The following is a 144179-nucleotide window of genomic DNA, read 5'->3' as shown; positions in this document are numbered from 1 at the left end:
TGTTTAAATATGGTGAATGTTATATTGAAGCAGATCTTTGAAAGCTGTAGTCCTCAGAGCATATTGTTCATTAAAGTTATTTATTTGATTGATTTTCAATTTTTTTCATTAATACGCATTATTAATACGCACCAGTAACTGCTTAAGTGTGTGTGTGTGTGTGTGTGTGTGTGTGTGTGTGTGTGTGTGTGTGTGTGTGTGTGTGTGTGTGAGAATGCGTGTTTGTGAGTAAGTGTGTGTGATGTGACACTTTATTATTAATATTTATGGTTGTTAAGTGATATGTGTTTAAGAAGTGTCAAGGTTATTACTCACTTTATTAGGGCTAAGGGTCAACTCAACACTACAAAAAAAAACACAATTGACAATGACAATACTTAATGATCACAATTAAACATTAGTGTACCTGATATGTATGACGGGTGTGACAGTGTCACACTAATACCTTATAATTAGTAGTCCAAAAAGGGCTGCTGCTTGATGTCGTGTTGGTAGTAAAAAATATTGTGGAGGTAGTAAAAAAGGTAGTAAAAGGTAGTAAATTCATCTCTATGAATCCTGCAGATACCCTGTTAATAAAAAAACTCTTGATGTGTGTGTGTCTCTGTATTCCTGATGATACACTGAGAGAATGAGCTCATAGTGCTGCTGATCACCATAAGCTAAACAGTCTGTATATTGCATTACATTTGTATAATGTAAGCTTCGTTGATACTTTGCCTGCAGGAATACGAAAATAATAGTTAGATATACTGAATTTTATTTGATCTATTTCACCACTTAATCCCAAATAATGTAGAGGTGTGTTGTAGGTGCCTTAAATAACCCCTTATTTTCTAGTGAGATGTATTTTTATGTTCATATAATAGTGATTTCAATGCCACCCCAAAATGATCACTGGTTCTACCCTGGCCACCCCACTGAAAATGTCCTAGCTCCGCCCCTGGTGTTGTCAGGAGACACACCGCGCCTAACGTAAAAACTCTGATTAATGCATTTTACCGTCTGGGTGAAGATTGCGTTATGGCGGAGCTTTTTTTCCCATGAGAGCGCACCGCTGTGCGTTCAAGGACCTCAGTAGAAAATCGGCCCTTTCTGTGTCAGCCCCCCATAGGCCGAACTTCCTTTCATGGGGAGTTTGGCGGCGGAGTGGACCACCAGGGAGTACCAAAGTTTCCTAGCTGTGGCTCCATGGCTGATTGCTTGTCCCCTAACACTATGTTATGCGGAATGGAAGCTCAGCTGTGTATTAACAAAGTGGATGGACAGGACACTGAAACGGGGTTACTCACTCCAGTTTTGCAGCGTCCCTCCTCCATTCAACGGCATAAGAGAGACAAATCTATCATCCCAGGAGGTGATAGGTTTCCTTTCGGCAGAGATTCAGGCTCTGTTGCAAAAACAGGCGGTATTTGTTGTGCACCCTCAGCACAGAGAGAAGGGGCTTTACTCCTTGTACTTCCTGGTTCCAAGAAGACAGAAGAATTCAGGCCCATTCTAGATCTCCAAAGCCTGAATCAGCACATTGCCTGCAAAAAATTCCAAATGTTAACAATCAAACAGTTATTGGGACTAGTGCAGCCGGGGGATTGGTTCACAACCATCGACCTGAAGGACACTTACTTTCATGTCAAAATTGCTCAAGAGCACAGAAAGTATTTGCGTTTCAACAGACTACTGTTTGGCTACTCCCTATCCCCACGCACGTTGAGCAAATGTGTGGCCACCATGCTTCAGCCGCTTCGCAATCATGGCATGAGGGTTTTCTTTTATCTGGGCGACCTCATAGTCATGGCCAGGTCTAGGGAATGATGATGGTGGGCAATGTTTCACACAGCCCGATTGATCCATCATCTAACCAAATTGGGTTTTGCGGTCAATTGGGAGAAGAGCAGTCCCATGCCTCACCAACAGGTGCAGTATCTGGGGATGTTGCTCGATGCAGGCAGGCTACGCGCCACCATGTCAGAGAGCAGACAGGTTTCCCTGCTTCAGGCAGTTTGCAGACTGCGACAGGGGGCAACGGTGACAGCTTTGACCATCATGCAGACTCTGAGTCTCATTGCGGCTGCTCACTTCGTGGTGCCGCTGGGGTTGCTGCATATACGCCGCCTGCAGAGGTGGTTTGCCGGCTTTCGTTTAGATCCCAAGAGGCACAAACAACGTCAGTGGTGGGCAACCTCCGATACTCGGGGTCCCCAGAGCATTTCCGGAGGGGAACTCCACTGGGGCGAATGACCTCCTACATCATGGTGTTCACAGACGCATCCGTGACTGGATGGAGGGACCTGCCTGGAGAGAGCTATAGGTAGTCGCTGGTCTCTGACAGAGACTCGGCACAGCAACCTTCTAGAGTTGCGGGCAGTAGTGTTGGTCCTCCAGCATTTCAAACCCTTAATACAGGGCAAACATGTGCTGGTCAGGAGCGACAACCGCACCACAGTGGCGTACATCAACAGGCAGGGCGGAGTCCGCTACGCGGCCTTGTCGACCATAGCGGAGAACCTGTGGTTATGGGCTTCAGATATTGTGTTGTCTCTGAGAGCCCTCCACACCCCGGGTCTGGAGAATAGGGGGGCCGACCTCATGTCAAGAGACGGGCCCCAGCCAGGCGAGTGGGGGCTCGGTTCGGGAGAGCGGAGACCTGTTCGACAACCTGTTCGACAACCTGTTCGACAACTGGCGCAGCAGCCACTGTGCCCTGTGGTTTTCCATGGCTCGGCGAGACAATCCGCCCTTGGGGGTGGCCAAGAAAGCTGCTCTACGCCTTTCCACCGCTGCGCCTCATTCTCCCCCTCCTGGAGAGGGTGAGACGAGAACGTCTATCAGTCATCCTAGTGGCCCTAGATCTTCATGGGGCGCCGTGGTTCGCAGAGGTGACACAGATGATGGTGGGCCAGCCCTGGGCGATTCCTCATTTGGCGGCAGGCCAGCCTTCAGTCAGCCGCTTATGACGCGGTTTTTGCAGGGGGTCAGGAAACAGCGCCCAGTGGTGCATGCCTCCTCCCCGCAATGGGATCTGCCGTTGCTGCTTGAGGCTCTGGTCACAGAACCATTTGAGCCTCTGGAGCTCTCCTCCCTGAAGCCACTGTCATTGAAAACAGCTTTGCTGCTGGCCCTGACTTTGGCCAAAAGAGCGTCTGCACTGACCACTCTGTCGGTGCACCCAAGTTATCTTTTGATCCGGTGTGACCATAGCGGGGCGACACTCAGACCGAACCCCTCCTTTGTTCCCAAGAGCCTAAGTAGTTTGTTCAGGTCAAGGGCTATACGGCTGGGCGGCTTTCGTCTTCCACCCCATATTGGGGACAGGGAGGCTAAACTGCACCTCCTCTGCCCGGTGCATGCGCTAGCATGTTATGTAGAGCGCACGGCTGCCATTAGGCGCACTGAAGTCTTTACACTGGCTTCCTGTGTGTCAAAGAATATATTTCACAATACTGCTGCTGGTTTATAAAGCACTGAATGGTTTAGGCCCAAAATACATTTCTGATCTACTGCTAAATTATGAACCATCCAGATCTCTCAGGTCTTCTGGGACTGGTCAGCTTTCTGTCCCCAGAGTTAGAACTAAACATGGTAAAGCAGCGTACAGTTATTATGCTCCAAATATCTGGAAGAAACTCCCAGAAACCTGCAGGTCCACTGCAACTCTTACTACTTTTAAATCCAGGCTGAAGACTTATCTTTTTGCCGCTGCTTTTAATTGAAACTGAGTGGTTGTGTTTCGTTTTTGGTTAATGAACATTTGGGGCTAGTCACCCCAGGGAATCAGTGTCTGGGTACTTTGTCCTGGCTGATTTTCTCTGTGTATGCTGCTCGGGACGTATGTGCCTTCAACCCAGTCTCATGGCATTTCGTGTTATAGTCACAACATTTAATCTATTGATTCGTGTTCACCAACACGATTTCCCCCTTTTTTTTTCGTGTCACACAGAACAATTTTAAAAGCAATGTATTTCTATTGGTAGTATGTTTCGTGCCTGCAGCACGTCTTTTTGTCCATTCGGCTCTTGGAAGACCGGAAGCTGTGGGGTTCATAAAAACATGTTTTTACTCAATTTCAAGCCACAATTATTGTTTTTATTTTAAATCGTATAATGTCGGACTTTTTTTGTTGTCTGTGAGGAAAATAAATGGGGCTCAGAGCCTCAGAATAATGAAAACTGTATTTTTTGGAATATCTTTTTCCTTCTAATTTGTTATTCTTTTCTAAATAACACACAATTATTTACTCACCAATAACACAGAATTATCCTTGTTTTTATTTATTTGTTTGATTCCATAATCTCTGGCTTTTTTGGCGTCCGTCAGGAACTGAATTTCAAAATAAAAATAACCGGAAAAAGACGTAGGCATTTCGAGCGATTACCCAAGATCCTCAGCTATGGTTTAAGCTCGCTGATTGGATGTTTTAGCCGCAATGCATGTTGGGATTTGGTGTTTATATGATATGAAATCGGAAAAACATTAAAAAAATAAATAATAATACTTAATTCCGAGTGTTCTTGCTTTTTTCTTGGAAAGTCATCACATAACGGCATAATAATACACGGTTCGGCTGCATTACATATTACAGATCTGCCGTAGTTCTTTATTTATAGAGCCCTGAAAAACTGGAAGAAATGCCACTGAAACTGAATACTTGACGTGGATCATAAATATATCAACAATTAAACAACATCTTCAATTTCTCTTCACACAATACGTCTCCTCGCAGTATCAACACTAATTCGGCTGACTTTTACATTTGATCTAATTCGTAGATAGTTTATATTTACACCATAACGGTGCACAGCTGATATAAAAGGACTTGTAGTTTTTAAAGATATTACTGATTTTCTTTGAATATAAGAATGTAAATAGAGAGTCTGAAATAATATAGCAATATGCTGTAAAATTATGTGAAAGCATGAATAAAACTACACATCTTCAGATGTTGTACATACATAAGTGTCCTACACTAATAATACAAAGTTATTAAGGCTGTGTGTACCTAGTGGTTAAAGCACATTATTGAATTATTGTTTGTATGTGTTATATTTGATGAAAACAATATTAAGAGTACATACTTTCATAGAGGGAAAGTAGAAGGTCAATGATAGAAATATAGAGTATAAAAAATCAAGAAGATACTATAAGTGATCTCTACAATAAAACAGTTTAGTGCTGGATGTACAAAGATATTAATATGAGGATGTGCAAAACAGAAAAACGAATGAACCTTTATTAACACATTAAATAATACTTTAGATTAAGGTCTTCTTTTAAATAAGAAAAAAGCTTTGGGGGTATCAAAAGATAAATATTAAACCTGACAAAGTACGTCTAATATATTGCTTTCCTGCAATGTTAACTATGTTGAAGCACTTATTTTAACTGATATTATAGATATGAATTATACTCTTATGTATGTATATACTATAAGAAATGTTCAGAATGAAAGTTTAATGGTGGAGGTATACACACATATTGATAGATGTCTTGTAATGCATTGTTGAGGAACCTCAGCTGCGACCCAAGTTTTTCATTCATTGCATAACTACACCATAGTTGTCAATGAACCTTAGAACATCTTGAAATCTTGAAAGGGATGTGCAAAATAGCCATTATACAGTCGTTACAGTCTGTGCTAATTACTACCGAATATCCGGTGAAAAATGGTATTCGGGACAGCCCTACTGTATGTGAACCAAAATCATAAACAAACACCTTCAGTTTAGTAGCAATTGTGGGATTAAAGTCACTTCCACTTCTCTGAATTAGTAAAAAGATTATATTTACTAAAAATCAAGTGAGCGGATATTTGAAATATTGGAGTTTAATACTATCCTTAACCCTGAAGAACGTAAATATTTATGTATATCTATGCCCCTCATATTGTCCACAATCTGGAGCTGTCTTCTGGATACAATCACGGTGAAATATCTTGTAGAGAAGTTATTACCCAACTAAGTTTAAACAGATAATGAAAAAAATATATCCCTGAGCATAGTGTTAATATCCTGCTTTTTCTTAACTATAGCTGCAAGGTGTATTGGGTTAGTTGTAAAGCCCACTTTAGAAGTCGTTGTCAAGGCCCAGTGGGGATAGCCAACTTTTGAATAAGTGTAATCCTTTGGAAACCCATTCGTCCTGTGCCAGCATTGCTTGAATGGTTGCAGTTGGTCTTTGCTCCACATGAGAATCCCCCTCCCCCTACTATGGAAAAGCCTAGTCATGTGTTTTTGTGTGATTTTTTACAACAAAAATAGCCAGCAGTTCTACAATAGAGAAACACGTTTCTAATATACAGTTAAGACAAGTGTATGAGATGATCAGTGCTGTTATTCTGTATCAATAAAACATTTGTTTTTGTGAAATTTTGGCAGCACAGTGTTAGAGTGGATCTTTGAGACAACAATTATAATATTGTGGCCTTTTCTAAACCTACACATTTTTACATCCACTGTTTAAAATGTCTTGAAGCCTATACAATAAAGTAAGTGTTACATTTTTACTTGAGCTTAAGGAAACTGATATCATGCCTACAGATATCCATTAGCATGTTATAAAATGGATTGATAAGTCCTCAAAATGCTTTCTTGAAAGCATTCGGTATCCCATGATGCTGTTCACCACTTAGCCAGCTGATGGTAGTACATGTCTGGAAATGGAGCTGATCCTGTGTCTGTGCTGCAGCGCAGTGACTCCAGCAGATGGCACACTGGCCTTACATTTAGACAACTCGGAACATAACAAAATAGCTTTTATTAAACATAACCAAACAAGTATGCCTAATGTATGGAAAATATTGGATTTAGAGTCACTTCTTTACTTTCCCTTCCCACTCAGCAGGCTAACATATACTTTGCTAACAGTAGCACAAACACAAAGTGTCGGCTGAGGCTGCACATCCACAAAATCACGTCAAACCGCCGAGGTCTCGTCTCGAGCTATTTCGCAAATGTATTCTGGCTTCTCATTTACCTCATTAGCTTTAATAGATCAGTAATTGAAATTCATCAGAAATTCTTGTCAGTGCACTCCCCCCTGATGTCAATGGGCTTTCAGCACCTGCTCAGGCTCCATTACCGGGGGTCCTTGCTGGGCCCTCTCATACCACAGAGTGACAGAGCATTAGTCACTGAGATAATCAACCTCAAGACACTGCTTGCCGCTAATGCTCTTCAAGAACTATTTACTTCACATGCCAGTTGGTGTCTTATCACACATGAAGTTTTCTGCTAGATAAACGTGATGGAATTTTCACAGATCACCTTATTTGAGAGTTGATTAATTATACTGGGAAGCACTGAACAGCTGGATATGTTTTAATTGTGCCGCATATTGTTTTTATTTACTGCTACTTGCTTATTAGCTGATGGCTAATGACTACTCATGTCTCTACATAGTGTGGTTTTAAATGTACCTTCCTTTTTGAACGTCATCGGCTTTTATATTGTGCAGGTGATGCTGTGAAATCAGTGGTCGGAGCATAAACTACGGAATCCGTAAATGCTTATTTGCCACTATGAGTAGGTCAGACCTGGCAGCTGTGCCAAAATGTTGACATGGTTTAGAAGCATCGTGAAAAAAACAACGTTCTTCAGAAAAGAAAACAGCTTTCTTCAGTCCATCTGGCCAGCTACCAGAGCTGAACCTCCAGCCTCGGGCTAAAAGTGCTCATCCAAGCACCTTCACACTTAGTTTAATGAGGAAACAGGCCATGTGTTCACATTTTTGAATGTTTTAATTTTGTCTTGACCTAAGTACACCTTGTTTTTTTTTTGTAAAGACACGCAATGTATTTGCAATGTACTGTTCGAATCATAACCCTAAATAGCAGGATTTACAAAAATATTTTCCTGAGGGCCGCCGTCTTCAAATGTGGCCTGACGCTTAGTGCAGAGAAGATACTTGACTTCAGGTGAGAAAAAGTCAACTTATTTCTTCTAGAATAAATGAAATACATGTTTGTGAATGGTATCAAAAGGAAACAACAATTTCCATAAAAAAAACGACGACACAATTTCTACACAAGACTTAAACAAGATATTGATAAACGTGCACAAAACAAATATTTAACCCCAAAAAACGAGTTAACTCCAGCTGACTTAACATCTTCTGCATCTCTCAAAATCATTAATGATATCAAACTAGGGTAAAATGGGGTTAGGATTAAAATATTTTGGTATTTTTTTAAGGTAACTTCACTGCTAATATTTTGAATTGAACAGCTTGCAGGATGTACCTTATACTGTAGAAGGACAAATGTGAATATTGATATTATGTCACTAGTACCAGCCACCTCCTTCATTTGTGAAATTCCTTTTTAATTTCGCAATATTTTGAAAAGAAATAACCACACATAAAGTCTAATTGTAAAAATATATAAGGATTGAACCTAATATTTGCGTTCTTCTGCACAGTTATGATATCACTGCATTTTTATAAAGATAAAACAATGATGGAGTTTTCGTATTTTTCTAATCTCGATTTTTGTACAGATTGACCCTTCAGATGCTTCTGTAGCACGGCTCCTCTGTACATGGAGAGCCGGTATCAGGCAGAAGGCATCATGTCAGTGAGCAGACCTCTCTGAGACCAGAGCGGGACACACACTGGCCCTTAAATACATCACACACTTTAATGGGCAGAGGCTTCGCCAGGCCCTTGAAATATAGCCGTGATACAGTCCTGTAAATGGCTGGCCTCTACGGCATATTTCATTCTGGAGAATTAGTCCTGTTTAGCAGCTGCTGTTATATATAGCAGCTGTCCTCCACGGGAGTCCAGCAAAATATGTGATTGACGATTCCAAGCATTACATTTTCTTCTTCTTTTTAAATTCTGTTTTACATCAGCTAAATCACTATGAGGTGGTACAAATGTTCTCTCTATGTGGTTGAATTGTGCTGCATAGAAGTGATCTTACAGCTTTGCATGTTTATATCAATCCAAGGAGATTCACCACAAATCAGACAGAGAGGAATGGGTTTACCTTTGTCTGTCTCATTAATCTAGTGATTCAGGGCTTTATAGTCAGGACTGTTCCTGTGGGTGTGAATATGGAGAACTGCTGCAGATAAGCACTAGCACCATATTTATTTTGCACGCCACATATTGCACAATTAGTGTGAGAGATAAACCAGGCCACAAATACCACTAATTGACCCCTTCTGTTCATGTTGAGATCAATTACAGATAACACAACACATTTGGTGAATTCGTAAACCAAACGATTTGAGCCTTTAGTTTTTTCGCATTGCAACTGTAAAACTTCTCCTGTCTAGAGGAAAAGTTCAAGTGAAAAATAGGCTAATTCAGAAGTATTTTGTACGCGCCTGACAGACGGTGATAACAATTTTGAGGTAACAACTTGATATTCACTCTAAGCCATGCTCTTTCAAGCCCATATTTGCTAATTTGATAAAAGTGACTCTCACTGTCACTCTGTTAACAAAGAGGGTGAGATCCTCCTTAATTAAACTCAGTGACGTTTACCCTCGCTGAATAGCCAATTTTCCCTCACATGATGCATTGTTTGGGGCTGTGCATGTTATTTACTGTGGCTGGATGTGGAAGAAAAAAACAATCAAACTGTTGGATGTAGCTCTGCTTACATGCTTTCTGCTTGAGTTTCTGAGGTTTGATTGAAGTATTGGCAAAGGAACAGTCCTTATTACATAATGGATCTCAGTGTCCATGACGGCAGCCATATTGGTTTTGGAAAGAAAATGTTTTAATTCTTGTTTTGCATATTTTATTTGTTTATATAATTGTATGACAAAGGGTTTGACATTTTCCATTTGTGAATACTAGAATTAATCACTGCCTCTGTGAAGTGGGTCAGTTTGCTTTAAAGAGCTGTTCCCATAAGAACTGAATTAGTCTGGATTTCAAGGGAAAATAGAGACATTTGTATTTAGAGGTTGATTTCAGAGAATAAGCATGGACATATGTAGTAAACAATCTTATGTGGATTTACAAATACCAAATTAAAGATGTTGAATATTGCCAAACAATCAGAGACTTATCAGTTGAACCCTACAGATTATATCTGCTGTGTTTTATTACTGTTAATGCTCTGGATGATGTCTGCCTCTCCTGCAGCTATGTCAGTGAACGCAGGACTTAAAAACTGATCATGACACAGAGCAATCCTACCAGAAGTTAATACCGGTAGCAGGGATATTTGTACTTAATCCCTGTCATGAGAAAAGGAAAATAAGACCTTACATTTCCCTGCAGATTTGCTACAGTACGGCTTTATTGTTCTTCAGTGCATTAATCAACCAGTATCTCGTCTTTTGCTATTATTAAACACAGTTTTTCGGCCCACATTCATTCATTGGATCTTAAATATCCTCCCTCTCATGGGTGCAAGCTTGATTGTGCATAGAAAATTAAGTTGAAAACTGTGGAGCTCTATTTAAAGTGCGGGTCCCTGGAGCAACCCCTCTGTCTTAATAACTTGCATTAAGGATCCTCGGGCCCTTTCCATTTTATTTCCCCTCACCGGTGTTTCCCGCTAAACCCGTTCCAATGAAATGTTCTTCTAAATTGGCAAACGGTTCTGTTCCCATCCATAAAAATGTGTTTACAGTACTGATTTGAAACCAAACAAAGTAAAGACAGTTGTTCAACTTGATAAATCACAGTGCAGCGGAATGGGGTATTTTATATCAGTCCCTATTAAGATTGGTCACTTTAAATAGAGAATAGAGAGGGAAGGTTAAGGAATCTATCTGTAACACTGAATGAGAATCAATGCAATGACCAGTATTTCTAATGCAGATTTTCAATCGAAAAATGGTGGCATTTCATCACGCACTTTTATTTCTTTTGACTTGAATTACATTCCTGCATAGAAAACAGGGGGATGGTTAGGGATAGGGGAACATAGGGTGGCCGACACAGGCCAACGCGCTACAACTGCGATTCAGATCAAAAAGACACACAAATGTGCCAAAACAGATGCAAATAAAGAGACATCTTCCCCAACTTGACTCACAGCATTTACTCAAAGCGGTGCGTAACCAAATTGCAGAAAGAAGCTCAAAACATAACGGAAACAGGGACACTTAAAAGTGATGCACATAGCCGGGCCAGTGTTTTGTTTATGCAGGGCTATTAGTTAACCCTGCGTATGTTTAGTCAAGTTGGTGAACATTTGTGTTTTTTTATTTAAAACCTTTTTTTGCAAGATTTGTGTTTTGGGCCAGTGTAACGTGTTTGCCCATGTCGGCCATCATAGGAATAGCACATAAAAGCAGGTTAAGAACATTTGAATGATCCTGGTGTTATTATAAAAACATGATAAGATTTAGGTTTTAAAAGTTCCAAAGCTTTGGTATAAACATTCAGAACACTTACACTTGGTTGCCCTGAAAAGAAAATCAGGATGGATTAACATATGTCATTCCTTGCCTTACTACAGGAGGTGTTCCTCAGATATTTGTGTGTGTTGCATTTTATCCCTCTTAGTTCTCACAAGGTTCGATTCTACTTGCAAATCAATACAGGTATTGATGGGCCTCAGATAAAAACCATTATGGCAACCAGCTCTAAATCTTCAGCTGAATTGATTTCATTTTAAATGATCCATGCACATCCAGCGGAGCACGCCACCACTGTGAGTGTGTTTTACCTTGACTTCATGCGAGAGAGACGTTATTCATCATCACCGAGAGAATGTCCCTTCTTCACACCCCAATAAAAAGCAGAGTAATGAAGCTTCTGTGGGTGCTGTCACCCCAACACTGCTTTATAAAGAATGACACAATTATATTTTACCAGCTCACCAAAAATGCTGACAAGCCCTGGTTCAATAAAACGCAATCTGTACCGAGAAAATCATGCTGGTTTCTTTGCTCTGGAGTCATAGCTCATGAACTGCAGGGTGTCTTGTTGCCTTGGGATGCTCCTCAGAGAAAATGTTCTTCTTTACATTACATTTAGCTGACGCTTTTATCCAAAGCGACTTACAGTAAGTACATTCGACCAGGAAGATACAACCTTGAAGAAAACAGAATCATATAAGTACATCAGGTTTCATAGAGCCAAACATTTCAAGTGCTACTCAACTGGCTTTAGATAAGCCAGACCTTTATTAGTATATAAGTGCTCTGTTAGAAGTTCTTTGTTAGTAATTCTATCGCTCGAAGTGGAGTCGAAAGAGATGAGTTTTATCTATCTGCTGTCCTGATTTCAATGGGGAGCTCATTCCACCATTTTGGAGACAGGATAGCAAACCCACGTGTTTTTGCTGATGGGAACTTGGGTCCCCCTCGCAGCGATGGTGCAGCGAGCCGTTTCTTCTCACAATTAAGTGAGAAAAAAAGCTCTGTTGATATAAGGAGCAAAGAATGATACATCAGTTTTGTTTAAGAGAGGCTGAGGCTTGTCACGCTTCTCCTGTGCAACATTCTTTCTTGCAGGGGAAATGGCCTCATATGTCTCTATACTGGCTAATTTGAACTTTACTTTCAGAAATGTATAAACAAGCATGACATTTGCCTTCTGAGCAATCAGAGGCTAATGCTGCATTACTGTCAATCATTCAACTTAGTGAACGTTTGTCTAAGTATGATGGATGATGTGTCTAAAAACATGAGAAGGCGTCCGCTTCCTAAACCGGAAATCTTGAATATTCAGAGACAGCCGAAGTGAGGCTCCAGACAGCCGACGCCCTGCTGCGAGATGCTTACCAGCCGCACTACACTGTATGGCTGCTTCTTAGCGGACGGCATGAATGATTTTTTTTCTTTGGAGAGAGACACATCTGGCCTTGGATAATCTCTCCTTAGTCTTCTACTGTGTAATACATGCAAAGCTCTGCTCCATGTAATTCCCCAACTGCTCTTTTTCCCCGACAAGGGTAAAAGTCCAGTAGAATAAAGTGCATGTTTTCTAATCTCCTCCTACTGTTTATAGTGTGGGTATTTTTTCCATACAAAAGTGACTTAAACATAAATGGAAAACAGAAGAATTGTGTAAATTGTAAATACAATATTTTTTGACTGCATTTCCAAATCTTTAAAAGCCAAATCAAAAAGATACATATTTCCCACGGTGAGAAAAATACAAAAGTCAATGGAAATTATATTATTCATTGGCATTTTGTTAACATGCAAGTAATCTTTCAAAATGTCATAATTATGCTTAGTGAAAATAAATCAGGCCTTGCATCATAAAATGTTAATGGTAAGGAATTGTATGTTGCGTAGCCAGATGCCTCGGGCCTCAGGAATATTATATGTACTACTAGTGTCTCACTTGTTTATTTATTAACTGAGGAATTGTCTGCTTCACTTGCTATCACTGAGGCTTGACAGCTGCAGAGTCCAGGTGATGCATGAGCCAATATGTGGAGTGGAGAGAGCTCAACGTCGCACATCAATATGAAAATCAGTTTCTGGCAGAAATACCCCAAGGCAGTACATCCAGCTCAAAAAAGTGACTAATCTTAGGGTCATAAACCCTGCACAAGGCGCCTACGGTCTTTTAGAGAGACAGAATTCAGAAATGCCATCATTTTCCATTCCACAAGCCAAGGACCTCGCTTCTTGCATTAGCAGATTTCCTTTAATAGTGTGTGAAATAGCGGGGTTGCCAGAACTAAGCAAGAGCAAATAAAAGAGGGAGAGAGGGGGATAGTGAAAGGTGACCTTAGTCTCTGGAGCGCCAGATTAAAAACTTCAAATGCACAGCCAGAGGCTCTCCTAAAGAAACAAAAAGACCACAGGCACAATGTTACAGTAGATGGAGGTTGCTTCCAAATATCTTCTTCTCACAGAGAGGGATTATGAATTTCACAAGGCAATGGTGGTCCCATTGGTGGGAATATTAGTTCACATATTGTTCTCAGTTCTGCATATATTTCTGTATATCTCTGTTCTTTTCCTGACTTTCAGCACTCCTTAGCAGCGGTAGGGTAATGACACAAATCAGACTATTTTAAATGTGCTCTTTTAATATAAAACCTTTATGTTTTATGTTTAATACGACTTACATGAGAAACCAGGAAATATTATGGCCATGGTTTGTATGGCAGAGTGGAAATTGGCTCTGATATAAGAATGCCTGTACATCACTTTCTATGCATCTTTTATGATGCAATAACAGAAAAATGTAACAGGACTATTCATTGTGCTTTGGACACCATCCGCAATCTGCATCCGCAATCTGTTAAACACCTAAACAGTTGAAACAACATCCCTAATATTCATCTGGCTGCTACTTAAAAAATATTTTAAAATTATTTATCTATTTGCCTATATATCCTATAGAGTGGTGAAGTCACGCCCATCTACTTCCGCCCCATGGGACCTTATTTCTGAAAAATGATGTATTGAAGTCAATGGAGAGAGAAAACTTATCATTTGATCCCGTTTGAATTGTGCCATGAATTACACATATGATGTTTGTCAATCTTAAAAAACCATTTCCATGTCAAAAAAGTCACAGTTTGTCTTAAAACTGTTGAAATATAAGACTATGAAAAATATGCAACTAGAAAGACTACAAATCCCAGAGTCGAGTACATTAATGTTACACATTACACTCGTGTTACTCACCGAAACCTTGTAAAGCCGGTCCCGAATGCGAGCTCTTACGGAACCGACTAACTCCCCTTTTGTGTATGTACAGTTCTCAACATGCCCAGACTTGTAGTGATTTTCACCTATTTTAATACTTTTCACTTCATTCTGAAAGAAATGTGAAATGTGCCAACGTGACGGCCATCTTGGTGTTGCTGACGTATGCAAGACCAGAGTTATTGTTCATTGAGCGCTTCACACAAAAATAAGTGTTGCTTCACAGTTTTACAACACATTTTTATTTTTTTGACTTCCAAAATTATCTTTTCAATCGACAAACATCATATGTGTAACTCGTTGCACAATTCAAACGGGATCAAAAGATAATCTTTCTCTCTCCATTGACTTCAATACATGATTGTTCCAAAATAAGGTCCCATGGAGGTCCACCGGAAAGGGAGGGACTTTGCCACTCTATTCATCCTGTCCTCCTACAAAAAACGACCAAATAGGTCGATTGTTCAGCAGCTTATTACGACCCATAGTCACGTTTTAAAGTGTAGCACCTCTAGTGGTCGTGTAAGAAACAACATGCTCCTGTTGATTACAAACGCTCCGGAGGGTCGTTTATTCACAAATAACCCTCTCTTGAAAATCCTACATTTGTGGGATAGTTTGGCCGTTAAAATGCTTTTTGATTAGATTTCTAGCGAGAAGTGTATATTGCACCTTTAGAATCTACGTCCAGTGGATGTGTAGGATCTATAGTTTGATAGATATTACGAAGATGATTTGAGGTCTCGTCAGGAGAACGTTAATATACTACGTATTTCCGCAGTGTCCATGTAAAGTTGGTTTCAACCCTCACGGGGTGAAAATAGTATTTCCTGTCTCAAAGTTTTCATAATAAAACCGGAAGTATTCCCCTCACTGTCAAATGATTACACAGTGATATCTGCCGTTCTCATTCACTAAAAAACATCAGTTTATCCTTGCTAATTACACAATATTTATTGGTTTACATTTTGTACAATGCTTTTGTGTTTGTAACCTTCGATTCGGAGAAACAAATAGTTTTTTCGGAGTTTATACACTACAGAGTTTCCGAAGACACTACACTACCCAGAATCCTCAGCTATCGTTTGGGACTACAACATCCGCATTGCTTTACAAACCCCGTGATTAGTCCTCAAGCTCTGTGATTGGATGTTGGAGTGGCAGTGCGACAAGGTTACGCGGAGCGTCAAACAGCTCTTTGAAATGGAATGAAACTACGGCAGACTATCCAAAACTGGACTTGAACGGGTTTAAAAACATGTTAGAAGGCCTCACGAAATACTTTAATGTAAATTACAATTTAAATGTGAAGGAATGTGTGTATAAAAAAATACACCCGTCATAAACGAAACCGGAAACAGACGTAGGCAAGGTCCTCAGCTCGATGATTGGATGGTTTAGCCGCAATGCACGCTGGGATTTGGTGTTTATGCAATGTGAAAACCCGAAAACATTTTTTTTAAATAAAATAATACTTTATTCCGAGTGTGCTTGCTTTTCTCTTTGAAAATCATCACATAACGGCATTGTAATACAAGGTTCGGCTGCATTAAATATTACACATCTGCCGTAGTTCTCTATTTTATAGAGCCCTGCTGAGAAGACTTCTAGACAAACAGGAAGAACTGCGGCCAAAACTGAAAACGTAACATGGCAGTGTGCGAAAAAGCACACGTCCCACCGTCCGGGACGTGTTATTTACAATAACGGACAAGTAGATCTTGTAATTGACTTGTCCGGTGGACAAGTGACGTTTTTCGCCCTCATTTATTGACAAATTATTGACAAATTAAGTTTACAAAAGGCAGAACTCATTCGCAAATTGTCCGTGTCCGACATTGTTCGTTTAGAAATGTTAGTTTCGGTTCTGCTTGTCAATTCCTAAGGAAATGCATCTCGCCGCTTTCTGTACTGAGACAGGGGCATGGCGTGGCGGGACGTGTAGCACAGTGGCAGGGTTGGGAAGCAAAACTCGGTTCCGAGTAGGAACAAATAACAATTGTCAGGTCCCGGGATTAATAAGAGTTGTGAGGACAGGACGCGAGGCCGAACCCCGCGGACCGCAGCTCTCTCTCTCTCTCTATGCTCCGGATCAGCTGATCGCTGCAGCTCAGCGTCTCTCTCTCTCTCTCTCTCTCTTTCTACACACAGCGGATCCGCTGCCCGTTTAACAGCCTCATCTTTGTCAAACTTTCTTATGTTCTTTCTTTAACACGTAATGAAGATTATTAAGCGTTTTAGCTCCTGTGTTGTTAATATTGACCGCCATTTCCTTTATGAAGTGAAACAGCCTCCCTGTCTGTGTCCTCGCGTTTTCCTCACATCCCCGGACCCCCAGACTCGGAGGAGCACAGGGATGTCAGTATTGTTTATGAAGCAGGGTATAGAAAGTACATTATTGAAATGAACATACTATTTATTTACTTTTACAAACAGTGTACAAACATGTGTATTGCAGGACATGTGTAAGCGTGCAAGCTTCTTTAAGTTGTAGAAAAGCGTACGCCTATAGGCTATGAAAATAATGTATTATTATTATTAGGCCTATAGTGTTGGACATGTGTGGTTGGACTCTGTCTCACAGGCAGGTTGCAGCATGTGTGTTGCCATATTTGACATTCTGGACAAGTGAAAAATGTATTCGGACAAGTAAATTGCCAAACTCACTTGTCCATGGACAAGTACTCTCTAAAAACTTTTTCTCACACTGCATGGATCATAAATATATCAGCAATTAAACAATATCTTACATTTCTTTTCACACAATACGTCTCTTTGCAGGATCAACACTAATTCGGCTGACTTTTATATTTGATCCAATTGGTAGATAGGCTTTATTTACACCATAACGGTGCACAGCTGATAGAAAGGGACACCTGGTGGTTAAAGCACGTTATTTAATTGTATTATTTGTATTATTAGATATTAATAGGAGGATGTGCAAAACAGACAAACTATTAATAATGTACGACCCTCCGTAGCGTTTGCATTCAACGGGAGCACTAGAGTTAGAAAACTTGAAAACGTGATTATATTATTATTGCACTCTTGGAGAAACCTGTGACACAAGATTTTCATCGGCATAACTACACTGTAGCTATGTTCATATGACTAAATAAAGAACCTTGAACCTTGAAGTCAGAATGCTTACTATCACAGAACGACTGTTTTATAATAGCTTAGGAACCAAATCTGTACAGCAGGCCTCATATCCTTTATTCTGGATAAAATAGCAACCGGGTCACCACAATGTCACATCCTCATTTGAATGAGTGGACATTGTACAATATAGGTGAACATGCAGCACTTCCCAATTCCCTCCAGTGACTTGATAAAAACTCAGCTCGCTTAATTACAGACTTGTCTTCCAGAGAGAGAAAAAACTAGCAAGAAAATGATTTGACTCATGAGGAAAGTAAAACAATGGCTCTCCAAATCCTTGAATGGATTTCTATCTCAAAGCTCATGGTGGAGACGGTTTGAACTGAAGCATCGGCAAGTGCTTTAATTACTGTTCAATGACTTTACTCTGAGTCCTTGACCCAGTTTAGATTCCTTATCAAAAAAACATCCATGCTTGGAGAACAGATTACTTTTTAAACTTATGGACAAGGGGAGGGCGGACAGAAAACAAGCTAATGGTATTGCAGAAATGCATGGAAGAGGACACAGCCCAGAGCCATTTGGAAAGCAATAGCCCATTCCAAGATGTGGCATCGGGCTGGCATCCTCACAGCTCTTAAATTCCTTTTCTCGAGTCAGATGGCTATGGACTTACATATTTTTTAATCTAAAGCATGGACCTCTCTAGGCTTGGGGAAATCTTCTTGGGATAGCCATTTCGGATTTATGTGCTCAGGAGACAGTCTCTTGCCCTGGGGGCGACATTTGATGGTAAATATGAAGTTTGACAATGAATGTCCTGAGTCCACTTGAGTAGACTCAGAGATAAGACTTACAAACCTCCAGAACATTCTGTGAATGGGAGAGTGATGATTAAAAAAAATATATTAGTTAGTTTGAGATCAACCTAATAGTCCATTTAGAGTATTAATAAAAACTACACTTTTGCCAGAGTGTTGGATAAGAAAGTTGATCACTTTCATATTTGCTCGTCAAATATAACGCTAAAGACATCAAGTGGTTAGCTTAGCTTAGCATAAAGACAAAAAAAACAGGAAACAGCTGATCAAGTATACCTCATTGGTTTTATATGTAAAGATACAGAAGTCTAAAAACGACGATTCACAGTTTTATGGTTTTTGTTATTTAGTATTTATTTGGCCTGGAATAGTTGCCCGGCAACTGAAGGAGAGCCAGGCGGCTTTTCCCGCCTGTTTCCAGTCATTGTGCTAAGCTAAATGACTGCCGGCTGTAGTTTTAACGGTCAGCCATACAAGTGGCATTCTTCTAAACTCACTCTCCAACATCCAGCAAACAGGTGTATTACCCATTTATTCCTTGAAGCTTGTTTTAAAAGCTTTGTACTACTGTTTGTTTTATGTCTTGCAGATTTTATTACATTCTATTGCTAATATCTTGTTGAGATGAGCCTTGTTTGGTCTCTCAGTACTTTGAAGCAGCTGTTCGAAATTAATGACCAGTAGAAACACTGCTGTATAGGTTGGATTTATACACTCTTCGGTTAAATAACCAGCTAGATTTGTGATATCTTTGTCCCTTACTATATATACTGGATCAATACTACATTGTGTCCTTTTGTGGCCAAACCAAGATGACATTTTGCAGTTGGCAAATGTTCATATAAAGAGGCTTGACCCTCAGTGGCCTACACATATAGTTTGAGAACTAGTCTTCTAAGACATTTCCAATTTCGTAAACACCCAGGACTGAAAGAAAAGTCTGTCAGGTGCTTCTGTTTTTCACTCAGTGGATGCAACGTCAAGCAATGCATTTAAAGGTTAATTAGAAAAATTATCTGTTGAGCTGAAAACAAATGGTACCGTGCAGTCCCCCTGCTGGCAGACGAGTTAATCTATGGCAGGTCTTCTCGCTGGTCCACCTGCGATCTGTCTCCGTCACTCTGCTGACAGTCCCCGCGGGCCGCAGAGAGGATACGCTCCATCGCACCGCTGTGACTCGCCTGCTAATGAATACAGAGGAGCCCAGGACATCCAGACGCCCACAAAACGGCTGGGGAAACTGCTCAGATCATTCTCCGGCCGGATGTCGGCTCAAATGAAGCGGAACATGGCTGCTAGACGGAGAGCGCAGAGAAGAATGCCACTCAGCATGGGCAGTGATTGCTTTGATGTTTGAGATTCATTCAATGAACCCCAATAGATCCCTAAGGATGTGAGAATAGATTGCAGTTGGTGGTGGATCTGATAGACAGGGTTTAATACGTATAAAGATTAAGAAAGGTAATACCTAAAAACAGAGAAGAAAAACGACTTTCAATGGATGGTAGCATGGCCAAGTCCATGAAATTGAACACATTTTGTATGGTACATTAGAAGTTAATTACGTGTTTAGAAACTGAAAAGTTATTCTACAAAGTATTGCAGGTAGCATTAGTCGGCCATATTGGATGCGCTTAGCCAAGACTGCATGCACACAGAAACATTAGTCACTGCTGAGACTTTATTGTGAAACAGCTCTATGCGATGTGGGTGTTTCTCAAGAATACGTATTGATGAGTTTAGCCACATGACAAGTCCCAGCAATGATTTTGAGAGCTGAATATACCAAACATCAAAGAGTTAATGTGTACAAATAGCAGTGATCATTTTAGATGACTTCCACTCGATTGGAAAGCATGCCTGTCTGGGTCAGAGTGCTATGTCACAGCTTAATTTATTATCCCTGCTGACATTCACAGCAAGCCATTAGAGAACGTGCTGCTCTCATCCTTTCATTAGCAAACTAAGTAACACCAACATTCAGATATTAACTGAAACACTGACACAGGAAGAGGAGGGAAAGGGTAAGGAGCAGGAAGCTTACAATTTACCACAACACCATTTAATAAGCTTGAACTTTACGGCCTTGGTCTTAAAACATTAATGTAATTATATATTCTAATCGCACAATATTAGATCATATCAAAAACTGCTTTAGAAATGTTTTTTGGCTAGCTAGAGTTAGTCCCTTTTCCTCAGGACCTATGCTCTTAATGTGGTTGTTGTTGTTGGAAACCTCTATTTTTCATTTAACTAATGCCTGTTCTCACACTGACTCTAGATCTTAACTGCTGCAGTTAGTCAGGATTTATCAGCAAATCTCATTACCAATCCAAGTGAGATGTGATTCCCCGGGGATGAGGCCATATGTTGGCAGAGACATTCAGTGAAGTGACTGAGAGCTGACCACAGGGAGCCTCTTCCTGAAGGCTCTACAGGTACACTGCAGTGCAGGCTTTCACAGCACACACATTACACATAAAGGCACACACACTCATGGCTGATATTTGCTTTTTTATTAAATATAACACAGCAGGCGGTCCGTGTCATCTGCCTCTGATATGATGGATGTGGCATAGATTTGCTTGATTACAAACATTGTAAAATTGTTCAATGCATCACCAGCTGTATACAAGAAACCCTTCATCTGGTTAAATGGATTCGGTTTAGCATTACATATAAACTGTCGGATTTTTTTTCTTCTCGTATGAATCATCTTGCGTTACATTTGTTGTGTTTACGTTTTTCATGAAAGACTACTTGAAATGGCTAATCATAGATATTTTGTTTGCCAACTGTGGTTAGTTAAAGGGTGTCAACTTCGCCAGAAAGCATGCATAAATTAAACAATGCAATTCATGCAATTTATGCTACAATAAGGATTTCCTCCAACTATTCAAGGCCTTATCAGTTGTCAATTTAGTACATTAATTATATTTCAATTTTAACCATAACTCCAAATATAATTTGTCAGATATTCTCATTCTGAAACTAAGAGTTTTAGTCCCAACCCTAAACCTAACACTACTTCATTCTCATAGAAACACTGAATACAACATTTAAAATGAATAGTACAAATATTGAAAAATATAATACAAAATACTATTTTTGTATACCAGTGGTTAAGATTAAATACATTGACAGCTTGAATTAATAATAACTGCTTTAACAGTTTGAGTTTGAGTCAAGGGTGCCGTGCAAATATGGGTTAGAAATAAAATGCATTCATTAGAATATTTTGGATATTTATCATTATGGCATTTACTTATTGTAATACTTTTATATATAACACTTTACTTCAAATACTACCATATTAAGCGTATTTCTCTTTGTCACCGTGGTCTTGGAGAGCATTGCAATATGTGTCTACAGTCATTCTCGATGAGAACTGATAGATGTGAAGACACTACAACCTGTATCAAAGTGAAAATCAGTGAGATACCGTGTGTAATAGCTCTAAGCTACAGTAACAATTTACCATCAGCTCCATCTAAAACAATTGAACAGCGCACAGTTAAACAGTAAGTACATGTGTAATATCATCAGGGTCGGAGTCCCAAACTGCTCCCGAAAGACTATAATCGTTGTCCTATGAGTGATAACAGCCACTTCATTTAGTTCTACATTGACTATGATAGGGCTCATTCACTGTGATCCTCAAACGACATTATATTATGAGCAGCACGGGCATGTCTTGGGTGTGACAGCACGGGGGTGTGAAATCATGTCCCCTTTCATCAAAAGAGTTATGATCAGTCAAGTTGGGCCCATAACAAATAGCAGGCTTTGCGCTTTTATCAGCAATGCCGTGACCCTCAACGCTGTGACCTCATCATTAATATGGGAAGGCCGGATAATAGATCAAACTATGGTTCAGTGGAGCATCCCTGGGCCAGAGCTGGCCTTGAATCGTTCATCACATCATCCCTGTGGGGACTTTACGAGGGTCCGGGGAGAAAGGACGCTCTCGAGGCTGTCACATTTGTTTCACAGCTTTTGATAATGGCTGCCTTTCAAAAGATGATACACGCAGGAATTTCTCATTAACACGTGGCTGTGATTTCAGCTGAGATTACATCCACTAATGTTAATACTAACTGAACTGTCGCAGAGTGGTACGGACAATCTCTTTCATCTTTTGTTGGTTAAGTTTGGCTCAGGTTTGAGTTTTCTATCAAATAATTTCAAAAAACAGACTCATATCAAAAGTACTGTCCAAAATTAGCTTATACAGCTTAAGACAACATTTCTCGGGTCTGTTTTTTTTCCCTGTATTTCGACATTCTAACGGTTTGATATGCCGATTTGAATTATTTTTTGTTTAATTTTGGTTACATCAAAATAATAGTAGGACAACCACATAAACAATTGGGCAATGCTGTCTATTCACGGGCAAAATATGTTTAAATTCAAAGTAATGTTAGTCTGAGATGCCAGCAGCCCGTGTGTCCAGAGACTCCAGACACTCCTGTTATGCACATTTTAGACAAATGTGTTGTATTCCTTATCTACTAATTGTGGACACAAGTGTGATTGTGTGTGTTTCATTATTCCTCACTTACAGTAGAAGTAAGCACAGGCAGAGTGAGAAGGCGATACAATTAAAAAGCAGTTGTGTTAACCAAGACGATTTAACCTGGAGAAATATGAATGCATTGGTGCTTGAAGATTTGCTGTATATTATGGTGTGTGACAAGCTATTGTTGGCACACTGTAGCCTAAATGCTGCCTTTTTATTAATCTGCATTACTCCTATGTGATACGATTTCTGATCACATTTAACCAGGTGTAATTTAAAGGTGACCTATCATGCAAAATGCACTTTTGTACGTCTTTTATACATGAATATGTGTCCCCGGTATCCCAGGGAACTCACCAAGTGTCAGAAAACACAATCCTCTCTATTTTCCTCCAAATCTCTTAAAAAGGGGCTGCAACGGATCTGATACAGACTGATCCAGATTTGAACACTTCTATGACGTCACAGAAGTGGCGCTACGGCTATTGGGCCAACTCCACCAATCAGGAGGAGACAGCCACGGACATTGCCGTTTGAAAGTGCTGGAGACGCTGTAGTACATATGCCAGGCCTGTAGATGGTGCTGTTCTCACAGAATCAGCCCATGCAAAGACAGTGCTGTTAAGCCCCGGCGGCGGGGACCCTGTTTTTCTTTTTCAAGACACTGTGTCTCAGGGTATCTTAATATTTAAGAACCTATTAATGTGTTATACCAGATTAACGGAAATAATCTCAGCTAACTGACGATATAAACCATTTTTGCCAAAACAAAACACAAGTCTCATAAGAAGCATCTAAATGACCCCTTAGCGAAAAATGCTAATGGCCATTGGCACAGAACTCAAGATAAAAGTACCCTTATTACTTATCGTAGCTGCACATACAAGATATCCGATTAAAGCTGAGGTTCCACAGATTATTTAGGTATATAGTATCTTCACTGAGTGATCCGAATTTGCGACAGGGGAAGCAGAGACAGACATCACAACACGTACCTTTACGTAGCTTCTAGGGAGATCATCTCACCGTAGCTGTTCATCTGATCAAAAGACGTGTTCAATGACATTAAAACGAGAAAAAACGCGGCTGAATCGGTTAATCCATAGGTTGATAAAGTTTCTGGGCAATAATTGGAATTATTTATAATCCATAATTCCATTTTTATGTAAAAATCGCAGAGCAAAAGTTAGCTGCTAATGGTAGCCAAAAGAGTGGCTGCTGCTTCCGGTCTTGGCTATGCGGCAGTATAATACACACACATGACCAAATAAGGACTATGTGGGAGTTCCCCTCGATTCCATTGGCTCTGATGGTTAGAAAGAGATGTCACATGTCAAAATCCAGCGGGGGGAGCCAGAGATATGAAAAATCCACCCAAATGGCCCCAGAAGAGTTTTTTTTTGGTGCTAAATCTGTCTAAAAATGTCAAATATCACTTGTTTTGCATCAATCTTGATACAGGGTACTTATTATATGTTGTACTTTGGATTCCTAAAGTCTTAGTCTACTAACCCATCATCCAAGGTTGGTTTTCACTATAAGTACAAAATATCTTTTGGACGGACACTATAATTTACAGTTTTTTACCATGTTCAATCTGAATTTTCTTTAAAATAAAAAACATCTATATTGAATCTGACTTTTCTACATCCATTACTTTGAGAAAAAAGATTATTAATTTAACCCTTTTAGAAGGGAAGATATGGTCATTTGTTCTGGGAATGTCATTTTCGAGCCTGAAACCTGAAAAACAGGCTCGGGGTTTAACAGGTTGAATGTAGTGAAATGAGGAATGGCTAAAATGCATGATCTGTTTGGTATTTTGAAAAATAAAAAGTATAAATAGGCCTATGCCTTATATAGGTATGGTCCTACACTATATTATTCAAATATAGCATGATAGGTCCACTTTAACTAAACACATTTACTCAAGTACTGTACTTAAGTACAATTTAGAGATACTTGTACTTTCCCTGAGTACTTTTGTACTTTGTACTTCTACTCCACTACAATACAAAGGTTAATGGTGTACTTTTACTCCACTACATTTATTTCATGCCTTTGGTTACTTTGCAGAATTTGGATTAATGATGTGAAATATAATCAACTCTTAAATAAGACTTTAGTTACAGCTGGAGTAAATTCACAAGCTACCCTGCAATATACAACATAATTTAAACTACAGTAGCTACACCTATACCAGCTTTGATAAACACTTTTATGCATCGATAATTATAATCAAGACATATAATATATATTATTCTGAAATGGACCAATCTGCATGATTAGCACTTTTACCTTTAGTACTTTAAGTAGATGTTAATGCTAATACCTTTGTACTTTTACTTGAGTAACATTTGGAATGCAGGACTTTTAATTGTAAAAGGGTATTCCTACACTCTGGTGCTTTAACTCATGTACCTGATCTGAGTACTTCTTCCTCCTCTGCATGTAACAGTGGTTGAGCTAAAATGAACTGTGAATGTTTTTGCCAGCTTTAATTAACTGATTTACTTTTTTTTTTAGACCAACACCTCTCACTTTAACACTGTTGAATACTAGTGTAGTCTGCTCTTCATCAGCCACATTAAGACAGTTACAAAGTCAGCCTACTATCATTTTAAGAATATATCAAGGATTAAAGGATTGATGTCTTAGATGGATTTAGGAAAACAGTTTGCTGCTTCTTTCAATGTAATCAAATAACTATTTAGTTCTTACCACGCATTGTAACTTTTGGTTCTATATGTTATACTCGTCTTATTCTCGTTTAAGCTTTTGTTCGTTTTCTATGTTGTAGGTTCTTGAAGACTGTCTTTAATTGTGTTTCAATGTTTGTTTCGCTTGCGCTTCGTCTCGATGTAATTGATGTTTAATGTTTGTGACTTTAAATTACTTTACTACTGAATTGTGCTAGATTAACGTGTTTTGACTGCATCTCAAGACTTGTACTAATATATTAGCACACTCTGATGGATTGACAATTCTTCCATTCATTTGTTAGTTGTGTTGCACCTGTTAGGGAGGGAAAGTTACACCTTTATTATGTTTATTCAAACATGGTGTCCAGTGACCTGATGCAATCCTGAGCACAGCCACACCTACCTATAATCAGCCATCACTGACAACACCTGTGTGGGTGTGCAAGGGATCATTATGTTTTTTTTCAAAATTAGGTGATATGTCATAGATTTCTCTGTCATTCATATTAATATCATGGTACTGTTAGTACTGTAGTTGAATTGCTGAGATTACCGAGACAACATTGCAAACCTAAAGTCAGGCAGGGCTAGAACAAGATCATATTGATTTATATATATATGTATGATTGAAATTACATTGAAGATTGATCATTAGTTTGCATAATGTCATGTTTCCAGCTGATACCGTGTGTGTTTCTGTATGGTGATACAGTGCACATAAAATAATCAGCAATGTAACTTTATTAGTACTTTAATTAACATGTTTGTTGGGTAACACTTTATATTAAGGTACACACATTCACCATCACCTAGTTGTTAATTAACATGCAAATTAGCAGTATATTGGCGCTTTATTAGTCATTATAAAACATTTATTAATGCCTTATTCTACATGACAATATTCTACAAGTAATAAGCCATTAGTTGAGAGTTTTTCCTCAATAAACCTCTAATTAGTGCTTATTTATTGCAAGTAAGAGAGGTTGTTGTTCATGAGTTTTGGTCTTAATATGCTCTGCTCAATATGGGCCTAATAAGGCAGTAGTAGCACAAGAATAGTAATTCCCCCATAATAACACTTAACAAATATGATCTATTCTTATGTAACAAGACATGAAACTACAAGTGTTAATTAAGTTTAAAGAACTCAAAATTAGCTATTTATATCTAAGAACATGTTCCTTATTTTAAAGTGAAGTCTTGTTCATGACCAATAAGCTAGTAGTTTGACTCCAATTGACCTGAACAGGTTCCCTATTCTAAAGTTAATAATATAAATGTGCAAATATGAAACATACAGGTCAATATCACCTTGCTATTGGTTGCTGAACTGTCAATACCCCAAAACATATTCTTGGATAGAAATACCTAATTTTGAGTTATTTAGACTTAATTAACACTTATAGTTTCATGTCTTGTTACATAACAATAGATCATATTTGTTAAGTGTTATTATGTCAGAATTACTATTTGTGTAGTACCACTGCCTTATTAGACCCATATTGAGCAACTTCCTTACTTGCAATGAATAAGCACTAATTAAAGGGTTATTTAGGAAAAACTCTCAACTAATGGCTTATTGTTTGTAGATTATGCTCATGTAGAATAAGGCATTAATAAGTGTTTTATAATGACTAATAACGAGCAAATATACTGCTAATATGCATGTTAATTAACCACTAGTCGATGGTTAATTTGTGTGCCTTAATATAAAGTGTTACCGTTTGTTGATATCCATTGAACAGAAAATTAGCTTTATCAATCTTAATAATCAAAATGACTTAAAACACAATTAATTAAAACTCCATGTTTTCCTTGCATACTATTTAACAGAGCCTTGGTCTTTCATTGCATGTCTTTAGTATTTGCTGGATAACATTATACAGAAACAGAATAAGGAACATAAGCAGCAGTACACTAATAGGGTTTATCCCTGAAAATGTCCCACCAACAGGAATAGGTCCTTACCACAAATGTTTAATTGAGAGTGCAACAATAACAACTTACTCAAAGGATGTATCACTTTTTAACTCTGTTTCCTCAGCTGCTGCCTGAGTTGTCAAATGTTACTTTTAGCCTTGGATGGTTGCAAATGACACTTTGACTTCACACAATGAAGTGTTTTTAATTAATAGATCTGTTGATAAATTGAACCTGGAACAATCTGCATTTATAATACACAATCACTTAATGAAATTACTCTGTAAAGCAAAAGGAATTAGTGGAAACAGAATTAAGTAGAATTCTAAACTGCAGTTCTATTTTAGCCAGTTAAGCATTTTGTTTTGGTTTTACAACATTCTCACTCAAAATCTCTCATTGACTTCCCATCGGCTTCATTTGACAAACACACTCCGATAAACCCACTGGACACTACCTGCTATGCCAAATGACAGACAAACACACACTAGCAGATCATTGTGCAACCTGTAGCATCTATAAACCAGATAAAGGAGTTGAGTCATATTAAGTAAACAACAGAGATAAAGTAAAATTCTAATTTGGATTTACATTCAGCATCCAGATATAAATCCAATAGAATTTTGAATATTGAAGTAACTGTAAAGTACTGTATATGCTGTGGTAGTTGCGTACCTGTTTGTCAACTAAATTACACCCTTTATCAACATACACAATATTTTACACTATTTGACAACATTTTATATGTTGTATTACGTTCTTTTAACACTCCACTTAATCTGTATGACGCTTACATAAACTGAAACATTGAATTCCAAGATGCCTTCTTTGCTAAACCTGCATAATCACATAACATTGTACCTTTATTTTGCATTATGTTATGTCATTTCCATAATACTGAACATGACATATTGGTATTAAAAGAAAGCAAGCTCTAGATTCAATAATTGTAATAAACTACAGCACACACATTTTAACCAATCATGCCCCATGTAACAACGCATTCCCTTAAACTCTTCAAAGTCTTAAAACACATTAAAAAAAGTCACCCAACATTTCCTCTCATTGGCCATCACGGCTTTATGTGTTGTTAAAGTCCAGGTAGCCGTATCCCTCAGGCTGCTGTTCACCTAAAATCAGAGGGACAGTTTCTTTCAGCACAGACAGACATAGCTCAACTCCTACAGGTAGCAGCTGACATGACTATTAGTCTTTCTTCTGGTACTTGCAGGTGTCAGACTCGCCGGTGCTCACTTGTCAGAGCTGCTCTGTGTGCTGTCTGAGGTGATTCATCTTCTTGCCAGCATCATTAACTTCCCTGTGAAAGGACTGGTAGAAGGAGACTGCAAGCAGAGCTCCAAAGAGTTTATGTGCCTTGTCAGTAGCTACTTTCCCTCCTCTGTAATCTGATCGAAAGTTCTCCGTCTGCAATCCACTTTTTTTGCTTATAATTGTTGTTCTCAGTCTTGCCTATCTTAGGTTGGAAGACACTGTCCTGAAATCACTTTTCTGGAAGCTGAAAAAAATGCAATTTTGAGGTAACTGTTTAAATTTTTTTTAGTTAATCTCCACCAGACACTATTCAAATATAGAACAAAAGTTGTAATTATGATTACAGAGTTAAGGAATTGCAGAAATACAAAGAGGACATTTGTCATATTATTAATGTAGCCACATTTATCATCAGAAAAAACAAACAAACAAACGGACAATGGCATCAAAAACACCCTAGGCACTACTCTATTTCGTAATTTCCCCATTAAACTAATGAGTTTCTGTCTTTCACCATTAATTGCTTCATTTCAGTTCTGCTGCAGATGTTTATTTCTGCGATAGCATGTTTTCAATGATTGTATGCTTTATTTAGTCCCCTAAATGAAGCCACTTAATTACTGAACGAAATGTAAAGACCTGTCAAATTAACCCCTTTTCCACTACATTACATTTCTGCATTAAACCAAAAATGAATTCTAAAATTGGAACAAGATATCAGTATAGGTCACACTTGAAAACAAATGATAAATCTGGGCTTGATGAAGTTCTCAAAAAGAGTACAATGTTCAAAGATGTCATCATGTTGTTGACATCATTGTTTTTTATTAATGTAAAGCCATTTTAGGTAAGCTTCCACTGTACATACAAAAACCTTCTACTCACATATAAAGCTCTCCATAACCTTGCCCCCGTCCACATCACCGGCCTCCTTCAGGAGTAAACCCCCTCCCGCACCCTCCGCTCTTCGTCCGTAGGACTTCTCACCGTCCCAAGCTCTCGCCTCAAAACCATGGGTGCTCGAGCTTTCAACTGCTCGAATCCCAGACTCTGGAACTCCCCGCCACGACACATCCGACAGTCTGATTCAATAACAACATTCAAATCCCAACTCAAAACCCACCTCTTCAAACTGGCATTTTCTTTATAAACTGTACCCTGTGTCCTTTTGTGTCCTTTTGTAGTCAATTTCCTGTTGATTGTTTTGTCTTACCCCGGCTGATACTTCACTAAATCCACTGTTTTAATTGTTCCCTATATTGCCCCTATGCCCTGTAAGGTGTCCTTGGGTGTTATGAAAGGCTCCCCCCAAAATAAATGTATTATTATTATTATTATTATTACATATGTGCCAGATTTGCTCCAGTTTGTGACTTTTACAACCTCAGATCCAGTGCCTGGATAAGGTTCCAGGTTCCTGCTGTGCGGACTGAGGCTGGAAAAAGGAGTTTATTATGGTCCTTGGTCTTGGAATGACCTTCAATCAAGCCTAAAACTGAGGGCACTTGTCTCAATAGCATGTTTTAAATTGAAGTTGTCTGAAGTCCTTACCACCAGCTGCTCTTGCAGTAATAAGTAGTGTACCTTTCTTAATGTCCTAATGTGCACAATGTAGTGACAGCTTTTTCGTCTTTTGTTTTCTTATTTATTTTCTCTGTATTTTATATGTTTGTGTTATGTGTAAAGTTGCTGCCTTCTTGGCCAGGTCAGCATTGAAAATGAGATTTTATCTCAATGCTTTTTTATCTGGTTAAATAAAGGTTAAATACAAAATAATAAAAAATGTGCCCCTGTCTACGAAAGCAATGGCCTGCAGCAATGGTGATACACAAAGTGTGTATCCTGCTTTATTAACTGCAGCATAACAACGTGGGAATAACTGAACCTGAATCTACTTTTATAATACATGTATTGCTGCAAATGGTTGTATATGTCTTTGTTTTTTCAGAAAGTCTCTTATAACCTCCATTAGACATTTTTTAAATGAACAGCAAAATAATGTGTTATACCTCTGAGATTGTTTTCTTCAGGGAGAAAATAAAAGGGAGCTCACCCCCTGACCTTTCCTTCCAAAACCTACCTTTCTTTCAGCTGCTTGATAACAAGTTATTATCCAATATGGCAGCCTTTTGAGAGCTAGTGAAAAGTGGCAGAGGGTCTGTCCCGGGGTGTTATTAAGCTGGAGTATGGACTCTTAAGGGCCGCTATACACTGTCCTTCAACCTCAAAGTGTTTTATTATGAAACCACACAGCTTCAAACTCAGTTTGGGGCTTGTCTTTTTACAGTATAGGTTACATAGGAAATCTTTCACAACGCTACTTCTTATAAGCTTGCTGTCTGCGAGTAGATACAGATCAGAATTCCATGAATATATTACTGTCAGATTTATTCATTTCATTCTGCCCGTTATTGCCGATGGCTTTATTTGTGTCATTAGAATTTAATAATTCTGGAGAGTACAGGCGTTCTTTTGATCTGATGCAACAGGGGATGTAACTACCGGTTGTTGCAGAACTAAACACATCCTGTTTTAATGGAGCTTTCACCAATAATAGCTATAAGTACATTCCATGTTATACAGGTACTACACAGCACTGTACTGCAGAGGATGATGGTGAAATTGTTTTTCCCTGTCGTTAAGCACTGCAGGGGTAGAACACTCCCAAGATGATTCTCGCTCCTTGTTCAATAGTGCAGCTCATAGCGAATACACGCCCATTTGTTTAGGATCATTGTTTGTTCTATATATGTTGCAGACAATTGAGCAAGCAAACCTCCTACTTGAATTTACAGTGTTCGTTAATAGGGTTATAGGAAGGGAGCGAGAGGCAGAGAGGGGGAAGGAGAGTGCTAATAGGAAAAACACTGAATACAGGGGGAGTTTCATCTCTTGTGTCTCCACTTGATTAGTTTAACAGCTCCTTTGATCTTTTGCTGTGATTGAAGTGTTTAAGTGGAACATGAGGGGCAGTGGCACAGCCACAGAGCAGGCGCCGAGTAATGTGCCACCAAATGCCTATGAGGCACAACACCTTAATGTCAGGGGGAAATTAAAACACTTTTCCATTACAGAGGCCCTTGAATCCTAATTCATTTGCCCACACCCAATACAAAGTAGGTGACAAGGTCAGTAAATACTCATTGAATAAGACTTGAATGTTGACCTTTGAGAACAGGTAGAAATGAGAATAATTTCAAAATACATATATGAGAAGGAGCTCACATTTTCCCGTGAATTAAGCCTTTGCACTCTGGGGCAGTCTCCATCTTATAAAAGATGCAATCGACAATTTCGTAAATTCACACCTACAAATGGCAGAGAGGAACGACTTTCAAAATGTATCACCTTGTATTTCAGCAATCCTGGTGATGACAGTCAACTGCAGACAGCACACCCATGTGTACCAATCCTCTTTTAAAATTCTAGATTCCAGCACTCAAAGAATGGCTACCTCCCCTCAAATGATACACCTGTCAAGTTTTCTTCAACAGGTGTATATTGAGGATAAATTTAATCTGCTAAAAAAACAACTATCACTGCCAGATTTCATCAGCTTTAGTTAACTAGCTTATTAAGCTAATGCTATCTTAATCTGTTGGTTAAAACAACATAGCTCGTCCTGGTATTAGAGTATGACGAGGAAAAATATACATAAGATCAGACTGATTAAAATCGTAATCGTATCTACAAGAGAGAAGGCTTTAACGACTACCAAAAAGTGTGTTTTAATGCCATTTCATTAAACTTTGGCTTGTTATGCGGATGTTTACGCTTTCCAAAATCTGTGTTAGCTTTTACTCCAGTAAAACATCCAGCTTCCTTCAGACGGGAAATACTACACAGGCGATGTGCTCGTTGTTGACAGGGCTTCTTTAACAATGTGTGTAACCCCTTAAAATAATGTATAACAACCCACCAACCTTGGCCTTTGACACAATGCTAGGTTAGATACAACTTTAGTAAAATAGCAGCATTTGTAGCTTAAATTAGAGCAGATAAACCAACAGTTTCTTACTCTCTATTCACTTTCGCATTTTTCAGTTGAACAAACTGCCAATGTCTTGTTACACTTAAGATTTATTTGACAACCCTTCGGGGGTCTCGACTTACACGTTGTAAATCACTTGGTATTAGGTAAGATGATATTATAACAGCAGAATTCCATTTCTTTTAACAATTTGTAATATGTTTATTTACTTGGGAGGGGAGACTCTTATGCAGGTTTAATTTACATACAATTATGTCAATGCCATTATTAAGTCAGCCAGCACCTAAAGCTATGCCTACACACACTCGCCCGCATACAAAAATAAAAACAAAGGCGCTTTTGTTTCCACTGTCAAATCTAGTTACACCAATACATATCTGTCTGCCAGTCAACCATCAGCCATCAACTCTTGGAAGCCCTGACACAGTCTGGAGCTTTAGGAGTCATAAGCTTGAGGTATCTCCGAGACACACTTCACAACACAAACAATTTGGTACCTGTAATGTTATGTCAATACCGCTGAACACAAGACAGATGTTGTTATTATTTTGTCATTCCAACATTTCGCAGCAGTTGGAGAACCTCAGAGATCCCGTTGCCCTGCACCTGAATGTCAACTAATGACCGGACAGTCGGAAAGAGCAGCAAATTTGTTACCACTGACAGGAAGCTGTGATGGATTCAAGAGCTAGTGAACATCCACAAAAAGCAGGCTGCGGACAGTCTTAAAGGTCTAGTGACACAGTCGATGCACAAGGTGTTACTGCACATATAAATACAGGCCAGGTTCATTGAAATTATACTCTACTATCCTCTTTCAAATAATCAACAGGAATAAACCCACTAGATGGGTCCTGACGTTGTCAAATCTAGTGTCCCCTTGACTTTATCCAGTATGATCTGAAGCAAGGGGTGTCATATTCTGACTTTTGTGAATTTCTACAATAGTTCATGCTGTGCTGCGTCTCATTGAGCTTGTTGTCTGCGTTCGCACAAGCTTAAATCAGGAGAGATTATCCACAGATTCTTGTTAGAACTCCGATCACTCCAATTACATTTGCTCCAAAGTGACTTTTCACAGTCATCCGACCAGGGATTTCTTTAGCCATCAATTAGAGACGTCGCTTCTAATCTGAGCTGGCTTCCCAGACACTGGTCATTTCCCATTAGAGTCATTTTCCCCAGGATCCCGTGGAGCGATAGACATCTCCGCGGCTCAATAGAGGAGACGTGGAGGAGACCGTAATTAAAGAGGTGGCATTTACTCTCAGTCAGGCCCTCTTAGAGATCTGAATCTGCAATTACCTTCCAGAAAATAGCATTGTCAGGACAGGACCCACGTTAATAATGGCCCCCATCTCTGGGGCAGGGTACAGAATGCAATCATTTCCACTAAAGGCGCACTTTGATTGTTTATCGCTTTACCCAGGGTTATCAGCCACTCTACTGTAGCGAATGTACACAGAAGGAAATAATCCTATGGGCCACTAGCTGGGCTATTCAAGTATTTTGCTGAGTGGTGACTGCTCTCATAAAGGGTAGCTTTAACACCATACTCCTAATGGTTGTAATATCATAGATAGGATTCACGGACTGGCCACCACTAAGTCTCACTATCTATTTACTCGTATCGCTCTCTCTCTCCCTGTCTCTCACACACTTTCTATCTCGTTCACGCATACTGCGAGTGCACAGACTCCCCTACGCCTCGACCAAACGGTGCCTGACTTTCCAGATACTTTATCAAGTGCATAAGGACCATTTGCACAGAAGGCAATTAAAAGCTTTAGTGGTTCCTGCAGGCTGAGGGGTAGTTTGGGGGCCCCAGTCGACACATGAGCCAGCACCTTATTGGAGAGGGCTGGCTTTGTGCAGCAAAATGGCTCCGGTAATTTATACCAAATAGACTGCAGGTAGGGTATGAGAGCCAAGAGGAAAGCATCTGCATTAATCAATATGAAATTATCCAGGACGTAATTTGTGGAGGGCAGCCATGCACCTGCCTAGAAATGTGATTGGGGGAAGCCTGCAGATAAATAAGTGACTAAACACGGCTGAATATCTGGTAGCAAGAATAGGAAAAGAGGTCCAAAACCAGATCCAATTTTTTGTCGAATCAAAAAGAGATGAGAAGACGGAGGACTGAATTCAATATCATTTTGAAAATACTGATTTCTAAAACACACTGATTGCCACTGACAAAAAGTTGTAAATACTAGAATACCAAAAAGCTTGGGAGCTGACTTGTATCCCAAACAAATGCAAATAGGGAAGTTTTAGTCAAGGGTTGTTAGGAAACAAATCTATTTGCATGGTAAATTCTGCTGGGAGAGATAAGCGTGTCCTTAAAATGACCATATGCAAAGGTATAGCGATAGGGAGGATGTCCAGCGGATTATCGCGTTTGCATATCTTCTAATCAATCCACTTCCAGCGTCCATGTGTTCAAGGCCAAGATCACTGTGTCGTGGTTTTGAATCGTTCTTTTGTTTCAGTAGATTCTCTACTTTTCTTTGTCCTAAACATCCTGATATGCTCTTCCGCTGCAAGTTTCCAACGTTGTCAGTGTCAGTGAATAGAGGAGAGGCGGAGGGCATTCTGGAGATGGTCTGGCCCTTCTTTGGCAGCTGGTGACCTTCCTGGTCTATATGCTCCATGGCTCTCTCCAGTCTCTTTTTTCAGCTTCCAGACAGCCCGGCTCTCTTTATCACTCCCCAAGATCAGCAATTGCTCACCGACAGTCTCTCAGTAATGCATCCATGCTGGGTATCTCTTCTGTGCAAGGCTATGTGCTTTGCAAATGCAATACAAGGAGTGAATACAAGAGAGAAAGAGTGGGCTGGAGGAAGAATCAGTTCAAGTACCATCCAAAATAGAAATATTTGAAGATTAAAAATGTTACTTAAAGGTCCCATGTCATGGCCATTTCTACTGGTCATAATTCCATTGTTGAGGTATACTAAAATAGATTTATATTGTGTAATTTTCCAAAATCACATTGGTTCCTCATACAGCATCCTGCACCCCCTCCGTATGAGCCCAGATGCCATCTGTGAGACAGCGAGACACAGCGAAACCCAGCCCGAAACCAGCCCGAACACACACACACACACACCCGCAGCCTGGCTGGGAGTTTGTGTGTGTGCACACACACCGACTCACAGCCTCCCCGCGCCCCGCCATCTCAGGGAAGAGAAATTGGCGGAGCTGCAGCTGAGAAAAAGATTGAGTGTGTATGTGTGTGTGAGGAAATGCGCGAATTGGTCCATTTGGACCAATCCACAGACTTAACCTAACGGCTCTGCGGACGCAACGTAGCGGCTCCACGGATTGGTCCATTTGGACCAATGGGTCCATTTGGGTATGGGCACATCACTGTACCCAGGAAGAAAACAATGGAAAAAGAGAAATCTCCAACGAGGCGTTTTGGGGCAGCATAGACAGGTCTTTTCTGTGTTAGAGTTTTACTCGCTACAGGGTGTACTTTTAGGGTTTGTGACTTTGCAGACCGTTTACATGCATAAAAAACCTTCATAACACACAAGGGGACGGGTAATAACCGGAAATAATCTCAATTGCAAAACTTGCTTGATTTTCTTTAGTTTTTGCACATCTGCTGCTTTATTAAAATGTAGATCTCAAAACACGTATGTACCTTCTAGACTTCAGGGCCACCATGATGGCACTATCAGCAATATTTGTATGTTATGGCATACAGTATGTACTATTCATCCACACTGCACATTTAGCCTATTTTTCAATTGCTGGTGTTTAAATGTAATTGTAACAGGGAGTAAACAAAAAACAATAAATATTATTATAAGAGAGCTTTCCTATTAGACATAATAATACAGACTATAACCATGAAATATGCATAACATAAGATTCACATTCATTTGAACAACAGGTTGTGTAACATTTGACTATTGAGGTTTTTCACGAGTCAAAAGAGCCAATTATGCAGCGAATTATCAACGAAATATTGAAAAACATTTAAAAAGCTTCCTGTGATTCATGGTTCATAAGCATAGTACCACAGGCTTAATTGGTTGAATTCCTCTCTTGGCAGACAAGGAACTGTACCCCCAGGCACAGATAAAAAGACTTCTAAACTCCCTTTTGTGTAGTGAGGAGATGAAAGGGTAGAGAAGACATGAGCTTGTCATGAAGAAGCTGGTCCTGGCAGCCAGTTAGTGTCTGAGTGTAGCAGACCAGAAGAATGACAGGTTATCATCAGCTCCCTGCTTGAGAGAAGAGACGCTCGTCATCAAGTCATGATGTTTTATTTCTAACTCAACTGGCGCAGCCAATCATCCTCAATTCTGTCATGGCAGACGGCACGTTGTTTACAAATATGAGACGCTGAATTTACAGCGGTGCATAATTTAATATCTTCATTTGCCTTGGTAACTGTGGCTGCAATATTACAAAATTAAAAAAACATTCACTTTAAAATGTTACAGTTGATTCAATCAATGCTTTTTAAGCCAGTGATGCTATTGAGTAAAATGTTCTTCATTGGCCATCTTTTACCTTACTTAACCCTGTAGACAAGACTGAGGGTAAAAGCCTTTAAAACAAAAAAAACAACAGATAAAGAGCGCTGCAATGCTAACTGTCAGCAGAATAGTCTGTTAACTCAATATCAGCAAATGATTTGCAACACAACTTTACTAGTTTTTTGTTATTTGTACATTTCAGTCATTTAAAATTACTACACTGTTCGTGTTCAGTTGTAAATAAAACTCTAATCAAGTTGTTATCATCAATGTTATTGTTATTGTTTGATTCAGAAACTGTGTGCTGGAATACACAGTCAACAAAACCAATCATGTGCCATTGTGCTTACACTGTATGAACTGCACATCCATATTACACAATCCATTATCAATGTGGAATCAGTGTATATTGACAGAATGTCTCTTTCACAATTTTGTTTTAATGTTTTGTTATACAATGTAAAGTCTTGATTGAGTTGACCACATGTTGATTTCAAACTTAAACATTGCCAATATGCATTCAGCATGCATATTACATTCAATAATCTTTTGCAACGAAAATAATAGAAAGTAAACAAATGTTACTGCTCATCCCAAAAGTTGCTTTAATAGTCACACCTTTCCCCCCAGGTTTTCGGGCTACTCGGGGGCATAGCTAATTCAAAGACCGATAACAGGTGTAATGTTATGTTGAAGCTACATTGACACACAAACAAACAAACAAGCTTGAAACTTGTACAACAAGATTATCTTGTTAAATGAACAAAGAATAATGGAAACATTATCACACTAGATTAGTTCTGTTTAATCAACTGACATATGGAAGAATGTGGTTGAAATGTGTTCATCTTAAAACTAATAATTACTTTAAGTAATTAATAGTGCAAAAATGTAATACTTCATTTGATAATCAAACTAGAATAAAAAGCCCTTTTTGTTAAATGAGTGTCTCATTTCCATACCAAGCGGTACTATTAATAACATAGAGCAAGTGTGCAATTTCTCTCCCTGCTCCATGGGAAATGAGCTATGAAGAATAGCAATAATTGTCATTGGACATCTTTGCAACAGAGCATCTGCTCGATGCCACATAATCAGGGCTGTCAAAATCCTGAAAAGACTCAAAGATTGTTGGGAAGGAAAACATGGAAAGCACTTAATTGAGCAGAATGAAAATGGAAAAAGAAGTCTGGTTTAATCTCATTACTCCTCCTGCACTCCCCTCGCAAGTTCCCTCTGCCAACTCTGGTGTTATAACCCTCGAGATGTCACAAATCACCTTTTGAATTGTCACATTTAAAAACAACTCTCAAATCACATGCAGGTTATAATTGGACATGCATATGGATAGTAACTTTATAATGTAGTTTTATATGCTTAAAGATAATTTGTTAGGCATTTTACTAATACAAATATTATACATAGCAGCATAGGAAGTCCTACTTCTGTCCACTGAAAAGCAGTTTTAGCAGAACTCCTTAAAAGGGGCAAAATCTCTCTTTTTATAGGGTCATAAGAGGGAAAAAGAGGATTTCAAAGCTTACTCAGTGATTACATCTTGGGAGTCCCGGTCGAACGCACAGGTTTAATGGAGCTGCACATTTCACATATGGGCACTGAGAGCGGTATTGTGGAATTCAGATTTTCAATGATCTGAATAAAATTCAAACGCAGACCTTTACCTTTACACACGCCACAAGAATAAATTCATTTCTTATGTCTACTGAATGTTTACTTTCCGCCTGCCACTGGAAACCTGCATTTATTAAGAAACGTTACATTTTGCAAAGGGATTATCTTTAAATAGGTGAACCCTCATTGCCTTACTATCAGTGTCACATTATATCTACTCGTTTAACAGAGTTTGAGTAAAAAAGCTATACGCATGATAGTAGGGAAAATAAGGGATTACACTGGATCAAGCTTATTACTGTATGTGTGAAGTTATTCTTAAATCTGCCTATGGATTATATGGCTTGCTGCTCTTGCCTGGCAGCCCATATACATGCAGACATATAAGGTCTGTTTACCCCTGCTGTTTACTTTGTTGTGTATTAATCCTTAAATTGTTTCGGTATCCTATGGTATCAATTTTACAGGCTTTTTCAAGGCGTAGCATATAGGTGTGGAGGAAAAATGTGTGTAATATAGGTGTCATATTGGTGTAATATTGTTTCTTTTTTGTCTAATATGGTTGTAATTTTGTTGTTATAAGTGTGTAATTTGGGTGTTTTAATGGTGTTATATCAGTGTAACATGGGTGTAAAATAGATCAAATATGGGTTTAATAACATATAAATGTATACCTTTGCAATGTATCACAGGAGATAGAGCATTAAGAAAAGGGGTATTTTGAAGAAAAATCTTGAATTTTGGCCATTCTTAGCTAGATACATTAGAAAATAGCAATTCATTAATTTGCCAATTTCAGGGTTAAAAAGACTAAGGCAAATACAAATGATAATAGAGACTGGGTTTCCCTGAGGCAGTGTTATTTTTGCTTTACAAGTGTGTGTAGAAGGAGAAAGAATATTGACAGTGAACAGCATCTAACACTGGTGGCAATTTAGTGCACAATTTCACAGCATTGCTTGTTATGGAATTAAGCTTGTGATAGAACTGGTACCACAATGAACCTTACAGCATCTTTATTTATATTTCGTCAACTGTAAAATCTTCTCATACCCACAGAAAATACGTAAAGGACACATTGGATGTCACAGAGACAGAAAAAAAATGATCTTCTTAGTAAGAAGGGACTACTTAATTCCGATTTGCATATTTTTCATGAAATATTCCATGCATCCTCTTTACACCAGTGTGATTAGTTTGGCAAGGGGATTCAAGGTGAGGCAGTAGACAGTGTTAATGACAACCCACGGAATTATTGGCATTTTATGTAGTTGGGATAAGATTAATTGTTTTTCACGGCCATATTCAAATGGAAATCATATGCTCAAAAGGATTCTTGCAGTGCATGCTGTGAATGAAACAATAAAGTGTGCTGCTTATTTGTTTTTTACACTGATACAACACATCGAAACATAAGGTTTCCACTTAAAGTTATCCATGGATCAATCACAGGCAAAACAGATGAATACATTTTGTGTTATGACAAGAAACTAAATAGATCAGAATGCAGTTTATTTGTATTGAGTTTTGCAAAATGTGTTCTGAAACATATAAATAAATATGAGGAAAAGATCATAGACTGTATTTAAAAAAGATATCCTACAACAAAAACTTCAATATCAGCACATTATCCCAAAATACTTCACTTCCTCAGAAGAAAAAATGACTTTATCTTTTGATAGTAATTTCGATATATTTTAAGAACTTTCTTTGGGAACTAATGGCTAATTTTCCATATCCATCATCTCAACATTTGGGTATTACCATATATCTTATTGCCTAGATTTAATCAAATTAGATGAAATTGGAATCTTTGGTCCTTTCTGCTGTCTCTTTGTTCAGTTTTATGACTTTATTTCCAAGACACTGCAGAAAAGTGTGACTAATGTCAGACTAAATTTTCCTCTCGACATCTGTCCGGCCGTGTTCTGATAAGGTCACCGGGGTTCGTCTTGTCACCGCAGCCTTTTTTCTTCCTGCTCATACGTTCTGTCTGTATGAGTCTCCATCACTGAGGGCATAGAGAACTTGTAATGAATAATATCAGTAGTATTTTGAGATCCTCCTAATTAGAACTCTATTGTAGGTTGGAGGTAGGGGAATGTCACAGCCATTGTTTAAGGAGACATTCATGCAGAGGGCTTTTCATACTTGATGAACAAATCAAATATAGGACAAAGACACAAAACAGGTATTCAGTGCTATTCATCCTGGAGCCAAACATGCGCCGAGAATAGAAATCTGACAATCAAACTGATATGAAACTTTAAAAAAAAAGAGCTCAGTGTTAAGGTGCTCACGCTGTGCTCCGCGCCTACTGATTCAATGTCAGCGCTTTTAAAAGAATAGCAGATAAATGCAATTAAATGATTATTCCTGAGTCTTCATTTTCTTGAATTGTGGGAAGATGTTGTCCGTCGGTACTTCAGTACAGCATGTTTCCCTGCCCTTAAATTAAACTGATTGAAATTCTTGATAAGCATTGCTGTATATCTTCTACTGTGATCTTATCATAAATTCCTTCTGCTTCAAGATGAGTCAGAGAATCGTCACTGTGATATGAAAGATATTTGATGTGGGCTTCGGTATCAAAATGTGACATTTTGTTGCTGTATTTACAGTTTATTTGACCGTACCCAAACTGGCTTTCATAGGTGTTCCTGGTGTTTATTGTCACTAAATAACGCACAAATTCACACAGTGTACCATACTTGTACATGAATGTGGACTGATTGGTGCAGAGGAGCCATTTATCGCTCATTCTGCAGCACAGTGTCCATCCATCTGAAAGGGAATTAGTTATCACAGGCCTACAGGGAGCCATTATAGACTATTGTTTCAGAGAATAGCTTACTCCAAGCTGCTTTGTGTTTGCTAGACGAGAAACATCAGAAGCAGACAGAAGAGACAGTGTGAAGGCAGGCTGCAGTTAGGGGGTTTCATCATTCGTATAAGCTACATTATATCAAGGCTTCTTTTTTTGTAAGTGTCTCTTGCCATGAAGATGGGCTATTGTAATAAGCAGATGATGAGCACTCCCCCTGCACTTACATACATTGTTTGCATTTCTCCCTATATGGACCCTCATGTGACATAACTGACTACATTAATAATTGTAACCCCGTTCGAAAGAGCAGTAACCTATTATCCAAATCCTTAACCCCAAAATATACCCTCATTCTTAAAATATCCCCTTAAGGAAGTGAGGGGATTGCCAGAAAGACACTACATAATATCCACAATATGAGACTAACATTTGTTGTAAACTCAACCTCATTATTATTTTCAAAGGAGTGTTGACAAAAGAGAGACATGAAATCCCACTTAGACAAGGTCTGACCTATACGCCCAAAGGACAATGTTTTCTGTTCGACTTCAATACCAACATTTAGCCTAAGAATAACAGAATGTCCTTGAATTTGTAGTTTTGATGTTGTTATGGGGTAAACTGTACCAAATCGCCAAATAAAAACACTAAGTCTATATTTTTGTCCCAGTGAGTATTTAAGGTCCATGTGGAACATACAAACTGCTTCATGTAAGCACCTTTAAATAACATAAAAAATAATTGTATATTCATGAACAGGGACCAAAAACAAATAAAAAGTACATGATAAAAATTACATATAGAAGCCATTTTCAGAGTGTATAGTGGAGCTCTGCAATGAATGTAAACTTTGAATGTAATTTCCTTTCATATTAAGAATGATACAGTTATATTATGTGAATATAACTTTAATTAAGGAACATATTAATCATATTCATGATTCTTATTATTAAATGTATTATTATTATTATTCATATTATTATTCATATTATTATTCATATTATTATTATTATTATTATTTGTATTATCATTCTTGTTATTCTAATTATTATTATTATTATTATACTTATTATTATATTTTGTATTATTATCCTTTTTATTATGTAATAATTGCATATTGTTAACTATTAAATAATAATAACACGTGTTTATGTCTGAAAAAGCGAATAAAATGAGAAAAAGCAGGATGTGATCCAACTTCGCGCATGCGCAACCGATATATTTTTCTAGCCTGTAAAGCTACCGGCCAGCTAGACAGATGTAAGCTAGCACAGATACAAATTAGACAAAGAAACCTTGTGAAGAGACTGAGTGAAAAAGAGTTTAAAGTAACGGAGGGTGAAAGGAGCGACTGTGACACAAAGCTATATGCGTTATTCGATATATATGGAAGTATGAAATTGAAAGGTACGCAGTCACTATGTCTTTTTAAACTTTTTGTGAACAGCCAGTGCAGATATTAGCTTCGGCTAGCTGCTAGTTAGCCGCTGTTGTTTTCCCACCAGCAGATTCTACCAAAACGTGAGGGTTTACGTTAGCTCGGTAGTTAGCATCCTGTCACAAGGATCACTGAAGGCCCTTTGTTTTACACCGGGTAATGCGGGGTCTAAACAGCACATTACCAATATAACGTGAGGTATCCTCAGCTTGTTTGTGTTGCAACAATGCGTAACGTAACTAATGTAAGTCAGCCGTCTTATATGTGAACAGATTGATTGTTAATGTGATTTGTGCTAAGGTAGCTGATCAGTGTTAGCTGCAATTGCGGTCTGAGCTAAAGTGAAGTTAACATTAATCTTGCTATAACATTAATGTTAGCTAAATACGTCTTTCACACACAGTTGACACATTCACGTGATGTAATGATTTTTCTCTTAAAATATCATTCTTAGTTAAACTAGCTGCAATTGTAAAGGACGGCAAGTGCGATGAAGTAAAACCGTAAAGAGATATTGATGATGTTTTGGAGATTAATGTTGACACTTTAGCTGATGTTACGCTATTATTGAGCTGTTGCTTTCTAGTGGTTTCGATGTTCTGTATTAATGGTAGACACATCCGCTAAAGTATGCTGTGCTAAAGTATATAGGCTAAAGTATGCTGTGCACCAATTAAAGATGTGATTATCTAACTCCAAACTAACGTTATGCAAACTAGCTTGTTGCCTTCTGATGGCATCATTTATGTTGTGTTGGGCGATGTTGCACGACTCATGCTAATGTGTTAGCCAAACAAAGTTGCAGGTGAATTTTGAGTTAGCTAATTTAACCATCGGGCTAATAGGCCGCACAATCAGTTGTATGCTAGGCTATTCGATAAAGTGTACAAAACCAGTTAACATTTAACATGCTTAAGGCCTAGCTCTGTGGGCTATCAATCTGCTATCTCAACGTTAACTGTTGCCCTCAATTTTAATAACGTGGCATTTTTCACTCGTTTGAAAGATCTATTTTTCCAGTGGTGTCACTTTATTGTCAGTGGGATCATTTGCATCCAAGTATGTGTCTGTTCTGGTTTATGTGAGAACTGTGACGTTATTGTTAGAGGTTTCAATAACGTTTGAGGCTCACTTTGATTACTTTAAGATTTATTGTGTCTATTTCTATTTTTTTCCTCCTAGAGTGGAACATGAAGATGGGGCCATGGGGGATCCTGTGATAACTTAGAAACATTGCATCTTTGTACATTTCAACTATTCAAGAGGTGATGAAGCTTTAATTTCCTCTCTGCTTGATTCTGTTGACATATTATAGCTAAAGATGTTTAGTTGCTTTTTTATTCTTTTACAAAAAGTTGTTAAACTTGTCATTGCTAGCACATATCTGTATCATCACTAGCTTTAAATATGTTCCTACTTTCTATCAGTATTATATATTCTTCATGAGATTTAAAAGCACATGGTCATCAGTGCACATTATCTCACTCATTATGAGATAACACATATTTATAGCCGCAAACAAGATTACAATAAAAAACAAGGTTAATGTAAATAGTGGAAAAGCTGGAAAGTAACCCAGTGTATTACACATGAAGAACAACAGTGACACATGCAAGTTTACTTTACACGACATGTATATTGTGAAACACATGGGGTTAGGAAGGTTAGGTGCTTAGATGAAGGATCTGACACTTGTAAGAGGAGAGGAGATGTCTCTTCAGTTTCAAGCTAGGAGGGAACATAACATATTTGCAAATATGTTTCTGCTATAACAATCATGGCTTGTTTGAACGTAGCAGTTCCTGCGTTGGCTTTGGTATACTTGTGACTTAACAGTTTTGCCACTGAAGTGAAATTAATGTGGCATTTTCCTGTAAAAGAATGACTGCCTATATAGCTTAAAACAACATGTTGCATTTGATCTCCACAGGCTCACTAGCAAGGTCAACTGAAAAGATGGCAACCTATATTTCTCCTTCTGTTTCAAACTGAATTGCTTAGAGATTATACCTACATTTAAAAATTAAAAAAATAAAATCTTTGCAATCTAAGATTAGTCTCTTCAGTCTCTCAATCTGGCACACCGCTTCATTGAATCACACTTCAAGCTCTAGTATTCATGTATCTAGGAAGGGATGTTCGAGTAAAACTATAGTCAATTGATTATTCAAACTAATTTTACCTGCAGAAATGATTTCGAGTGAGTTTCATTGCATGCTATGAGGGTGAAAGCTACAGTCCTCGTTTTTCTAGAAATGTATTCCAGAATGAACCTGAAGCCAATAGGAGCAGCTGGCTGAGACAACGAGTGTATCTTCCAAAGTGGAGGTCTTTAGAGTACACAATTCCCATTTATTTTTACTATCCATCCACTGCGGCCCAAAACGTCTGCGATGTCTGTGACAGAAGGAAGGACTGAAAGTGTTTTAGGAAGGGATCAAATAACGGCCAAAACTACATGGAGGAATAATTATAGCAAGCAAGACTTTTCATTCATTGTTTAAATTAATGCCTGTCTTTTGTTTTAAGAATATCCTTCAATGCATATTAGTTCACCTTTTGAGGCCAAGTCGGCTGCAGCTAATTGTTGGTTTCTTAGGTTTTTCTTTGGGAGTAATGCAGACCTACCACTTGTCACACCCTTGTATGCATTGTGTCAGGAATGTCATTTCATTGGTTGTTTTGGTTTATTGAGATTAGTTTCTTCTAGAGGTAAGGATGAGCATTTATCTGGCTGCATAGTAAGGGGCTGTGAAAGGAAAGAGGCATTGTTTTTTCAGTGAATCTACATTTAAGTGAGCACTTTTATTACATATCACAAATATTTGATTTACTATATACCATGGTTACATTTGCAATACTCATCCCTGCACATACTAAAGCTTACAATAGAGCATTTACATTATTCTTCTTATGCTACTAACTGATCCAAAATGTGATGTGATTTGTCATTGAAGTACAAGACTTTAGCATACATTGAGCTTTTGAATTTGGCAAATTCAAAAGATGTGAATCATTTGACCATCTTTGTTTTGTCTGGCTTACTTTGACCCGGCAGTTTTATCAGGGAATCTATTCCCTGCGTGTGATTGATGTTGTTATTTTGGGGGAAATTAATCTTACTTCTTCTTTGTGCATGATTAGTGCTTTAAGGACGAAAGTGAGCGGTACCCCGAAGCCAGTGATGTCACGGGTTCCCACCCCTCCCCCTCCTGGGGAGATGTCAAGTGGACCTGTGGCAGAGAGCTGGTGTTACACACAGGTATGGACAAAACTAAACTCATCAAATCATGTTCAATAAAAAAAAAAAGTTGAAATTATGTTTTTAAATAGTATCACACAATCATTTGATTTTAGTTTATGCTATTTATGTTTACAGGGCAGGCCCTTTTTTTTTGCCGAAATGTTAACTTTGACAAATTACTGTAATCCTGGGTGAATTGTCAGACATTGTTTCTTTTTATTGAAAGAGCTTGAATTGGCATGACAAGCCATTATATTCCTCTTTTACTTTTGATTATATTTAAAAAAAGGAAAGAAACCAAAACTTGGGTCTGATTGGTTCTGCATGTTTCTTCTCTCAAGGTCAAAGTGGTGAAGTTTTCGTACATGTGGACCATAAACAACTTTAGTTTTTGCAGAGAAGAAATGGGGGAGGTGTTGAAGAGCTCCACCTTCTCCTCTGGCCCAAATGACAAGATGAAATGGTCAGTACTCAAGGAAAAACTCTGACTATAATATTTGCAACGATGCGAAAATCCCAGATAGTTTATAAACAATTGTTGGCTTGTAAAACCACATACGATTTATCATTAGCTTGTTGCATTTATCTAACTGAACAGTTTCATACCCTTGTATTTACCTAAACATAAATGTCTGCATGTTTTCTTTCACTGTGGGAACTCTACACACAAGTGATAATTAGACTGTTTTTAAACCAAGAGAGAATCTCCCCTGAAGGCTCGGCACAGTCTGGCGTTCTCACTAAAGTGCTAAAAGCAGTTGAGACTGTTGTCGTCCTAGATTGAGATGTGACTGATGTGTTATGTTTTATTTTCCAGGTGTCTGCGAGTCAATCCCAAGGGACTCGATGATGAGAGCAAAGATTATCTGTCACTGTATTTACTCCTTGTTAGTTGTCCAAAAAGTGAAGTCAGAGCAAAGTTCAAGTTTTCGTTGTTGAACGCTAAAAGAGAAGAGACAAAAGCAATGGGTGAGTACAAGCCATCAGAACATCAGCACGTGTAGTTATACTTACATACTTTTATACTTCCTTTTTGTTCAATGCAATATCAAGACATGGCTTTATTTTCTTCTTGTTGCAGAAAGCCAAAGAGCATATAGATTTGTCCAAGGCAAAGACTGGGGTTTCAAAAAATTTATTAGGAGAGATTTCCTCCTTGATGAAGCCAATGGCCTCTTACCGGATGACAAGCTCACCCTCTTCTGTGAGGTAATTCATCTACACTTCTTTCCTTTGAATGTACTCTTAATATGAAGAAGTGCAGTCTCTTTGGAATGCCTTATGACGTTGTCGGTTTGTCCCTCAACACCCCCCTATTCTTGAGAAAGTGAAAGCTCAGCCTGGAGCGGGGTCAAGCATTAGATTCTGGGCACCGAAAGTCAAGGTCACTGTGACCTCACTTCTGTACCTTTTCTTGTCAACACGTTATCTCGGGAACAAACGGAGGATATTTTTCACATTCAGAATAATGAAGTAATTTGATTTTGGTCACTGTGACTCCACAGAATGTTTTTTTTGTTCCCATAACTCAATTATTCATATGATGGTTTTGCATAAATGTTTTGTCTGGACACAAATAAAAAGAGTCTACATTTTGGTCAGACATACTAGATGGATGTAAGCTGAAACTTTTGATGTAGGTACACAACTGTGAGGTTGTGACTATATCTTATGAATGCCATTATTTAACCCAAAATGCAGCTGATGTTGCTGTGCAACGCTATTCTGACATGATGTCAAATGTTGTATGCACACGTTCCGCCTCCCATCCATACTCTGATCTGTCCAAAGGTCACGGCAATCTCTGTATCATTTATTGCTTTAGGGAAGAAAATGTGCCATCTAGTAGTTATGCTTTTGATGTTTTTATCTGTACATTTTGTTGTTACCTTTTTTTATGATCTTTTTTGTTACGCTTCTGTTTTCCTCATTGTATGCAGTGCCATGTTTCTGATCTGCTGTTTTGTTTTTATTTGGCATAGAAATTACTAAATTGTTGCATTCTTCGTTCTTTGATGAAGCCTCTTAATCCCTGTTGCATTGAAGCATTTATCCCCCTGGTTTAACATTAAGTGAATCAAGGCTGGAGTCTCTTAATTCTTATTATGACCACTTTTACACCTGAGTGTAAGCCGCCGTGCCATTTAACTACAAACACACCAGTGACATTTGCTTCAGATGACATTAAGCTTTTAGGAAGTGAAATGCTTCCCCCATCTTAAATCATTTACAGCGATGCTTGTTTTGGAAATAATTGAATTCGGGGTGTCGTGAAGAATAAATGTCTCGTGAAGTTTTCTTACAAAGGACAAGTTAAATGAGGTGTCAATGGATTTTGATTTAAATGAATTTGGCCAAATACTACCAGGAGCAGACGGTGTGCCAGACTGCAGATACAACGATTCAACAATTCCAGGGAAATTGCCACTTAAACAAATAAACAAATTGCATTCAAATTAACGACAAAATGCCTTTTCTCATCAATTAGGTGTTTCAGCAAAGTTCATTATTTCAATATCAATTGTTTTTTGCAAGTCCTCCAACTGCAGAGTCTTGAAAAATATGCTTTAATGGATCTAATTTCAAACTAATTGGACTGTTATCCTATTCCGTCAAATATAGTTCCTGCCTGATTTGTTAGGTTGTTGATGAGACTTTGTTCTCTCTGTGCTGTTTCCCCTGTACAGGTAAGCGTTGTCCAGGACTCTGTTAACATTTCGGGCCAGTCCAACATGAACATGCTGAAGGTACCGGAGTGTCAGCTGTCTGATGACCTGGGGAACCTGTGGGAGTGTTCACGCTTCACGGACTGCAGCCTCTATGTGGGGGGGCAGGAGTTCAAAGCCCACAAATCCATCCTCGCAGGTAAGACCGGCCCCAGACCCAGCAAACGCGAGAGAATCCCCCAAAACGGCCCTAGCAAGACACGTCTACTCCTCTTCTTAATGGCCTCTGGTGAAGAGTTATAAGCACCTGGAAAGGCTACAGAGGGTCTGTATTCCCGGCCTGATTTGTAGAGACTAGTTCTGCAGTTGGCTCTAATCCCCGCTACCCCTGCGTTGCCCTGCTTGACCCAGATGACGCTGGGATCCAGGAGATTGAGAGGCTGCTCTCCTCCCTCGTGTCGTCATTAGACATGGTGGCAGCTGCAGTGGACAGGGGGAAAATGCTGACAAAGGCCCAATCCCAAACCGCCCCCTACAGCCTATCCCTACCCCTCCGTTCGCGTGGAGGGTCCGCCACATTAAGTGCTGTTCCAAACCGTGGAGGGGGAGTGGGCTATCAAGCCCTCAAACAACGAGTCTGCATCAGTGCTGACTGGAGACCGGTCTCTACCTGACCGGTCTCAACGCTGCGTGTTAAGATAATTGATTAACACAATTAAAGATGTTTGGAGTTTTATTTTAGTTATTAATTTAAATGTTTTGTCTAAGAGATGGTGATTTGAAACCGTTGTTACATTACTCTACCGGAGAGAGGGGAGTTTGTCCCAAAGCTTGCCGCTGTATTTACTCCCTCCATCTGACAGGAGGGAGCCTCGATGAGCGGTGAGTGTCACTCCACGGAGTTCACTCCGTCACGGAGGGGGAGTGTGTAGGGCGTGGTTTGGGATTGGGCCAAAGTGGCAGCTATACGGATTTAGCTCAACTTTTTAAGACTTTCATAGTTCAAAACTGATTCCAGATCAGAACTGAACCTTTTTATTTTCACAAGACAACTGTGTCTTATGCCTATTAATACAAATCAGGATACATTTGGTGTGCTTAGTAAGATGTTGATTGGTCATTATATTCAGAAGTGCTTAATTATTCTTTTATTTTTTTTCCACAGCGAGGTCACCTGTCTTCAATGCTATGTTCGAACATGAAATGGAGGAGAGTAAAAAGGTAAGAATAATTAGTTACAACTGCATTTTGTCAAGGCTTATGCTACTTTGCTAATATTTTGATGTTGTGCCACAAATGCAACATTTCCAACATTTACAGACATTAATGCTCTGTCATGTATAACATGTAGCTGCGTCTTAACTCTGCTAGTGAGTCTTATTTCTGGGAGTTTTTCCAACATGTGCAACATAAAAGAAACCTTTTTTGTTCCCTTGCAGAACCGTGTTGACATCAGTGACGTAGACCCGGATGTCTTTAAGGAAATGATGGGTTTCATCTATACAGGAAAGGCCCCCAACCTGGAGAAGATGGCAGACAATTTGCTGGCAGCTGCAGATAAAGTAAGTGTCATCCTGTGCAATGTACAAGTCTGAAGAATGTTAGTGTAAAAAAAACAATACATTTGAGAAAAAGTGTGGTGTGCCAAGTCTACTGATTGAATGAATTGTTGGAGCCTGCAGTTAGTGAACAGGCCAGCACTAAGTTCAATAAAGCTAAAAGGCTAATCTTCTCTGATTTGTTGATTCATCTTTAGAACATGATAGTTAAGTGTGTACAAATTCTAATTTCACACAGCACCATCAATCTTCATCACATCCTACTGTGGCTTTGTAAAGCTTGAAATGTAATGTTTTGAGACTGTCTAATAACTACAGATTTACGTTACTGAATGGATTGCTAGGGCATGTGTGGATCAAGAATTAAATATTTCTCAGCCATTATCTTACGTACAAACGATGAGCATGGTACTGAAATGCCGTTTAATCTTGGCAGTATGGGAATAACATTTTTTATTTCTAATCAATGCTACTTTATAAAAGCAAGTTTTGCAAATATTTCTTCGGTGACTGAAGCATCATATGAGCTCCCAAATCCTTTTCTAGACAATACTATATTCTTTCCCTTAATAACAGACTCCCCTTGTTTAGGCTTAGATTAAGAATAAAGTACTCATCATGAATTTGTTATTGGCTTATTACTGAATAGAGAAACAGCTCTACTTCTCACTCGAAAAACATCGTAATCATTGCTAGAGTGAAATCAGATATGCCTTTGTGGTTAACTAGGTAATTCCTGTTTGTAAACCTTGCAAAACACATTAAGGAGCCAGCTGGTTTTGGATCCTGATCAACTAGTTGTAGCTGTTGCTTGTTTTCAGAATAGTTTAGACAAAACTTCAACCCACATTTGCATCAAGGGTGTAACAACTGCTTTTTGTGTCCCTCCTCTCCCCCGCGACCCCAGTACGCTCTGGAGCGTTTAAAGGTCATGTGTGAGGAGGCCTTGTGCAACAGCCTTTCAGTGGAGAACGTGGCCGACACCCTCATCCTCGCAGACTTGCACAGTGCCGAGCAGCTCAAAGCACAAGCCATAGATTTTATCAACAGGCAAGTATCGCAAAAAGAAAAAAAACCCTCCAGTGATAAATTCCTGCTGCCATTTCTGTTTACCCGCCCTGAATGCTTACCTTTTTATCTCCTCGCCATAGGTGCAGTGTCCTGAGACAGCTGGGCTGTAAAGATGGAAAGAACTGGAATAGCAAGTATGTAATTAGGTGATATATGTGACACAAGATTAATAACACCCTCTTATCTCTCCCTCCAACCAGATGCATTAGAATTCATTGTTTTAGCCCGGGCAGACAGTGCTATTTGCCTTTTCAGTTTGAAGCTCCGTATCTTTGTATCCAAGTTATTAATAGACTCATAGCTGGATAAACCCTGGAAATTGAATATTTTGGAGAATTCTAAAAAGAAGGCAGCAAAGGAAAGCTTTTCTCTGAGGTGATGTAGTGCGTTGTCACAGGGCACCTTGAGATGTTAAACTTATTTCTGTCTTTGTTGTATTCCACGGTGTGGTTTCTATTCCCACATTAATTTCAACCTATGCACAGAAAGCGCTAATGGCCCTTTTCAAGTTTACCACGCGACACTCGAATAAAGTGCCCCTTATTTGCTTCGTCATTACCATCTCATTTATGCTTATTGATTTTTAATGTGCACATTGTCATGTCTTAACTCCATTTCGCCTCTGCTTACAGTCATGCTACAGACATAATGGAGACTGCAGGCTGGAAGTCAATGATCCAATCCCACCCCCACTTGGTAGCCGAGGCCTTCCGCGCCCTGGCTTCAGCACAGTGCCCACCCTTTGGTCTTCCCAGGAAACGCCTAAAACAGTCCTGACCGCCCGACTGTGCCCCAGGACTTTACTGGAGGTGTGAAGCATGGGTTTACAAAGGAAGGACTAGCGAGGGTACCACTCTTTATTTCCACCAAAACTGAACACACTTGAACACAGAAGAGTGGAGCTTTCTAACCAGGGATTTGGGGAGGCTGGCACTTGGACGACTCACATCAGCAGATCGGGAGGAAAACAATTAGGTAAAAATTGGTGTTGCTTGCTTGCTTTGCTGCCCCAACTGAAATCTGTTCAGCCCGGGTAGCAAGTCAAGCTGTCTGCTACTCTTTTTTTTCCCCTGTAATTTAAAAAAGGAATGGCCTTAATATATCTGCCATTGCTCTGGAGCTGTTCCGGAGTACTTTGTCTATTTTACTCTGTGCCTGCCTTGTCACAAAGACCAGGCCTCCTCCAGGTTGCACTAGTTCCCATGAATAGTCATTTTGATATGGAGTTCTATAGGAACGTAACAAAGGTTATACTAAATGGGAAATATTATATATTTGTAATGTTTAGCCCGTTTTGTGACTAGACATTAAAAAGCATGAACACTTTCAGTGCAAGGTCAGTTCTTTACACTTTTTAAAAGATGTGTATGCCCCATATTGATGGCACCATTTCTATGTAAATGACAGTTGAACCATCTTCAGAAGACCAGTGTACAAGAAAGTCTGTTCTATTGCGTATTTGTGGGGAAAAGATGTAATCTGCCATTATGAAGTCAACCCTTAAAGTACACGTGAGACGGAAAGTGTCTATACTTTGGCCCTAATATATTAAAACATTGGAAGTATTTACTCAGTCTCCCATCTGAACGGCATATTCCAGATCATACGTCTGTGAACTGTTATAGATTAAATTGAGAATTTCTGTCCTTAGTATCGCCACCTTGCAGATATTATATATTCTCAATATATTGTGGTTAACTAAAACGTGGAGAAACTAATGCATGGTCATGTTATCGTCAAAGAAAGTGTCCAAGTACCAATTTTGTTTTTAACAATTTATTTTTCTGCAATTATCTGACATTTCTGTGCAGAATGACACGGATTGAGTATGTGCAAAAACAATTTCCTCTAACATGCTTCGGTATTTGTAGGATGCTGAGCATCACTTCTACTGGCAATGTTATTCTGTGTTTGAATGGGGGGGAGGGGTTGTCATGTTTATTCAGTCCGTCTCGTATGTAGTGTGGTGTGACCGACACTTCAGAGGATTTTGTAAATTAAAAGAGTAGCATCGTTTTTACATGATATTACTCATCGTTCAGAGTCATGTCGAGATGTTGAAACTTCTTTTTGTTTGGAAGCAAAAAAGACGAAGATGTTGTCTGCAAGAATGCCTGCATTAACCCATTAAACCATTTTCCAGCAGCCTGAAGAAGAGCGTTTTTTTTCTTGTTTGAATCCATTGACAAGACCTGTCAGTTGAAGGAACGGTGATTCTTTTTCAAACGGTTTCATTTTTAATGAACATTAATGGGCGCGAATGTCAGGCTGAGGTTATTACGCCCTCTCACCCCTTTTTAAATGCAAGATTAGAAAACAACACTGAGATAATCAAAAGAAAATGTGCTCACCCTGGATTAGCATAGTAACATTTTTAATGTTGAGCCTTTACAGCACATGAAAGGCCTTTTTTCCTCTTGTGTTATGTGTGAATGTTTCTGCACAGACTCTAATTAAAGTGAACACGGGGCCGCTTTTCCCTGCCGGAACAGAGACGTCTTCATCAGCGGTGCGCTGATCCCCGTCCGCCCCTCTCGGCACAGATCCAGGAAGAGACCCGATACCATCTATGCTTTTAGGATGCCTCTCCCACCTTTTATCTTTCTCTTTCCTCCACTAGCTGTTATGCTTGAAAGAGGAGATGCCTGCAGTGGCGTGGTCACAATTGGAAATGTGTTCTGTCATAGGAAACGAGGTTTTTAAAGAGGCGGTGGACAATTGCACTGTGCCAGAACTTTAGATGCTTTAATATAAACGTGGGCATGGTCAAATTGGTCAATTTGTGTGAAAATGGCTTTGTCATATGAGTCCACATAACAAAGTGTGGCTGCAGAAGAGTGTCCTGACTTAAAATACAGACACCACCATTCCAACCATAAATAACTGATATTTTGAGACAAAAGAATCAATATTTTGTGAAAATATATTTTGAACTCCTGTACCTGTATATAGTTTCCTTTTGTGTCCCTGAGGGTATTTTGACAAAGTTTAGGGTCAGGAAAATGTCAAATCTAGCCATGAAGTACCTGGCATCTGTTCCAGGACCAGCCTTCATGAATGTGAGCTTATGCAGTAAGAGTGTACTAAATGCAGCATGTCTTTGTGATTGTTGACTGTCAATCCAGAGATTTAATAAATGCAGCGAAGCTTTACATTTACCTAGGAAGTAACATTTTAGCCTGCTGCAAATTTCTTAGTACATTTTATATTATAAAACACTTCCATTTTTTTGTATTGGTGTTAATTATGAGATCAGTGTTCAACATGGGTAATTAGCTAACAAATTGAAAGTAATTTGTTAATTGCGTGCCTAATTATGTCACCACTGAAAAGCATGTTAGCATTCCTATTTAGTTTTCAAGCATTTGGATGTGTGCAGCAGGGAAAGCCTGGCGTGGCGTGAGGTGCCTCACCCTCATCAGATAAGAGTAATGGAAGCGATGAAAAGACCCCTGTCCCTGATGGCCACAGCAAAATGGATGTGCTCCCTGAGGTGTACCTCTGGGATCATCCACGCCTATGGACACAGATGTATTGCCCATTAAAAAGCAACACTGAAATGTACCTCTTAAAATGGCACGTTTATCCTGTTGAGAAGTCCTTGTAGGAATGAAACGAGACAACTGTGAGCACCGACAGACTGGGGCTGAGTAAATGTGACAATATGCTGTGAGCCAAGTTCAAATAAGGTTTTAATGCCATAAAAACCAAAATTGTTCTTTACAATTCCATTTGAACAAAAAATCAACCCCCTATGAAATCAAATATTCCAGAAAATGAACATTTGTACTTACACTATACACACAGCAGTGCTCTTTTTTTTCTTCTATTTTACAGGGTACACGGTTAAAACAAGGTTAAGCAAGCAGGAAATGAAAATACAATCTGCAAGAATTACAGAAAAGGATATCAAAGCAATCTATACCCTACCTATAATCTATGAATGACATCTATCTACATAATATCGCTTAGCAAACACCAAAAATATGAACAGTATACTTATTGATATATTTCTCTTGAAAAATTATAATTAATTGACATTGTTTACTCCATTAGTAAACACCATTATTTTAGTTGCACGTTAATACACAGCATTTGCACAAAGGAGTAGAACTAAAACATCAACATAGACCATCTTGGATTTAATTATTTCCTAATCATATCATACTCCTCCTGTAAAATGTGACAGGATAATTTACAGCTGATGGGGGGGAAAAGGTGAGATACAGAAAATAAAAGTAACATTGACAGAAATAATTGTCATGTGATTAGTCAGTGGCACATGTCCTAGTCTAAAAACCCTTGATATACGCAATAAACACAATTTTTGACATTTCATGGGTTGGTGGTTTTCAACAGAACCTTTTTCAAAATGGTTTAAGTGATTGCAAATTCAAAGCACATTTCACCATTTACTACAAGACTGGATGTGATCCACTTTTACACAAAAGTCAGTCAACTTAAGCCTGCTGTACAGTTGGGAAATGTATGACATTTTCACATGTAAGTCCCACTTCTCATTAAAATTCCAGACGGATTTTGTACTTTTCGCCTTTTTTTTTTTGGCTTCTCTACTCTTAGTCTTAGGTAAATGAAATTTCCCAGGCTAATTAAAGCCTATTAAAGACAGGTAATGTCAGGGCTGGTGGCAGGACCATGACAAAGTGCTGATAATTGTCTGCCAGACTCACTAAATCCACCTGTCCTGCAATTATCGCCTCTCCCCCTCCTCTCCTGACACATTAATCCACTGCGGGGCTCTCTCGGCAGGCTGATGCCTCAAAGTGCATTCTGCAAACACAGATGTTGGATTTCAGACTAATTTAGCATACACATGCCTTGTGATGGTTGCAGCGGAAAACCGACACATAAGGAGCACAAAAGGCAGCAGCCAGGTTATACACGGATGGGTACCTACATACGAATGAGTAATGATTTACAATTATGTTCTCTGCTTGCTGTTGGGATTAGATTTACTGGATCAATTTATTTTGTCACGGGCACATAATAAATTGACTATTCCAGTCCCTATATAGAAAGACAAGAAATAAAATATAGATTGTGAGGCCATATTTCACAGCTACTTGAGAAAAATTGATCAAGCTAATCTGAATAGACTGCGTGCCTGTGTCCCGTTAACAAGTACAAATGGATATTAGCTCTACTTTCGAAGGCAATGAACACTTCATTTTGTCAAATCAAAACGTAATAATGTTTCAAAGGGGAAATATCTAATTTTATCCTGCGTTGAACTGAAACGTCTTGGTAATTATTAACCTGGTTCAAAGCCTTATCATATTTCATCCCATAATGGTTTCAGTGAGGTGAGGAAATCAATGTTGGCATCAATGCACTGAAGCTGGCTATGCACTTCCAACTGGGAGTCCCTCTTGCCTATGGACTAGCCTTGAAGAAAACATCTGGACAACATGCTAATTACACCAGCGGTTTACGGAGAACATGTGCTGTTGTGATGGGGAGGAGTCACCCAGGGTTGGTAGCTAGCTCTAAATCCCAAGTCAACCCCTAAAACCAAGTCCCTGAACACCTAACTATCTCAAGTTCTATATACAAAAGTTAATTTTTTTAACAATGCATCAAATCCCTCCAGAATGTGCCCCATTATAAGTTCCCACAACGTGTCTCAGGTATTTAGGTGTTTCGGGACAGGGAGCTTAGAGGTTGACGTTGACATAACTTTAAGGTTGATGCCTACTACCAACAGCCAGATCATCCTGTGGAGGAGTAAGGTTGGTCGCTATGGTAGTTGTAGTCAGGGCATACCTTCTGCACCAGTTTATAGTCTACACTGTAAAAGGCTATATAGATGCATATGACTTTGAAGGGTTTGGAGCACAGCCAGGACACGTGGCTCTGCGTCTGCTCCTGATAGCACACCTTGGACGGGTCGAAGCTGCACAGCGCAGTCTTCTTGTTGCGGTCCGTCTTCTCGTACTCGATGCGACAGTTGAACGATTTGGTGTCTTTGGTCTCCAGCGTGGACTGCTGGGCGATCTCGAACTCCACCACCTTGGAAGGCGGCACCAGGCTGACCGACACGTTCCCCAGGCCCGTGGAGTTGTGGCGGAAGTAAACACTAAAAGTGCCATTCCCGTGGTCCACGATCTTCCCCGTGATCAGCAGGTTGAGTTTGACAGTCTTGATGTTGGAGTGGAAGTCCCCCCACCCGAACATCTTTTTGAACTTTCCGGTCTTGACGATGGGCCTGCGTTTAGTTCTGGCCTGTGCCCCCTGAGCATCTGTCTGGTTAGATAACCAGTCCCAGAAGTCCTCCATATTCTGTAAATATGTTATTTCCCTCATGTTGCTCTTGAACCCGGGGGAGCCCTTGGCAAACAAGCGCAGGGGGTTGAGGATCCGTGGACTGGCACCCGTGGGAGAGATCTTCTGTTCGGTGTCAATGTCAGCCCACTCGATGAGCTCTGTGGCTCCTCCGTTCTTTTTCCTGCATGTGACCTGCAGAGAAAACAAGAAAAGGTAGACCACATAAGTCTTTTAAATAAAATGTATTTGTAATGCTAGTGCACAGTCCATAATGCACTTAATGTCTATAGTTTGAAAAGAATAAAAAATGCCTTTCACACAACAGGCATATCAGAAATATCCAAGTAAATTCAACACTGATTGACAACTGATTGCAGTGTAAAAATGCCACGGTAGCAGTTCAGCACAAAGGAGAAAGAAAACAGCACTTCAGCACTAAAGATGGAGAGCAAAAAAAATGGCATCCAGTTGTCACACATGTTAAGATTTACTTTAGGAAACGCTGAACCACAGCAAAGGTACCCATGGGAAACATTTTGTTTGGTAAACGTAAGCTTTGCAACTTTTTCAAACAGACGCTTGCACTTCAATCAGACTGCAGCAGGAGTGCTCAGTCTTTGAGAAAAATAAATGAAATAAACATCTCAGCAGGGCCACTTCTTTTACACAAATAATGCATTAGGGAAACAAGTTTGTACTTTGAATAAAACTTAAGGAAAAATAAATTGCTAAAATTGCCAGTTGTAATTCACTCATCTTTAAATTTGGTTTCCTATGTCAAGAGTCCATAATGTAGACTCTGGGCTACCAGATCAGGAACATTAAAAGGGAATAAACAGCATTCAAGTTCTTTACAAAACACTTATTAACAGCTTTATCAATGCTAAAAACGCCGCAAAAAAAACGTAACTAATCATTTTTTGTTTTACAAATATACAGAATATTTTCAACATCATATTCCAGATACGTTACAAGGTAAAGGTGTAAAGAGTGCTATGTTCTTCTTGATTTTAATGTAAATTCTGGAAAGTATGTATATTGCCAAGAATGAATGATTGTTCTAAAGATGAACACATCTGCATACCTTTTGCTATTCAACTGAAACTAAACAAAGCTAAACTAAGCTGAACTAAGCTAAGCTAACCTGCTAGTGTTATTTTAATGTTACCTTAACATGGAATCTTATCACCTAACTCTTAGAGAAAAAAACAAATAAAGAATATTTCCACACCGTCAAACCATTTATTAAAACTCATATCAGAGCGTCATGGATGTGTAACTTGCTATGTTTAAACCACAAGTTAACTGAGTCACGCCACTCTCTACAATGAGCTTCGCTTGTCTTACTTTTGAGTTTTGTAACCTATGACAGCAATAAAAAACACAACTATTTGCTATTCAAGCTTCTGGAATGGCGGAAACTCTGCCAAGTCTTAAACTCTCTTAAACGTCAGTAAGACAATCCCTTGTTCATTTGATGTTAAGGACGCTTTGGTGTGTGTGGAGGCTGAGGATGCTGGCAGGCCTGTGCAGTACACAGTTGGCATTCCTTCACAGTACCCAGGATGAAAGAGAAAGGGGCTGAGGTTGGTCAAGGGAGTTTGGATTAAGACAGAAAGGCACATTTGTGACTATGAACCTAAGTTATATGTTGGACAGTTCCACTAGTTTATCAAACCTGAACTAAAAACTATTCATAGATTTGAGCAGCACCAAAGATGGTGAAATATCAAGAAACATCATTTTGGATGCAGCAATGAACTTCAGCTATAGGCTCATACATTTGCATAAATCTTGTAATATTTAGAGCGACTTGTCAGATTCCTTGACAATGAAAATCCCCCGGACTTAACATGTGAGCAGGTCTTACATCAGTCGGGCTATTCTAAGATAAATGCATAAGAACTTTGGCTCCCAACAATAAAACAAGCTTCCACAGTAGCATTGCAAAGTGTGTGCTAAATGCTAATCCAGACGCAGCAATGAACTGTGATCCCTCCTTGTGCCTCAAAGCCTTTTTAGCTTCAGGAGCCATTCCTGGTCCACTTCAGATAAAGCTTTAATAATTCATGGCAATAAGCTTAGCTAGTTTTATTAGTAATTAGTAGTCCCAGCTTTCCCCGGGCCCGGTTGTAGGGATCACTGAGAGAAGCAGATGTTGAAAGCAAGCGGCTGTTTGAGTTCTCACTGAGCTGCACTTGCAGACTAATTATAATTTCGCTGTGAGCCTAACTGAGGCACGTGTGTACAAAGCTAACAAACTAGGTCTTCCTGCTACGATTTGTTTTGTCACATTCCTATAAATCTCCCTAGTCGGCTGGTAAAAGGTCTTATAATTAGAGCTTTTTCTCTACTTGGCTGCTTAAATCCCACACCGTAGTAACACAGGACGTAATGGCTCGGCTATCTGGGTATGTAATGTGAAATCAATGCGTCTCCCACGGACAGTGAGCCTGACCCATCCATCAGCCCTCACCAAGCTTAATTAAGACAGTTGGTCCCTGTAAACATGGATGAATGAGGCACCACTGTAATAATGTCCCTCTGCGTGGCTCATCACATTCACCGTCATTTAATCAACCAATTCCAGTGGCACTATTCCCTCACGGATACTGCCACTTAGTAATACCTCTTGTGAGTTCAGCCGTTAATTTGATTTGACTCTTACAACACCACAATAACAGGCGATGCAGGAAAAAACATTTAAATCGGTGGGACTGCGGGCTCCCAACAGGACCATTTCCTCAATGCTGCGAGCAAAGAGGACGGAGCACCCGTCTTCCCACCAGCCCCAGCCGTTATATCCGTTAAACATTGGGTGTCATGCTGCGCAGCTTAAGGGGTGAAACCAAATGTTGTCGTTCAGTGTAAATCTCAGGTGAGTTTTGTATTGGGTGATTATAATGGAAATGAGAGGAGTTTAAGTATGATGAGCGACTGGGGAAATTGCTGTGACAACAAGGGGATCAGCATAGGGATATCTAATACTTATATGCCCCGAGAGAGATGAAGCACGGGGAGCTTGAAAGCTCGCACTGACACACTGGCTTTGGTTTCCTTCTCCCTCGCTGTCTCTGTGCACCAACACACACTTCGTTAATTTAGGCGGAAGTGGTGTCTCCTTAAAACACACTAAAGGAATATGAGTTTTTGTATAACGCAACGCTGTGGAGAGAAAAAAAACTGGCAAGGTCTGATGAAGGAGAATCAACAAAAGCTTAATTAAGATTTCTTAATCGCTGCTGCCGGGCTAGAGGCGTTTCGGGGCGACTTGAAACAAGACATTATTATGATAATAACTGCAGACTTATGGAGCTGAAAACACCAGACCTCATTTCAACAAGGCAGTGGATATCTGTCTGTGGTTTAGCTTCTTCCTTTTCTACAAGAACATCCATAACAAATACAGAGAGGTGCATTAACCTTCCACTCACAAGCAAAGATATTACAGCCATACAAGAGCAGTCAAAGGAGTATGTGGCTTATAAAAGAGAAGGGATACAGCTGAAAACAAAAAGTGGATTTTCTACACTTTACTGTTAGTTAATGTACAAATAATAATAATCAATTTACATGACTGTGCCACTGGTAAGTTGTGCTGACTGCTGTTGTTAATTAGTTTTGCAAAAGCTATGGGATTTTAAGGATTGTTCACACATTTTACACCATAATTTCAGATACAGAATTGTCTGAAAGTAAATTCAATTCATTATAAAACGAAGTCCTTGGGAAAGCTGGCATCATTATTTTATGATATAGGCAGATGTTTAAAAGTTTATGAAAGAATAAGATGCAAATTCTATTGAGTTTGGGAAGGTTAGACCTAAAAGTCTAGCTGTCACTGACAGGCTTTCACTCATTAAATCAGTATAAAATGCACATTATTTACATCTGCAGCCTTTTATCTTAGGTTACAGGCCATTATTGTGCAAAAATATCTTCAAACTGGATCAACTTGTCATATTCTTTTAACACTGTGTCAAAAGCACATTCACAGCTCAGCAAAAACTTTCTGTCCATGCATTAATAACATGGAATTTACTTTCAAATATTGTTAACTTTTAAGTATTTTACAAACTGCCCTGAGTATGTTGATTTACATTCATGTTCTGTATCTTTTGTGTTCTAAATACCTTCCTGGCTGAATAAAACATGCACAAAGATCTTTAGAGAATCCTAAGAGAATTATCAAGTCTCTCTCCTCAGGCTACATGCATCGTATATTTGATTTACTGTTATGTCTATCAATACCAGAAGTATTAGTGGAACTGAGATACTGACAGCGGTCTGAGCAGCAGCGAGCCACACGCAGACTCAGGATGAATCAGACTCCTCATTCATCTGTAATGAGCATTATGGAGCTGGCTGCCCGCTTGTCCCGTGGGAAGACATATCTTTTAGAGGCCTGACATAAAGGTAATTGCCACAGTGACCAGAACTAGCCTCTAGAAAGTTATTAAGAAGCCAGTGACATCTGGCTTGTGGATCATCTGAAGAGATGCCATTAAAATGCGTTTTCAGCGAGCAGCCGGCGACGTTGTGCACGGCCGCGGTGGTTTCTGGGCCGCGGGCAAGGCTACAGTGATGTTTCGATGGAATCTCTCTTAAACCTGGCATAGTTGACACGTGGCCCTGACTCATGATCTGTGATTTTATCTTTTTTCTGTTCTGCGTGTTATCCTCTGCCATCCTCATAAACCTCATATCGGTCGGCTAAAATAATTTTTCTAGGGTTGAGTTTTTTCCAGCACATAAGGTCGTGATATGTGTCGGGGGAAAATTGGTTTCAGGCTTCTTCCTCACAATAAACAAAATGGGCAATTAACCTGCTCATCAGTGCAAGCAGAGCTATTCCAATGATGCACTCCACTGTTCTTCATGGATTTATCTGTGCAAATTGACCTCACTTTGGTGGTGCAATTCATTTCTCTGCTAATTTTCTGTGTCTGAAGCTTCATTAACTTGATGCGCTTCCACGCAGTAAAAATCTGGGCACCCCGTGGAAATTACACCGGCTCCCCCACTGCCTAACGGTAACACTTCCTCAGCATTACTGCAGCACAACACCTGCCATATTAGAGCCGCTCGACCGCTATACTGCTAGCATTAGATGGCGAATTGAATGCAGCCTCTTGCTCCCAAGCATCCAACATGACAAGCGGCTCCGCTCACTCACTCACGATAAAACCATTCTCAACCCTGCAATCCCCTGCCCTGCGTCCTTCCCCAGCCATCTTCCTCCTGATGTTACAGGGCATATCATTTGTAATGATTCACACCCAGAGCCGGTTCCAGCAGAGAAGGCCCTGGAGGCGCTTAGGCAGCCCGGAGTCTACACGCCGCTGAAGAATAGATTGGTGCTCTGATCGCTGGAACAGCCTCACGCTCCAGAGCCATCACTTTTAATCAGAGGCCGTCCAGGGAAACACATGGCAGGTGCTTCAGCGCTGTGGTGGATCGCAACAGCAAATCCACACCGGGGGCACCTTACCAATCACAGCAGGCTATGGTTAGTGTGTGTGTAGCATATCTACTCTCCTCCTGTATAATCCTTGAGGCCATTACCACCTGACCTCTGTGAGAATGAGGCAGACCTCAGACTCTAATATCTTAACACTTCTGCTTAAGATGTTATTGATCCTATATTGAACTTGTGATGGAATTCATAATCTGCACGTCATTTGGGGTGAATATTAAGAGCAGCCAAGTTAAGGTGACATACAATACATTGTAGATAAGACACTTTTTTTCTACCAGACACTTTTTCTCTCATGATACTATGAACAGTTTTGCACTACTCTATATATCTGTACTGTTTAAATATTTTGTAAAATGTTCTATACATCCGTTTAGCAGTCTTGTCCGCTAGACCTGTGACAGTTATTTTTTCTATACTGTAGTTTCTGTCTATTTTTATTTATACCTCTGAATGTGTGTATATGTGTGTCTATGTATGTGTGGAAATATATACATACGCATTTAAACCCGCCATTAGAGTGGGTTTAAATAAGTGAATGTATGTATATACTCATATGTATATATTTCTTTTTATATATTTTGTATTCTCTGGGGTGATGAGAAACAGAAATTCGATCCCCCTGCCTGTGTCACGACCTCGACACAGACTGGAGAACCCAAATGCACGACCCAGAGGCAAAGTCTTGAATGTAACAGATACGTATTTTTTATTTCACAGAACAAAAATCCCTCTTAACAGAGTAGGTAACAGAGTAGGTACTAGAATAACAAAAAGCGCGCACAAGGAGGAAAAAACTAAGCGTAACAAAAAAGGAACTTAAGATGAACTTAAATCTACAAAAATAGCAAAATAACACAACCTGACTTGACTGGACTCGATCCTCTATTTGCTGAGGCCTGGCATGACCATTCGTGGCAAACAAACAAGACGAACTGACACAGGACAGGGGAAGACAGGACTATTTAAACATGAGGTGAGGGGCAGTCAGGGGCGGGGCAGACGCTGACGATGGCGGGAAAACACACAAAGGGAGGAAATAACAGGGCCTGGAATGAGAGAGGTAAGTACAAAAATAAAACAGGAAAGGGAAAACGAGACGTGCCATAAATAGACAGACATGACATGACGTGAAATAACATGAAAACCTGACTTGACATAAATACCTGACTAGACTTGGAATGACAGACAAAATACATAAACATAACTAACAATTTGACAAGACACAATAGTCTTTATTACACAAATAGAGGAATCGACAATAAAGTTGACTTTGACTTGAAATGGATATTTAGAGACTTTATTTTTTACAATTTCTTGAAATTATTTCTTACTGCTTCTTCAATACTTTTATGTCCCCTTTATTTTTTATAATGCTGGTACTTTTTTTTACACAGATGCATACTTATTTTACTTTATTAACAAGTGCTTGCATTATTATTTATTCAATCTACACTTTTTGTTTTTGTCTTTTATGCTCTTTAGAACTTTGACTGTACATTTCCCCACTGTGGAAATAATAACGTTTTTTTGTATTCAGATTTAATGCAATTGTGACGCATCCTGTCAACACCTCTGTGCGTTGACAGCAGACCAGCTTCTCGTTTTGAACAAGTGTTGATGGTGTGAGGACAGGGAATGGCAAGCTCAAAGGGAAATGATGCTGATGTTTTCACTAATATCATCACAGCATCATCAACACTTGGTTATCTATACAGCACATCCGCTCCACCTCTTACTGTTAACAGATGTGCTGAGAAAAACCAAACTGAATTGTTGTCATGAAAGGTAGAATATAACGAGTGTGCTAGCGCTGTCGAGACGCTCAGGTAGAGAGATGAGGAAGCACGCGTTGTCAAAGTGAGTGACATTGAAAACAAACTGTTATTCAAATTGCACACTGATGAATAATAATTGTGCCAATTTGGTATCTCTTTCACATTTCATTTAATCCAAATACACTTCATTCCACATAAAACATGCAGTATGTTTCTCTTTTAAGAATGCATCTGACTAGTTCCATTAATTATTTTAAACGTTTCCAAATGGATCATGTAACATGTTTGTCTTATGATGAATGGCGCAGAACATCTGTCTCTCTAATGCCATAGACCAGGGGTTTTCAAAGTGTGGGTAGGTGAGCCTCCCCTCAGAGAACATAAGAACAGCCGCGCCCCCCTTCCCAATTATTATTGCTGTTATTATTATTATTACTATTATTATTATTATTGTTGTTGTTGCTATAATGCAGGGGTATTCAATTGCATTTCAAAGAGGTCCAGTAAGAGAAAATGTAATTAAATGCTCTGTTTTCGCTGTCTACCTTCCGCCATTTGAAATTACTCCGACTGTTTCTCTCCTCTTGTCTCGTCTCTCTGTGTGTGTTTGAATCTATCGTGCTGACTGCACCGATTTGATTGGCTGAGTAGCGTCACCTCCTTAAAACATTAAACAATAACTTTTTTAAACCTTTTTATTTTTATGTTTTAAACATATTGTATAAAACTCCCCCACTACTTGGACTATTCCTTGCACCCCTCTAGAATAAGCCCGAATGGTCTCAACCATATTGCATCAGTAACGTGCACTTGTTATTATAACAAGATCGCAAGGACGCTGGTAGCGATCGGAAAATTGAGTGTTGTTCAGTTTGTGTGTTATGGAACATGCGTGTCCGTGCATGAAAATATACCACACACCCAATTACAATTGCATGTTCAATTCACTCCCATGGAAGTTAATACAGTTGTTAAAGTTGGAACAGCCTGTGGACAGCCGTTCTTCCTTGCATGTCAGTCGCCTACACCTTCTTAAAGAGGACAGGCACATCTAGCTGCAGCACGACCCGTATATTTCCGCACGCCGTGTTCTCAAGACATATATTTTTTAACATTTTCAACATGGTGGATAAATCCTTATATGCTCCCGGCAACACACTGAACGTCAACTTTGCCTCCTTATTACACTCACCCCTACTTTAGTGGGAACAATGAGTCTGCGTCTTTGATGCACACAGGAATAAACGCAGATCATACTCTGGCTGCAGCCTTGACCGGTACTTGCTTTTGATCAAAGTCAATGCGGAAAACCTGCACTCACACAGGTAGGTGGAGGGGAAGGGAATGAGCACTTTTACAGCCTTTTTGGCGAGGTGGGGGAACCCACTGTCCACAGACAGCCACAAGTGGGCAAGTGTCACTTTACTCGTCTTTTTCTCGTTCTTTTGTGTCTCACGCTGCGCCTCCCCTGAAGCTCTCTGGCGCCCCCCAGGGGAGGCGCGCCTCACACTTTGAAAACCGCTGCCATAGACAAAAGCATAAACGTAGCCTAATACTCGGTAATATGTGCAATGATCAAATTATGTGTAATGCAAGCCTAAAGATGAATAATACGGAGCCCCCTAGGGGACATGGAGAAGAAAAACAAATGTATTTAAAAAAAAAATAAAGAAGTTTTGCGAGACATCGCAAAAGTATTGCGAGATCTCGCAAAGGGTTTTTATTTTAGCTCAATGTACTTCCTGGTCAGTCCGGCTGCTACGGCAACAAAGAAACCACAAAAATGGAGCGGTTCATCGATTTCAGTGCTTGGCAATAGGCACGGGCTTCACATAAGTGAAAGACACCTCAAAAGAACAATCAGAGCCAGGGGACATGCACGTCCCTCTGAGCTGAGTTATTGACAGATTTGAATTTCGCGGATCAATAACTCATGAACATAACGTTGTAAAAATGCAAACAACATGACTTCACAATCATAGCAAGGTAGACAACGAGCTACAGTCGTTTTTATCAGAACAGTTCGATACGCGCCGTAATCCGAGCTAAACATCAATAATTGGTCACTATCTGCATCTTGAGGAGGGAGAGGAGTGCTTAGGGACCGTCTACAAACTGCAACGGGGTTTTGCGAGATCTCGCAAAACTTTTTTTTTTTTTTTCAAATAATTTTCTTTTTTCTTCTCCATGTCCCCTAGGGGGCTCCGTAGAATAAGGTGGCCGAGGAAAATAATAAAAATAGTTAGTGTAAATGTAAATCAAAGTAGAATTTTACAGCGATTACCAATGTTTGAATTTTTTGCCAGATGATGATTTTTATGTTTTGAGAACCACCTCATAAAGCATTCACCTTGCAGAGGTGTCTTTGAGCCAGGCACAGTATCTCTATCAGCTCCACAGCTGTTGATCTGACGCTGTCCATGACCTCTGACCTCTCTTGTAGAGAAGTAAAAATGCTTTAAAAGCCTTGATAATTATACAATAAATTGTTGTTATAAATATCCAGATGACTCCAATGAGGATTCTCTGTCCTTGTTTTAATTTCTGACATAAATACAACAAAGCAACGTGTGCTCGTAAAGTTATAACGCATTAATCTGTTTTTAGGAGCCACACATGTTGTGGCAACAGCATCTGACTGCTCATGTCACTCTGAGCTGCTCACATCCTATGATTAGCATAAATTACAGCACGTAACATAACCCTCCTGTGGCTAGCATAAATCCTCCGATGTGAGTTATTAGTCATGTTTATAGTGTCACAATCGTCTCTCTTCCTCTCCTCCCAGCAGCTGACACTGACTGAAACCAGGCCTCACTTCACCTTTTCCTTCATTGGTGGAATTATATTGGTTGTGGTGTGTACTTGAATCGTTGTAGTGAAGCATTTATATCATTAAAGAGTATTTCTCTACAGGAAATAGTACACTAAACTGCACACAGTTACCTCTCCTGCAGTTTGGACACTGGCAAGAAACATTTGTAGAAACATGTTTCCTAATAAACAGGACAAATTCTAAAAATGATTTAGCTCCATCCTCGTATATTCTCAAGAGTGTTAGCATTGCCTTTTATAGCATTCCTACTGAAAAGTATATCAACTTAGTGGCCTGTTCTTTTATACATGCAACAAATCAGTTAAAGTCACCTTCACAGCTTCATGTCAATGTCTTCTACGGGCTCATCATCTTCCATTTTGTAGAATTTGCAACTGAAATCTGGCATACACAACGTTTTGACACAAATTGCCGTAATGCAGAGCAAGTTGGAGTCAAAATGCTATCTTGCATGGAAGCCGGGGCATCCAACCACAACACAAAGGCTTGAAGAAAGGCAGGGTCAATAACACACAGCATCCAGACTCGTGTTACTTCTTCACTATAAAAACCAGATTGCTCAATTTCAGGCAGCAGGAAGTGAAAGCAGCTCTTTATAGTGTAGTTGATTTTAAACCCTTGGGATGTGTCATATTTGTGTTCCAAATACAAAGTAGCAGCCTTTTCCCTATTTTCTCTTCTTTATATGGACTGAAGCATGTTTTAAATTGGTCTTAACTTGACCATTCAAATGCTCCCAAAGTGTTCCCCCACTGTCATTATAAAGATGGAAAGACTTGGAAAGAGCCCACGGAAAAGCTGGAACGGTCCACTCGTGTCAATGCTGGAAAGTGACGGCAATATTTTACGATTTACAGCCAGAGAGGGAAGTGGTACATTAAGTAAAGGTAGCAATATTCCACAAAGACTAATCATTCTGCATTCAGTATTAAACTACCAGCAACATTTACACATTTCTTTTCTATAGCAGAATGGACCCTGCTGTTATATGATTGCGTATTATATTGTTGGGTTTACATTACTGATGCATTAAGATCTAGGCAATACTGAACATTTGTTTTAATCCATCTGTTTAAGATAGATCATTCAATGGGGAGTTTAATTTGGATTTGGATTTAATAAACTTGCTTGTATTAAAAAATGTTCTCAGATTTTGGTCAAAATAATAAGATATGCCCTTAAACTGGACTACAAATATGTAAGTAAAGTACAAAAGCTTAAAAATGTCACTTACTGAAGAAAGAAGTACATAACCAGAATTATTGTCCTAAAGCTGTTTGCAACCATAACCAGTCATCTCCATGGCTGCAGAAGTCCGTGTTGCAATATACACGACTACTTATTTAAAAATGACTTAATCATTTTTAAAGAGAATCGTTATAATTCTATGAACATTAAATATGGATTCAATGCTTTCTCTGCATTAAAATGGATTAAACAAATATGAGTTGCTCGGCTGCAATTGAGAATCACTTATTGTCACCTACATGGGTAGCAAAGCCGGGCTGGCAAAAGTGTGATGGTCGGTGTGGAACATTCTTAAATGCAGGGATAATGTCAGGTGTTCAGAGTGTTAGCAAAGAGAAGAAGGAGAGCGACGGGCCTTCAGGTAATCTGGATACTTGTGTTATCTCTGCACCTGCCACATGTGACAGCAGCAAAGCCCTGAACACTTCACTTTTAGGCAGGCGTTACCTTTCAACACATCATCAGTTTCATAATCCCCTTACATGGTCAAAGCATCAACTCCATGTGCTGTAGCTCCTGACACCTGCAGCAAACACCATATGTCTGATAGCAGGGATTCGGGAGGATAATACCACAAAGTATGTTGGATTCAGGGTAATTATTATTCTCTTGACCAGTTTTTGACACCTACTACTTTGTACAACAAAGAGGAACATGCTTGTAAAACTCCTCAGCTAATACTTTAGTTTATTCTGACATGAACACTTCAAGGTTCCACTATTAATCTCTCCGCTTTCATCCCAGGAAGACGTAATCATCATTTCTTTGCACGTTTTTTCCTCACTGAGCTTTTCTTGTGTGACAACTTCAATTTTTTTTGTTTCTTCTTCTCTTCAAATCCATGCTGCGAATAATACGGGTGTTTTATTCAAAAATGTTTTCACTTGATTTGCTCAAACGTACGTCCACTAAATTTGACAGAGCAAATGTTTCTGTTCGCAAAGCAGATTGCGCCTCGGCTGATTTCACAGAAACGGCTCCCTTTGAAGAAGAAACGGGAGTGGGGAAGACGTTTGCTTTCCTTTCTCTCAGAGTAGCTCTGAAGATAGGTACTTCACAAGAAATATACAAAGACAGAGGGGGGGCTGACAGTGCTTTGTTAGGGCTGGAAATGACAAGCTGAAAAGGAAAGGCCTCATAGACCAGAGGCAAAGGAAAGAAATGCAAAAGTGAGAATAATCAGAAAGGAGATTTATTCTACTTATTCCAGAACTGTCGCACCTTGCCTTTAACAGGAAAGCGACGCCGTTTTAATTAACGAGGTCAATCACTTTCCCCAGCTCTGACATGCAGTGAGATTGCCTTCAAAGTACCAAACAAGGTGGCAATTAAGAACTTTACATGTCAGAGTGCTGGGGAACTGGCAGCAACTTTGCTTCTAGAGAAAACGCAGCTGATCCTGAGTCAAACACAAATGTAGAACTTACAGCTGAAAAACTGTTGCAGCTTTTGATTTACGACAAGAAGAAAAGTGACACCCAGATTCCTCATCGCCAGACATGAAACTGTCAAAACCCCTGCTGTATGTGAAGTAATCTCCGCCCTTTGTTGTTGTTGCAGCACAGCAGTGGATACAGCGCGGTTGTGCTTCAGAGATAGCTGGATGTTTCCGAGCCTGCAGAGCGGTAATGACAATGCTTTAAGGTAGCGGAGCCTCCAGCTCTCACACTGCCTCGGGCTGCACATCGGCCATAAAAATTCATAGCTGTGGACCAAGATCAGGAAACTCTAAATCATATTAAACAAAATGATTCCTGCACCGCAGTGGGGGCGAGTTGCTGTTAAAGAGCCGCTCAGAACTTCACTTCATCATATCATGAGAGCAGCTCATGGGGGGAGGGGGGGGAGTAATCACACTGCTCATAATTGTTTGAGTTAAGTCTTTAATGGTCCATCCAGCAGCCAGATTAGGGTTATCGTCAATGCAAAAGGGCAATTGCGTCACACCTTTCAATCATTTGGGACTTTCTTTCTTGTCATTTCGGGACCTTTATCAAGGATTTATTGCCAGTACACACAAAACTATGATTGATGATTGGAAAAGGAATAGGTTGCGGGGGCTCAATACATGCAGTCAATACAACCTGTAGTGCCTGCGAGACACATTTGAGGGATTTACCACGCACAAATGGCAACCTTTCCTTTAGAGGTCCGAGACAACATGCAGGCCGAGGACTGCAAATGCCACAGACAGTATTGTTTATGAGGGATTATCTAGTCAAGCCTTCTGGCCAGAAAGATTGTGACCCCAATATGAGCACAGATACACATCAGCACCATAAAAGCTCTCAAAATGATTCCTGGAAGGCAGTACATGCATACAAGCCCTCCTTCACTCCGTCAATCCATGTTTAATCACTTCCACAGAAATCTCTGTCGGCCCGCCTGACATTTTTCTCGCACATTTCTTCCTCTCTACCTACCCAATTTCTCTGGTGGGTTTTTGAAGACTTAAGTTTTTTCTTTTTTTCTTTTTGCTCTCTTTCTTACAAGGCAAATCCTGGGAGAGGTTGATGTGAAGACCAGGCAGAGCAGGGATGTGAAGAATATAAACACATTTTTTATTGTCCAGAGGGAAAAGGGAGAGGAGGGGGTGCAGGGGGTTGGGCGACGGGGTCTGTAAAAGAGACGAGGACCTTATCACAGCCCAGCAGCTCTGTAATTCGCCGCCGTGATAAAGTGGCAGCACGGAAAACCTTACAAGGCTGGCACAATCCAAAGACGGATTAGGTTTTTCTGACATAAGCTTCCTGAAAAACTAATCAATCAGCCCATGCAGTATTATCAGAAGCGTGAGATTAAAGAGCTGCTCCTAATCCCCCCACTGTACATTTTATTACTCTTCCCAGTGTTAGTTGCCTTTAAATATACAATAAATAAATAATAAAAGCAAACCTAATTGAGCGTGGGGAAGGGGGAAAAGGGTTAAAGAGCCCTTAGAGAGGGAATGTATGTAGAATTTGTGTTTTGTTATGAAGACAGGGATAAAACTGTTGTCCTTGCCAGAGCTTTTCCGACTTTGAATAGAGCCCCACTGTCTCACCAGCACTGCAGAGAAAAAACACAAGCGGGGGGGAAAAAACTAAAACAAGGCAGATTCTTCAAAATATATTATTGGCCAAAACCAAACCCCTTCTTCTTCTAATGGTTTTCCACTTTCATTGATTGGTGAACAGATAAATAATCAAGCAGCTACGTGTTAATAAATGAAGAAATAACTGTGGAAATGAGGGCTAAATCCTTTGGGAAATGACTTGTAATCCCTTAAATCAGTGCACATCAAAGTTGCAACGATTGAACTACGAGCAAGCAGCGGATCCAGAGGACGAGACATGTTCAGCTTACGAGGAACCAGCTAAGCTTTGTCTCTTTGATGTGTCACACCCTTCTAACAGGATGCTGGCCACGGCCCCCTCTCAGTGCGACCCTGGGCGGCGTTCACTGAAACGTAGGGGGGGAATATGCATTTGACACCGCAGATTCTTCCTGGCACGGGCCACATGGACGCTTTGCATAACATTACCAAAGAGCTCCAACCACGGCAATAAGATACAAAGGCGTAATAGACTTTGTCAACGTCTCCTCGTTCTTAATCCGGAGCAACAAAAAAAGATTCCCTGCATGCAATCTGCAGGGCAGAGGGAGAAGGCAGGGAGCAGGGCTCTCAAGTATGTTTTTATCTTAGTCTACATTGTTCTGCTGTCATTGCACACAGGATAACTGCAGCAGATGTCATGGGGAAGAATGGATTCTCCCAGGATGGCTTTGACCCTCTTATTTGTCCCTGGGGTACGGCACAGATGCTAAGGCTGGGGTTACATTTTCACCATTTGATTCATGTTCTGGGTGTTTTTCTGTATGAAGAGGCCAGAGGGAAAAACAATTGTTGTGTGAAGGGTTCTTGCTTTGGATGATGCAGCCACGAATATGCAACAGACTGTGAAGCCTCTAGTTAGAACAATACAAATCCTTCAGTTTCAGTTGTCTGAGGTGCACCATGGGATGCCTTGGCTTGAAATCTAGCCATGAAACTTTGCCTAATGTCCCAAATCCTTACAGGAAACTATCCTATAAAGCAAATGCTAAGAAGGTTTAGCAGGTAAGGAAGTTTGGTGCATATTTAATGCGTTTATCCCGGTATGTTCTACTCTCTTTGAAGGTGTGGGAATATTGATAACGGCCAATTTGTCCCCAGTCAGACAGTGGTGGGTCTTCTGGGAGGGGAGCTGCTGAGGCATATGAAGAGAACCTCTCCAGGGAGGCAGCCTGTCTCCCTCTCTGGAGGCAGAGCTCCCAAAAGGCATATGGCTGATTACAACAGCACTCTGGCGCTGCATCGGCACAGTTCAGGGCTATCTTTAAAGAAGCCCTCTTTGACGATAGCAAAGATGTGAAGAACGCCTTCAATCAAATGTCATTTTCTGCTCAGGTCTGATCACGGCAAGAGTCCGTGGAGCAAAGGATGATCATGATAAAGCCTACACACTTTATTCAGCTGCCTTTAGGATAAGACCTTCATATTTCCCTAAGGCTTTTGATCCTTTTGGAGAGTTTATTCCTGCAATAATAACAGAATTAGACAACAGAAAGAGTCTGTGAAGGAGCTTAAAGGCAATCAATCTTTGGTAAACACTAATAAGGTCGCACAAATTCATAGGGACTTTTGATTAGATCACATTGTAGAATACCTAAAGGAGGAACAGCGCAGGCTTTGAAAATATGTGGGTTCTCCCATTTTTACTTAAATTCTAGGTTGTCATTTTATTATTGTTTGTATTCTGGCGTCAATTTTAGTGTGGCTCAAGACATTTCACGGGTGTCCAGGGTTCAACACAGAGGTCGAACTTTGTTCAAGCCTGAAGGCAAAATAAATGAAAATGATTTGCCAACCACAAACATTTATGCAATAAAGCTCCATAAATGAATTGGCAGTTGGTTTTGTTGAGCCATAAGCCAAATAACAGAGGTGAACGAATAACATAATAAATATACAACTCTCAATGGTAAAAAAATAAAAACTCTGTGAGCAGACATGTTAATAAATGTTATTTCATTTTCAGTGAAAAGTGAATTGATTTTAAAACTATATACCTCCACGTCTCAATTAAGAATACTGCAGAATGATGACACTAAGCTAAAATTAACCTGCAATGTGAATGTTTTTTTACAAATATGTTTTCTATATTTAAATGTTGCCTAAGTAAAAATTCCCACTAAGCCAAAGTTCATTCAGATGCTATTAGGCAAATTAACTGCCTATGGTATAACAGTATGAAAAAGTCTTGAAAATGAAATAAATCCATTTGAATCCAGTATTTCAGAAACTCATTTGTGTTTCTGAAATATTTGTAATATTTGCTACAGAAACTATTATATCCTTTTAATTGTAGAGAGGTAATGAATATGTTTTTAAAATATGGTTTTAGGTAAATGTATTCAATAAATTCATCCAACACAAAACAAGCCTATGAATGAGGAGTTCATGTCAGACAACATATTTTCTGCTGATGGCAGAATGACCGAACATTTGACGTCAGGAATTTATTGAAATGTAATTTGGCCATATGGTGATTAATAAATATTACATTGCATGAGCTATGTAAAACACATCTACAGTTACTTACAATTAAAACAAAAATATACACCGCATACATGGAAATATGTCTACATATATATAAACCTGAGAGTGAGACGAACAAATAGCCTACCTATAGCAGCTTTATAAAATAATGATTACAAAATCTGCACAAAGCTAATTATTGTCTCTTTATAACCTTCTTAGTCACAGACGTCTACAAACTCTGTGTATTGTCCTTCAGCAATCTCAAAGCTCACCTGGTGCAGGAGGAACAGAAACAGGAATGCTTGCAGAGCTCTCATCTTCGGTGACTTCTCGACTTATTCAAAATGAGCGGCGTTTAAATCCTCACTGGGAGATTTGGAGAGGGGCAGACGCACATGCCGTTGTAGCATTGCTGTGATCACCTGCGAGAAAAGTGACAAAAATGCACGACGTGAATTCACTTATAACCCAAATATTAAAATGTGGGATGACCTCAAACATTGTTGAATCTTATCTTTAAGATAAAAAAGTTTTCCTTACCGTTTTTTTCTGAAATGCAATACCTCACTTAATTGTGTAAGGCGGTTGCAATCATCCTTGTTCAATATTGCCTGGAAAGAGTCTTAAAATCCTCTAAAACGTCTCCGTCTGTTAAGATGTTCAGTGAGTTTCGCTTTAGCAGCTGGGACACTTGGATTTCTCTGCAAACAACGGCTTCATTCAGTAGACTCCTCTAAGTTGCAAATTGAGCCCAAACCGAAATAAACCGAGGACTATGTTTCCTCTTACTCCCGAGTAATGTTAATACATTGACGTGGTGCGCGGTAAAGTAAAGCCAAGTGAGACCCGATCCGGGTGTCAGGACTGCAGTCAGTCCGGCAGCCGTGCGCTCTCTTCAGCTCGACCTGATTTCAGTGCGCAAAATCCTGCGCTGCGCGTCTGGAGACTCCAAGGTCGGCGCGCATCCGTGCAGAGAGTCAGACCAAAGACCTACCTCTGAAGTCTCACTCCCTCCGTCTGTGAGACAAGTAAGAGGCTTGATGTCACTGTTATCAGCTTTTGTTCAGTACGCATCCCCATTTTTTTAACCCTTTAAACGTGTAATCTCGCTTTAGAAATTAATCGTTTTCACTGTGTCATAGTGTTTTAGTGATGAGTTACTCAGATCAGAGTAAACGTTACCATGATTGCCTTGCAGACTGTGAGATGTTTCTTTTGATCTACTATGCTTACACAACTTTTTTCTTTTGCTACACATTAATGAATTCAAGGGCTGTTTCAATCATGACACTAAAAAACACGATGGTGAGGGATCTTTATACATTTGAGAACTGGCTGACACAGCACTTCTGACCACACAGTGCCGACTGCAAAAGGTCAAATTGTGCTGATGGCTGTTCAAACCAGGCAATCACATTTTCTACCGTGGACGAGACTGAGTGTAGGGATTAATGTGACTCTGGCCCCATCATGTGGTTGCAGCCAAACACCTCATTTTACAAAGAGGAACTCAAATTACAAATTGTTTGCAGTAGGCTTGTAATTAACTATTGTTATCATCCGTTACACCGGCTCCAATCGTTTTTCTTGATTAATAGTTTGGTCTATAAAATGTCATAACATGGTGAATATGGAGAACAATGTCCAGTTTTTCAAAGATCAAGGTTATAAGTTGTGTTGTGAGTGCACGATTAAAGGAAGTACATTTAATGTGAAATAAAACAGATACTACAAATAAGTCTCTATATGAAAGCAGTATTTTCAATTATTAAAATAGTTGGCGACTTTGTTTATTTCAATCGACTTGTCCTTGCAGATGAAGTGTACAGATAAACTTATTAATGAGGTAATATTTAAACCTCTATAGGTAACATCCTGCACCACAAATCTATTTTATATAATCGGCTGCTTGTACTCAATATAAACCCTCTTCATGTTTAAACGTTAGTGGCTGTGTGACAAAAGTCCAGTGATTGAAGACTTGCGTTACTGAGGCACTGCAGGCTAAATATAAACGTGAGACAATGAAACACAAGAAGAGCCGTTCAGAACAAAATGTTGCTGATTGCAGCACTGAGGCAGTATCAATTCAGTGTGAAGGGATCTCCTTACTATTTATTATTTATTTTCTACTAAATGCCACAATAGACCTTTGATTTCATGCAGTGCCTGCCACCCTTTCTGTCGGAGTAGTAGATTAACTAAAACATCATCAACATTTCAAGTCTTTAATTTAAATTGCACATATTTCAACGTTTCAGTACCAACTCAACATTAAAGGGGCCCTATTGCTTCCTGTATCCTGTATGTTCCTGTAATGATCTGCACATTTCCCCCCCCAAAGATCCCTCCAGAGGGAGTTTCGAAATAATTTCGAGTCGCCTCTCCCATGTCTATTATCTAAGGTTTGTCATGCTATCTTTCTGTCCCATTCATTAGTTTTATGACAGTCCAATAAGTATACATAATGAGGACAATAAATACATTACATATTCATTGTAATAAAGACACTGGGTCATTTTGCAGCCTGGATTCTTTATATAAAATGTAATCTAGTGAAACCTGTTACTTACAGTATTTACCATAAAATTACATTTGGCAGTGGGATCTTAAATTGGTAATTTATAAATAATAAAGTTATATAAAGTCAGAGTGGATCATTTCTGTAGAATGACCATTGTGCCGATTAGTTATGTTCCAATCCAGAAACCAGCACCTTGTTTGAGTAATCGCGGTGGAAGAAAGAAGGATTGCACACAGCTTTCTGTGTACACAGTCCTACTTTTCAATTTGTTTTTACAAAGCACAAAAATAAAGGCAAAGCCATCTCTGACCTGCAAACACTATAGTCTTACACATTGGCATGAATATGACGTGTGTAAATACCTTTCACACAAAGGTAGGAGCACGCAGGATTATAACTGTCACCGGGTGGAATAGAACTGACCTCTGACCACAGATATCAGCCTGCCATTATTTTTCATGAACTGGATTTCACCTCTGTAATGATGAATGTGTGGTAACTTGATAGGATTATGTAACGGATTCATTCTCACAATGGTTGTCACGCTAAGCCTTTGCACACAGATGTGTCACTGTTTTATAGGATTGGTCAAGCTTAAAGTGATATTAACATAGAGCTACTGTAGCTAGTTAGCAGCAAGCTAGTTGGTGGAGAGTTGGTGCTTACAGTTTTACTGAAATGAAACAGTTTTACACAGGAATTTCCCTTGTATTTATGATGAATAACCATGTGAATAGCACATCAATCTACTGTTTTAAAGACTTTGGCACCACCTTCTGGTTGTACAGCAGAATCACCTCGTGATTCGAAGCTACATTAAAGCTACATTTGCACAACAATTCCTTTCAGTACATCTTCAAAGTCAGATGTTGTGTTTGTGTGGATATTTAATTAAATGAAATTGTGAATGACAAATTGTGACAAATTGTGACAAATTGCTCAAAATATGGAAATAACTGGAAAAAAAGATAAATTCCTAAAAACTGTTTGCCTTGATCTGCAATTAATGTTTTGTTTGGCTGTGCAACCAGAGTTAAAATATATATATCTTCTTATTTTTCAAAGTGCCACATTTCAACATATTGTCAGCACATTTGTCACGATTGCTCCTTTTCTAGCCCGATTTTTTGCCACATTTTAAGCTTTTATGTTCTAATTTCCTTTATGATGAGCTTTGTTCAAGAACATCCTATCTATGACTTTTTTGTTGTTGGGAGCTGACAAGTTACTAGATTGCATTATAAATGACTGGAATTCTGGTTTTCAATACGTTTTTTTAGTTTAATGGAAAGAAATTCTTAAACTATAATGAGCGATGCACTATTGTAACCTTCCATTTAAGAATGGACATAAACCTGTACATACAAAATGCTTGTAAGTTTTCACTGAGCGAATGCAGGAATATAAAAAACTTCTCTAAAACTGAACACACTGATCCTGGAATCATTACCAGAGCACGCAATAACGCCCTCCTGTTATCAGCTGCAGAGTCAGAAGAACAAAGCTGCAGGGTTGGCCATACTGGTGAGGTCGTGCAGGGACATAAACACCTCATACACACAGGTGGCCAGAGAGTTTACAGATGTAATGCAACTCTTCAACATGTTTGTGTCAGGAAAGTAGCCTCTTTCATATTGTATAGAACATGTGTTTTCCCATGCAAGACAAGTTACTCCTGTTGTTGCTTTGTAGAAACAGAACTTAGTAAAGATGAAAACTGGAATCCAGACATGTTGTGAGCATCCACCATTTGCAACATTTATGAAACACTCTCAACATTCCTGTCAAAAAAGTGTTGGAGCTAAAGTTAATAAATGTTCTGCTTGAAAGGGCCCTAGCCTGGCAGGAAGATGCAGAGATGATTATTCTGCTGGGAGAAAAGATAGATCCTCTCTGCACTTTTCCTCGGCAGACATACTCAGAAATGAAGGAATTTAGTGGGTGGTTGGTGTTGGAATAACAACTCTAACCCTAAACCAGACAGAAATGGAGGCACCACTAAAGGCCAGGAAGCATGCACTCAGCTTGATATAACAGCATATCATGTTCGTGAAACCAATTGCTCAAGACTTTTTCATTAACAATTAAAGATTAGGGAGCAATTTACAACATGTCAAGATAATTTAACAGCTTTGCCTTACGAGTTCATTTTGTAAAGTTAAGTGAGTTGAAAAACGAGTTTCTTCTGCCACCACATGGCCAACAAAGTCTGATACTAGAGGTAAATAATGATATAGGACATAAATATATATTTTTTCCATCCATTGTGGGAGAAAATAAAACAAAACCTTCCACAATAATCATCAGTCTATTTCGTCATTTTCTATCAGTCAAACAAAGACACATTATTGGCTCCTCCTGACCAGAGGATGTGTTACTATCAGTGAGTGCACACAAAACTACCACAATACATGTACCTCAACGGGCCGTCAGAACAAAAATGTAAATAATATTAAGTTGTGTCGGCCCAAAAGGCACTTCGGCCCACCGGGAAAGTACCCGGTGTGCCAGATGGCCAGTCCAGCCCTGGTTACAATTGCTGATGATATGAATGTGCAGCAAACATGATTGTACAGGTTTAGTCGTAGTTCATTAATCAAACTACAGAGATAACAACTTATGTCACAGAGTTCAGGTCTGCACAGAAGGTGCCAAAACCTGAGCGACAGGAGAGAATACAGGTCAGGGGTTGAGTGTGCTTCTACAGGTTGTGAAACCAGCTCCCTCCCTCAGACTCCTCATGTCCTCTCACACAGTTTGTAAATTGTGCAACAGTCTCATTTTCTCCTCCAATGAGAAGGCTCTGGGTTGTCTCATTTGTGGTCTTTCTTTAAAAGTTGCCAATAGAAACTGGGCGCTTGGTTCCTGGACAAAAGCCTGGTTTAGGCCGGTAATGTGTGGCCATGAATATTAATGAGCCTGTTTTAGTGTTCAAGCATCTGGTTGTCGACGGTTGGTTTCAGAAAGTTACATAAATTGCTCGACCATTGGAAATTACTTCAAATGATACTTACACTGAACAAGTTACATTTGAATTGTAGCTCCAAATTATTCCAAAGTAAAGCATTTAAACAACGAGAACAGTTACATTTCTTAAACTGAGTGTAATAATGCTTATACTGTATCATCATTTTCTAAAATGCTAGTTTTACAAAGAATAGACTAGCTTTTCTGATTAATCTATCTTGGGAAAGAACATTATAAAACATTATCAACGTGATATAGACTCCTATGGCACTACTTCTATTATATTTGATTGTATTTACTTGCACTATCTTAGCTGTTTTATTGTGTTGAACTGTTGCAGGAGCCTGTGACCTAAGATTTTCATCGACATAACTACACTGCTATGTACGAATGACAATGTAAGCCTTGAATCTTGAAAATAGCAATTTCAAAAGCAGCACAAAAGAATGTGTTTTTTATTTAGCCGGATATTTTTGGATGTATACTAAGGGTTAGTGTTTTATAAAAGGCGGTCATTCAACTAAAACTAAAAAAGCATGCGTGTTGCCCTGATACAGTGGGGCAAAAAAGTATTTAGTCAGCCACCAATTGTGCAAGTTCTCCCACTTAAAAAGATGAGAGAGGCCTATAATTTTCATCCTAGGTATACCTCAACTATGAGAGACAAAATGAGAAAAAAAAATCCAGAAAATCACATTGTCTGATTTTTAAAGAATTTATTTGCAAATGATGGTGGAAAATAAGTACTTGGTCACCTACAAACAAACACGATTTCTGGCTCTCACAGACCTGTAACTTCTTCTTTAAGAGCCTCCTCTGTCCTCCACTTGTTAACTGTATTAATGGAACCTGTTTGAACTCGTTATCAGTATAAAAGACACCTGTCCACAACCTCAAACAGTCACACTCCAAACTCCACTATGGCCAAGACCAAAGAGCTGTCAAAGGACACCAGAAACACAATTGTAGACCTGCACCAGGCTGGGAAGACTGAATCTGCAATAGGTAAGCAGCTTGGTGTGAAGAAATCAACTGTGGGAGCAATTATTAGAAAATGGAAGACATACAAGACCACTGATAATCTCCCTCGATCTGGGGCTCCACGCAAGATCTCACCCCGTGGGGTCAAAATGATCACAAGAACGGTGAGCAAAAATCCCAGAACCACACGGGGGGACCTAGTCAATGACCTGCAGAGAGCTGGGAACAAAGTAACAAAGGCTACCATCAGTAACACACTACGCCGCCAGGGACTCAAATCATGCAGTGAAGTTTGCTAGAGAGCATTTAGATGATCCAGAAGAGGATTGGGAGAATGTCATATGGTCAGATGAAACCAAAATAGAACTTTTTGGTAAAAACTCAACAAGACGTGTTTGGAGGAGAAATAATGCTGAGTTGCATCCAAAGAGAACCATACCTACTGTGAAACATGGGGGTGGAAACATCCTGCTTTGGGGCTGTTTTTCTGCAAAGGGACCAGTACGACTGATCCGTGTAAAGAAAAGAATGAATGGGGCCATGTATCGTGAGATTTTGAGTGACAACCTCCTTCCATCAGCAAGGGCATTGAAGATGAAATGTGGCTGGGTCTTTCAGCATGACAATGATCCAAAACACACCACCCGGGCAACGAAGGAGTGGCTTCGTAAGAAGCATTTCAAGGTCCTGGAGTTGCCTAGCCAGTTTCCAGATCTCAACCCCATAGAAAATCTTTGGAGGGAGTTGAAAGTCCGTGTTGCCCAGCGACAGCCCCAAAACATCACTGCTCTAGAGGAGATCTGCATGGAGGAATGGGCCAAAATACCAGCAACAGTGTGTGAAAACCTTGTGAAGACTTACAGAAAACGTTTGACCTCTGTCATTGCCAACAAAGGGTATATAACAAAGTATTAAGATTAACTTTTGTTATGACCAAAAAAAAATGTTCCACCATAATTTGCAAATAAATTCTTTAAAAATCAGACAATGTGATTTTCTGGATTTTTTTTTCTCATTTTGCCTCTCATAGTTGAGGTATACCTAGGATGAAAATGACAGGCCTCTCTCATCGTTTTAAGTGGGAGAACTTGCACAATTGGTGGCTGACTAAATACTTTTTTGCCCCACTGTATGTATGTAGAGTTCACTCTGTGTTGAAATGAAAAAGCGATATGAACAGCGACAGCACAATCCAGGATAAAATAATCTGGTGGGTTGTTTCTGTGATACATCAGTGAAAATCATGTTACTTAGCTCCTTGAAATCTTCTAATAATTATTTTTATTTTTTATTTATTTGAATAAGCTAATAACTCCATCAACCAGTGCTACTCGTATGAACTGCTTCCTAAAGCAAAGCAAGTTGTAACCTTGGGTAGAATTCCTAGAATCCCATCGCTTGTCTGATGTTATCACCCCCCATCTGAAGAGGCGGGCTTTAGTTTCCTATTTCACCTGGCTTTGCACGCCATCTGTCTTTTTTACAATGGTTGTAGGTACACATGTGCGTGTGAATAGAGAGAGTGAAACAAGAGGGAATATGCAACAGCCCGTTTAGCACGCATGTGTATTTTCTTTTCGGGGGGAGGAGAGAAGGAGCTGCCGAGTAAACAGAGGACTTTGCACCAATCAGCAGGCAAACATGCAAAGCCACCGTGACTTGCGAGTCTTGATGAACGTTAAAATCCAGAAAATAAATGTAACAACCAAAACCTACAATTAGCATATGCATAATATACTGAATAATCTATGTTGTACTACTGCTATCTTAAAAAGATGCTAAAGACATGACATACACTGGAGAAAATAATATTTTTTATCATTATTAAACTGCAATACGTCACATACTACAGTATCAAAACTGAAAAGGAATGTCCAGTATATAAGAGGAAAGCTGCAAAATGTCACTTGTAAGTCTGTTGCACACACCAGGAAATGAAAGACGTGATCATAAGTAAAGTCCCATAAGAGAATGGTTAAAAGGAGACAAAATGTTCTCCACATATTCCACTGGGAATCTCATCTTGCTCTGTTTTCCTGTGGTTACGCAATACCCTTCCTGCAAAATCACCCTGAACTTCCTGTGGAATTTTGAACACACACATACAAAGTCACTCCCACTTGCACACACATAAAGCTGCCTCCTAAACACAGTTACCACTAGCTCTTGGACTGAGCCACTTTGCACTATAGAGAAGAAGCGATGAGCCGCAGGGTGTGGTTTTCTGCACTTGGGCTGCTGGCCCGGCTGTGCTGCCTCAGTATGGGGCCCGTGGAGGGGGGGAAGGTGCTGGTTGTGCCTGTGGATGGGAGCCACTGGCTCAGCATGAAAATACTGGTGAAGGAGCTCAGCGAGAGGGGACATGACATTTTGGCCCTGGTGCCAGAAACCAGCCTGTTGATCCATGGCTCAGAGAGCTTCAAGACAGAGGTCTACCCTGTCCCCTTTACCAAAGCAGAACTGGATGGAAATTTCAAAGAGCTGAAGGATGGAGTGTTCCTCAAGCCGCCGAAGGTCACAGATTTGTTTATCAACTTGCAGCGTGTGGTAAACTTCACGACAGTTCAGGTGACAGCCTGCGAGAGTTTGCTGAACAACCAGCCTCTAATGGGTCGACTGAGGGAAGGGGGCTTCGATGTTTTGTTAACAGACCCATTCCTTCCCTGCGGCTCTGTCCTGGCTCATATCTTTAACATCCCAGCAGTTTATTTCCTGCGGGGACTTCCATGTGAGATGGATCTAAAAGCTAACCAGGTCCCCTCTCCTCGTTCTTACATTCCTGTGGCTTTCTCTGGTAACACGGACATCATGACATTCCCACAGAGAGTCAAAAACATGCTCATGTCTTTTCTGGAGTCCTACATGTGCAGAATTATCTATGCACACTTTGACGATCTGGCCCGAAAGTACATAGGAGACGACATGACCTACAGTAAACTTCTCAGTAATGGTGCAATCTGGCTTCTCAGATACGACTTTACTTTTGAGTGGCCCAGACCGCTCTTGCCAAACATGGTTTTTATTGGCGGTATCAATTGTGGAAAGAAGTCTCCTCTGCCTGCGGTGAGTATTCAAAGAATGTATCTCCGTGTAAACAAGCAACAGTTACATCTGGAATCACTCCAGGCAAAATGCATACTGGTGTTGAGTCAGACTGAAGCAAAGCCATTTAAAGTTGATGTAATGAAGTCTACACCATAACATAGAAAAAATACTTGCCAACAGTTTTATATATAAACAATTCATTAAAAGACAATGAGTCTATAGGTTCTTCACTATGACTCTATAGGCACAGAGCACTTAAGTAATCATTGTCTATAGACAATGATTACTTAAGTGCTCTGTGCCTACCTAATCTGCAAATGGGTAACTTTGTGCCATGTTAGCCAAAATAAGTAACTCAGGAAGCATAAAGACATCCACTAAGTATTACAAAAAACCTAGATTTCGGGGGCTTGCAAAATATTTCAAAAACTATAATAGATTTCCTGTAGTACAAGACAGTACTTTGACCTTTGATGTGAATCTGGAGAGAAATATGTTCCAGTAGCAAAACGCAAGTACTTAAATGATTGCTAAGATTGTTGTGTCTGGTAATCAGGATTAACTAACAATGCACTCACAGCATTGTGAAATAACAGGTTTTTTCTGCAGTGTGTGAGATTTGAACAAGCGGATTTGTTGAATATGGCCAGTTTAATCTCTGAAAAGAAGTAAGGGGCCCTGTTGTGTTAACAGTAATCAAATGCTCTACTGGGGCAAAGGGTTTGTTAACATAAGCACAGAGGACATTTTTTCTATTGCTGAATGTTGATCAAATTAATTCCTTTCAATATATCAGTAAATGGGGCGAAGCCTGCAAGCTAGTTCAGGCAGTCAACTAGAGCACCAATCATACATTAACATGTGACGCACCTCGTCCCTCTTACAACCAACCAAACACATTCTCCTAAACATGCCGCTCTATTTAAGCTGCCATGTCCTCCTGCCTCTGCCTCGCTATGCTGCTGCTGCCACTGCTGTGTTCACGTGCCTCAGTATTGCTACAATCATGTTCCTGCTGCTGTGTTTCATGTTGCTGCTGCTCGCCTGCCCCACCACCACCCCAGCTCCACCCCAGCTTCCACCTGTAGGCTCGGGGATAGTTATCTAATCATCACTCAATGTTCTTTGTAAATCTATGGAGTGATGAGGCCCGAGCCTAGACGCCAAACTCAAACTATATGCTGCTTATAATACACATATTAAGAAACACGTGAGTTGTCTGACTGAAATATATGATGCAAGTTTTAATGACTGCACTCAACAATAAAAAGCTGCTGAACTTTTGTCATTTGACCATCCGTGCACCCTACCCTGTTTTATCTTCCAAACTAATTGTTGTGTCTTTTTAACCTTCCTGCAGGACTTGCAGGAGTTTGTGGATGGATCAGGAGATGACGGATTTATCGTCTTCACCCTGGGATCAATGGTGTCCAGCATGCCAATGGAGAAGGCGAAACAGTTTGTTGATGCATTCAGGCAAATTCCTCAAAGGGTAAAAAACCCCAGATAAATCACTTAACTGAGATTAAATGCAATCAGTGTATGCAAAAACAACTACTTTTCTTAGACTTCTATTTAAATAAGACACACATCTCTAACTACACAATCACTGCTTGAATTTGCATTTAAGTCGGAGATTTTCACACTACATGATCAAGCCCTTATCAGTTTGACGCATAGCACTTTGTTCCTTGCCTTGCATTGTTGTTAACATGGCACACTTTATTGCATTACGTGAACAATTTGCATGTGTTAACATTCTTTAAATTAAGAGGTATTGTTTGTATTTCAGGTTGTGTGGAGATACACTGGAGACCTACCTAAAGATTTACCAAAGAACGTGAGACTCATGAAGTGGTTACCTCAGAATGATCTCCTAGGTGTGTTTAAGTCCAAGATTTGCTACCAATCAAGTTGTTTTGTGGTGGCCTAGAACTTTAAGTGTTTTTTTTCTGCTTCTCAGCCCATCCCAAAGTGAGAGCCTTCATCACACATGGAGGTACCCACGGTATCTATGAGGGTATCTGCCATGCTGTACCCATGTTGATGTTTCCACTGTTTGGGGACCAGGGGGACAACGTGCACCGCATGGTGGCCCGCGGTGTTGCAGTTAAACTTGGAATTTACGATGTGACAACTGAAAGCCTATTAGCTGGACTAAATACAATCATCCATGACAAAAGGTAAGTGTCAAATTAAACTTTATTGAATAATAAATTCACTATTGAGTGCTGTGCACCTGCACCAGATATACAAAGGGTTAAACTAAAACTATAAAAACACTACTAGATGAGTAAAACTCCACAGGAAAACTTTTATTTTGAGTAAGTCAAACACATGCGTAGGCTCTCATACATTGTAAACAAATGAAAATGTATTGAAATGTATAACTATTTCTTGCAGAACTACCATTGCAAATGCAGCTTCAGAAATACCTATTTAAAATCATTACTCTTGTTTATCTGCAATATCTTTGGCATTTGCATCTTGTTTTATAGATGTATATTGCAAACAGGGTCAATGAAGATAGTTGTATTGTAGTTTGTGAAGATATATGATTGGACTTCTGATAAAACTGAGATTATCATATTAACTTGTTTTAAAAAAAAAAAAATTAATTTCCCCCCCCCAGTTACAAGGAGAACATAGTGAGGCTGTCTGAGATTCATCTGGACCGTCCAGTCCCGCCTCTGGACCTGGCTGTTTTCTGGACTGAGTTTGTCATTAGGCACAAAGGAGCCGAACACCTACGGGTCGCTGCACACGACTTAAACTGGATTCAGTACCATAGCCTGGATGTCATCGGCATTTTAATCTTAATTATAATCACTTTTCTGTGGATGACACTGAAAGGCTGCTTGTTCTGCACCCGCAAGTGTTGCGGAAGGAGGACTCCAAAAAAAAAGAAAGAGTAGTGTTTATAACAGTCACTAAGTTTTATAAGCTCTGTAATGAAGACGATAGTATATGTTGAAACACTGCAATGGTTTTTATACTGGTGTGTGTGTGTGTGTGTGTGTGTGTGTGTGTGTGTGTGTGTGTGTGTGTGTGTGTGTGTGTGTGTGTGTGTGTGTGTGTGTGTGTGTGTGTGTGTGTGTGTGTGTGAGCGTGTGTTGGTGTGTGTGTGTGTGTGTGTGTGTGTGTGTGTGTATAATATGTCTGTTTGTACACTATGCTTAAAATAAAATCTGTTCAAGTGCCATTACTACATTGTCTGCAATCCATGTGAAACATGCTACTTCCTGTGATTGATTGAAGCCAAGATCTGAAAAGCCAACCTAAGAACAAATAAAAACATTTTTTAAAACTTGTATGAAATAATTTGTGCCAAACTACAAAATACATTGTTGTACCTTATTTATAAACCTATTACATTCAGGTTTCTCCACAGGACTCCTTTTTGTGCAGTACTGTTGTTTTATGGAAAATGAATTGTACTTCCTTTAATTGAGTTGACTTTAATCATTTGCGAATACACTAGCAAATAGTTGTATACTGTTTAGTTGAGTTAGTGCAAGTTGGCAAGCTAACAACAAGTGCAGTATAACTGACTTTTGAAGTATAATTCAACAGCATACTTTCCTTTCTCTTCAACCTTTTCTTCTCCATTTCAGCACCATGTGTAACTATTGGAGCTAGGAATACAATCCATTTGAATGACTGCAAGCAAGCAGTCATTTTCAGGAATGCATTTTCAGGAAGGCTGTTGGCTCTTGTTTACAAAGCGATAGCGTTTGTGTTTCAGTCAGAGCTTCAGGCAGCGGTTATCACCTGAGGCATCACCTAACAATCAATTCCTAGTACTGACTCCACCTTCGTGAAGCTAACAACAAAATAACTGACATTTTGGTAACCACAACCCGAACGTGAGCACAATATTCAGCTCAGTCCACAAATGTAAAAAGAGTGTCATCTTTTATTACACTTGGATTGGGTTGGATTTGATTAAATCAAGACTCCATTGGAGTAATTGGTGTTGGTGCTGAGCCAGTATAATCTCCCCTCAAAAGTACTACACCATGCAGGTACAGAAAAAAATGTGCACTAAAATGTGTATTGTCATTTCCGGAAAGAGCACTTCTGAGTGGAAGTCAGCTTTAGTATTAATAGCACTAGTGGAGCAAAATGTGTCAACTTTTAGAGTCTAATTTTAAAATAGTGTATGTCCTGAATATTGAGGTAAAACAAAGGACCTTGTGTCATTTTTGGTGAATTACCCATACCGTACATACAATATTTGCCTTCTAATTGTTTAATCGAAAGCAAACTGCATACCACACCTTTCACTATTGTCACTTTCAGTTTTAACATCTTTGGTGCTTATTTTTTACTGTTGAAAAAGAGCTTTGGACAAAAAGAGAGCTCAAAGGGCTGCCATAGTCTATTGTGGTATAACCACCTTTAAGTGGATGCAGATTTTGTTGTGCAGCTTATCCTATTGGCATGTCTTCCAATTATTAGGGAAGCTGTTTATAAGTGTAAACTTCTGCAAATGATTTACATTATGGAGACTGCACAGATGGTTACTGTATTCAGTTTGTAAGTTGTTGTTTTGCAAGCTAGATTTTCTCACCTCGGTAAACATTTGTATAAAGAACATTTTCCCAGAATAATTTCCCTGAGCTCCATTTACTACAATACTACAATATACCAAGTGTAATTTACTTGGTATCAAAATATGATTTTCAGCTCAACATTTTACAGCAAAACCAAATTCAGTCGTACAACATATCCTTTTGTTTTCCACATATTAAAATCTGATGGAACGTGGACTGACTGCCTTAGCTGCCTGCCTGCTCTCATCAATGGTCAAATGTAACACTTTATGTGTGTAAAGTGTATATTGTTGTAACACAAATCTTTAAATCTAATCAGGGTCATTTGATAGGTCCACTTGCCTTATAACCCCACAAATCTGTTTTCCGTGGTAGTGACGAAAGTGTAATATTTTATTCTGGTCCAAAATGACATAATACTGTAAACATTAAAGCCTGCTTCAGCTCTACCTATTCAAATAACTTGTGGGAGGGCATTTAATGTAACTTCCCTTCCATAAATAAAAACAGCAAGATGTCTAGGTTAAAAGAGTTTTTTTTCACCTGTTTAATAACTCGTCCTACACCATGCCAGTTTCAAAGTATCAAATGACATGCCTATCAAGGGATGATCAAACAACATTCTTTCACTTCCAAGATCAAGTGTGTAGCCAAGTGTTTCATGTTTTGTTGATACAAGGTTCAACAATTAAAATAGATGTTATTTGCTTTTAATCTACCCCAAGAAATCCTACCAATGTCCAGCAATCCACAATATTTCAGATAATGTATCTTTGCAAATATGCAGCTATAGAATCATCTTTTTTATTTACAGCAACTCATAACACTGGAATTACAAATTGTACTTGAGCTTTAGCATGTAATTCTATCATAGGGTTAGGGTTAGGAGCACAGTGGGCATGTCGGTGACTCTTCCATGCCCCATGTGTGAAGGTTTGATGGGCTTGGGAGCACATCGTACACTGCCTGAACACGAAACCTGATGCGATGTGGCTCTGCTTTCCAAAGCTCAGCCCATGTTTCTTTTCTCTCGATCGCATTCTCCAATCTTTACCATGCTCCCTTTCATTTCATCCCCACCGCCTTGCAGGTTCTCGTCTCCTCCACTGCTGCTCGCACTTCCTCCTGAACCAGTGCGACCACTCCCACCAGTCTCCTGTGGTGAAGTCTTGCCTCTACTTCCTGAACAGCTTCCTCTGCCCTCCACTTCCTGCCTGTCTTCACTTAGATGCCAACTCCTGCCACTTTAGGATCCCTTGAGTCCATGTCCTGCAATACCTCTGTGGCTTGTGTGACCTTGAATTGATCCTCCAAGGATTTAAAAGGCAGTTGCAGTTTGTTGTTGCGCCCATAGAGAGCTATGCTGCTCAGACTCTTGGGTAGCCCAAGCCATTTCCTTCTAAGGTTTCGACAATGGAGATTGGAACTGCATAGATGAGGAGGGGCCAAAGGATTCTAGGAAGAATGCTGTGCTGATACGCCCAGGCTTTGAACTTTCCAGGTAGGCCAGAATTGTCCAAAGATATCAGTCGGCCATCCAACTCAGTTCAGTGCAGGTCAACTGGATGGATATTTTGTCCCTCAGAGAGCTGTCAAAAACCTTGCCTAAGCTTTTGACTGGCTTCTCTGTGATGTTTGGGATGACTGTGCCTTCAATGTTAAACCAGAACTTGTCTTCTTCCTTGCCTATCCTCAGCACCGTGGACCGTGATTTGTCTGGTTTAAATCGCATCCGGTCCCACTTCATCAGTCTTTCGAGCCCCTGCAGAATCCATCGGCAGCCTCGGACTGATTCAGCGGTGACTGTGATGTCATCCATGAATGCCCTGACTGGTGGTTGCCGTTGAGTGGACTTCTGCACTCTAGAACAGCAATCTTTGTGAGCATGTTCATAGCTACGGAGATTAGTGTCACAGAGATAGTGCACCCTGTGATGATACCAATCTCCACTCTGTGCCAGCTTGAGGTGACTGCTCCTGAAGAGACCCTCATCATGAAGCTGTTGTAATAGTCAGCAATGAGGTTTATGATCCTGCTGGGGACGTGATGTTTTGTCAGAGTGAGTTGCACCAGCTTGTGTGGAATGGAGCTGTATGCGTTTGCCAAGTCGAGCCAAACCACTGATAGATTTCCCTTGTTTTCTCTGACCTCCCTAATGAGTTGATTCAACACACCGTTGTGCTCCAGACAGCCTGGCATCCCCGATATGCCACCCTTCTGGACTGATGTGTCGATGTAGGTGTTCTTGGCCAGGTAGGCGCAGAGCCGGTTGGAAAGCTGAAGAATAGCTTTGCCTCGACACACAAACAGGGAGATGATGCGGAACTGGTCTATCTGGGTGGGGTTATCATCCTTTGGGATCCATACTCCTTCCACCACTCTCCACTGAACTGATATCTTCCCCCTTCTTCAGAAAAGTCGCAAGAACTTCCACAGACGCAGCAAAAGTTTTGGACAGTTCTTATACACTTTGTAAGAAGTGCTGTTTGGTCCTGGAGCAGAGCTTGCCCTTGCTTTGGGAACAACCTCTGTGACTTACATAAGATGCATCCCTGACAAACTGAACTGCACCTTCGGGTTCAGGAGGATGATCTATTCTACTGTATGAGGATGTTTCATTCTCCCAGCTCCTCTCGGGGTCGCTGTATGTCTGCTTAAGATGTTTGTCTATTTCTTCTTGCTTGCATGCCGGTTTTCCACTTCGCTTCCGTCCCAGCATCTCCTTGGTGAAATTGAAGGGGTTGGCAACAAAGACAGCATGTTTTTGGGCCCTATTTCGTCGTCGCCTAAGATGCCACTTAGCCCGATGGAGGACCTGAATCTTCTTTCGGAAGAATGAACATCAGCTGAGCCAAGCCGATGCGCACATCTTCTCTCACCTCCTTGAACTGGGACTTCAGTGAATTCAACTCCTTCCTGATTTTCTGGATCCTTACAGCTCGTTGGTTCTTTACGTAAGGTGTTCTAGGGCTCTTTTCCTTATCTCCAAAACGTTCCACTGCGATAATGACAATGATTGCTGCCATGGCTTTCAGCTTTTGATCTGCCACTCCCTTCCCTGTTGCCTCCAGAATCTGGTCAACATCATGATTACACTCCTTCCACCGTGAGGTTATGTTTGATGCCGGCCATTTGATCCGTCGTCTCTCAGACTTTGTGCTCAAGGGATTAGTGGACAACACTTGGAGGTTCTGAGTACCGTGGGGTGACTCCGGGCCTGGCTCCTCTTGCTTCTCATCAGGTTGGAAACCTGTGCGTTGTGCTGCTCCTGCTCCCACCAGACACTTCATCCTAGCTTAGTGGATCTTCAAGCCGCGATTTTTCTTGCACATTTTGCCACATACACACTGTTTGCTCATAGTCGTTTGTTCATTAATAATAATAATAATAATATGAATACATTCTATTTGTAAAGCACCTTTCATTGCTAACAGAAATTCCAAGGTGCTACAGGAGGCATAATAAAAACAAACAAAATAAAGAAAAGTTTAATCAAAAGCTTTTTTTAAAAGAAAGGTTTTTAGGCCTTTCTTGGTCTGTGGAGTCCTCAGGTGGTCTTGGAGGGAATTCCACAAGTGAGGAGCAGCTGCACAGAAAGCTTGATCCCCCATTGTGCAGAGATTGGTCCTCGGGGGGCGAACCAGATAGTTGGTTGTGGAGCGGAGGTTGCGTGTGGAGGTTTGTGATGTGAGTAGTTCCTTCAGGTATGGAGGAGCGTTCCCGTGGATGCATTGATGGGTCAGTAGTGCGATCTTGGATTTGATCCTGAATGAGACAGGAAGCCAGGGGAGGGAATGAAGGACGGGTGTGATGTGGTTGTATTTTCTCACCCTCATCAGGATCCTAGCGGCACTGTTCTGTACGTATTGGAGCTTCTGAAGGCTCCCGCTAGGAGTCCCGATGAGGAGAGCGTTGCAGTAATCGAGCCATGAGGAGACAAAGGCATGGACCAGTTGTTCAGCATCTGACAGGGAGAGTGTGGGACGGAGTTTTGAAATGTTCCTGAGGTGGTAGAAGGAGGTTTTGCACAGGTGTTTGATGTGGGTGTCAAAGGTCAGATGTTGGTCAAATCTTACACCAAGGTTGGTAACTGCTGTGGAGAGGGGTATGTTTTGACCAGAAAAGGTGATGTGGGTTATGGGGGATGACTGGACCTGGTTTGGTGTACCAACTAAAATAGCTTATGTTCTGGAGCTATTAAGCTAAAAGAAGTTTTGTTGCATCCAAGCTTTTATCTCCTCAATGCAGGTGTTAAAGGATGTTGATGGGAACGGTGATGATGATGGTGACAGTGAGGAAGCATGTGGAATAGGGTCTGTCTTTATATATAGCTGAGTGTCATCAGCGTAGCAATGGAATTATATTCCATGCTTGCTGATGACACGGCCAAGGGGGAGTGTACAGGGTGAACAGAGTGGGCCCAAGGACCATCCCTTGAGGGACACCACAGGTGACAGGGTGTGTCTGGGACCTCGCACCTCCCAAGGAGACGTACTCTGTTCTTCCAGACAGGGAGGGCTGGAACCAGCTCAGGGCGGAGTCAGAGAGTCTGATGGTGTATTGGAGGCGCTGAAGGAGGATGTTATGGTCGACAGTGTCGAATGCTGCAGTCAGATCCAGGAGGATGAGGAGAGATGGGGATCCAGTGTCAGCCGCCATCAACAGGTCGTTTGTGAAACCTGACCAGAGCTGTTTCAGTGCTGTGGGCGGAACGGAAACAGGACTGGAATTTTTCAAAGAGGCCGTTTAGTTGGAGATGGTCCTGAAGCTGGGCGGCAACTACTTTTTCCAGCACCTTGGCTAGAAATAGGAGGTTGGAGATGGGCCTGTAGTTGGCGAGGACATCTGGGTCTAGGGTGGATTTTTTGAGAAGGGGTCTGACGACGGCAGTTTTAAGAGCCGATGGAACATGACCAGCCTTGAGGGAGCTGTTGATGACATCGGTGATCATGTGACTTATAGCCGAGATGTTCGATTTGACAAGGACTGGGGTAGAGGGTCTAGTGTGCAGGTGGAGGGTTTCATCTTGCAGGTGATGTCCTCAACCTCTTGCTGAGAGATCTCCGTGAAGCAGCAGAGCGGTTGGAAAATCCCATGCCTTGGTTTAACAGTAGGGACAGACACAGCGCAAGGGGTGGAGAGAAGAGAGTGAATAGTGGCAACTTTTTGTCCTGAAGAAAGTAACAAAGTTATTGCACTGCTCTTCTGAAGTGTCGATGTGTGAGGGAGTTTGTGGCTTGAGGAGATGATCAACAGTAGAGAAAAGCTGCTTGGAGTTTCCAGGATTTTTACTGATGATGTCGGAGTAGAATTGTGATCGTGCTTTTTTGAGTGACTTTGAATAGGTTTTTTGATGTTCCTGATAGGCTAATCTGTGAACGGTGAGTCCAGATCGTGCGAGGCGCCGCTCGAGTACACGCCCAGCTGCCTTCATGCTACGTAACTCTGAAGTGAACCAATGGGCTGAGCGGGAGAAGCTGACTGTTCGTGATTTCAGTGGGGCGTGGAGATCCAGGACAGTACTCAGGGTTTTGTTGTAGTATTCCACTGATTCACTGACTGTAGTGAAGTTTGCAGAGGGGGGGATTTGCTGCAGGTCCAAAGTCATGATGTCTGTGTCGATGTGTTTCAGATTTCTGAAATAGATTTGACGTTTGGGCTTGATATGGTGAGACAATTTGAACTCCATCGAAGCAACCTTGTGATCCGACACTCCCAGATTGTACACCAACAGATTTGTAATGGGGGCAGAGTCAGTGATAACCAGGTCAAGCGTGTGCACACTGGTGTGTGTGGGGACATCAACATGCTGTTTGAGGTTGAGAACATCCAGTAGTTGCAAGAAGTCAGCTGCAGTTTGGCGGGAGGGGGTGTCAACACGGATGTTCAAATCCCCGAGTATGACAGTATAGTGGTACAGACTGAAGAAAGAAGTTCATTTATCTCTGAGATGAAGGCTGGGTTTGGTTGGGTGGCCGGTAGATGAGAAAAATAGTCATGGGGAAAGGGGGTTTGCATTTGAATGCGAGGCATTCAAAGCAGGATAGGTCAGGAAGAGACAAGGGGGTCAGTTTCAGGTCACTGCGGTGTATTACGGCTAAGCCTCCACCGTGACCAGTGTGGCGGGCTTTCTCCAGGTAATTATAGCCAGGAGGACAGGTTTCATTTAGGACTGAAAAGGCCTCTGGCTGATGCTAGGTCTCAGTAAGACACATTAAGTCAATCCCCCTATCTAGGATGTGATCATGTATGAGACATGATTTATTAGTGAGGAATTGTGTGTTAAATAGTTCTATTTTGAGGCTTGATGAGACGGTGCTACAGTATGTAGAGGAAGAAGTAGGCTGAAATCCACTCCACGTTTTCTGTCCTGCTTGGTGTGAAGAAGTTTTGCGGTGTTTCCAGAGCTACTACTAGTACCATGAGCGGCGGTATTCTGATGATGTGAAAACAGGGCGACAGTGCGCTCAGCTGACCATAGTGATGGAATGGAGTCTCCAGACTGGGAATAAACAAACTTTATACGGGAGCTTCTGTGGATATAGCGCCTTCGGCGTAGAATTCCAAGTTGTTTAAGTGCTGAGATACAGGTTGGAGTGCTGTAATGTCTTAACTCGAGCAGCTGCGTGATGGAGTACTTTAGCGTCATGCCGGTCCGGACAGATGCAGAGATGGTAGTTGGTAGTTGTGTTTGCCACGGACCTGCCGACCAGAGATGGGGAAAGAGCCAGAAACACAGAAAGATCCACAGCATGGCAGATGATCGAGCTAGGTGGAGAAGTTGAGCTGGAGTTATTTGTGGTAGGTGTCGCTGTTGGCGTAGCGGCTAACCTTATTAGCCACTCGTAGCTCAATAAGGTTGAGCTACCTTATTAGCCACTCGTAGCTTAGACGTTAGTAGCTCGTCCAGCCGATGAGGGATTTGCAGGAAAGCGGAGTATTGTCTGGGTATAGTTGGTATAAGCATCCATATAATCCGTGCAACAACAAAAGAAAAGCAGTAGAATCCTTGCTAAAAATAACAAAAAGATGCTACGAGGGAGAAACGGCAACAGGCCGTGCCAGCGTCCTCTCTAACTCTCAGATCATTGCTTGGGTCTGATGCCGTTGTGTCTGTCCGAATTAGGTGCTTCTCCTCCCCCCCTCTCTGGCACCCCTGGTGGTATTTATCCATTCGATTCATCGTAGCTTTTTGTGTGTGTCTTCCTCTCAGAAGACGTAGATTAGGTTGCCAGCCGGCTGATCAGACCCCAGCTTGTGTCCAGATGGCGAGCTAATATTGCCTCCACCTCTCGCGAGCCACAGCCATCTTGATGGTCTCTCTGCCGCTTCGGTGGTACTGCTGATGGCTCTCCTCCTCCTTTCCCCCTCAATACTCATGATACTTAGGGCTCTGGTCAAAGAACGAGCAGCAAAACCCCTGCATCCTACCTCCACTGGGAGAAACCTTGCTCTCCACCCAGCCTGCTGGCAGCTGTTAAGCAGTCCTGTGCACTTGGAAAGCTTCCTCTCAAAGGCCTCTTTCAAACGATCTTCCCGGACTGTCAGCTCCAGAAGTACAACTTGCTTGGGGGAGTCAGATACAAGCACAATGGCTGGTCCCAAGGTGGTGGCTGTGATGTAATTTGTGAACTTTAGCTGTTTCTCAAGGTCAACCAGCAGCCGCCAGTCCTTTCGCAGTGGTCAGGATGCCTGCAGATGTGTCAAGGTGCGTTTTGGCACCAAAGGTCTGCTTGGAGGATCTGGACCGCTTTGCTGACTCGATTCCTGCTGCAATAGCTTCAGCTACAGACTTAAGGACCTGGTAATGCCTCCAACGGTACCGCCCTTCTCCGAGCACCTTTGGGCAGCAGCATAGGATGTGCTCCAAGGTTCCTCACGTGGGCATGCTGGTGACTCTTCTATGCCCCATGTGTAAAGGTTCGATGGGCCAGGTAGCACATTGTACACTGCCTGAACAAGAAACTTGCGATGCGATATGACTCTGCTTTCCAAAGCTCAGCCCATGTTACTTTTCTCTCAATTGCATTCTCCCATTGCATCCTCACTGTTGTTTCATCCCCACTGCCTTGCAGGTTCTGGTCCCTGCTTATTGCACTTCATCTTGAACCAGGTGGCACCTTTCCTTCCCTCTACTAGTGGTTATTTGAGGATTTGGAAAGGAGACAAATCCAGCTCTGCCCTGTGTGAGCAATCCCAAAAGCCTCCTGTGGTTCAGTATTGCGTCTGCTTCCTGAACAGCTTCCTCTGCCCTCAACTTCCAGCCCGTCTTCACTTGGAGGCTGGCTCCTGCTACTTTAGGATAACTTGAGTCCCTGCGCTGAACTTCCTCCCTGGCTCTTGTGACCTTGAATTGTTCCTCCAAGGATTTGAAGGGCAGTTGCAGTTTGTTGTTGCGACCATAGAGAGCTATACTGCTCAGACTCTTGGGCAGCCAAAGCCATTTCCTGAGATGGTTGCTGACCCTCCTCTCTAAGGTTTTGAGGATGGAGATTGGAACTGCATAGATGAGGAGGGGCCAAAGGACTCTAGCAAGAATTCCGTGATGACACACCCAGGCTTTGAACTTTCCAGGTAGGCCAGACTTGTCCTCAAATTTCAGCTAGCCTTCCAGCCTTCCGGGCATTGTCGGGTGACTTGGGGCCTGGTTCCTCCTGAGGTATATAATCTATTATATACCTCTAAGCATTTTCAAAAATGTTAGTCTTCCCCAACAAGCAATAGTCTAGCTTTTTCAGATTTATATATCTTGAGAAAGAAAATTCTAAAACTTTATCAGCTTGAAATAGCAATTTCAAAAGCAGCACCATTTTTAGCCGGCTATGTTTGGATGAATCCAAAGAGTAAGTGTTTTATAATAGGCGGTCTTTCACCTAAAACAAAAAAAGCATGTATGTTGCCCTGATATGTATGTAGAGTTCACTCTGTGTTGAAATGAAAAAGCGATATGAACAGCGACAGCACAATCCAGGATAAGATAATCTGGTGGGTTGTATGTCTGATACATCAATGAAAATCATGTTACTTAACTCCTTCAAGTGTTCTAAATATGTTTTACTAATTTGAATAAGCTAATAACTCGATCAATCAGTGCTACTCTTATGAACTGCTTCTTAAAGTAAAGCAAGTTGTAACCTTGGATACAATTCCTAGAGGTGGGCGTTGGTTTCCTATTCCACTTGGCTTTGCACGCCTTCTGTCTATTTACAATGGTTGTAGGTACACATGTGCGTGTGAATAGAGAGAGTGAAAAAAAAGAAAAAAAAGAGTGACAGCCCATTTAGCACGCATGTGTATTTTCTTTTCAGAGGGAGGAGAGAAGAACCAGCCTAAGTAAACAGAGGACTTTGCACCAATCAGCAGGCAAACATGCAAAGCCACCGTGAATTTCATCTTGCTCTGTTTTCCTGTGGTTACGCAATACCCTTCCTGCAACATCACCTTGAACTTTGTGCAGACACACACACACACACACACACACACACACACACACACACACACACACACACACACACACACACACACACACACACACACACACACACACACACACACACACACACACACACACACACACACACACACACACACATATTCACTCCCACATATTCACTCCCACTTGCACACACATAAAGCTGCCTCCTAAACACAGCTACCACTAGCTCTTTGACTGAGCCACTTTGCACTAGAGAGAAGAAGCGATGAGCCGCAGGGTGTGGTTTTCTGCACTTGGGCTGCTGGCCTGGCTGTGCTGCCTCAGTATGGGGCCCGTGGAGGGGGGGAAGGTGCTGGTTGTGCCTGTGGATGGGAGCCACTGGCTCAGCATGAAAATACTGGTGAAGGAGCTCAGCGAGAGGGGACATGACATTTTGGCCCTGGTGCCAGAAACGAGCCTGTTGATCCATGGCTCAGAGAGCTTCAAGACAGAGGTCTACCCTGTCCCCTTTACCAAAGCAGAACTGGACGGAAATTTCAAAGAGCTTGAAGATGGAGCCTTCCTCAATCCGCCGAAAGTCACAGATTTTTTTACCGACTTGCAGCTTTTGGTAAACTTCACGACAGTTCAGGTGACAGCCTGCGAGAGTTTGCTGAACAACCAGCCTCTAATGGGTCGACTGAGGGAAGGGGGCTTCGATGTTTTGCTAACAGACCCCTTCCTTCCCTGCGGCTCTGTCCTGGCTCATATCTTTAACATCCCAGCAGTTTATTTCCTGGGGGGACTTCCATGTGAGATGGATCTAAAAGCTAACCAGGTCCCCTCTCCTCGTTCTTACATTCCTGTGGATTCGTCTGGTAACACGGACATCATGACATTCCCACAGAGAGTCAAAAACATGCTCATGTCTTTTCTGGAGTCCTACATGTGCAGAATAATCTATGCACACTTTGACGATCTGGCCCGAAAGTACATAGGAGACGACATGACCTACAGTAAACTTCTCAGTAATGGTGCAATCTGGCTTCTCAAATACGACTTTACTTTTGAGTGGCCCAGACCGCTCTTGCCGAACATGGTTTTTATTGGCGGTATCAATTGTGGAAAGACAAAGTCACCTCTGCCTGCGGTGAGTATTCAAATAATGTATCGCCGTGTAAGCAAGCATCCGTCAAATCTGGAATCACTCCAGGCAAAATGCATACTGGTGTTGAGTCAGACTGAAGCAAAGCCCTTTAAAATGGATTTAATTAAATCTATACCATAAAATAGAAAAAAGACTTGCCAACAGTTTTATATATAAACAATTCATTAAAAAGGGGTCACTCATTGTGAAGAACCTATACAAGTATTACCAAAGTGCTCTGTGCATGCCTAATCTGCAAATGGGTACTGTTTGCTAACATTTTAGCCAAAAATAAATAATTCTGGAAGCTTTTTAGATTAGAGAATAGATTACGCTTTAAATCTTATTTGGATATCTGTGTCAATGACTTAAAGAAATACAAATATTTTCCTTTATTCTTGTTTTATTTGCAGTTGGGCGTAACCATTCAGTAACCTTTGTGACTTACATTTCTGTTGTTTTTTAAACTTATTTAATATGTTAGTAAACAAATTGTAATGACTGCACTCAACAATAACAAGTTTGTGAACTTTGGTCATTGTCCATTTGACCATCCGTGCACCCTACCCTGTTTTATCTTTCAAACTAATTGTTGTGTCTTTTTAACCTTCCTACAGGACTTGCAGGAGTTTGTGGATGGATCAGGAGATGACGGATTTATCGTCTTCACCCTGGGATCAATGGTGTCCAATATGCCAATGGAGAAGGCAAAACAGTTTGTTGAGGCATTCAGGCAAATTCCTCAAAGGGTAAAAAAAACAAATACTTTCATTAGACTGCTATTTAAATAAAACACACATTCCTAACTACACAATCACTGCTTGAATTTACATTTAAATTCACATACAGTGGAGGAAATAAATATTTGATCCCTTGCCGATTGTGTAAGTTCACACACTTACAAAGAAATGAACAGTCTTTAATTTTAATGGTGGGTTTATTTTAACAGTGAGAGTAACAATATCAAAAAGAAAATCCAGAAATTGTATGATATAAATATAAAAGATAACAATTGATTTGCATTTAACTGTGGGAAATAAGTATTTGATCCCCTTACAACCAACAAGAATTCTGGCTCCAACAGACCGGTTGCATAAGTCGTATAATATCAACTTTATTACCTGTATAAAAGACACCTGTCCACAGAATCAATAAATCAGATTTCAACCTTTCCCCCATGGACAAGACCAAAAAGCTGTCTAGCATGGAGGTGGAAACATTATGCTCTGTGGGTGTTTCTCTGCTAAGGGGACAGGACGACTTCCCTGCATCGAGGTGAGGATGTACGGGGCCAAGTACCGTGAACATCTTGGCCTCCTTCCCTCACCCAGGACACTGAAAATGGGTCATGGATGGGTCTTCCAGCCGGACAATAAACATTAACATACGGCCAAGGCAACAAAGGAGTGGCTAAAGATGAAGCACATTTATGTGATGGAGAGGAGCCGGTCTCTGGACATTAATCCCATAGAAGATCTGTGGAGGGAGTTGAAGCTTCGAGATGCCAAGCATCAGCCTCAAAACCTTAAGGATTTGGGAAGGATTTTCAGAGAGGAGCGGACCAAAATCCTTTCTGAGATGTGCACAAACCTGGAGACCAACTACAAGAAGCGTCTGACCTCTGTCTGTCCAACAAGGGTTTCTCCACCAAGTACTAAGACATGTTATGCAAATCAAATACTTATTTCCCACAGTTAAATGCAAATCAATTTTTATCTTTTATGAAATGTCAATTTCTGGATTTTCTTTTTGATATTCTTACTCTGTGTTAAAATAAACCTACCATTAATTAAAAAATATAGAATGTTAATTTCTTTGTAAGTGGGCACACTTACAAAATCAGCAAGGGAGGTAAAATTAAGAGGTATTGTTTGTATTTCAGGTTGTGTGGAGATACACTGGAGACCTACCTAAAGATTTACCAAAGAATGTGAGACTCATGAAGTGGTTACCTCAGAATGATCTCCTTGGTGTGTTTTAGTCCAAGATTTGCTACCAATCTAATTGTTTGTGGTGGCCTAGAACTTTAAGTGGTTTTTTTCTGCTTCTCAGCCCACCCCAAAGTGAGAGCCTTCATCACACATGGAGGTTCCAACGGTATCTATGAGGGTATCTGCCATGCTGTACCCATGTTGATGTTCCCACTGTTTGGGGACCAGGGGGACAACGTGCACCGCATGGTGGCCCGCGGTGTCGCAGTTAAACTTGTAATTTACGATGTGACAACGGAAAGCCTATTAGCTGGACTAAATACAATCATCCATGACAAAAGGTAAGTGTCAAATTAAACTTTATTGAATAATAAATTCACTATTGAAAAAAAAGATACAAATTAAAAGGTGCACTGCAAAATGTTCTCGAAAACAAACAAAAATGTGGTGCACACGCACCTGGGGTTACGTAATGTAACCCAGCTTCTATGAGTATAGGCGCAGCCCTCTAAGGCTATCGCTATTGGGTAATCCCTCCTGCACGTGTGCAGCACTGACAGGTTTAATCCACGCCCACCTATGACGTGGGCCCCACCTCCGGGCTCACTTCCGTATAAATAGGAAGTAGGCCCTACCATCTACTCCCACACAAACAGCTTTTCTTCAGCTATTCGCGGAGCCAGTGGGGCCCGACACTTAGAGGGCTGCGCCTATACTCATAGAAGCTGGGTTACATTACGTAACCCCAGTTCTATATCGTATAAGGCTTCGCCCTCTAAGGCTATCGCTATTGGGTTAAGGGCGAAGCAGGATGTAGTCTACGCCCCACTGGTCCCGTCCGTTACCAGAAGCACAAAACACACCTACTCAGTTAATAACCCATGTCCATTTTGTCCATGCGTAAATGGAGCATCACATTCCCAGGGAATATAGCATTTAAAAAATGAATATTCTCCATCAGGGAACGAGGGTAGGCTTACTTAGGCTACCTGTCGTTTATAAAAGATAGAGACCGAGTCTCCTTAAATAAAACGATCAAGAGAGGGGAAAAGGGCAGCTCTCTAAGTGCCTACAGGCAGGAGAGAGGTTACGCAATTAAAAACCCCGACATTACTCATTCTGACAGGCTATTCAGTACTGAATGTGTCAGAGAGGAATGGGAGACATCCCTCAAATAAAAACGAATAAAAGAACAGGGTGAAGACCAAGATGCAGCAGTGCAAATGTCTTCCACTGTCATTCCTCCGTGCAACACCGTAGAGTTTGAAACTCCCCTGGTGCTGTGCGCTTTAATGTTCTCGGGGGGATCCAACCCAGCGGAGAGATACGCCTGTGACACCGCCTCACATAGCCAGTGTGACAGGTGCTGTGTAGATAGAGGCTGCCCTAATGAGCGCTCTCTATAATGTACAAACAGACGCTGGGATTTGCGTAAAGCAGCCGTGCGTGCAATATAGCATGCCAGCGCGCGCACGGGACAGAGGAGATGAAAAGTGGCTTCTTCCTCCGATGTGTGAGGAGGTGGAAAGAAGCCCTTCAAGGTTATCACTCTTGATCTAAAAGAGCTTGTGATCACCTTTGGCATAAACGCTGTGTTCGGGTGCAATACAGCTGAGCTGCCATCTCCTTGGATCTGGAGACATGACGGAGCCACCGAGAGATCAGACAAGTCACTCACCCTTTTAGCTGATGTCAGAGCTAAGAGCAGAGCTACTTTGGCTGACAAAAACTTCAGGGGAACCTGATCTAATGGTTCAAAAGGAGCTTTACCCAATGCGCGCAGCACTAAAGCCAAATCCCATTGAGGCGCTAAAGCGCGTGACACCGGTCTGAGTCTCTGTACTCCTCGTAGAAAACGTTTTGTCAGAGGGTGACTAAACACCGTGCTGATCTCAAAACCTACGTGGCATGAAGAAATGGCAGCGGCGTATGTTTTTATCGTGCTATAGGCCAAATTCCTGTCCAGCAACAGCTGGAGGAATGACAGCACGTGAGACAGGGGACACGTAACGGGGTCCAAGCCTTTCCCTACAAACCAAAGCTGGAACGCTGTCCATTTGGCTGTGTAAGACGCCCTGGTGGACGCGGCCCTAGACCCCTGAATAGTACTCACAACATATTGAGAGAGGCCAAGCCTCTCTAAGTGTTCCCGCTCAGGGGCCATGCCCACAAACGTTGGCCTAACATTGGGTGACTGCTGATCGCTCCCTCCACATAGGAGAGGGCATCCCTCCACCACGGAATTTCCCACGGTCTCCCTGACAGCATCCGCTGTAGGAAACCAGGACGCTCCCGTGCGCTCCGGGGCTATTAAGACCGCTATCAGCCGCTCCTCCTGCACTCGGTCCAGGAACCGAGGGATCAGAGGGACTGGTGGGAAAGCGTACTGGGCCAAAGTCTGTGCGCGAACGCGTCCACCCCCAGAGGGGGGTGATCCTGCCTTCTCAGGGAGAACCAGAGAGCACATTGCGCGTTCCCGCGTGCAGCAAACAGATCCATCTCCGCTCTTCCGAACCTGCTCCATACCTGGGAGACCAGCTCGGGGTGGAGGCTCCAGTCCCCTTGTCGAGGACCTCCTCTGGACATGAGGTCTGCCCCCCTGTTCAGCTCGCCGGGAATATATACTGCTCTCACCGAGAGTAGCTACGTGTGTGCGCGCCCAGCACAACAGCCTCCTGGCTGTGTCCAGCAGCTGCGCTGATCGTACACCTCCCTGACGATTTATGTATGCTGCCGCTGCCTTGTTGTCCGTTCGAATCAACACATCATGATTCAACAGCAACGGGGCGAAGTGCCGGATTACTCTCCATATGGCGAGTAATTCCAGCGCGTTTATATGAAGGGACATGTGAGGCGGCCACTGTCCCCCCACTGCCTGCGACATGCATGTTTCTCCCCACCTTGAGAGCGATGCGTCTGTAAACACCGAGGTGTGTGACGTCACTCTGCCAAGGGGAACCCCCACTGACAGGACGTGGGGATTTTTCCAGTAGGTCAGATCTAAACCTACGGACAGAGGAATGTACACCATGCGTCTCTTCTGACGCACGGGGTCGATGCGCAGGCGAATAAACCACCTCTGAAGTCTCCTCATGTGAAGGAGACCCAGGGGAATCACCACGTGACCAGCTGACATCATGCCCAACAGCTGCATCACGGAGAGGGCTGTCACCACCCTGCCGGCTGTGACGTGCCCGAGGAGAGCTGTCAGATCCTCCACTCTCCGCTGTGAGAGTCGTGCTCTCATGCGGGCTGAGTTGAATTCCACCCCCAGATATATGATAATCTGGGAGGGAAGAGGACAGCTCTTCTCCCAATTGATTATGAAACCCAGGGTTGACAGGTGAGATACAAGTTGTACCGTCTGTAAAGCAGCTTCCTCTCTGGAGCGGGCCAGCAATAGCAGGTCGTCCAGATAAAATAACACTCTCATCCCTCTTCTGCGTAGCGGCTCCAGCGCCTTCTCCACACACTTTGAAAAAGTGCGTGGAGCCAGAGAATATCCGAACGGCAGTCGATTGAACTGGTACGCTATTCCCTGGAATGAGAAACGCAGGAATTCCCTGTGTTTTGGGATCATGGTTATGTGGAAGTAAGCATCCTTCAGGTCTATGGAGGTGCACCAATCTCCCTGGTGGACCTGTTTGATTGTCAGCATATGAAACGGTCTTTTCATTATCACCCTGTTGAATGCTGACAGATCTAGGATGTGTCTCGGTCTTTTTCGGGATAAGAAAATAACGGGAGAAAAACCCCCGATTTTCTTTCCCCTGAGGAACCCTGGAAATTGCTTTCTTTAACAGGAGTCTCCGCAGCTCTGACTGGAGCGCAAGACACTGTTCTTGGGATGACAGGAGCGTTTCCTGAATCCCCTCGAACTGTAGGGGGGGGGGGGGGGGGGGGGGGAGTACCCTCTGCTGATCAGCCTGCTCATCCATCCGTCCATTAAACATAGCCGCCTCCACTTTGAGCACCGCTCTGAGAGCGGGCGTACCTGTTTTTGTTGTGCTGTGGTAGTCATGGTGACAAGCCATGCCAGAGCCCTTGCCGCCGGGGGGCACCGCCCTAAAGGGCTTTGAAGGGGTCTCCACACGCTGCATCACACACCGGCTCTCAACCTGTCTCTGTTTAGGAGAAGACTCATCAACAGGACCCTGAGTTGGGTTTATGCTCCAACTCGTGGAGGTGTGTGCAGTGCTATTCAACTCGTGCATAATAGCCGCGCTAGGCTTAATACGACTGTGTGTAGGCACAACTGGAACAGAGAAAAAACCGCACTGCTTGTTACCCGAAAGGATAGAAGCAGCCGATTTAAATGTCAAGCCCTGCTGTCTTTTAACCGACTGGTTAAATACCGCAGGCTTATACAGCAAGCCTTGCTGTTTTCTAACCGACAGATTAGAAACAGCTGGCTCAAACGGCGAGTCCCTCTGTCTATTACCCGAAAAGGAAAAAACAAATTGAATATGCAACAAGTCCCGCTGCCTTTTAACCAATAGATTAATGGCAGCCGGCCTGACTGGCGTGGGGGACATGTGAGACACAGTTGCTACAGACACACTGTTGAGATTTGAATCATTTTTATTAATAATCCTCTCTTCCCACATAACCCCCCCAAAGAGTCATCTTCGGTTCTGTTTCCTCGGAGGTTCTCTTGGAGGAGCAGACCAGGAGCGGGGGTTCTTCCTTCCCCTCCGACTCGACGCCTGCAGATCCTGTCTCTGTGGCGGAGGAGCGGAGACCTGGGACGGAGCCCCTGCAGCTGCCGAAGGGCGATTCTGACGCCGTTGCTGTTCTCGCCGTTGCCCGCGCTGCCCTCGCTGAGACTGTTGCGGGGGCTGCGGGTGCTGTCGTTGCTGTCGCTGCTGTTGCTGAGGACGTTTGTCCTGAAGCCAGCTAGCGTGACGCCTTATGTCATCTGCCTGCTCCGCGGCAGACTTCATAGACTCCACCATGGTGTGGAACTGTGGCCCAAACAGTCCGTCCGGACTGACTGGAGCCTCCAGCAGCTCCTTTCCTGCACCCTCCGGTATATTCCCCTGCTGTAGCCAGAGGTACCGTTGAACCTGTGTCGTCCATGTCGCAATCCGCGCCTGCGAGACTGCGACTGCTGCGCACAGGGTAAGTGCAGTACTAGCCGCCTTACCTATCTCCTCAGCCTCCACTGAGGACATAGTTTTAGACTGCTCGGATATTTCCATCATGGAATTTGACAGCAACGCTATATTGTTTGCCGCCGCGGACGCCTGGAACACACACTGATGCATGCGGTCAGTCTGTCGGGCGACAAACAGATCTTTGGCGGCAGCCAACATGGGTTGCCGTCCGGAAACCGTGCTGGCCTGCCTAGCCCCAAAGAATGCCGTGAGGTTCGGCTCTAGAGGAGGCACGGCCGGGAAATTCACGTCCGTGAATCCCTCCACTCTCGTGAGGAGCACGTATGTCCCTATCGGAGCTTTCATTGCTCCAGGGTCCCTCGCTGCCCCCTCCTGGTACTTCTTTATGGCCGGGAAGCGTGGCCAGATCGGGTCACTCCTAACCCTGTGCACCCGGGAGAACACCCCGGACATATCATCCGGCGGTGAGCTCTCCTGAGCTAGGGAAACGGGGAGATTTCTCCAGGGGGCCGCCTTAGATAGAATCTCCGGAAGTTCTAGGAGGATCCCGCCAATCCAAGGCAATGCCGTGGCGTCGGAGATAGGGATCACTGAATCGTACACCGGCCCTGCACCGGGCCCCATACCTGTCTCCTCCGTCCGGAGGGGAGAGATGATGGGGGAATCACCCGGTGATCCCTGAATGGAGGGGACGTAGTCGTCCGACTCGCGCCCTCCACTCGGATCCAGGAAATCAAGGACTTTGTCCCCGGAGTACTCCTCCTGGACGGGCCAATCGTCCTCGGCGGCCGCAGCAGCGAGAGCGCCCACTCTCTGCTGTCTGAGGGCCAGCGGGAGACGGGCACAATGCGAGCAAGACACCCCGGGATTGAGAGCAGCGTTCACATGCTCTAATCCCAGGCAGGACTCACACTGTGAGTGCCTGTCAAAACTCATAATGTAGCCCGTTCCGCATACGAGGCAATCCCTGACACAGCCTTGACTTTCCTGTCCAGTCTCCATTTTACCGGAAAACAGAAGCTTTTTAGGAGGAATGATTGCTTTTCGGTAAGTAGCTCTTAACAGAACTGTTTTTGCCTGACAATGCTTCTGCAACGGAGTGCTGAAGAAAAGTGGGAGTAGATGGTAGGGCCTACTTCCTATTTATACGGAAGTGAGCCCGGAGGTGGGGCCCACATCATAGGTGGGCGTGGATTAAATCTGTCAGTGCTGCACACGTGCAGGAGGGATTACCCAATAGCGATAGCCTTAGAGGTCGAAGCCTTATACGATATAGAACAGATATACAAAACAAGGATAAATCCACTGAAAAAACTATAAAACACACTACAAGATGAATACAAATCCACAGTTAACCATCATTGCAAATGCAGCTTCAGAAATACCTCTTGCACACCATCTGCAATATCTTTGGACTGATTTGCATCTTTTTTTATAGATGTATATTGCAAACGGGGTCAATGAAGACAGTTGTATTGTAGTTTGTGAGAATATATGATTGGACTTCTGATAAAACTGGGGATTATCATATCAGCTCTGTTTTAAAAAACATTACTCCCCCCCCCAGTTACAAGGAGAACATAGTGAGGCTGTCTGAGATACATCTGGACCGTCCAGTCCCGCCTCTGGACCTGGCTGTTTTCTGGACTGAGTTTGTCATTAGGCACAAAGGAGCCGAACACCTACGGGTCGCTGCACACGACTTAAACTGGATTCAGTACCATAGCCTGGATGTCATCGGCATTTTAATCTTAATTATAATCACTTTTCTGTGGATGACACTGAAATGCTGCTTATTCTGCACCCGCAAGTGTTGCGGAAGGGGGACCCCAAAGAAAAAGAAAGAGTAGTGTTTATAACAGTCACTAAGTTTTATAAGCTCTGCAATGAAGTTGATAACGTATGTTGAATCCATCCATTGACCTGCAATTACTTTTAATAATGGTGTGTGTCAATAATGTGTCTTGGAAATATTATATAATAATATACAGCGTACACTATACTTCAAATAAAATGTCAATATGTCAATAATGTGTCTTGGAAATATTATATAATAATACACTATTCTTCAAATAAAATAAAATAAAATCTTTCCAAGTGCCCTTACTACGTTGTCTGTAATCCATGTGAAACATGCTACTTGCTGTGATTGATTTTAGCCATGCTCTGAAAAGCCAACCTAAGATCAAATAAAAAAACATTTTTTAAACTTGTTTGAATTTATTTGTAACACACTACAAAAGACATTGTTGTACCTTGTTTAGAAACTTCCTTACATTCAGGTTTCTCCACAGGACTCATTTTTCTGCAGTACTGTTGTTGTAGGGGAAATTAATTGTACTTCCTTTAATTGTGGCTATGGGTTGACTGTAATTATTTGCAGACAGTAGCAAATAGTTGTATTCTTACACTGTTTAGCTGAGTTAGTAAGCTAACAAGTGCAGTATAACTAACTTTTGAAGTATAATTCATTTAAACAGCATACATAATATGTCTACCCTCACATGTATTTCTCAGTAAGTAAATGTCTTCATCATCACAATAAAAGTCAAGCCTACTGTACTTTTTGACCAGGCGTCATGAAACCTAGTTTAAAAACACCTTATCCCTTCTTCAAAAATAAAACATTCAATGACGTCAGATCAAGTAAGGATGTTTTCGAGATAGAAACCATTAGCTCTGTTTAAAATGGATAAATGACTTTTTTCTTGCGTTAGCACCCAGTCTATGGTTAGCACTCTTGTCTTTTTCAGCATCAGTGTGTGTTTTATTATAATGTTTCGAGGACTTGTGTTGATGTTGCTTGTGTTACTGTAAATTATTATATAATATTTGTCTCTTTTTAAATGGGAAATCTGTTTTATAGAAGGGTTTAGGCGTGGAAGCCCGTTTTTATTGTTAGTTTGCTTTTGTGACTACCCGACTGGCATGTCTGCCCGATTTGCACTGCGCAAGCGCGAGTTGGTCCGCCATTGGACAGCTACGTACAGCAACCCAAGTAGGACAATTGACACGGCGGCATTTCGCAAAGAAGAAAAAAAAAACAGACCACATTAACCTGAACGAGAGAGATGAGTTATTGTTTTTACAACATAATTTCACGATTATTTGAGAAGAAATCCTTTTAGTAGGTTAAGTACATTCTTAGAATAAGTGAGAGATTGATTTAACTTCTGTTTGTGTCAGGGTTGGGGGAAATCAGGACCCAAATGCAGAACCCTGCAGGTATAACAAAAAGCGAGCTTTAATTAACAAAAGCTGTTGACAATGAAAAAACATAAATCCATAAACCCATAGCAAGAGGAAAATCGGGACAAAAAAACAACAGGGGCCAACATGGAGGGTGACAAGAAAGACGATGCCCGAACATGGAGCAAAGGGGAAGACAAGACTAAATACATGGAAAGGGTAATCAATCACAGGACAAGACACAGCTGGACAGGGGAGGCAGAAACACAAGGGCGACAAGTGAACACAATGAGGCAATCAGACACAGGAGGGCAAACACAGGAAGGAAGACCAGACAAAGGGAGAACAGAATTTCAAAATAAAACCGGAAAATGGCTACATAAACCCAAACCATGACAGAATCCCCCCCTCAAGGGATGGATTGCAGATATCCGTCCTCCGGAGGGGGTCCGGAGGACGGGTCTCGGGCGGATGGCCCGGGGGCAAGGCAGAGTTCGTGGTGGGGTTCTCAGGCGGACAGCCCGGGGGTAAGGCAGAGTTCATAAAGGGGCGAAGGCCACAGCGCGCAAACTCAGGGGGCCGAGCATGAGGGCGAAGGCAGCGACTGGAAGAGTCAGGGGGCGGGGCCCGAGGACGAGGGCCGCGGCCGGGAAAGTCAGGGGGCGGGGCTCGAGGGTGAAGACCGCGGCACTCAGGGGGCCGGGCTCGATGGTGAAGACCGCGGCTCTCAGGAGGCCGGGCTCGAGGGCGAAGACCGCGGCTGAGGAACTCAGGGGGCCAGGCACAAGGACGGGCAGGAGCTGGTGGAACCCCTGGTGGGTCAGGCGTAGACAGTGGCACCCCAACCAGGAGAGGACATGGTGTTTGCAGGAAACCCGGCGGAGCACGTGTCGGTGGGACCCCCAACAGGACAGGTGTTGGCGAGACCCCCAGCGGGACAGGTGTCGGCGAGACCCCCAACAGGTCAGGGCACGGAGTTGGCAGGACTCCCAACGGAACCCCCAACGGAACAGGACATGAGGTTGGAAGGACTCTCAGCAGAACCCCCAACGACACAGGACATGGAGTTGGCAGGACCCCTGACGAAACAGGTGTAGGCTGGACCTCCAACGGCAAAGGACATAGGGTTGGAAGGACCCCCGGCAGAGGAGTAGTCGGCGGGACCTCCAACGGCACAGGACATAGGGTTGGCAGGACCCCCGGCAGAAGAGTAGTCGGCGGGACCCCCAACGGGACAGGACATGGAGTTGGCAGGACCCCCAGCGGAACCTCCAACGGCACAGGACATAGGATTGGCAGGACCCCCGGCAGAAGAGTAGTCGGCGGGACCTCCAACGGCACAGGACATAGGGTTGGCAGGACCCCCGGCAGAAGAGTAACCGGCGGGACCCCCAACGGGACAGGACATGGGTTGCATTCCAATAGTCCATTTAGCTTAGGAACCTTCCTAACCAAGTGAAATGACCCGGAAGTACGTCAGTGGCAGCCATGTTAAGTGTCAAACTTCCTTTATTGTTGGGGAAATATTTTCCAAGGCCCATAACTTTGACCCAGTTTATCAGTTCAAAACTGTCCTAACTGAGCACACGCACCTGTAACCTTGGCTGCTGTGCTCTCAGTGTTCTGTCTCCCTGTTCCTGTATGTTGGCGTCAGCTGATAGAGGTGTTATGGTTCTATGTTCCTGCCTGTTGGCGTCAGCTGATAGAGGTGTTATGATTCTATCTTGTTGTACAGCATGTTGATTATTCTCTCTGAAATAGCTAAATACATGGGTCTGGGGTAGAGTTCTTCAGAATTGACGTGGCAACTCTACCGTGCAGTCAGACCGTGACTGCTGTGACTTGTGATGTGAATTCTCCGGCTGAAGCTCCTATAATAAACCATCAGTGTTTGACATCAAAGCTCCTGCTCTTCCCGTGTCTCTTTCCTGAGTCGGTGACTCCCACTGCATTGTTACACAGAAGTTTCCCTTACATTTATAACCTCCTTTAGCTTAGGAACCACTGGACCGCCCTTACCGAAAGGAGAGGAGAAAATGCTGCCCCACAATGCCTTGCAGCCGCAGCATTTGCGTCACACAACAGTCGGCCGTTCACGGAAACAAACTATTATGACGGAGAAATTATATCATGAAAGTTACGGTGCTTATTAAGCATTTTAAAACGTACGTCGTAAGTTGCCAAAGTGCTTTGTTTTGAACGTTCATCAGTATTATAATCAAAAAGGGAAATGTGAACGTTAGTTTTTACTGAAATGATCAAATAAAGTCAACATTTCACTGAGCTGTGTGGGGTTTGTTCAACTTTTAAAAGATGTTTGATTGGTGATGTACACAGTGATAGGTGTTAAGGACTAACGTTTATAATAAATACATTTGTATTGATTTTAAGATATTTTCATACAATCATACGTATTGGGATCATTTGTATTAATGTGGACCGGAGGGAGAGGGTGACGAGCATAAATGTCACTTTCCTTTTTTATTTCAATTCCAACTTTGGTCATGAAGAATATGTTTCTCTGTTGTCCACGTTAATAAAGCATAAAACAACAGCATCAGAGCACGGTGCAGAGTCTCTAGATGAGTCCCTTGTTCTTATGAAACATCTATGTTGTCCGTTGTATATAGAACACTGTAGTTTCCATAGTTTTACCACAGCAGCAGACGCACACAATGACGTCCGCTGGCGCATCATAAACACGTCAGATAGTGAAAGTGCATTCGGATTCTCTAAAGTACCGCAGTCTCTTCTCCTAAGTCCTTTTGAATTCTCCTATCCACTATCCCTTAACCCCGTGACGTTTCACTCAGAGGTCAAGGAATAGGAGATAGGGTTAGAATTTAGGGGCAGATTTTTGGATTATCGGAACGCAACCATGGAGTTGGCAGGACCCCTAGAGGAACCTCCAATGGCCCAGGACATGGGGTAGGGACTTGAGAGGGAACTCGAGAGGAGACTTGAGAGGTGACTTGAGAAGGAATTTGAGAGGGGACTCAAGAGGAGACTCAAGAGGAGACTCGAGAGGAGACTTGAGAGGGAATTCGAGAGGAGACATGAGAAGCAACTCGAGAGGGAACTCGAGAGGAGACATGAGAAGCAACTCGAGAGGGAACTCAAGAGGAGACTTGAGAGGTGACTTGAGAGGGAACTCGAGAGATGACTTGAAAGGGGACTTGAGAAGGAACTTGAGAGGGGACTCGAGAGGGGACCTGAGAAGGAACTTGAGAGGGGACTCGAGAGGAGACTTGAGAGGTGACTTGAGAAGGAACTTGAGAGGGGACTCAAGAGGAGACTCAAGAGGAGACTCGAGAGGGAATTCGAGAGGAGACATGAGAAGCAACTCGAGAGGGAACTCGAGAGGAGACTTGAGAGGTGACTTGAGAGGGAACTCGAGAGATGACTTGAAAGGGGACTTGAGAAGGAACTTGAGAGGGGACTCGAGAGGGGACCTGAGAAGGAACTTGAGAGGGGACTCGAGAGTAGACTCAAGAGGAGACTCGAGAAGTGACTCGAGAGGGAACTTGAGAGGTGACTCGAGAGGGGACTCGAAAGGGGACTCGAGAGGGGACTTGAAAGGGGACTCGAGAGGGAACTTGAGAGGTGACTTGAGAGGGGACTCGAGAAGAGACTCGAGAGGGGACCTGAGAAGGACCTTGAGAGGGGACTCGAGAAGAGACTCGAGAGGGGACCTGAGAAGGAACTCGAGAGGGGACTCGAGAGAAGACTTGAGAGGGAACTGGAGAGGTGACTTGAGAGGGAACTGGAGAGGTGACTTGAGAGGGAACTGGAGAGGTGACTTGAGAGGGGACTTGAGAGGGGACCTGAGAAGGAACTTGAGAGGAGACTTGAGACGGTCGGTACGCCGACAGAACACTGGGAGCTGGCGTCGGCCGGGGGGCCAGTGCTGGAGCCAGAAACATGGCTGCTGGGACCAGGACTAAGGCTGGAACCATGGCTGCTGGGGCCAGAACTGGGGCCGGAACCATGGCTGCTGGGGCACGGGCTGGAATCCTAGCCCTGCGTCTCCTAGAGGCCCTTTGGAGAAACCATGGACCTCTACCAGGATAGTAGTCGGATCCCAGGAAAGGGTTAGAGGCTTGAGAAAAGTTTCCAGGACTACTGGTAAAAAGTTGTAGCCACTCAGGCAACAAACTCCTGAGCCAGGGCTTGCGAGCAACCTCCTGGCGTGCCTCCTTCAAAGCAGCCACTCTACCCCGTATAGATGAGGCGTCATACCACGTATAAAAAATGTACTCCAGAGAGTACCCAAGATGTTCTGCCTGTAGCATCAAAAAAGCTGAATCTGCTGAGTCTAAAGCTGGTCGGTTCATTCTGTCAGGGTGCGTGGAAAAGGTAGGAACCAAATGCAGTATTAACAAAAAGCGAGCTTTAATTTACAAAAAAGCCGATGACAAAAGAAAACAAGAGAAAAACGTAGTATTACCAAAACAGGGGAGCACGAGTAAATAATCCAGGACCAAAACTTCAAGGACAAACATGGAGCGTGACATGAAGGGAAAGACAAACAATGAACCGACACCGAACACAAGAAGAGACAAGACTAAATACAGGGAGGGGTAATCACGAGACGAGAAACAGCCGGGTAAGGAAGGAGAAACACAAGGGCAACAGGTGAACACAATCAGACAATCAGACACACCAGGGAAACTAACGACAGGGAGGAAAACACAGGGAGAAAAGATCAGCAAAACAAAACCCATTACCAGACACACAAAACTAAAACCGTGACATGATATAAGAATCGTGACAACATGTATGTCTGTCTTTCAAAAAACGATCACAATAATATATTTGTAAAACACTATTATAATAGCATAGTGTGTACGTGTATTACATTGTGACGACCTTTGTGCACATTGTGGTTACTGCAGCCTTAATACACAGTTCCTGTATACTCGACCATATACCTTTTACCCACATTCTCTTTCGTTAAAGAGCAAATGTAGCCTATTGAAAAAAAGCACTCATAAATGTGGGATTATCTACAGTAAGATCTTTCTCATTCAAGGGGGAACACATATTAATGCTACAAGTGGTGTATGTAGTGACGTGCCACACCTTTAGATTATTGATCAATAAGGAAAGTGTGTGCATCAACTCAAATGACTGTTTTATGAAACGGTGTCACTCTTACTGCAGTTGAAAAAGGTGTGAACTCGTCTCTTCTTTGCAAGAATAAAACCTGACCACAAAGTTTCCGTTGTGGGGGTTATGTTGACTACAAAAGGTGGTAGGGGGAGCAGTGCCAGACACAGTGTTTAGATTTTACTGCACAGTGAACATGATCCACGCATTCTGCATTTTATTTTTCTTCCTGCAGCTCTCCCTCACTGGTAAGATAAGATGAGATTCAATAAGCTTTTTTAATGGCTGGAGGGTTGGTAAAAAAGTTACTCAGTTTTTTTTAATTAATCTGTAATAAGAGTAAAAATCAATTGCCGGTTGAGCATTTTGTACTTTTTTACCTGTGTATTAATTAACCTTCTTAATTTTAAGGGGCTTCTGAGAGTGGCATAGTGGGGGGGAAAGTTGCGAAGCCTCATTCCCGACCCTACATGGCATCACTCCAGTTTCAGGACAAACACTCATGTGGCGGGGTCCTTATTCGAGAGGACTTTGTTCTGACTGCAGCACACTGCGAAGAGTGAGTTAATAATAATAATAAATGGGATTTATATAGCGCTTTTCTAGACCCAAAGACGCTTAAGACACATTAATGCAACAAAACGATTTGATGACAAATTAATTGAATTGCTCCGAAATGAATGCATTCAATTATAATAGTTTTTTTCCCATGACTCAATATCTATCATTCACAAAACATTTGGTGCCAATTCCATGTGTGTTCCTCATTTTCTGGAGTTCAGTTAAAATAAATATAGAAATACTTTTGTTAAGACAGCTTTCACATAGTTATTTGTATCATAGTAGTTATATTTGACATATTTATCAATGTTTTCAGTCTGTTTCAAGGTGAAAATTATTGTTAAGTATTACAATATTTGTACCCTTATTTGTCAGTGAGCAGACCATGACGGCAGTCCTTGGAGCACACAACATCAAAAAGAAAGAGAAAAGTCAGCAAAGGATAGAAGTGGCTAAGCGCCATCCACATCCAAAATTCAAAAAGGACGGACACCAATATGATATCATGTTACTCGAGGTAAACTAAAAAACCTGTTAAAGGTTTTGTACAATGCTTTCATTTTAGATAAAAAAAATTGTAATGTTTGCACTTCACACATTTGCACAGAAGGATGTAGGGGCGATATGCTTTACATAAAAACCTCAATCTAATACAACTATGTAACAAATAATTATTCTCTCTCTCACAGTTAAAAAACAATGCCACACTGAATACTGATGTCAACATCATTGGACTGCCAAAGAGTGATAAGAACCTCCCCGCAAGAGTTACATGTGAGGTTGCTGGCTGGGGCCGAACTGGACCAAAACAGCCTATCTCAGATGTCCTGAGGGAGAATACGGAGTCCATACAATTCAACCATGAGTGCAAGTACATATGGAAAGAATACTTTAATTCTAGTCAAATGATATGCACCAAATTTGACAAAAAGAATGGAGGGGTTTGTCAGGTAATTAACAATTATAAACAACAACATAATTCTGTGAACGTGAATCATACTTCATTTAATCAAAAACAAGAGCGTCCATTTATTTTCCGGTCTACTCAATCATCTCTTTGTGTTGCCTTCTTTTTTAAGGGGGATTCCGGTGGACCACTTATCTGCAAAGGAAAGCTTCAGGGTCTTACGGCTTTCACCAGTTCATTTAATTGTAATGATCCAAAGTATCCCCATGTCTTCACTCAAGTGAAATCCTTTCTCTCCTGGATCAAGGAAGTGATGAAGAAATAACAGAATGTAGCATGAGGCACAATTCAGAGGCCAAGAAAATGTTCCTTTTTTTAGTTACTTAATATATTGGCATAGTAAAACAACACATTTCAGAATGACTGTTCTTATCTTATTTAAAACACAAATAACAAACTTAATAGGCAAATAATGTGTCCAATAGATTTAACTTGTTGTAGATATTATTGTGATGAAGACATTGTTTTTTATTCTTAGCTAATAAACTGTGACCATGTCAAAAAATATGTGATTTGTTTACCTTTTTGGTGTAGTTGAACAAAGCAAACAGGAACTGAAATGCATAAAACCAATTTATGTAAAGGTTTTGCATGTGAAAACAAATAAAATGAGAAATACAATTTTTTTGGGGATTTAACTCAAAATCTCACAGTACATTTATGCAATTTTACATGTTTGTCAACTATGTACATATTAATCTTGACTATAATACTAATTATTCTGTTCTATCGTAATTTGTGTTGTTGTTGCAGCATCCGTTTAAGACTTTACACAAGAGCAGTTGAAACAGTGTTCAGAAGGCGGGGCGATACAGAAAGCGTGTCAATGAGTGTGATGGTTACTTGTGGTGTGAAAGTCAAACCACAGAAAACTGTTGGTTGTCACGGCTTGTCAGTCATATTGCAAACTTCTGAAGTTGTCTGTGAAATATCTCTTCTCTATTACCTGTTAGGAGAGTGAGGGGCTCAAGTTTTAATAAATACAACATTCACATACTCATTTGTACTTTGAAAGAGAGAACTTTGTACTAAAAAGACTTATGTTTGATGTCTTGACTGTCATAATAAAATGAACCTCAACCTATCCTAAGGGAGTCCATGTACGTAGACACGTTAGTTTAGCTGCTATAGGCTTAGACTGTCGGGGGACACCTTACTTCTTCCTTCTGTCTGTCTGTACCTGTTCCGAATAACCCAGCTTCCCCCAAATGTCTTTTTGGTGTCTATATACGCCGGGTTCCTGAGTTGTGGCTGATCCTGTTGCTGTGGTCCTGTGCCCTGGATCCTCTATCCTGAGTTCTGGATTGAGTCGTGGACTTCGAGTCGTGGCTGAACCTGTTTCTGCGGTCCTGCCTGACTCTCATCATACTTCCCTGATGGCTCCCACAGGATTGTTGACATCCTCGTGGATTCATCTTCTTATTATAGACACATGCATTTCCAAACATTTGGTCTACCTATGTTGTAAATGTATTATCTATTCGATTTACACACGGCATCTATTGCACGTCTGTCCGTCCTGGGAGAGGGATCCCTCCTCGGTTTCTCCCATTTTCCCTTTAAACTGTGGGTTTTCTCCGGAAGTGTTTCCTTGTACGATGTGAGGGTCTAAGGACAGAGGGTGTCGTATTGTCATACTGATATTCTGTACACATTGTGAAGACCACTGAGACAAATGGAACATTTACGATATTGGGCTATATAAATAAACATTGATTGACTGATAATTATTCAATGTCTCACAATTTGGATCACTCTATAATACAGAAAATAATATGATTTTTCTTTCCTAACAAGCATATATTACCAAACACATCATGTCATAGGATAGTCAATATTGTGTTATGATGTTTAAAGTAAAACAACAAAAAACATCTTTAGTCTTAGACTTTAATATAAAAGCTAGGCACGCTTGACAAGGAGAAATGTATTTGGAATGTTATATAATGTAGTATTAACATTGACATCAAATTTGCCAACAGAATAAAATGTAGCTTAGGTATTGAAAGAAAAGATACCAAATAAAGGTGCCCTGCAAAATGTTCTCGAAAACCAACATAATTGCAGTGCACCTGCACCAGATATACAAAACAAGGATAAAACCAATTAAAAAAAAAGACTACTAGATGACTAAACTCCACAGGTTACTATCATTGCAAATGGTGCTTCAGACATACCTCTTTAAAAATAATTACTCTTGTTTATCTGCAATATCTTTGGACTGTTTTCCATCTTATTTTATAGATTTATATTGCAAACAGGGTCAATGAAGATAGTTGTATTGTAGTTTGTGAGAATACATGATAGGACTTCTGATAAAACTGGGGATTATCATATTAACCTTGTTTTTTAAAATATTAATCCCCCCCCCCCCAGTTACAAGGAGAACATAGTGAGGCTGTCTGAGATTCATCTGGACCGTCCAGTCCCTCCTCTGGACCTGGCTGTTTTCTGGACTGAGTTTGTCATTAGGCACAAAGGAGCCGAACACCTACGGCTCGCTGCACACGACTTAAACTGGATTCAGTACCATAGCCTGGATGTCATCGGCGTTTTAATCTTAATTATAATCACTTTTCTGTGGATGACACTGAAATGAAGCTCAGTGTTAGTTCTTTCACAAAGATTGGTATTCATTCAGTCCGCAGCTGCTTATAATCAGCTCATCACGGGCGTTGTCTTTAACCTATTACATTCACCTCATTCTCCAGCAGCCAATCACCGTGCTGCAGCCAAACTTTAAAATGGTTCTCCTCTCTCCTGCAGTCAGTTTTGATTTCAGGTTGTCATGCTGCCGCCCGCCTCCTCCCCATCCACCTCCTTTCATCATACCCAGTGCCAGGAGAATAATCCAGAGACCTCATCACACCTCCTCTTCATCCCATCTCCTCATCAAATCCAGATCTTCAGCATCATCACCAGTGTCTAGACCCCGGGGGGTTCCCTATATGCTCACTGCATTTCCCCCTTTAGATATACGATTTCAGGATCGGGGTCTAATCGCCAAAGACTTAACATTTATCACGTGACATGTGTGAATAAATGTTCTTGTACAAAATGAACTCTCTCCTGATTGAAATGCTGCTTGTTCTGCACCCGAAAGTGTTGCGGAAGGGGGACTCCAAAGAAAAAGAAAGAGTAGTGTTTATAACAGTCACTACGTTTTATAAGCTCTGTAATGAAGACGATAATATATGTTGAAACACTGCAATGGTTTTTAATACTGGTGTGTGTGAGCTTGAGTTGCTGTGTGTGTGTGTGTGTGTGTCAATAATGTGTCTGTTTGTACACTATACTTAAAATAAAAGATGTCCAAGTGCCCTGACTACGTTGTCTGTAATCCATGTGAAACATGCTACTTGCTGTGATTGATTTTAAGCCATGCTCTGAAAAGCCAACCTAAGAACAATTAAAAAAAGATGTTTTCAACTTGTATGAATTTATTTGTAACAAACTACAAAAGTCATTGTTGTACCTTGTTTAGAAACTTACATTCAGGTTTCTCCACAGGACTACTTTTTGTGCAGTACTGTTGTCGTAGGGGAAGTTAATGAGTAAGAACTTTCTCCGATTAAACAAAAACAAAACTGAGATTATTATTCTTGGAGCAAAGGAGGAACGAATAGAAGTCATCATAGAGCTTCCGTCGGCAGACTTCAAAACAACTAATAAAGCGAGAAATCTAGGTGTAGTGATGGACTCAGACCTGAATTTTAACAGTCACATTACAACAATGATTAAGTTAGCATACTATCGCCTTAAGAACATATCTAGGATTAAAAGACTAATGTCACAGCAGGATTTGGAAAAACATGTCCATGCTTTTATCTTCAGTAGACTGGACAACTGCAATGGTGTCTTCACAGGTCTCACTAAAAGATCCATTAGAAAGCTGCAGTTGATTCAGAACGCCGCTGCTCGAGTCCTCACTAACACTAAGAAAGTGGATCACATCACTCCAGTTCTGAAGTCTTTACACTGGCTTCCTGTGTGTCAAAGAATAGATTTGTAAATACTGCTGCTGGTTTATAAAGCACTGAATGGTTTAGGAGCAAATTATATTAACGATCTCCTGCATAACTATGAACCATCCAGGAGTCTCAGGTCTTCTGGGACGGGTCTGCTCTCTGCTCCAAGAGTATGAACTAAACATGGAGAAACAGCGTTTAGCTATTATGCCCCAACTATCTGGAACAAACTCCCTGAATCCTGCAGGTCCGCTGCAACTCGTACTATTTTCAAATCCAGACTGAAAACCCATCTTTTTGCCGCTGCTTTTGATTGAGCTGCAGCTTCTATTCATGTATTCTATACCTGTTGTGTTTATTTGATTATCTTTGCTTTTTAAATGCCTGTCTTTAAATGCCATTTTGCTGTATTTCTTCTTGAATGTCTTTTATTTTATTTTGTAAATCACTTTGAATTGCTGTGTGCTGAAAGGTGCTATAATGTAAAGCCTCAATACATAGTTCCTACTCGACCATTAACCTTTTAGCCACATTCTCTTCCGAGTAAATGTAGCCTATTGAAAAAAAGCACTCATAAATGTGGGATTACTTACAGCACAAACGGATCTTTCTCATTCAAGGGTGAAACAGTGTCACTCTTACTGCAGTTGAAAAAGGTGTGAACTCGTCTCTTCTTTGCAAGAATAACACCTGCCTACAAAGTTTCCGTTGTGGGGGTTATGTTGACTATAAAGGTAGTAGGGGGAGCAGTGCCAGAAACACGGTTCAGATTTTACGGCACAATGAAGATGATGCATGTATTCTGCATTTTATTTTTGTTCCTGCAGCTCTCCCTAACTGGTAAGATGAGATGAAATTACATTCAAATGTATAGACAAGTAAGAAAATAAGCTTTTTAATGGCTGGAAGGTTGGATTAAAGTTACTCAGTTTGCTAAGAGTAACAATCGAGTGGCAGCATTTTGTATTTTTTTACCTGTGTATTAATTAACCTTCTTAATGTTAAGGGGCTTCTGAGAGTGGCATAGTGGGGGGGAATGTTGCGAAGCCTCATTCCCGACCCTACATGGCATCACTCCAGTTTCAGGAAGCACACTCATGTGGCGGGATCCTTATTCGAGAGGACTTTGTTCTGACTGCAGCACACTGCAATAAGTGAGTTAATGTTACAGAAATTAGAAAAGCAATTTGATGAATTAAATAAGTGGCTCCGAATTACTGCATTCAATTATAATAGTTTTTCCCCACGACACAATATGTATCACTCACAAAAATATTTGTTGCCAATTCCCGGCACGTTCTTCATTGTCTGGAGTTCAGTAAAATACATATAAGAAAGACATTTGTTAAGACAGCTTTGACATAGTTATTTGTATCATTGTAGTTATATTTGACATATTTGTCAATGTTTTCAGTCCGTTTCAAGGTGTACATTGTTGTTAAGTTTTTTCAATACAATTTCACAATATTTGTACCCTTATTTGTCAGTGAGCAGGCCATGACGGCGGTCCTTGGAGCACACAACATCAAAAAGAAAGAGAAAAGTCAGCAACGGATAGAAGTGGCTAAGCGCCATCCACATCCAAAATTCAAAAAGGACGGACACCAATATGATATCATGTTACTCGAGGTAAACTAACTGTGTTAACGTTCATACAAAAACATAGGTGAAGAATCTGTTAAGGGTTTTGTACAATGCTTTAATTTTAGCTTCATTTTTTTGTAATGTTTGCACTTCACACGGAAGCATGTAGGGGCGATATGCTTTACATAAAAACCTCAATCTGACTTTAAGAGGATATTAACACAACTATCTAGTAACAAAGGATTCTTCTCTCACACAGTTAAAAAACAATGCCACACTGAATACTTATGTCAAGATCATCGGACTACCAAAGAGTGATGAGGACCTCCCCGCAAGAGTTAAATGTGAGGTTGCTGGCTGGGGCCGAACTGGACAGACAAAGCCTATCTCAAATGTCCTGAAGGAGACTACGGAGTCCACACAATTCAGCCGGGAGTGCGACCACATATGGAAAGAATACTTTGTTTCTAGTAGAATGATATGCACCACATTTGACAAAAAGAAGGGAGGGGTTTGTCAGGTAATAAACCATTATAAACACAACATAATTCTGTGAACGTGAGTCATACTTGATTTAATCAAAAACAAGAGCGTCTATTTATTTTCCGGTCTACTCAATCATCTCTTTGTGTTGCCTTCTTTTTTAAGGGGGATTCCGGTGGACCACTTATCTGCAAAGGAGAGCTTCAAGGTATTACAGCTTTCACCAGTTCATGTAATTGTAATGATCCAACGTATCCCCATGTCTTTACCCAAGTGAAATCCTTTCTCCCCTGGATCAAGGAAGTGATGAAGAAATAAGAGATTGTAGCATGAGGCAAAGATGCCAAGAAAATGTTCCTTTTTTTTTTACTTACTTAAGAAATTGAATTGGATAGTAAAACAACACATTTGAGAATAACTGGTCTTATCTTATTTTAAAAAAATATAATGAACTTAACAGGCAAATAATGTGTCCAATAGATTTAACCTGTTGTAGATATTTGTGTGAAGTCAAGTGATGAAGAAGTTGTTTTTTATTCTTAGCTAAAAATCTGTGACCATGTCCAAATATATTTGATGTTTATCTTTTTTTGTGTATTTGAACAAAACAAACAGGAACTGCAATTCATGAAACCAGTTTATGTGAAGGTTTTGCATGTGAAAACAATTGTACAAATAAAATGTGAAATACATTTTTTTTTCATTTAACTCAAAATCTCACACTACAATTATGTATTTTTACATCTTTGTCAACTATGTACATATTTACCTTTATTATGTTATAATTATTATGTTCTATCGTAATTGTTGTAGTTGTTGCAGAATACATTTAAGACTTTGCACAAGAGCAGTTGAAACAGTGTTCAGAAGGCGGGGGCGATACAGAAAGCATGTCAATGAGTGTGATGGTTTACTTGTGGTGTGAAAGTCAAACCACAGAAAACTGCTGGTTGTCACGGTTTTTCAGTCATAGTGCAAACTTTTGAAGTTGAACCGTTTTCTGTCTGTGAAACCCGTCATCTGCGGAGGAAGTGAAAGGAATGTGCCGTTTTTAAAAAGCAGTTCACCTTAAAATAAGTCCTCATCGTGGTAAGATTTGCTTACGTCAAAAGAGAAAGAAAAGACAAGTGAAACTCACCTGACTTGGATCTCTTGTGAAATATCTCTTCTCTATTACCTGTTAGGAGAATGAAAGGCTCAAGTTTTTATAGATACAACATTTGTACTTTGATTCAGAGAACTTCGTACTAAAAAGACTTATGTTTGATGTCTTGACTGTCATAATTGTTCAATGTCTCCCAATTTGGATCACACTATAATACAGGAAATAACATGATTATTTTTGTTTTTCTTACAAGCATCTATTACAAAATATATCAAGTTATAGGATAGTCAATATTGTGTTATGATTTTTGACGTAATAAAAAAGAAAACATCTTTAGTCTTACGCCTTAATATAAAAAAAAACTAGGCACGCTTCACAAGGACACATTTGTTTGGAATGTTATATACTGTAGTATTCACATTGACATTGACTTTGCAGAACTTTTGCACAACAGAAGGAAGTGTAGCACTTAGCGCTACGGATCTGCATTAATACCACGTTTTTGGGGAAATTCAATATTTAATCTCATTTTGCAATTACTAGTAATAGATTAATAGAATGTGTCTACATGGTTCACACATGATGTTTTATGCTTCTCATCAACACCAAAGAGATGAAAGTAGAAGAAATATGAATAATAATCTGCTTTACATGCTCTATATATCTCTAAATGTGTGTTTCTCACCTTGTCAAAGAACCTGCTGAGCTTCACAGCATTTGATGTGCCTGCAGCGAGGTATCTTGGGTTGGTGCAGTCCTGTGAAAACAAAATAGCACTTCAGTCACAAACCTCAACTAAAACTAAAGCTCTGTTCTTTCCCAGGTTGAATCTTGACACTGTACTGATCAAATGTGTATGTTATTGTAGCTTTTTTTCAAATTGTTCTGAAATAAGCTTCTTTTATAGACCCAGCAATGTTACAGATGACTTGAAATGGGCCTAAAGTCAGAACTTGCAGGAATGAAAGGTTGACCTACGAGATTGATCTCCTCTGCATTGAAGTCTTCAGACAGGAAGGCCGTCCGAGTGAGAACCTCATTGCGTTTGTTTTCTGGGATTTGGTCAAACTTGGTGCCAATCAGCAGCAGAGGCACTGGGTTCTCAGCAAACTGCTCTCTGTCATAGTCACTGCTGTGAGAAAAGAACACGACTTAACTCCCCAGTATCCAACGTCACATTTAACTATCTAATAATAACTATATGTGTACTTACCCGTTTGAGACGATCACTCCTGTTGGAGAGGAATCTTTGTTTAAAGCTTCCAGTGACCAGCGGTACAGATTCTGAGAGGATTTCTTATTTGTTAAATCGTGTACCAACATAATTCCTGAAAGAAAGAGGACACAACTAAGTAATAGCAACCCTTAAAATGTTAGATATTTTTAAATATTCAAATAAAATCATCTTTACCATTGACTGAATTGTAGAAGACAGCTCTGGTGCTTTTGATACTGCTGGCACAGCCAACAGATCCTCCGACATCCCAGAGTTCAATGTAGTAGGTTTTCTCCTCCGGTGTCCCCTCCTTATAGTCTTGCACCTGTAGTTAACCAAACAAATGTTTGACCAATAGATTATATTCCTCTAAGCATCTGTAACATGTAAGGGTTCAATTCATGATCAATGGAACAAAGTTTTGCAACACAGCAGCATATGATGTAAGTACAATTTTACAAGCTGTAACAATAAACTGATGTACATATTAATGTTTAATTTATTATAATTCAGTAATTACATCTTAATTGTTTAGAAATTGGCTGTTCTCTGCATACAGATAACTTATATTTTCCGAATCATACTGTATTAAACTAACTTTAAACATGCGTTTTTCAGTCATTAGACAAAAGACTGGAGGAAGAGGAAGCATGTACGTGTCCAATATATTGGCTTTTACAAACATTGTTATTTAAAAAGGTTGTCGTATGGAGTATGCCATTCAATGTAGTTTATCTGAAACTAATTTAAAGGCCGATAGCATAATTTAAGACTGTGTCCAAATTAAATTCTGTTTTCTGGCATTGACCTGCTTACCCGGACATCCACAGAGCACCCAACAGTCCAGGATGGATTTCCTAACACTTGATTCTGACATAGCAGGTGGACCAAGGACGACTTGCCCACTCCTGCAAAAGATGAGAAATGTGGGTGGATGAATGTCATTTAATTGACTGAGTCAGTAAAAACCTGTGCAATGTTTCTTACAGTAGGCAGGAAGACACACATTTGTGCGAATAGTGCAACATATGATTCCATAAACCTTGCAGCACACCAGCAGATAGCTTTAACGAGCTGTTAGGTGCCACTTCGGCAAAAATGTTGATACCATTTCAACTTTATGTGACGATAAGGGGTATGCTTAGCACAAATACAACACTTTAGATCGGCTATACATTCAGGTAACACGAAGTTATTGCTTTAAAATTAAGGGCCAGATGCTGGTCCATCTTTATCACAAAATACGTTGAACACGACCATCATGTTGCGTCAGGTATGCAGGTCTAAAGTGCCAACAACAGACTAAAGACAAGTTTGATGTTCCTTATTTAAGAACACAAGGGTTATAAAATTGGTTACTTTCGGCTAAAACAAATAAATGTATTAACATAAACAGACACTTTTTCGGAATTGCAAAAACTGTACTTTACTTACCCGAATCTCCTAAAACTAATACTTTTACCCTGTCAAGAGAAGCCATTTTTTGTTGACAGCGACGTCCCGGAAGAAAACAGTGAGAACCCCGCCTGTAAATATAATTTCTTTATTCCGATTGGTTCCCCGAAAAGTACGTTAGGAATAGGAATGCACAGCTATTCGTCTAAATGTATGTCAATCAACATTCCTGTTGCCCTATTGGCTACTGATTGCAACTTGAAAACCTTTGTTGTGGTTTAGGGTTTCATTTCCGGGGTTATGTTCTCAAATGAGTCGTGAAGCATGCTAACCTAGCAGTTTAAAGATTCAAAATTACAAATGTGTGTGAGCTTTAGCTTTGTTGGTTAGAGATACAAGCAGCGTACTCTGAGATGACCTAAGGAAGCGCTAGCTTTTGCGTATTGGTGGAACATAAAGAGTACCGGGTAAGGTTGGAATTAACTAGGTGTTTATGCAAACTAACTTTATGTTGGCTACAAGTTTAGTTAACAAGACAACGTGAGGTAATGACTACCTGATAAAGCAACAGCAATGCTACTAGCTTACCAAGTTATACTATCATCACCTATAACATTGGTTTGTGTTACAGACAGTTTGCTGCATTAGTAATTGTTGTTTTTCTTTGTTTAAGTTAAGCTAACGTTAAGCTAAGTCAGGTCGCCACTATGTAACAACCGGGTTGGCTTCCAGTTTAGACTGGGCTGGCGTTATTAATCACCACTTGTTAATGTTAGTACAACAAAACAGGACATATGATGTTTTAAAGGTTGTCCACTTCAACAGAGGTTGTGCGTTTAAGCAAATTATCAAGTATAGCAGAGAGAACATTATTCCTAAAATATGACCATCCCACCATTTAAATGTCCTTCATTGTATTTATCCTGATTGATCTTTCACATCCCTTTTTATAAATGTAACCAATTGCCCTCCAAAGCTATGGCTACTTACCTACTGTTTCATGCTAAACAAAGTATTTGCCGGTTCTCTCAAAGTTCCTACATGTTGTCCTTGTCTTTACTCAATATGTCTAATCTCTATCCACAGCAGAAGATGATAGAACCAGAAATACTCACTGAGGTCCCTGCAGCACTGAAGCGGCTAGCCAAGCAGGTAGTGAGGGGTTTCTATGGAGTGGAACATGCCTTGGCCCTGGACGTGCTCATTCGCAACCCCTGTGTACGTGAGGAGGACATGCTGGAGCTGCTCAAGTTTGATCGTAAACAGTTGCGCTCAGTACTCAACACCCTGAAGGCAGACAAGTTTGTCAAGTGTCGCATGAGAGTGGAGACGGCCCCTGATGGCAAGACCACGCGGCACAATTACTACTTCATCAACTACAGGTGGGTTATCTTCTTTTTAGTTTGCATGGCAACAGTGCAGATAATAGACAATAACACACAATGGCTTCCTCTTATTACAGAGGCCCTATTATGCTTTTCGGGAGTTTCCCTCTCCTTTAGTGTGTTATTTAGGTTTTTGTGCACGTAAATGGATGCAAAGGCTAAGATCTTTAAGTTCCCTTTATGTTTTGAGAGCATTGGTGCATTCCTTCAAAGTTCAATACATTTTTACCTCATCCCTTTTTTAGTTTAGACAAAATGTACATATATGAGTGTGAGAAAATAGATTGATTTACCACAATGACGCTCAAAGTTGACCCCTTTCTGACCACCCACCAAACGGATCTTTTCAGGGTACTGGTCAACGTGGTCAAGTATAAATTGGATCACATTCGACGGCGCATCGAGACAGATGAGAGAGACTCCACCAACCGTGCCTCCTTCCGCTGCCCTTGCTGCTTCTCCACCTTCACCGACCTAGAGGCCAACCAGCTGTTTGACCCCATGACAGGTAAACATTGAATTCAAAACCTATTGTCTCCAATATATCTGTAGAACAAGATCTTGGAACAAAAAGGTTGTAACTTGTGAAAAAACCTGACAAAGACGCTGGAAACGCTTTTTTGTGTGACGTAGTCAAATGATCGCAATATCAATGTGCTAGGAAAACAATTAATTGGAGAACATTGAAATGTGGTCTAAAAGCCTGTCTTGTTAGATTGTATTTCTTGTGTCAGTCAGAACAGACATAAATAGATTTTTGGACAAAGGATAAGACACATACAGTGGGGCAAAAAAGTATTTAGTCAGCCACCAATTGTGCAAGTTCTCCCACTTAAAAAGATGAGAGAGACCTGTCATTTTCATCCTAGGTATACCTCAACTATGAGAGACAGAATGGGGGGAAAGAATCGAGGAAATCTCATTGTCTGATTTTTAAAGACTTTATTTGCAAATGATGGTGGAAAATAAGTATTTGTTCACCTACAAACAAACAAGATTTCTGGCTCTCACAGACCTGTAACTTCTTCTTTAAGAGCCTCCTCTGTCCTCCACTTGTTAACTGTATTAATGGCACCTGTTTGAACTCGTGATCAGTATAAAAGACACCTGTCCACAACCTCAAACAGTCACACTCCAAACTCCACTATGGCCAAGACCAAAGAGCTGTCAAAGGACACCAGAAACAAAATTGTAGACCTGCACCAGGCTGGGAAGACTGAATCTGCAATAGGTAAGCAGCTTGGTGTGAAGAAATCAACTGTGGGAGCAATTATTAGAAAATGGAAGACATATAAGACCACTGATAATCTCCCTCGATCTGGCGCTCCACGCAAGATCTCACCCCGTGGGGTCAAAATGATCACAAGAACGGTGAGCAAAAATCCCAGGACCACACGGGGGGACCTAGTCAATGACCTGCAGAGAGCTGGGACCAAAGTAACAAAGGTTACCATCAGTAACACACTACGCCGCCAGGGACTCAAATCCTGCAGTGCCAGACGTGTCCCCCTGCTTAAGCCAGTACATGTCCAGGCCTGTCTGAAGTTTGCTAGAGAGCATTTAGATGATCCAGAAGAGGATTGGGAGAATGTCTTATGGTCAGATGAAACCAAAATAGAACTTTTTGGTAAAAACTCAACTAGACGTGTTTGGAGGAGAAAGAATGCTGAGTTGCATCCAAAGAACACCATACCTACTGTGAAACATAGGGGTGGAAACATCATGCTTTGGGGCTGTTTTTCTGCAAAGGGACCAGGACGACTGATCCGTGTAAAGGAAAGAATGAATGGGGCCATGTATCGTGAGATTTTGAGTGACAACCTCCTTCCATCAGCAAGGGCATTGAAGATGAAACGTGGCTGGGTCTTTCAGCATGACAATGATCCCAAACACACCGCCCGGGCAACGAAGGAGTGGCTTCGTAAGAAGCATTTCAAGGTCCTGGAGTGGCCTAGCCAGTCTCCAGATCTCAACCCCATAGAAAATCTTTGGAGGGAGTTGAAAGTCTTTGTTGCCCAGCAACAGCGCCAAAACATCACTGCTCTAGAGGAGATCTGCATGGAGGAATGGGCCAAAATACCAGCAACAGTGTGTGAAAACCTTGTGAAGACTTACAGAAAACGTTTGACCTCTGTCATTGCCAACAAAGGGTATATAACAAAGTATTGAGATGAACTTTTGTTATTGACCAAATACTTATTTTCCACCATAATTTGCAAATAAATTCTTTAAAAATCAGACAATGTGATTTTCTGGATTTTTTTTTTTTCTCATTCTGTCTCTCATAGTTGAAGTGTACCTAGGATGAAAATGACAGGCCTCTCATCTTTTTAAGTGGGAGAACTTGCACAATTGGTGGCTGACTAAATACTTTTTTGCCCCACTGTATATAAATGTAGTCAACCTAGGATACTTTATCAACAAGTTAACATTTTCCAATTCATACATCTGCTAGTTTGCCTAATCTGTCCAATTTAAAGAGGTGAATTCATACTTTTTGGGTTGTTTTAAGAGCCCTTTTTAAAGTTTGCATTCTCTTAAAGTACAATGATTCCACATGTCTTTAAGCGTATTTCAAATGACTTGTTATCACAACAACATAATTGAAGTGAAATTTGATGCCAGCTTTCAAACACTCATTTAGTATCTGAATAATGATGATACAGGTTTACTTTAGGTTGTTTGGCAGATTAACATGAATATGTACTTTTTAAACGGATTTCAATGCTTGTGATAAGGCATGTGTCTTTAAAGAGAGCCCTTACTCAAATCTGTGTTCATTCATAAACTGCATTCATTTGTCAGTCGGTCACAATCAAGCACCAACTGTGCTCGCATTGTCTGCCAATATGAAGGTTGCTCACCGGTCAGCCAGCACTGTTGCTAGGCTACACAGAGTACTTCTGCCACACAAGAGTTTGAAATGCGGCATCAGTCTAAAGCCTAGTGTTATGCTCCCATCTCCGGTTGAATGTTTAAAGCCTGTTTAACCTTTGACCTCACGCAGAACCACTGACAGGTGGACTCGGGGACAACAGTGATGTCCAGAGTCCATATATACTCACCTGCAGCAAAGTGATAGGTTTAACCACTTGATGTCAGCAGAGACCAGATTTTTAAGGGATGTAATGTGTCTTTGGCCCAGTCCCAAACCACGCCCTACACCCTACCCCTCCGTGACGGAGTGAACTCCGTCTGTAGCCACACTCGCAGCTCAACGAGGCTCCCTCCTGTCAGATGGAGGGAGTAGATACAGCGGCAAGCTTTGGGACAAACTCCCCTCTCTCCGGCAGAAACAGGAAATGCCATAACTGTATGTAACAACGGTATCAAATCAGCATCTCTTAGACAAAAAATTACTCCAAACATCTTTTATTGTATTACTTTTTTGTAAAGCTCTTTTAGGTTTGAACCTGATGTTTATAAGCTTCTTAGGTTTTGCAACAGTCTGTATACGCAACTTTATAATAAAATGCACACATTTGCCTTTTTCTAGACTAAACACAGGTATGATCCTAAGGTAAAAACATATGAGGTTATCATGAGGTTGTTAACATCGCAATTTATCAGTGGATGTTTGCTGGAACTACTTGTAAACAGCGTGTTTCCTGACGGACACACACAGCGTTTACTCCGGTCAGATAGAGACTGGTCTCAAGTCAGCACCGATGCAGACTCACTGTTTGAGGGCTTGATAGCCCACACCCCCTCCACACCGCTGCACACTCGTTGGTTTGGAACAGCACTTAATGTGGCGGACCCTCCGCGCGAACGTGCAAACGGAGGGGTAGTGTGTAGGGCGTGGTTTGGGATTGGGCCTTTATATTGAAATCTCTTATGTAGTTGATTTGACTATGATGCTGACAAATTCATCTTTACATATATGGCAACATGAACTGGTTTAATAATTATGTTTCCTACGATTACTTATTATAAACGTTATAATACACCAAAATCATATAATATAACATAATGGACTCCCCAGATCCTTAGACAACATGCTAATGTCTTCTTAGGTATTCTATAATAAAGTTAGCATGCAGGCATATATCACTTTTTTCTTTAGGGACAAGATGTAAATCTAGAAGCTAGAAATTGATATTATAACTGAAATGACGGAAAAGTCAGCTTCCTGGTTCCTGACTCTTTTGTGATGACACCTTTTATAAAATCTAGCATATTTTTTCTCACACTTTGTCTCTTGTTTCAACATACTGGTATTAAATCATGCTGTGTAGGCTGTAACCCTGCACCCTGACAGAAAGAATAACTGGAGCTCACATAGTGGAGGTCTGATGGACTGGCTGTTTCTTCAGGGCCAGCAACACTCAGTTTGACCTTGAAGGAATAGGAAATGACATAGCAGCTCTTCTAGCTCATTCTGACCCACAAAGCAGGGCTGAAACCCTTTGGCTTTGAATTTTCACACCTTGCTGTGTGACTGTACCTGTTTCTTTGTAGGACTCTCACACTGACATGTAGGTCCACCAAAGGTTTCTCCTGAGAAACAGTTGCCTAAAATGTGGCTTTCTTTTACAATATATCTCCTTTTACCTGTAGTTGCTCTGATGTCTCTCTTGCTGTCTCTATTGTGGTACACACATACAACACGCATGGCAGGCATGGGTTCTGTATAATGCTGGAGCAGTTCCAAAAACTGAAATTGGCCAGAGAAACAGATGGCCCATCATGCCCTTCTCTGGTAGGGAGCAGGTCCACAAGCTTTTGAAAATACCACACAATGCAAAGATTATCCCCTGAAGAAATCTGCCGGCACTGTCATTAACAATGCAGTTTTTTTTATAGTTGCATATATTAAACCCTTGAATTCCATCAAATAGCAGCGTGTTATTGTGGCATACCTTTAACCTCTTGAATAGCCCTTTTCATGCAATGTGAGAGATTTTATACAGGAAAGACACATGTTTATAATGGTGTGTTTGGTGGTTCACATTCCCAAGTAGGCTAACTTCTGCAAATGGTTTTTGTGAAATAATTGTATAGCCATGGTAAAAAGAAAACAAATGGACCTATATGCATGTCCCAGGATTGTTGGTAAAAGCAATTTCATACTTTCGGCTTACATATGTAAGTTAATGTGACCCAAATTACGTCATGCTGCATGTCACAAGGGTCAGTTTTGTACGTTAGCATCCATGCTGCTGCACATGCTGCTGTTCTGTTCCACACTCCAGTCCAGTCAATATTGAATGCATCTTTAGCTGCTTTGTAGAGGTGAAGGAAAAGATAAACTGATTGGTTGTTTTGAAAAGAGGTTGGATAAGGAGATTCGCCTTCACTAGTGTTACCAACAGAAATGTAAGTTAGGTCTTCAAAGCAATACAAAGGTGTTCTGTCAAACAGCTTGGAAAGGGGTACGTGCTTTGGCCAGATAAGTTCCACGGTGCTTTTATTTAACATGGTTCTCTCCTAACCTTCAGGTACATTTCGCTGCACCTTCTGCCAGACGGAGGTAGAAGAGGATGCGTCGGTGTGTTCTGACGGCAGGACACAGGTGGCACGCTTCAACGAGCAGATCGAACCCATCTACGCATTGCTACGCGAGACCGAAGATGTCAACTTGTCCCAGGACCTGCTGGAGCCGGAGCCCGCTGAGATCCCCGCCCTCAGACAGAGGTGAGCTTCTAACCAACCTCTACTTTTTACTCATAAAAACATATTCCCCTCAGAAGTCATTACGCCAATCCTCAAGAGTCACATCCTTCAGCAGATGTACTGAAAACAAATGGGGGTTCACCTCTGTTAACAGCAGGAATAGCCTCAGTGATACTGTATCCACTGACTGTTTGTGCCACAGTGGAATTCTATTCTATTACGCTGCAGTAATGAAACATTTCTAGCTTGCCCTTTATCGCTCTCTATTCTACATTTTTAAGCACTGTTGGAGATAATTGTTTAAAGGATATTTACTGAATCTCTCCTCCAGCCGGGAACGTGCTGCATTAGCCGCTGGAATGACTGGTCCGCACCGTGAAGCCTGGTCCAACAGAGGCTCGTCCTACGGTGACCTGTACACCCAGAATGTGGTGATCAGCATGGAGGAGCAGGAAGAGCAGCAGAGACTGGCCAATGAAGGCAAGGCGCCCAAGGAGAGGCCCGTATGGTTGACCCAGAGCACCGTGACGGGTGCTTACAGCGAGCCGGAAGTCATCAAGAGCCGTAAGTGATGTTTTCTTTCAAGTTCCCAGATATGTAGCTGTCAAGCCTTTCTTTATACTGTGGTAAGTTTCAGTGTGTGAAAAATGTTTCCTTCACATATCAACGACCTAAACAAAAGCTGAATTCATTCAGAACCGAAAGTAATGAGATTCAAGAGTAGCACCATAGCTACAGTATAGTTATGGCAATGAAAATTTCCTCCAACAATGCAACATATTATATATATATATATATATATACAAAATAATAATAATAATACAGAAATGAAAATAAACTAGTGCAAATGAAACAGAATACGATCAATTTGCCACATTGTACAGACATTTTCCCCCTATTTTAAGCCCATTTCCCAGAAGCACGTTATCCTCCACTCCATGAGTCAGAAGATGTTAGAATTGACAATGAATTCCCCCTCCTACGCTGCTTTCATGTCCTTAATTAAAAATGCTCTTGCCTGTCCATGATGAGGCTTGCTAAATGCACAGACCTTACTCGTCTCAAGAGACACGCCTCTCCTATGACCTTAAATTCCACTCCCTGTTCCGTTTGTGGTCAAACCAGGCTCTTACAGGTCAACATTACAGGTTATCACCCTCTCTCAGAGTGGTCCTACACCCAGCTGTCTTATTGTGTCATTGTTTCTCCACCGCCAAGGGCATGCAGCAGTCAGGCCAGGCCAGACTCTCAGTGAACCGTAATTGCTTAATTGAAATAATCAGAGGCTTGATTAGTGTATGGCTGAGCAAGGATGACTCATTAATAAAGTCCATTTCTGGGGAAATGGCATGAATTATGCCTTCCCAGCGTCCTGTCTCTGAGGTGTGTTTCTGTGCGCCCGTCTGCAATGATGTTAGATGTTCAGAGTCTGGAAATAGACATTACACATTTAGAATGGACTTGGTTTAAACACAGATATTGTTCAGATACTTAGCCGCAAGAAGTCAATTATTTATAAAAATAACTAGATACAGCGTTAGAGGCGGGGCTCTGTCATTCCGGTGAAAGTTACTCAATGGTGCATGAAACCAAAATGACCTGTCTCTACAAACATACCTGAATCCTTCCTGTATCTTCCATGGATCAACCGGTGATAGAGCATGAACGATCGCCCTTTCCCTAAGCCCTGCCTCCAATCCGCTCCGTCACAGCGGCGTCAAGCCAGATCGCGGCTCAGTCAAATGAAGGAAGAAGAAGAATTACTACACAATCAATGGCATTTTCCACCACTTTCAGGACAGAATGATTTAAATAAGGGCTATTAGAATGTACATGTTAGTTTATTAGCACAAATTAAATATCCACTGATTTACTGAATTATGTCTCTTTCCCAATAGTCAATGGGGAAAAGTGTTTTTGGGCCTACTGACACAGAAGTTGTAGTACCACCGTTTGCCCACTATCAAAATGTGTTACCAAGCCCCTACTTCCTCGGGGCTTGGCACAATTTAAGAAATACTGTATATAGGAAAAAGAGAATAATCACAGTATTTAATATATTTGTAATATTGATAAGCTATGGTTTTGTTTGAACAGGAGACGACGTGGTACCCGTAGCCCCTGATGGAGCACCTGCTGGAATGGATCAGTCAGATGAAAATGAGGAAGTGATGCGCGCCCTGCTCATCCATGAGAAGAGGGGTGCAGCGGCAGTGGGAGGAGCTGGAGGCGGAGCCAGCTCTGCCACCAAGAGTCGTTCCTCTGGAAAGGCTAACGCCAGCGACTCGGACAGCGACACCAGCGAATCGGACGACGACTCTCCCGCAGTTCCTCCAATCGCGTCAGCTGCTAAGTCTCGGGCCGCAGAGGAGGAGGAAGATGACGATGATGAGTTTGAGGATGTGGGAGATGAGCCGATGGTGATGGTGGGGGGTCGGCAGTACTCCTACCGGGATGTCAGCCAGAGGCCAGAGCTAGTGGAGAAGATGTCTGCACAAGAGAAGGAGGCCTACATTGAAAAGGGACAAAGCCTCTTCCAGGACATGTACTTCTGAACAAATACACACATTAACACACATATTTACACACAACAATTTTGGGCAAATGAGTGTACTCTCACTTTGTGAACACTGGGGAAGTGTTATGTGGACACGAGTTCTAAGAAGAATGCAAGATGCTGCTCAAAAAGTATTTACAGTTCAATTGATGCTCTGACGGTATAAAAACCAAGGAGATGCTCGGACAGTGTTGCCTTTCACACCTTTAGTATTCTGTCTTAAGTGTTTTTGTCACAGTAAGTGAACACAAGTGCCAATTTATGTTTGTGTCTGTTTTATTTTCATTTCAGTTGGACACCGTCTATATCAGTCATGTTTTCCTATCACAAATCTCTCATGCTTCTCACCGGCCAGATTCGGCAGTTTTTTTACAAAACAAGTGTATGTTATCACTTCAAGTCTGGAAGTGTATTGTTTTGACTTGTGACAGCAGTTCTGTGGTTGAAAGCAGGCAGTGTGAGACTGAAGCTGCTGCCGCTCGCACTACTCTGCCCGTGGAGCAAGGTGTTTCTGGCTGAATACTCCATCTGTCTGGAACAAGGTCAGACTGGATTTAAAAGCACATCTCAGTGCTCAATTTATAATACAAGAGAAACTAGAGAATATTGGTTAACTGTTATGGTTTGAAGCAAAGAAAAAATGTAATTTTGAACAATCTTTAATAAAAAGATACAGGACCAGGCATATGTATGGACGTATTCTACATATACTAAAGCTTTGTCTACCTGCAGCATATACACTTACAAGCAATTTGGAATATAACAGTTAAAGGGCACTGTGATATTTGTCTTCTTAGATAGTGAACAACACAGTGTGAATAACAGGAATACTAAATTATCAGCAAACTATATCTGTCACTGACAAAGATAAGGTAAGAGGTCAGTCATTTAGAATTACAATTTTTTTCATTCTTAATTATGTTATTCTCATTTAAAATACATTATTTTCTGTTGGCTTTTGTTCTCTGCAGTATAATGCCTCCCGCTACATGTCATGAGGCTTATGTTCCCACCACATTTCTCTGACTAATAGACACATTATTATGATGCCCTCATTACAGTCTGGCACCAAAATCCTTTATGTTCAAATCATTACTGTTAAATAATTATTTAGCCCTCAGGGGGTTTTGCAGTCTTTGTGTGTTCTCAATTAAGGTTTAACAATGTATTTCTTATTAAACGGTATGTGTTCCACAACAGAACTTAAATGACCAATAGAAAGACCAACCTAACTACTACCCATTAGTACTGAAGCCTATCCAAATCTAGCTTAAGCTAACTGTAATTAAGGATGGGACGGCTTACTATGGAGATACATAACTTAATCAAGACATGTTGAAAGTGTAAACATTTAAAGAGAAAGGGAGGCAAAAAATCCTGCACCACCAAAAGATGAATAGGCTTTTGGAAAAAAAAGAACATTCGGTGGCATTCCTCTCCACGGTCATATCCTCCCAGTGAGACCTTCCCCATCTCAACGGGTCACATCCAGGTGACAATTATTCATTGAGGCAGTCCCTACTGGGCAAACACGCTCTCAGCACTGCAGATGTACTCCACCAGGATATAGGGTATTTTGGTATGTGGCTTTTCAAATAATCACTGCTTTGATTAAACCATAATAACCAAAGGCACAGGGTCACCTTCTCATAATGGCAGCAGTTTAATCTGAAAGGCGAAGTCTGAATACAGACATGGGTTTAGCATTTACAGAAAACAGCCGATTTCAAATAAAATGTTAAATGTTACACCTGTCAAGGTTCCCAATAGTGAGAAATCACTCCTAGTTTCTTTTTAGCTTCAGTCACCATCATTTGCTGTTTCCGTATCACATCAATCTTTACTAGGGGTGCAAAGGACTGGAAAAGCAGGAATAATTGACTTCATTTTTAATATAACATAATTAAGAATAATTGTATTTGGGGGGAAATTACACAAAAAAAGTGTTTTAAGACATGGCAAAAAAGGATATAACTAAAAAATGAACTCTTGTTATTCCCATGGAAGCTTTTGGCATTTTCAGAATGTTGATTACCCTTATCTTAACAAATCTAGAGCATGATTTTATTTAAGTCTCTTTTTTTCTCGTATTATCTAAGCTGCCATTTCTTCAAATTGTTTCCTAAACGATAATATGATGCAATGAAGAATAAATGCAGACTTGCGCCCAACATAGTGAAGTCTAAACGACAAAATGCCAGCAAAATCTTGAAGCCATTCTCTATAGCCTACATTATGAATTATGTTCCCTCATGAAAAATATGAAAAAATTGTTCAACCCCTCAGGAGCATGAAAGAAAAACAGAAATCAGAGTCTGTTCAATCTGGAAACCAAAATGTGCAAAGGTAATCTGATTGGGTGTCCATGAAAAGTCCTGTTCCTGAACCTCAATATCAGCCCTTCAGACTTGCTAACATCAGGAGATAGGAACTGTGAAATGTCACGATTATCACATCAAGTCTGCACCATTACAGGGCTTTGAATGATGAAACACGCTGCCAAATAGTATTTCAGACCTTAGTCGTAGCCATAGATACGACCAATGCCTATCTGGCCCTGTCACTGCTCACAATGAGTATTCTTCTGAACTGTAAGGTATTAGTAACTTCTTCAAGAAGCGTACAACGTTTTTACATTCTTATAATGCAAAATGAAAAATTCAGTGACATTTTATACCTATATTAAAAACACAAAAGTTGGCCCGATTTCTGTCTTAGTGGAATGGAGAACTTTGCTTTCCCAATTGTAATATAGACATTTAATACATTCATATATGGTGAGCACTCCAGATACCAAAGGAACTGTATTTATCAGCACAAGGGCCATTCAAATATGACATGCCCAAAAGTCAAAGAAGCAAAGGACAAAAATACAAAGGCAATGACAAAGCAGCTATAGTTATATATTTTACACTATATACGCCTCACTTATTGAATGAAAAATGAACACAATTATTTATATTGATTAGATTTTTTTTTAGATCATACAAATTGGCGTGAGCAACAGTCCACCTGTTCAATCATCTGTGTGTAACTGAAATGTTGTTAATTGTTTCACTCAAAGGAACTCTGTCTCTTGAATTTAGCTTTTAATGTGTGATTGTTTTTGTATTGCTTGATTTTTATTTAACTTTACTATATGTATTTGTTCTTTTCTTTTCACTATCTCTGGAAAGCGACTTTGAGCACCTGTAAAAGCGCTAACAAAATAAGTCTATTTTTATTATTATTAATAAATAATCACCCTTTTCAAAGTAAGGCTTTACGCTTCAATTAGACTCTAAATGAAGCGTAAAAACTAGCTCTAAAAACGAACTACACTGTAAATCGTAATAAGTTGACTTTACTTAGAAAACCGATTGCCTCAACATTTCCAAGTAAAGTTAATCATTCATTTTTAAGTTGTTTCAACTTAAAAGTACTGAGTTCATGCAACTTATATCATTACAGTAAACTTGAGTAGACCCAACTCAAGATCATTCATTACGATGACTATAAAAAGTTGGTTTAGACAACTTAAATATCTGAGTTATGTTGAATTAGCACAACTCATAATAAAAAGTGAACATTACTTGTCAAAGCAGTTCACTTTACTAGGGTAATATCAGGAAACCGATTGCCTCAACATTTTCAAGTAAGCTGAACTTAAAATGTTAAGCTGTTGTAACAAACAAGACATTTCAATGGTAATGATATTCACATTTTATTTGTTTTATTAACAAACATATTTTGAGAGGCTGACTTCTGTGCTTTCATCAGAAAAATTTACACATTTATACAAAAATGTATACAAACAGATTGCCTCTGTGTGTACTACAACGCGGCCTTTGAAAAAGAATAATAATTACAAAAAATATCTCTTTTCCAAAAGAGAAACGGTCCCACTGCATGGCAAGCCGATTTAGCTTTTATTCATTTCTGAAGGATATCAAAAAATCAATTCTTACTAGTAAGAATGATAATTCTTGATATCAAAAATGCAATTCTTACTAGTAATAATGTTTAATTCTGATATCAAAAATTGAATTTTCTCTAGTTAGAAAGCGAATTCTTGATATCAGAAATTAAATTGTAACTAGTTGTAATGTGTATTCTTGATATCAGAAATGCGATTTTAACTAGTGAGATTTGCTTCGTTTTTCTCATTCATTTCAATGGGAGTTGGAATTTGAACTATAGTTCAAATCCCAATTCCCAATTCAATTGTTACTAGTTACAATTACATTTGAACTAGTAAAAATACCAATTTCTGACATCAAGAATTCAATTTGAACTAGTCGAAATGCCAATTGTTGATATCAAAAATACACTTTGAACTAGTTCAAAATCGTTTTTTTTATATCAGGAATTCAATGGTAACTAGTTATAAATAGAAATTGAATTATAGCTAGTAACAATTGAATTCCTGATATCAAAAAGGATTTTGAACTAGTTCAAATTCCGACTCCCATTGAAATGAATGAGAAAAACGAAGCAAATCTCACTAGTTAAAATTTCTGATATCAAGAATACACATTACAACTACCGGTAGTTACAATTTATTTTCTGATATCAAGAATTCTCTTTCTAACTAGTTAAAATTCAATTTTTGATATCAGAAATAAACATTATTACTAGTAAGAATTGATTTTTGATATCCTTCAGAAATGAATAAAAGCTAAATCGGCTTGCCATGCAGTGGGAGGGGCTCTGACTCACTGCATCAGGGCATTTTTTAGGCTGACTTCTGTGCTTCTATCAGAAAAATGTACACATTTATACAAAAACAATCTCATTCTTGCAACGCGGCCTTTGAAAAATAATAATAACAAAGAAAAATCACTTTTCCAAAAGAGAAAAAGGTCCCAGTGGGAGGTGCTCTGACTCACTGCATCAGGGCATTTTTGAGTGATTGTAGTTTTGGTTTAAGGGATTTATGGCCAAGTGAGAGCATCACCGTTTGAATACATTCAAAAGTGTACTTAAGTTGTTGAGGGTATTGCAAATTGAGGGCGTAGATTAGTCCAAAAAGTAGGCACATGGCATCTGGGAGAGAATTGATGCCGTCCATCACCATTTTCCCTTCCAATATGATGGCGATTGCTGACGGTGCAAGGTGGAGTGAGTCAGGTGAAGCCAGGCTGTCTTCAGGGATGACTATAAGGATCCCGATGGAGCTGTTGGAGATGTCTGGGTCATCAACATCCTATAACATAGGCAACAGTAAAATTACAACCACAATAACATTTTAAATGCAGAGTTTACCTTGGCCTGCTGAAGGCCCACTTTTGGCCAGTATCATAACAAAAGCTAAAATATATTTATGTAACACAAGGGACAGGATAAAATAGATTGGGCGTCCTGTGGCGTAGAATTTAAATAATGATGAAAAAAGACTACTTCTTGAAGAAGTCATTGTTTTCATCACCCAGGATGACAGGAAGGCCTCGGAGGACTGCTGTTCGTTTGCCATTAACATCTGTACCCTGAAATATATTGAAACACACATTACTCATAAGTGGTCAAGAATAATTTGTTAACAGAAAACAAAAAACTGTTTGTTTCTTTCTTGAAGTGCCCAGAGGATTGGCTATCTCAAAGTCAGCAATGCTTTAAAGCCCAAGGACAATCCGGAGGGTCTCAGTTTTAAAGAAAGCCTTCTCACGATAGTGTGTGCCATCTCTATAAGTGTTGTATCCATCAACAGATTCATCTTGACTGAGAAGTTTTTCTAAAACATCATCTCTGTTTAACAATTTTTGTAACATTTTGGTTCCTGTCGAAGCTTGTATTGAACTGGCATTAGTAGAGGGAATTCCTTTTCAAAATATGATGCTCTTTTACCAGCTGTGGAGAGTGACCGGCCAGCATCAGTCATTTTCAGGAACTGGTTATTCTCTTTGACAGCATTTGTAATCTCCCTCAAAACAGAATCACTGTCAGCGACACCATGTTCACAAAGAATATTTTTAATGGCATTATGCAAAAGAGGCTCTGATAAAAGAACAATCTGATTCAGATGTTGGATTACCTGCTGTACTGCAATGTCAGATATATGCAAGATTGCCTGCAGTTTTAGAAATACCGAGGCTAAATTGTGTTCCAGTTGATGCTGTAAATCATCCAGAGTTTCAATTTGAGCCTCTTCCTCATTTTCCTCTTGAAAAAAACAATAGGATCATTGTAAAGAGCCTCATCTTGTGGTGCATCTTGAGACAGATTCAGATCTGAATTGTAAGCTGCACTGGTGACAGCAATGTCAGGCTTCAACTTCTTCTGTCTTGGATGACTATGTTCTTTACATTTATGAGCATTAAATGTTGAGTACACATTGCTCTCAAAAGTGCAGTTTTCAAATGGACATTTCACGATTTCCTGTTTTTTAAGATGTTGGCGCAAATGGGTGAAGAAAATGACTTCTGTACAGGGTTCTTCAAAATCGCAAAGAGGACAATGGTATATAACAGGGAGATCACCAGCTTCGCTCATCTGCATATCATGGGAGTGATATCTTGTTAAATGGACTTTTAAGGCATTAAATGACTTGAATGAACAGACATTCTTTGTAGAGGCATGGAATTGGAGTGGTTCTGGCATAGCTTCCATGTTTTAAGCGATAGTGCTTCAATAGCTGAGCCCTCTTTTCAGAAGAAAATAGGCAGTACTTATATTGCCAATGCATGTTTTTTGTCTCTGAAGATCAATACCTACACACAAAAAATAGAAAAAAACAATAAGTTAAACTGCATTCAAACTATACAGGGTTTTTCTACACAAATTCTGAAATAAAATGTCATGCATTTCCAGACCATGACAAAATATAGAATAACACTTTACCAAACTAATAATGCAAATAAGGCCTGCAACTATTTTAGAAATAATTTACTCAGCATTTATTGGAAATGTTTTTTAAGTGTTTTTTTTCGTGTTATTTTACAATGTTTGAAAATATACAATCCGCCCATATATATCAGTATGTAGTTAAATGGGACGTTTTTGAATTGTAATTAAATTAATTCATTTATAAGGCAGCTTGTGTTAAAATATTGCATGTAAAATATCAGTTTTTAGTGTTTTAGGACACGGTAGGGCTGTGCGGTATGAACAAATGTAATATCACGGTATTTTTCCGAATTATAACGCAGTGTTTCCCCTACCATTTTCTTGGGTTGACATATGTGTGCTCTTGTGTGTGTGTCGGGAGGGGATCCCCGTCCTTCAGAAATAGAGCTGAGGAGAGAACGTCTTTTTTTAATTAATTTGTTATGCCAAATTGCAACTGAAGTAATCTATCTACGGTCACTTTTTGCATTGAACATGTGCTCTTTTATTAAATAAACTAAAGGCTTATGTTATTTATCCAATTTATGTGCATGTTTCAGTGTCCACTGCATTGCTTTGCACGTTCTAGCTGTTTCTGAAGGGCGGGGCTCCCCTCCCGACACACACACACGGATGCACGCACTCACAGTCAGAGACCAGAGCAGAGGAAAGGCGGAGAACAAAGTGTAAAAAGTCAAACAACTCTGCTTTATAGCACCTTTCAAATTAGTTTATCATTATTTGTTTAGCCTCAAGCCGTCATCGTCACGGAGGAGCAGGGCACACAGCCTGCTTAAAACGAACGTAGCGTGCACATTCTAAAAATAGCTCACTGATGATGATGAGCAAGTAAAAATGGTTAATATCGTCTGTTAGCTGAGTTTATTCCCGTGAAGTGGGTGCATCATTAATAGAGAGGCGAAGTCCCGCCCATCTACTTCCGACCCATGGGACCCCGGAAGCGGAAAATTATACAATGACGTCAATGGAGAGAGAAAAGTCATCTTTCGATCCCGTTTGAATTGTGCCACGAATGACACATATGATGTTTGTCAAATTAAAACAACATTTTGCAAGTCAAAAAAATAAAAATGTGTCGTAAAACTGTGAAGTTACAATTTTTTTTGTGTGAAACCTCTCAGTGAACTACAGGTCTCTGGTCTCGCACAATACGCGTCACCATCACAAAGAATGCTGTCACGTTAGTAAATTTCACCTGTTTCTTTCAGAATGAGGCGAAAAAGTATAAAACGAGGTGAAAATCACTACAAGTCTGGGCATGTTGAGAGCTGTACATACACGAAAGGGAGCGGTTCTGTAAGAGCCAGCATGCGGGACCGGCTTTACAAGGTTTCAGTGAGTAATATGAGTGCAATGTTTAAGGTTAATGTCAGCTAGCTAACAAGGTACACTAACGTGTTTGGTTTTAGCAACTAGTTTTCTCCTTAAAGGCCCAGTGAAGTGCATGTTTTTGCACCAAAATGAAATGGCAGTTTCATTCCTTACATATCATTGTGCCTGTTCATGGC

At 40.8% G+C, this 144179-nt stretch overlaps 8 protein-coding genes across 12 annotated transcripts in view; 6 read left to right on the top strand and 2 right to left on the bottom strand.

The window, feature by feature from the left end:
* LOC307030754 (uncharacterized protein) overlaps positions 1-88 on the top strand; it is a 4782-nt gene extending 4694 nt beyond the window's left edge. The window contains exon 5 of the mRNA XM_079667394.1: positions 1-88. This exon is cut by the window's left edge and continues 912 nt beyond it. The gene's annotated coding sequence lies outside the window, so the exon portion shown is untranslated.
* Positions 89-43073: 42985 nt separating this feature from the next.
* LOC307029186 (speckle-type POZ protein-like A) lies at positions 43074-53990 on the top strand. Of its 2 annotated transcripts, none has more exons than XM_079664921.1 (12): positions 43074-43274; positions 44488-44570; positions 46450-46567; positions 46891-47012; positions 47367-47518; positions 47631-47758; positions 49237-49414; positions 50381-50436; positions 50655-50777; positions 51682-51824; positions 51926-51979; positions 52478-53990. In XM_079664921.1, exons 3-12 carry the CDS (start codon positions 46490-46492, stop codon positions 52620-52622), a joined length of 1179 nt encoding a protein of 392 aa, XP_079521047.1. In that variant the 5' UTR covers positions 43074-43274; positions 44488-44570; positions 46450-46489; the 3' UTR covers positions 52623-53990. The 2 variants fall into 2 exon arrangements, with proteins under 2 accessions (XP_079521047.1, XP_079521048.1); XM_079664922.1 differs by lacking the exon at positions 43074-43274 and adding an exon at positions 43333-43549.
* A 1529-nt stretch (positions 53991-55519) lies between these two features.
* On the bottom strand, positions 55520-76029 carry nxph2a (neurexophilin 2a). The gene is made up of 3 exons (XM_079664923.1): positions 75572-76029; positions 75304-75453; positions 55520-58322 (listed from the first exon to the last, which is right to left on the bottom strand). The coding sequence occupies exons 2-3, from the start codon at positions 75346-75348 to the stop codon at positions 57576-57578; spliced, it is 792 nt and encodes a 263-aa protein (XP_079521049.1). The 5' UTR covers positions 75349-75453; positions 75572-76029; the 3' UTR covers positions 55520-57575.
* Positions 76030-83638: 7609 nt separating this feature from the next.
* LOC307030065 (UDP-glucuronosyltransferase-like) lies at positions 83639-87855 on the top strand. The gene is made up of 5 exons (XM_079666283.1): positions 83639-84566; positions 85909-86040; positions 86341-86428; positions 86512-86731; positions 87181-87855. Exons 1-5 carry the CDS (start codon positions 83706-83708, stop codon positions 87461-87463), a joined length of 1584 nt encoding a protein of 527 aa, XP_079522409.1. The 5' UTR covers positions 83639-83705; the 3' UTR covers positions 87464-87855.
* A 10876-nt stretch (positions 87856-98731) lies between these two features.
* On the top strand, positions 98732-117047 carry LOC307028679 (UDP-glucuronosyltransferase-like). 2 transcript variants are annotated; one of them, XM_079663913.1, is made up of 7 exons: positions 98732-99669; positions 100284-100415; positions 101549-101636; positions 101719-101938; positions 115949-116090; positions 116263-116523; positions 116653-117047. In XM_079663913.1, exons 1-7 carry the CDS (start codon positions 98806-98808, stop codon positions 116803-116805), a joined length of 1860 nt encoding a protein of 619 aa, XP_079520039.1. In that variant the 5' UTR covers positions 98732-98805; the 3' UTR covers positions 116806-117047. The 2 variants fall into 2 exon arrangements, with proteins under 2 accessions (XP_079520039.1, XP_079520040.1); XM_079663914.1 differs by lacking the exons at positions 115949-116090; positions 116263-116523; positions 116653-117047 and adding an exon at positions 108282-108923 and having other exon boundaries at positions 98740-99669.
* A 4143-nt stretch (positions 117048-121190) lies between these two features.
* On the top strand, positions 121191-123267 carry LOC307028681 (granzyme B-like). The gene is made up of 5 exons (XM_079663917.1): positions 121191-121348; positions 121515-121662; positions 121996-122137; positions 122352-122612; positions 122741-123267. Exons 1-5 carry the CDS (start codon positions 121228-121230, stop codon positions 122891-122893), a joined length of 825 nt encoding a protein of 274 aa, XP_079520043.1. The 5' UTR covers positions 121191-121227; the 3' UTR covers positions 122894-123267.
* rabl3 (RAB, member of RAS oncogene family-like 3) lies at positions 123200-126448 on the bottom strand. 2 transcript variants are annotated; one of them, XM_079663919.1, is made up of 8 exons: positions 126331-126448; positions 125713-125804; positions 125092-125221; positions 124894-125008; positions 124659-124809; positions 124366-124437; positions 123714-123752; positions 123200-123595 (listed from the first exon to the last, which is right to left on the bottom strand). In XM_079663919.1, the coding sequence occupies exons 1-8, from the start codon at positions 126374-126376 to the stop codon at positions 123539-123541; spliced, it is 702 nt and encodes a 233-aa protein (XP_079520045.1). In that variant the 5' UTR covers positions 126377-126448; the 3' UTR covers positions 123200-123538. The 2 variants fall into 2 exon arrangements, with proteins under 2 accessions (XP_079520045.1, XP_079520044.1); XM_079663918.1 differs by having other exon boundaries at positions 124659-124812; positions 126331-126446.
* A 119-nt stretch (positions 126449-126567) lies between these two features.
* Positions 126568-136532, top strand: gtf2e1 (general transcription factor IIE, polypeptide 1, alpha). Of its 2 annotated transcripts, none has more exons than XM_079663916.1 (6): positions 126568-126758; positions 127381-127673; positions 128027-128184; positions 133118-133313; positions 133624-133856; positions 135390-136532. In XM_079663916.1, the coding sequence occupies exons 2-6, from the start codon at positions 127384-127386 to the stop codon at positions 135845-135847; spliced, it is 1335 nt and encodes a 444-aa protein (XP_079520042.1). In that variant the 5' UTR covers positions 126568-126758; positions 127381-127383; the 3' UTR covers positions 135848-136532. The 2 variants fall into 2 exon arrangements, with proteins under 2 accessions (XP_079520042.1, XP_079520041.1); XM_079663915.1 differs by having other exon boundaries at positions 126569-126758; positions 127378-127673.
* Positions 136533-144179: the final 7647 nt, after the last annotated feature.

The sequence above is a fragment of the Notothenia rossii genome (assembly GCF_949606895.1).
Source record: "Notothenia rossii genome assembly, chromosome: 2".
NCBI lineage: Eukaryota > Metazoa > Chordata > Actinopteri > Perciformes > Nototheniidae > Notothenia > Notothenia rossii.
The sequence above is the reverse complement of the archived record's forward strand: the minus strand, read 5'-3'. Positions and strand labels throughout refer to the sequence as shown.

Coding starts and splice junctions, on each gene's coding strand:
- LOC307029186 (XM_079664921.1), top strand. CDS start 46,490: ATGTCACGGGTTCCCACCCCTCCCCCTCCTGGGGAGATGTCAAGTGGA. Junction 47,519..47,630: donor AGAAGAGACAAAAGCAATGG/GTGAGTACAAGC, acceptor TTCTTGTTGCAG/AAAGCCAAAGAGCATATAGA. Junction 51,825..51,925: donor GCCATAGATTTTATCAACAG/GCAAGTATCGCA, acceptor TCCTCGCCATAG/GTGCAGTGTCCTGAGACAGC.
- nxph2a (XM_079664923.1), bottom strand. CDS start 75,348: ATGAGAGCTCTGCAAGCATTCCTGTTTCTGTTCCTCCTGCACCAG. Junction 58,323..75,303: donor TTCTGTTCCTCCTGCACCAG/GTGAGCTTTGAG, acceptor TTTTCTCTGCAG/GTCACATGCAGGAAAAAGAA.
- LOC307030065 (XM_079666283.1), top strand. CDS start 83,706: ATGAGCCGCAGGGTGTGGTTTTCTGCACTTGGGCTGCTGGCCCGGCTG. Junction 84,567..85,908: donor AGAAGTCTCCTCTGCCTGCG/GTGAGTATTCAA, acceptor ACCTTCCTGCAG/GACTTGCAGGAGTTTGTGGA. Junction 86,429..86,511: donor ACCTCAGAATGATCTCCTAG/GTGTGTTTAAGT, acceptor TCTGCTTCTCAG/CCCATCCCAAAGTGAGAGCC.
- LOC307028679 (XM_079663913.1), top strand. CDS start 98,806: ATGAGCCGCAGGGTGTGGTTTTCTGCACTTGGGCTGCTGGCCTGGCTG. Junction 100,416..101,548: donor TCAGGCAAATTCCTCAAAGG/GTAAAAAAAACA, acceptor TTTGTATTTCAG/GTTGTGTGGAGATACACTGG. Junction 101,939..115,948: donor ACAATCATCCATGACAAAAG/GTAAGTGTCAAA, acceptor CTTATTTGTCAG/TGAGCAGACCATGACGGCAG.
- LOC307028681 (XM_079663917.1), top strand. CDS start 121,228: ATGTTGACTATAAAGGTAGTAGGGGGAGCAGTGCCAGAAACACGGTTC. Junction 121,663..121,995: donor ACTGCAGCACACTGCAATAA/GTGAGTTAATGT, acceptor CTTATTTGTCAG/TGAGCAGGCCATGACGGCGG. Junction 122,613..122,740: donor AGAAGGGAGGGGTTTGTCAG/GTAATAAACCAT, acceptor TTCTTTTTTAAG/GGGGATTCCGGTGGACCACT.
- rabl3 (XM_079663918.1), bottom strand. CDS start 126,376: ATGGCTTCTCTTGACAGGGTAAAAGTATTAGTTTTAGGAGATTCGG. Junction 125,805..126,330: donor ATTAGTTTTAGGAGATTCGG/GTAAGTAAAGTA, acceptor CATCTTTTGCAG/GAGTGGGCAAGTCGTCCTTG. Junction 124,438..124,658: donor ATGCAGAGGAGATCAATCTC/GTAGGTCAACCT, acceptor TTGTTTTCACAG/GACTGCACCAACCCAAGATA.
- gtf2e1 (XM_079663916.1), top strand. CDS start 127,384: ATGATAGAACCAGAAATACTCACTGAGGTCCCTGCAGCACTGAAGCGG. Junction 127,674..128,026: donor TACTACTTCATCAACTACAG/GTGGGTTATCTT, acceptor GGATCTTTTCAG/GGTACTGGTCAACGTGGTCA. Junction 133,857..135,389: donor GCCGGAAGTCATCAAGAGCC/GTAAGTGATGTT, acceptor TTGTTTGAACAG/GAGACGACGTGGTACCCGTA.